This window comes from Calypte anna, chromosome 4A (genome assembly GCF_003957555.1).
Source record: "Calypte anna isolate BGI_N300 chromosome 4A, bCalAnn1_v1.p, whole genome shotgun sequence".
In the NCBI taxonomy this organism is placed as follows: Eukaryota; Metazoa; Chordata; class Aves; order Apodiformes; family Trochilidae; genus Calypte; species Calypte anna.
The window spans coordinates 25,988,429-26,132,607 of NC_044248.1; the positions used below are offsets into that span (position 1 = coordinate 25,988,429).

At 37.2% G+C, this 144,179-nt stretch overlaps 1 protein-coding gene across 1 annotated transcript; it reads left to right on the top strand.

Moving 5' to 3' along the window:
* The first annotated feature begins 13,418 nt into the window (after nucleotides 1-13,418).
* Nucleotides 13,419-91,673, top strand: VEGFC (vascular endothelial growth factor C). Its single transcript, XM_030449806.1, has 7 exons — nucleotides 13,419-14,074; nucleotides 73,611-73,824; nucleotides 75,262-75,452; nucleotides 81,761-81,912; nucleotides 85,411-85,520; nucleotides 85,771-86,101; nucleotides 91,150-91,673. Exons 1-7 carry the CDS (start codon nucleotides 13,931-13,933, stop codon nucleotides 91,262-91,264), a joined length of 1,257 nt encoding a protein of 418 aa, XP_030305666.1. The 5' UTR covers nucleotides 13,419-13,930; the 3' UTR covers nucleotides 91,265-91,673.
* Nucleotides 91,674-144,179: the final 52,506 nt, after the last annotated feature.

A 144,179-nucleotide genomic window follows, 5' to 3' on the forward strand; every position in this document is an offset into this window, starting at 1 on the left:
CACATATCAATTCCAAGAATTAAGATACTCTCCAAAACATGGCAGTTCTATAGAAATCTCCCCCAATTGACTACAACAAAAAAAAAAAGTCCAACCAAAACAAACAAACAACAACAAAATACAAAACCCCAAGATACTTATCATACAGACTCAAGCAAGGCAGTTTAGCACTGTCTTTTCCCAGTTCTCTAAGAATCTTAAAGAAATTTAGTTCAGTGATTCATGTTGCAAAGGCTTATAGTTGCTGTACAAGAATGAGGAATGAAATGGCATGCTCTGTCAAGGCAAAAATTGAACAGGTAAATATGGTTTCTTCTTGAAAAAACTAACCTTTGTTTATTAAGCAGTATTTGTTCACTTTGCTAAGAAGAATATTTTGAATGCAGTATTCCTGAAAAAATAAAGGAGTCTTGAGAGAGTCAGCTGGACTTATGTTTAATGTATTAAATCACATCACCAAAATTGTTAGCAAGTCGTTTGTAAGAGAGGTTCTTCAACTAGAAAGAGACAAATTGTTTTTAGTTTTCAGAGCCAAGTTTGGCAACAAAAAAGCAGTGTTGTCTGGGTTTTGGGTGTAGGAATGTAAAATGGGAACATTTTGATAGGTAGTCTTTGGAGGAGGGAAAAAACAAACAGCCACCAGCAGCACACACACTCACCACCATGAGAGGGAAAATAGCACAAGGCCCCATTATGAGGTTTGCAACACACTTCTAAGTATAGTCACATTTATAGAAGTCCACAGTATGCCCTTCCTTGCACTGAATTATTAAGGGTTTATCCACCTGCCTGAGAAAGTAATCTCAGAATTTGACAATTATACTTTTTAGGATCAAAGTATTACTCTGTTATCAATCAAGTAATTACCCACACTAGTGTTTCTTTAAAAAAGATTTCATAGTGATATTAATAGTTGGTTCTCTTTCTTTTTTGAATTGGCATCTGCTCCTCATCTGTTTCTTGCTCCACTTCAGGTTTTTGAGCATTTCTGACTCTGCTCATTTAAAATGCAATTGCCTGCATTTAATCAGTAGTCTGCTTTCTCACTTTGTACAGCACCTAGCACTCTTTATGGCATTCTCCATAATAGCAATGCTGTATAACAGGATTCATTCCATGTCAAATGATCTAGCAATACACTACTTTGCTTGATTTTAACAGTCCAAATGTCTTTGGTGGAAAGACTTTGTCTCAGGTTGAAATTAATGTACTTTAATAGAAATCACTGCATGGGAAAGATGATGTATGGCCAGGTCCAGAGAGTTTTGGTTAATGGAATTAAACCCAGTTGGCAGTTGGTCACAAGTGGTGTTCCCCAGGGCTTGGAAGTAGGACCAGTTTTCTTTAATATCTTTATCTGTGATCTGGATGAGCGGATCAACTTCACTGCCAGTATGTTTGCAGAAGACACCAAGTTGGGTAAGAGTGTAGGAAGGCTCTGCAGTGGGATCTGATCAGGCTGGATCAATGGGATGAAGTCAGCTGTAAGAGGTTCAACAAGGCCAAGTGCTGGATCCTGCACTTGGGCCAAACCAACAAAGAAACCAATGTTCTCTACAACTACTTGAAAAAAGGTTCGAAAGAGGGTTTTTTGGTCTCTTCTCCCAAGAAACAAGAACTTATTCTTTTCCCACCAAGAATAAAGGGAAAGGGGAGGTTCAGGTTGAATATTAGACAAAATTTCTTTACTAAAAGGGTTGTCAGGCACTGGAATAGGCTGCCTGGGGAAGTGGTGGAGTCTCCATCCCTGGAGGTATTTTAAAGACATGAAAGACATACGGTTTAGTGGTGGACTTAGCAGTGTGCTAGTTTAATGGTTGAACTGAGTGGTCTTAAAGGTCTTTTCCAACAATGACAATTTTATGATTATTTTATGAAAGCATTAAGGATCTTAAATGGACATCTACACAATTTGCTGTGACAAAGCATCTATGGAAGTGCTGCTTACTTCTGGCATCTTTGGTAGGCAAAATAATTGTCTATGTATTCATGTTAGATATTTATTTTCTGTATTAGCACATGCCAGACTTTGGGTTTCTTCCCACCACCACATTTGATATAGAGAATGTGTAAAATCCTGGCTCTATAAAATAATCTCTGTAGCATTAAAGCTTGAGTTTGCTTTTCCTTTCATGAAAAATTGAGTAGAACTCCTCCAGAATTGAAACAAAGAAAGAACTTCACTTACCTAATAACCAAATCCAAGAAAACCCCTCAATCTCTTTCCTGTTTCTTCTCTGCCCATTTAGCTGAGCTCATAGTCTTGGAGATCTTACCTTTGACTGCATACTAATCTGTGAAACAGACTCCAAGGTAACATCAAAAAACAGAAAATTTGGAGAAAAAGAAGATTAATTCACATACAGATAGGGGCAAAATAAACTTGAGTATCCCTTCTGTGCATAGCTTTCACCTCTGCATAGATATTCTCCCTGATTCTAAGAGCTCTAACTATAGATAATTTAGAAAAAAAATAGTAAGAATTTTAATTTCTGATTATTGAGTGTGTTCTGGCTGCCAGTAGAGTGTGACTGTTGTACTGCTAGGACTGAGATCATACACTTGGACTGGCTCTGAAACTTTGTACCAACTCAAGGAATCCCAGTGTATTACAGATGATGGAGATGAAAAAGCACTTTGCACTATATAGTGTAGTTGACAGTGAATGTATTTTGCTCTCTTGATATAACCTTTGTCTAGACAATTTAGTTTTTGACTGTCTAATGGAGAGTGTCCTGGTTTGGGCCAGGATAAAGGTGATTTTCTGTCTTGTACTTTTGCTTTTAGCTAAGTTTCTCAGACAGTGTGTGCTTTTAGGATTGATAACACTTGATGTTTATAGTTACTGCTAGAGACTGGTATGCAGAGCCAAGGACACTGCTCAGCTCTGAGGAAAACATTTTACCGTCCAGAAGGAGTAAAGAGGTCCCACCTGAGCCCTCCTTTGGGGAGGAACAGACAAGATAGATGCCAGAATTGACCAAACAGAGTATTCCATCCTATATACGTCACACTCAGTATAAATTTGAGGCATCACGAGGGCCGAGCCTGATCTTTTCCAGATCTTTTCCGGATTTCCTGCTTCCCTTCCTTCACTCGGTATCCTGGAAGGATCCCGTCCGTTCGTCTGCCTGTGGTCCTGATCCGTGCCAGCCCATATCTGTGTGTTCCTGCCTCCGGTTCCCGACTGCTGCCGACTCCAGGAGTCCAGCCTGGACTTTCCCAGGGCTGCCCTACAGCCTCGGTGGTGACGTGAGAGTTACTGGGGGAAAGGGGGGAGGAATGTGGGATCCATTTTCCTGTATATTTGTATATATTTAGTAATTTTACCTATTTATCATTACTGTTTCATTAAAGTTGTGTAGTTTAGTTTCCAACCCATAAGTCTCTCTCCCTTATTCTCTCTCCTTTCTCTATCAAGGAGGGAGAGATTAATAGAGAGCGTCTGTTATTCGGTTTAATTGCCGGGCCAGTGTTAAACCGTGACAGAGAGGAAAAACCTATCTATAATGAAAAGTAATGAGTTTAAACAAACAAAAATATTTACTGCTGTCAGCATTTTTTTCTCAGTCTCTACTGACTGATTTTGAAAAGTGCACAGAATTAGTTCCTGAGTTTCTCAGAATAATCTTGAGAGCTTTTGTACCTTTCAGTTTTTGTTCAATAAAGAGCTACAAAGAATGAGCAAGACATAACTAAAATGAAAGCATGAAGTCAGTCACCATTCAAACACTCCCCTTGTTTTATCATGTATGCCATTATTACCTTTGCTCCATTTTGATAGCCAAATTGCTAAATTGGACACTAATTTTATGGATGTGATTACATTACTTCCCTCATGTAAATTCTTGTTCTTCTTTCCTCCTACATTTCTTGGGCATCTGCTTATGGCATTGGGGCTTCCCAGGGACAGATTTTCCAATGAAGATTCTCAGCAAGAGACTTCTGGGTCTTTTAAGACCTCAAAGTTAGTATATAGTCTGCCCTATTACCATCAGTGGAAGCTTTTTTTAGTGCATGTCTTAAAGTAAGTGAAGATCCCTGTGGAAAGGGGCTTTTCATTGACTGTAACAGGTCACCAGATATTTGGCTTTAGACTAGAACCTTAATTGTGGGATGACAAGGAATGGGATGACTCCGTTTGTTTTACTCTTTCTGGGTGCAGTTAGTTTTGCTGAATATATGCCCACACATGACTACAGTTGAAAACAATTGTAATTCTCCTTTTGGATTTCATATTCTTAGGCCTTGTGTGAGTCAGTGAATGCTGGCATGATGTAAGAGGAATATCAAGGCAACTATGCCCTTGAGGCATCCTGGCATCTGCATGACTTGGGGATTTATATGTATTGTGGATGCTGGAACAAACACAGTTCAACTGATGAACTGAAGAAAAGGTCAAACAAGCAGAAACTTTTTTTTTTTTAATCTTTGCATGGTAAAAATTAGTAGAAATAGCCTGTAAAATTCTGTGTTTAAGATAAACTATCTTTTTAATTAAAGAAAGCAGTTAAACATGCCTTAAAATGTCAAACTGACAGCTTTGTTTTGTTAAATTCAAATGGTTTGGCATTGCATCTTAGGAGAGAAGGGGGAAAGGAGTCTGCTTATAAGGTCAAGTGTTCAAGCCAACCTGAAAGAATGGGTAGTGTTATAATTACTCCTACTGCTGTGCAAACATGAAGCTGACTGTTGAAATGAGCCTTCTTAATTACCAACTTTGATATTGTATATTTAGACTAAACTTTTGAAAACTCGTTGAGTTTAGTCCCAGATCTTTTTGACCTTGACTGATATTAGAGTGAACTCAAAATTGTTTTATTCCTACTGGCACTCAGCATTATTATTTAACAAGGCATCTGCTACACAGTTTAACTAAATAATAGGTCATGCATGAAATATGCAGAAAATCACTCAAAACTTCTATAAAGTAATATCTAGACTTTGAAGTTCTATTTGGAAAAAAAGGGAATATGCTTTTCCTCCATGGTTTTAAATGATTTTTCAAGATGCCCTATGAATGTAACAGCCTTGCTATTAATATCACTACATTAATATGTCCCTCTCCCATTTGAGTGAAAAACTGTCATCCTTTTTGGACAGATTGCTAAACATATTTGTATAAGAGACAAAAATTGTTTATAAAAATCAAGTGCAATTTGAAAGAAACCTATTAAAATGTAAAAAGATATAATTACAATTAATAATTGTTCCTGATTCTCTCTGGCTGTTTTGACCATCTCAGTGAAAAACTCTGGATTCTAAACATTAGCCTATCAGGGGATTATAACACTAATTTCAGAACTGTGAGGAAACAAATATCCCTTTGGATAAACTTGATTTTTATGTAATTCTACTAGCTAGAGTACTAGAACTTCAAAGGTCCATCTGTAAAGGCTTTCATTAAAGGAGAGCAGAGACTTACTAGGAGTAGCCAAAAAGCAAGAAGTGTGTGGTGCAGCCATCTGCCATCTACTATTCCTCCTAAGCATAAAAAAATGCTTTTAAAACTACAGTATAGGTTGTATCATATCTTGTGGCTGTCTTTGTAGCAGGAAACAGCATCACTGAGTAGTTTGGACCTGCTGACCTTCACCAGGTTCTCCAACAGTCCAGCCTCCTCTTTACCTTTGAAGCTGGGGCAGATCAAAATCCAGCAGCAGTGTTTCCTCATCCTGCAGTCCTCTTGTGGTACAGTGGCTGTTCCTGAGTCGTTTCATCTCAAGAGAACAGAAAAATAAGATGAAAGGACTTTTCTCTATCCTTTTTAGTTGAGATGGTTGTGAGTGGCCCTACAGCTACAGAAAACTAGAACACAATTATGAGGAACATGCTAGGGTTATTCAGAAGAAAACTAAAATCTGGCTCTAACTACAGGGGAGGACAAAGTTGGCTTTTTGACTACTCAATTTTTTAAAGCAGAAAGGGTGTAAGCAAGGGTGACTCTTCCACATCTCTGAAAATTATTCTAATGTTGGAAGCTATCTCTTTTTTAAAATAAAACATATGTGAATTTTAGCTTTTTTGATCTCCTCCTTTTCTATCTGGATCAGCTGGACCCTGGGAAGATGCCATCGCTGCAGGGAGTCTTATTAATAAGCTGAGGTTGCTTTTAGTTTTGAATGCACTCAGGCTTATATTCATTAGCAATAGAGAAGGTTAGGTTTATACTCATTAGCAATAGAGAAGGTTAGGTTGAGTTCCACAGCTGGAACCTGCCACTGAACATGGTCCATTACACTACCCTTTGCACTGAAGGGTTCTATGCTGGGAGACATTAGCTGAAGCATCTCTGTGAAGTATAGTTGTAGGTTTGTGATGGGATAGGAATTTTAAAAATAGATACAGCCCAGCATGCTATCTGCTTTTTAGATCAGTAGTAGCTGCTTAAATTCAAGATACAAAGAGATAAGCAGCCAGAAGGATGATAGATGTGCTGTGCTGTTGCTTAGCAGTAATAAATTCATAAATGATACATAAATTCATAAATTACGAGGGGGGCAAATCAGCATGGCTTTCACTGTATCACACAAAATTAGGACTTCTGTCACCCAGTGTTGAATGCTTAGGAGAAATGAAATCTTCTGGCCAGATGGTGAAGGAAGGAGTTGCCTGTGGCCTCTGATGCAATCTGCGTATCAATGCACCTTTGTCCTTTAACTATTTATCACTGTTTTTTGGGGGGAGGGTTTTGTTGGTTTGTTGTTTTGTGTTTTTTAGCACCTTTCGAAAAATTAAAACATTTGGGATTGGATTTTGAGCCACAGCTTGTGGCTCCTCATTCTTATGGTTTTGTGCCCATCCTTAGGTATCCTTAGCTCTGACAGCAACAATGGCACTCTTGATTAAGCAAAAAACATGCCTGCAGCTTTCTAAAAGGGAACATGTTATGGTTTTTTATTAAGCAATTGTTTAGTAGGGAACAAAACTGTCTTTTTAACCAGGTTAAGCCTTGTGCCAGTTCAAACTATGAGTGATGGTAACTTCCTGAATAAAAATTGCTCGACAAGTTTTTTGTTTTGCTTTGTCTTCTCATTTGTTTAAAAAAAAAAAAAATTAATCTGCTGCTTTTCTGGTTTTGTGTGATATGCATCCAAAAAGCAGATACGTGGCCTTTGGTAGAGTTTTTTCTTTTTAAAATGGAAGGATTAAATCTAGTTTCAATGATGATGTCAATAACACTTTTTGTTAGATTATAGAGAATATTTTATACACTGGATTTTCTGCATGCTTCCTTCCAACCCTAACTGTTGGACTGACTTCTGGTGCAATAAAGATACATAAAAATGAGTATTTTTTTTATGACTAAGTATATGTGATCTGAACATGAGACTAACAGACAAGAACAAATTTACTCTGTGGTTTGGACCTGAATCAATGAGAAACTGATTCAGTTTCCCTCAAAATATATGAAATCTCCTATTGGCTCAGACAAAGCATCTGTCTAGACTATCTATCTAGTTTCCTGTCTCCAGTTGCAACTGAGCATGCTATTTAGGGAAGACAAGACTGCTTCTGCAGTCCTTTTCCTTCACACTCTTCCAGCATCTGCATTGATTGGATTACGTGTGCAACGTGGTACTCCTCTACTCTACCTATTTGGGGGCTTTTGTTTGTTGTTTTGTTGGGGTTTTTTTAATGTCCTATTCACAGTCCTGATCTTCATTGACTTGCCTGATCCATTTTTAAACCTCACAGTCATCTGCCTCCTGCTTCTCATAACAACAAATTCCAGAAGTGCACTAGCTGGTTTATCAAGGAAAAAAATGTAAAAAAACCAACCCAAACCAAACAAAAAAACTTTTCTCTCATAATTTTTAAACTGATCTCCAACTCTTTTCAAGTAGATGAAAAATGAAGATTGGCCTAAGCAAGGATGTCAGATCTGAATGCTACACCTTTTGTAATTTTTTGTTTCTCAATCAGTACGATTGGCTGAAGCAAACCCTGCAGCTTGAAGCACCTCAAGGTCAGGAGGGAACCTTTGACCTTCAGCCAGACCTTGCAATAGACTTTTGCTGATCATGAGGAATCAAAGGCAGTGTTGGTGGAATACATGTTCACTTTGTTGGTGAGATCCAGCTAGCAAGAACAGAACAGACAGACTTAAAACTGGAAATAATTGTGATTTTAAAAATTTATAAATTAGTAAGGAGAAAAAAAGAGGAGGCAGTGGATGCTGTTCTGTTGGCAATTGTGCTTCATGGTTGGAAAAGTCAGATTTGCAACTGGAGTAAAGGGAACATCTGAGGAAAATCTTGAAAAAATATCCAAGAATTACTGCTGATTGAGAGCTGAACATGAATCTACCTAACAGGCAAATAATGTATAGGAATGTACATGCAGGAGAATGGGTTGGGGTTTTTTGCTCTGCTTCTGTTTGTTCTGCTTGATACAGATAGTTCTGAAGTACTCTTTGTCAGCACTGGGCATTATCTTTCAAAGATCCCTTGCACCAGTTAAAGTTTACTTGAATGACAGTTCCAACGACAAGCAGAATGTTAGAAAATAAAAATCTATAGAGAAATGTTGATAAATTGGTCTTAGCTTAAAACAACATGATTAAGTAAGGAAGAGTAAGTGTTCAAACATGTAAAAGGCTGTTATAAAAAGAGCAGGAGAAGAATCTTCTTTAAGGAAAATCTTTTAAGGAATGAGGAAAAATGAAGATCATAATCAGTAATAATCTATGAAGCTATTCTGGGCTTGGAAATTAATGTGTCTCAATACTTTTTGATAATTTTAAAGTTTTAATCTTTCAGCAATTTGCAATTGAAGGGTTTAGCCTATTCTTAACTTCCAGAACAGCAAAAATACTGGATGGAAGAGTGAAGGACTGAAGAAAAAGGGGACAAATGCAGCATACATATGTATGGGGAAGAAGATGTATGCAAGAACGAAGTTGCTGGAAACTGCATCTCTGTATAGAAATAATTATTTCTGCCATTGTTTTAGCAGTTACATAGAATTGATTTAGAATTGTTTTATTCTATCACAGTCCAAAATTTTGTAAGAATAATTGGGGAAAAAATATTCTGGATAGGCTCTTTATCTTGTAGATTGCTACTTGAAAGACAGCTGCAGGAAGGTACATGACATAGTAATTGTTTATATGTGTAGTCAGATGCTGTTAAATTTCAGTATGTTTTATTGAATATAAATTTGTTAAATAGTGATATGGCTTCAGTTTTACACAGCTTTCAGTTAGGAGGCAGCACAAAAGTTGCAATCAATTGTTTTATTGTTTATAGTCAGATATTGTAACCACAAACATCATCAGCCAATGGAGAGATTAATTTCTTTACAGGTTGTTAAAGAGGGAAGAAAACTATGGTAAAGAGATCCTAAGGTAAGACAGACTAATATAATGTGTTCTAGGGCTTTCTCCATTCTAAATTTAGGCCATCTTTGGAGATAGGTAATTTGCTTTGGGTAATTCGAACACTTTTCTTCAGATGTTGCCTTGTGCTGTCCATTTTTGCACCATCGTAACCCCTTATTATAGGAAGGCTTGCAAGGGTGTTATGTTACTGCAGGCATCCAGTCTGTAGCATAGAGAAATTCTCAAGCCAGATGCCAGCAGTCATGATTTTAAGAGTTTAGAAAGGGAACCATTGAACACAAGGAAATTCTAATAATCCTACAGTCCCTGAGTATCAACCATTGTCAATGATCTGAAGACTAAGGATTCTTGTCTTGTTCATTAATTTTCAAGAACTTTTACACCAAACAAAAGAGAGAATTCTAGATAATAAAAAAGTGCATATTGCTAGGTCAAATGTTGCAAAAAAATTTTTTTTCATTGGTGATGTCTTTCTCATTGAACTGAAGTTACCTTATTTTTTTAGAGAAAATTAACAGATAAAGCTAAATGTTATGATCTCTAGCTGGAGGTTTGGCACAGAACTGATTCCTCTGAGTTATGTTTTACCGTGATGATGCCTGATAAAAATCAAGGAAAATATTTAATTTACTTTTGATGATTATCAAACCACCCCACTGAGATCCTTTTCTAGGATCATATAAGAAAATACTGAATGAGAGCCTGTACAAAACCAGATGTTTGTAAAACTGCTTGTGGGGAGGCTATTATGTAAGCAGGAAGTAAAACTGTGGTATTCCTAAATGTTTCCATTAAATCATGTAGGTTTCATATATCGAGGAAGTTCAAGGAGGGAAGTAGTCTACACCCTGAAACCCACTGTATCACCTTTTTAGTGGTTAAGTGTTCTCCTTTGTAGAACTGGTTACTCAAAGTGGATAAGCAATATGATAAGAAATGAAATAAAACTTGGGATTGAAAGATGTAATTAGCAGAAAATGCTTTAGTGAGCAGCTGTTCTAGTGGTTTGGCATTGATCCTGAAATGCCTTTTTGCTTTCTCCTTTTTCCCTATACATATCAGGCTCATTTACAGTATTTAAGAAGGGTTTTGATATTTAAGACACTGATCCAATACCAAAATGTTTTTCCCCCATGCTTTTAAACATTAGAGGAAATACCGGGGAGTCCTATGTGTAGCGGAACTAAGGACTGAAGCTTACTGTAGTGCCTTCATCTTTTGGAATTACTCCAGAATGGAACTGCCATTTTTCTGAGTGCAATTCTTTTCTATCTTTGAGCTATACATTAACTTTAAATTCCACTGAAACTCATGAGGAAGACTTTTGAAACAAAAGCAAACCATGCTGTCATTTTAACTATTGGGTATGTCACTGTACATCTATATAAGATGATAATGCAAAAAATGTTTGGTTTGAATCAAACACAAAAATATAAATGTAACATATATGGAAATTAAATTCTGTGCAAAGAAAATAATTAACATTTAACTCTACAGTAGGTAAATAGACCACATTTCAAGAGCAGTCTACTGATTTTGGTGCTAGAATTGACACTTCTCCCCAGTTTCAGCGCACATTTCATACAGTGCTTCCTCTCTGACTTTTTGTGCTGCTAATGAATGGAGGTAGGCAAAAGGTATTGAAATACATCCAAGTTTCAGAAGCAGAATGTTTGGAGAGGAACTTAACAGGTTTACCTAGGCAAAGGAGAGGGATGTGCTTGACAGGTGTACATTAACCAACTTGAGCAGCAAAAAGGGATCTGGATTTTTTAATGTAATTTTAAACCAAGATGAAGTTAATTTGAAGGAATCTTACAGCTGACATGAAGAATTTCCTGTGTCAACATTCGCTACTGTTGCCATTGAAACATAACAGGAAAAAGACCTATACCTGTAGCTCTACACTGGTGTATTTCTTAATTATTTGTGTTTATAAGGTCAGTTCACTGCCAGTGTATGCATTGCCACTTAGAAGTTTAAATTCATTGTCTTGTAGGCCAATATCTGCTTAATTTTAAGACAAAAGGAGAAATAGTAATCACTAAGTGGTGAGGAAATGAGAGAAGAGTTTTAAATCAATACATCTTTAAATTAGCCATATTCTATGGAATGGAAAGAAATACAACCTGAATTGAGGAACATCTTCAAGTCACCCAGATCCAATAGAATATTTACTTGTTTGTAGATAGAGGATACAACGTATCATAGACTTCAACCACTTTATTTTTAAAACCTTATTATTAGACTGTGACTTTAGGCACTAGGACTGTGATTACCAGCTTTCAGTTATGACACTTCAAACCTGCTATACAGAACCTTCTTGCATAAAAGCCTTTGATCCTGTGATGGATGTTCTATGAATTGGGGTGGGGGAAGGGACAAAATGAGAGTGCTGGGGACCTGATGAAATAAATAATGAAGCTAGCTGATATTATGATGGCACAGCAGGATCAGTATGTTCCATCCTGTATTGTGATTTAGTTACTGAGAGGCACTCCTTGCGTGGCACTCAGTTATTGAAATAATATTATCTGTGCATGATTTTTCAGGTGGGTTTCATTAACATGCTGTAAAATAACTTGCTTTCTGCACCAGTCTGTGATTTTTCTGAGAGATTTCATGTTTAAACTCAAACCAGTAATGCTGCATTCCCGTTTAGATGGGGTTTGCATTCTATACCATGCTATTTAGGCTTTAATCCTATGCTGTGATCCACAAAGCTGTAAGAATCCACTGAAGAATTCAGTGGCTTCCTAATTTATGTACACTACTTTTTATCTTCATAGCTGTTCTGCTCCTGCTACTGTCTTTGCTTCATTGCTTTACTGTGCTACGAATGTATTATAAAACTGTTAGTGCTTTAACAACTTCCTAGGAAGTATTAAAACTTTTAAAATATAGCTCTATTTAAAATTTAGAATTCATTCTGTCTGCAAATGAAGTGGTTGCTTCCTGGGATCAAAATAATTTATTTCTGTAGCAACAAGCTGAAATTCCATCTTGAAAATTATAAGAAATAAATCAGAAGAAGCAGGAGGTGCCTAAAGGCCTGCTAGAGACACCTTTATCCACAACCCCGAGACTGTCATTCCCTGAATAGTCATATAATGGGATTCCCGAAGAATAAGAGCAGTGTAACATGAGCAGACTACCAGCCTCCAGCCACGGCAGTCGGGGATCTGCCCCACTGTTTGTTCACGTATAATCTCGTTACCCAAAGATGTCTAAAAGTGATGCAGAACAATTTGAAAAGCTTTCTGAATATTTAAACAGTGCTCAATAATGCTGTTCACATCAAGCAAAAATAATAGTACAGGGAATACAACTTTTTGCCCAGCTGAGGTTTGAGCAGGCTGTAGTGTGTTAGTCAGCAATGTGCAATCTGTTTGCATTGTTTGTCGTTATTTTTTTGTTTGGTTGGTTTTTTTGGTTTCTTCTTACTTTTAATCATGGTGTTACTGGAACCCTACCTACGTTGTATTTTATTTATGTTTCTGAATGGAAACTAACTTCTTCTCAAAGATGGCTTTGAGATGTCATTAACAGGAAGGCTACCACCAAGTATGGTACTCTTTGTGTTACTCTAACATGGCAAAACCATTTTCTCTCTGGGTAAGAAAAAACCAGCAATACTCAAGCTGCCAACACTGCTCAACAAATAACTGATCAGGATTAACAGAAACCCTCTTGCGTGATTTCTCTGGGTGTATTTTACCCAACTCCAGCCAGAGGAGAACGAAACAAGCCGGGAACTTTGCTTTCACCTTGGGGACCTTTATCTTCGCGGAGCCAATACTCGGGGCGGGACAAGTCCAACTCTGTTGTGCCCCTCTAGGACATGCAAGGGAGGCTCGGGCCTACTCGCCTCCCTTCCCGGCACCGCCGCCACGCTAAGCGCCTCTGGCGGCCTTTTCCCCCCGGGGCGACGGATCTGCTCCTCGGAGGGCTGCGCAGCGCCAGCGGCGACAGCAGCAATGGGAGGAGGAGGTGGGGGGAGGAAGGTCCCTCCCGCCGCGCGGAGGCACAGGCAGAGGGCGCTTTCGCCATGCGCAGCCCCAGGCGCCGCGCACCCCCCGGCCGCGCTGCCGCTGACGGGCGTTCGGAGAGACCTCCGCGGCGGGCGGAGCGGAGCCCAACTCCTCGGCCCGGCCCGAGCGGGAAGGCGCAGGGAAATTTGCCGGGTGCGAGCGGCCGATCAGTCCCGCTTTCCCTCGCTTGCTCTCCCCCCTCGCTCGCTTTCTCTCCTTCCCTTCCCTCCTCCTCCTCCTTCTCTCTGCACTTTCCACCTCCCCTGCTCCTGAGTGAGCGCAACCTCGGATGTCCGGTTTCCTGGTGGGTTTTTTACCTGGCAAACTCCGGATAACTTCGGTGAGAATTTGCACAGAGGCTGGGAAAGTTGGGAACTCCCCTGCAGGCGTCTAGGAACTGCAGCTACCGCATCTTCTGCATCCCACGGATTTTACTGCCTTGGATATTGCAAGGGGAGGGAGGGGGGAGAGGAAGAGAAGGAGCCTCATAATTTCTCCTGCATTCCTCTAACTGCCCCGCGGCCCCGCTCCGCGCCCTCCCTGCCATCTTTGCACCATGCACTTGCTGGAGGTGCTCTCCCTGGGGTGCTGCCTCGCTGCCGGCGCCGTGCTCCTGGGACCCCGGCAGCCGGCCGCCGCCGCCGCCTACGAGTCCGGCCAGGGGTACTACGAGGAGGAGCCCGAGGCGGGGGAGGCAAAGGTAAGCCCGTGCTCCCCCTGCAGATGCCAGCGCACTCCTTTAGGCATGTGGCTTCGAGCCCGTTTGAACGGGCCGCTTGAAAATCCTACCGAGGAGAATACTTGGGAGAAGCCTTTCTAAGGACGGGATGGTGGGACGGGACGGGATGTTTAAGGAGAAAAAAAACCCCAAAACGGTAAAAAAATTCTGTCTAGGGTTGCAGGGTTGACGGAAGGAGGGTTGCACGGGGAACAACTGTATTGACAAAGGAACGCAAAACACCTGATGGGCAGAGCCAGCCCCGAGGTTCGGCTCCTGCCGCGGTAGTGGGGCTGCCCGGCGGGGTACGGTCTCGGCCCCGCCGTTTGTAGCGTATCTGGGACAGGCCAGAGTCCGGCAGGTTTCTGCCCATCCCGGGCCATGGAGCGGGTCGTAGCTGTAACTCGGGGCTGCCTCGGTGCGAGCGAAGCGGCGGGGTCCTGCAGCGGGCAGGGCCGGGGAGCCCGGGAGGGAGGGCTGGAGTGCTCGGAGGAGCAGCTGTGCTCAAGAACGGAGGGGCGAGGGAGGCGTGGGGGGACTTGCAACAAAACCCGAGACTTTCTATTTGTTGAAAAGTCTCTTGGAATAATTGACGCTTTGGATGAGTTGCTGCTGCGTGACAGAGTTGACGGGCGGTGTAAGGTGACGCTGCATTCAGAAAATTTTCATTCTTCCCAGGAGCACCGTGAAGGTTGGGCTTAAATTCTCAAATTCCAGTCACAAATACTTAAAATTCTAGGTTCTGCTTGCATCCTAAGTTTCGTAACGTAGAATTCAAGTACCTTTGGTACTTGTGGTTTTGCAGTTGCCGGTATGCCGATGGATAAAAACGATGCATAGTGTGTGGTTGTGTAAGAACGTGGCATTATGAGTAAGACCTTTCGTGTCTTTATAACAACTCCTCTTGTTGGTTTAAGGATTTCCGACATATTTATCAAAAACATTCATGACCTCGTTCATTCACTATTGATTTCAGCATAGGGAGGGAAGCATGTGGATTAAAAATTAAGCTGATAGGTTGTTTTGTTTAGTTGTGGTAGGGTTTTTTGTGTTTGGGTGGTGTGTTTTTTTGGTTTTTTCCCCAAGGCTGTTTGTTTTACTGATTAGGAGTTAGGGGGAGATGTTACTGTAACTGCGGGGGAGGTCAAGTTTTGATAGTGTACATTAGCTGTACTTATTTCAAGCTGTTCTAGACCATATTCACAGATTTAATGCTTTTCAAATAATATCCTGCATAGAGGAGGTTATTGAGTGTACTATACTCTCCTTAAAATATTTTAATTACAGCCTAATGCTTATATTGTATTGTTCTGAATCCTAATACGTTATTAAGGATCCTGTTGCATGAATGCTTATCAAGAATTTTTCAGACTTAAGTATTTAAAAATGGGAACACAAAATCAATTCAGCTGGTTGCTTTTGCCGTTTAGAGTACTTTAAAAAAAATAATTGCAGAACTTAGTAGGCTTAAAATCTCTCAACTCTTTCCTGCCTGGGACTGTAAATCAGTTATTTACTTGGGAAAACGTGTGTTTGAATTGTTCAGAATTGTTTGAATTGCTAGAATTGTTTGAATTGCTTCAGAATAGCTTATGCTGAAAAGTTAGAATTCAAAACAGGAGCATGTTATGTATTTTTTACACTTAAACTGTTGAGGTAGAACAGCTGGCAGTGAAGATGAAGAGTTCTGAGTGATGCTATGTGCACGTGCTGTGGACAGTCACTCTTTCTTGAAGAAGCTTCAGTGTCTTTGGGAGCTGCTACTAGACTACATAGTGTAGAAGTGCAAGTGCTCCCTGGAAAAAGGGGAACTGTCAGCAAACCAAAGGAAGAAAGGTCAAGGGACTGGAAAGTGAGTGGGATAGCATGTAGTAAGCGATTACATTAACAGAAAAATCTTTGTGACTGAGTAGTAGAGAGAGGGTGACTTCAGATCCCAGCAGACTTAGTCATGTTGGAAGCCTTTAGTTGTGAGTTCCTTGCTTTTGCTGGAACTGTTTGAGAAAGTACTGTGCAAATTTGTTCCTGTGATGGGAGAATGTTGAAATGAATGTCTGAAGTAGTTGTGAGAGGATTAAGTAAATAGTATTGTTTCAATGAAAATATGATTATATTGTCAGTAAAAGGTCATCTGCTTGACCTTTCTTTAAAGAAAAATGTATTATCACTTGAGTTTGTGTTCATAAAGATGATGCTTACTGTGTTATTTTTCCATTCACATGCCATACTGCTGCATATTAAACTGATGCTTAAGTGCAGGTCTCATAGCCTTTTGGGTTAACCCTTTACACAATTTATTTCCTTGTCTTTACTCCTATATTAAGAACTGTGACTTCAGAAACATTTTTTTAAAGCATGGATGAAGTTCAGGGTCCTCCAATATAGGAGGAAGAGGTGGACAGAAAATAAAGGTATTGTGTTTTTTTGCAGGTGAGTAAGTGTTAAGTATTAATCTTGTCCTAGAGATTTGCAGCAACTTGGAAGCATTACAGATATAAATAGTAGTTCTTCACACAAAGCTCTTGCAAGAACATGTTCTGCAGCAAGTGGGCACTAATAAGCTTGTGCAACACTGCCTCCCCCTTTCTACCCCCCCCCCCCCCCCTCCTTTTTTTCAGCCTAGGCTAAAGTTCATTATTTAACAAGCTAACGGGGCCTAGATTAATACTTCTCAGCTGAACTGTCTGCTCAGTGGGGTGGGAATGAATCCTGCCTGTAAATTGCCTGTTTTGGATTTCCTGCAGCACAAGGGGGGGCCCTGCTGAAGAGACCCCCTGACAGCTGCACCCACCTCTCTCCAGCAGGGCAAGGAGGCTGGGTGGCCCTGGCTCCCCCTCTCCATCTGGGTGGCCTGCTGGGGAAGACAGCCTGGTATTTCAGTTCCCTCTCTGCTTAAGGTGGGACTGGGAGAATCGGCCCTTCTGCCCCCAGGGTACCTGCAGTTTGGCAGAGACCCTGTGCCACTCTGCCCCCCTGCCCAACAGGGATGCTCTCAGCAGCTGCAGCAAGGGCAGCGTTAGCAGTTGTGTGACACTTGTGACTTGAGACTTTAGCTTCTTGTAGGGTCTATGAATATTTTTATAACTTGTTATAACACTTGTAGTCTCTGACTTGCACAGTTTTGTGTTAGGGGAGATGTGATGAGTATAGACTGTCTACCATGGGAGGGTTAAGTATTTAAAATAAATAAGTTCTTTATTGTTTGCTGAAAGTTTCAACATTAACAGGAGAGATTGCACAGGCATTCTAGGCATGAATTTTGAACTTGTGTTATTGAAATGAAAATATGACAGTAACATGTATGCAGGCTATTAGTGGTAATAGGGTAACAATGGCAGGAGTAATGTATTATGGTAACAATAGTGGTAACAGTGGTGTGGTAACCATAGCTGGAATGAAGCCACACAGCTGGGAGGGTGTACTGTAACTGCACCTTCATTTTATTGCGTAGTCAAACCTCTAGGATTGTGTGACTATACAAAAGAAATTTTGGGCAGTTGTCCTATGTGGTTTTAAGAGGTTTACGACTGTATTTATGTAAGGATTCTTAGTTTTGTATTAGAATGGGAATAACTAGTGATGTCTATATTAATATTTAATATATTAATACATATTAATACAAATCTATTATTATGCAAATACCTATTAATTGAAGTACAGCAGTCTTTGTGCAGTGATTCCATGACTTGCTTTTTGCAATGAAAATTGGTGTGCTTACTTGAGCTCCATTTATCTCTCAGCTACCTCAGCTGAGGGATACCTTTTTGTTATTATTTCAAAATTTTAAATCTGACCTAATCATAAAATGCTGCTAGTTGATGGCTAATGGAATTTAAATGCTGTTCATATGGAAGGAAAAGCAATGTGTCAATTTCTGGTCTTTTATTCTACCACCATATCTTGATGGTGTAATCTCAAAGCTATCAGTTTTATGTCCACCTCTAAGTTTATGAAGTGTGCTTTGCTCTGCTGTGATGCTTCATGCACTGGTGAGAGAGATGAAGCTGGGTTTTCCACTCTGAAAACAAGCATAAACCTCACTGCCAGTACTGCAGCAGGGCTAAACTGAGTGGGTAGGGAGGATGTTATTTCTTCTGCTGTTGCTATTTTGTCTGCTGCAAATTTCCTTTTCATGTGGTGTAACCACTTTTTTCAAATACACACACACAAACGCAAAAATGTTGTCTTTTTTTTAGGAGAATGGGTCAATGGGATGAATATGAGTACTATAATAGGTCTTATTATGAAGACTAAGCAACACTTCTGCAAACTTAATTATGAAACCTTGTCCTAGCCATTTGTGTGAATAGAGTAAAATACTAAATTCTATGAGCTCATGGCACTTTTTAGCTCTCAATGTAGGTATGTGCATTCCTGGATATCTTGTGTAAGCACATCTGGGTGTCTGTGAGGGAATTCACAGGATTGCTGCTGACAAATAACTTCTGAAGCTCTAAAAAAGCTTTAGGGATCACTTTTAAATGCAGTGTTTGGTGGTTTGCAGGAACATCCCATCGAAAATATTGTTTTTACGCTCACTTAAGATTGGTGTGTATTTATACTCTTGCATGTTCTTCAAGGGTGTGTGTCTGCTTATTTTAGTAAAAACAACCCAGGACTTGTTCTTCAGGGTGTTGTATCTGAGGATGATGGCAGTTATCCTCTACTATTGATACACTACATTCAGGATAAGAAGTCTGTCTAGAACCTCATGTTTAGCTGCTGCTTTTTTGAATGTGGTTAGTGATTCATTAGAATAAAATGCTTGGAACAAAGGGAATCCAACTGAAGCCAGTCTGGTATCCTATCAATGCTAATATCCTTGCTTAATATAAAAAATTAATTATAATAAACTCCAAGCAAGATTATTTGAAAGATGTAAGCTCTTTCAAAGTCTTAAGTTTTTTTCTGAAGGGTCTGAATTTTGTTTCATGAGTAGGATAGGTATAATAGTTTTCATTATCTTTTATAAACACTGATACCTTTTTTTTTTCCTCCTATATCCACCTTGCTTTTAACATGAGTGACATATACTACCAAGTTCCCTTCCATGAAGGGTCTGTAAAGAATGACTTATGAGGAGCAGCTGAGGTTACTTGGATTATTCAGTCTGGAGAAAAGGAAGCTGAGAGGTGACCTCATAGCAGTATGTGGCTTCCTCAAGAGGGAAGAGGTGGCACTGGCACAAGTTTCTTCGCTCCAGTAACCAAAGGCTGGACTTGGGGAAATGGTAGGAAGTTGATTTAGGGGAGGTTCAGGTTAGGTATTAGGAAAAGGTTTTTCACCCAGAGTGTGGTTGAGGCTCCCCTGGGTCACAGCACCAAGCCTGCTTCAGGAAGCCTTTAGATGATGCTCTTAGGCACGTGATGTGATTGTGAGTGTGCTCTAAACAGGGGCAGGAATTGGACTTGATGATCCAGTTGGGTTCCTTCCAACTTGACGTATTCTATGACTCTACATGTATATCTCCTTCAAAGGTACTAATGGCTGCATAAATTACAACAATTTTCACTTGAAACACTGATAGCTTAAGGGGGCCGTGAGGGGCTGTTTGTTGAATTCCTATTGCATATGAATTTGTCAACTTGTTTTTCTTGTTTTGTGTTTATCTGTCACAAGTTTTTCTGATGGCTTAATATTTATGTGTATTTTTCCTCTCCTTGCTGCATTTTAGAATTTAGTTAGGACATAGCTGAACTGTAAGTCATTTATTCTTCTTACTCTTCCATTGTAAATCAGTCCCTCTAGCTCTGTGGTAATTTGTTTTTTGACATTTCCTGACTTGTCTAAGATGTCTATTAACTCCTTACAAATATTTGGAGACTGCAGTTGCCAGTGGAGTGAAAGAATGTAAGATGCTCCTATTCATCAAAGTAACCTAGAGAAATGGTGTTCTTTTGAGGGAGGAGTAGAAGACACAGGAAAAACACACTCTCATAACTGAGGGAAAAAAGTAGTAATACTCGGTATATTTTGGCTATATTATAGAAGGGGTAGACAAGAAACAAGAAACAGTAAGGTGGCTCTGTATATGTTAGGCAGTGTTTTGATTGCAGAGCTCAATGATTGTGATGATAAGATTGAGTGCTTATGTGTCAGGTTGAGGAGGAAGTCCAACAAGGCAGAGATCCTGTTGGGAGTCTGTTATAGACCACCCAACCAGGAGGAAGAAGCAGATGAAGCATTCTGCATGTGGCTGGCAGAAGTCTCAAAATCACTAGGCCTTGTTCCAGTGGGAGACTTCAATTTACCAAGGTCTGCTGGAAATATAACACAGCAGAGTGGAAGCCGTCTAGGAAGTGTGTGGAACTTGCTGACACAGCTGGTAAGGGAGGTGCCTTCCTAGACCTGATATTCACAAACAGAGAAGGACTGGTGAGAGATGTGGTGGTTGGGCTTGGTGATTGTGAAATGATGGAGTTCTCAGGTCTTAGAGAAGTAAGGAGAGGGGCCAGCAAAACCAGTACTGTGGACTTCCAGAAGGCAGACTGTGGCCTGTTCAAGACACTGGTTGAGAGAGTCCCTTAGGAGACAGTCCTGAAGGGCAAAGGGGTCCAGAAAGGCTGGACATTGTTCAAGAAGGAAGTCTTAAAGGTGCAGAAGCAGGCTGTCCCCATGTGCTTGAAGGCAAACTGACAGGGAAGGCAACCAGTATGGCTGAGCTGGGAGCTCATTATGGAACTCAGGGGAAAAAAAAAAAATGTTTACCACCTTTGGAAAAAGGGACAGGCATCTCAGGACAAGTGCACTACTAGCTCATGCAGAAAAAAAAAATAGAAAACGAGCCCAGCAAGAGTTTGATCTTGGTTGTAAGAGACAACAAAAATGTTTTAACACATACATGAAAAATGAAGAGAGCCTAGGAAAATCTCCATCCTTTATTGGATACAAGGGGGGAACATCATCACCAAGGATGAGGAAAAGGCTGAGGTACTTAATACCTTCCTCTCCTCAGTCTTTAGTAGTCCAACCAGTAATCCTCAGGGTATTCAGCCTCCTGAGCTGAAAGACAGGGATGGAGAGCAAAATAAACCCACCATAATCCAGGAGTCTATTAATGACCTGCTGTGCCACCTGGACACTCAGAAGTCTATGGGGACAAATGGGATCTACTAGGCAGTACTGAGAGAGTTTGCAGAGGAGCTTGCCAAGCCTCTCTCCATCATTTATCAACAGTGCTGGTTAACAGGGAAGGCCACAGATGACTGGAGGCTTGCCAGTGTGATGTCCATCTGCAAGAAGGTATGGAAAGAGGATCCAGGAAACTACATGCCTGTCAGCCTGACTTCTGTACTGGGGGAGACTGTGGAGCAGTTCATGTTGAGTGAGGGATCAGGCTCAGCCAGCATGGGTTTATGAAAGGCAGGTCCTGCTTAACCAGCTGGATCTTCCATGACCAGGTAATCCACCTAGTGGATGAAAGAAAGGCTGTGGATGTTGTCTTCCTGGACTTCAGGAAAGTGTTCCCCAATGTGTTCTTGTAGAGAAGCTGGCAGGTCATGGCTTATATTGGTGTACTCTTTGCTGGGTAGAAAAGTGTCTGGACAGCTGAGCCCAGAGAGTTTTGGTGAATGCAGTTAAATCCAATGAGTGGCTGGTGACCAGTAGAGTTCCCCAAAGCTCAGCTTTGGAACCAGTTTTATTTGATATCTTTATCTGGGTGAAGGAATTGAGTGCACTCTTAGTAAGTTTGTGGTTGTACTAGGTTGGGCAGGTGTGCTGATCTGCCTGAGGGTAGGAAGTCTCTACAGAGGTACCTGGCCTAGCTGGATCTGTGGACCAGGATCATCTGTAAGAGATTCAACCAGATGAACTGTTGGGTCCTGCATTTTGGTCACAACAACCCCAGGCAATGCTACAGGCTCAAGGAAGAGTGGCTGGAAAGCTGCCCAGCAGAGAAGGTCCTGGGGAGTGTTGGTTGACATATGGCTGCACATGAGCCAGCAGTGTGTCCTGGTGGCCAAGGAGGCCAACAGCATCCTGGCCTGCATGAGAAACAGTGTGGCCACCAGGAGAAGGAATGTGGTTGTGCCTCTGTACTCAGCACTGGTCAGGCCACACCTTGAGTTCTGTGTCTAGTTTTGGACCCCTCACTACAAAAACATCAGGTGCTGTAGTGTGTCTAGAGAAGAGCCATGAAGCTCGTGAAGGGTCTGGGGCTCACGTTACAAGGAGTGGCTGACACTGATAAGAGGTTGTAATGAAGTGGAAGATGGTCTCTTCTACCACATAACCAGTGTAGGACTAGAGGAAATGAGCTCAAGTTGCATCAGGAGAGGTTGAGATTGGATATTAGGAAAAATTTCTTTATGGAAGGAGTGATCAGGAATTGGAACAGTTATGCCCAGGGAAGTGGTGGAATCACCATCCTTGGAAGTGTTCAAAAAGCATGTGGACACAGCACTTGAGGACATGTTTAAGCTGGCTGGTGGTGTTGGGTTGACAGCTGGAATTAGATCTTAGACATCTTTTAAAACCTTAATGATTCTATGGTTCCATGAATTATCTAACACCTTGAAACGCTGTTGGACTCCATACTGTTCACATATTGGCTTCACCTGTTCAGTGACAATTTTCAAATAATCTGCAGCTTTAAAAATGTTGAAGTTGTTTTGCATCCTTTTCCTCATTGAATAGAGCAGGACCTTTTATTCTGGACAAGCAAAAATACTGGCAAAGTAATAGACAATTCTTGGAAGTTACCAGAAAGCTGCAGGGGAGCAGGGGACATAAGTGTTTCTCATGCCACAGATGTGGCATCCCTGGTGTTATTCCTCCCTCCCTGTGGCACTGTTGTAAAATAAGCAATTTCAGGAATCGGGTATCATCTACAGCAAAATCTTCTGTGCTATCAAAGGGTTTATTTCTTTGACTTTCTTTATTCAAGAATTGTGCTCTGAAGAAAGAGAGAGAGAGATAAGAGAGGAATTAAATGGAAGGGATTTTTTCTGACAAGAGACACGACATTTTTTCATTTATTTTCCCAAAGGAGATGTGTAGCAAACCCCAAACACCTCCACAAGCTCATGTGCAAATTTCCAGGATTTGTAGAGATTGTTAGAAACAATACAGATCCCACTATTCCACTGTATTTAGCATTAGTGTAGTCTCACCTTGAGTGCTATCTGCAGTTCAGGGCACCACAATTCAAGAAGAATGTGAAAGTCCTTGAATGCATCCAGAGGAGGGGAACAAAGCTGCAGAAAGGGCTAGAAGACATGTCCTTTGAGGAGTGGCTGAGGACTTTGGCTTTGCACAGTTTGGAGAAAAAAAGACTGAGTGGAAACCTCCTTGCTCTCTTATAGCTCCCTGAGAAGTGGACATGGAGAAAGAGATGCTGATCTGTTCCCCTTGGTATCCTGTGACAGGACACATGGAACTGGTTTAGAGCTGCTCCAGAGGATGTTTAGATTAGACAATAGGAAGAATTTCTTTACTGAGAGGGTTGTCAAACACTGGAACAGGTTTCCTAGAGAGGTGGTTGATATCCCAAGCCTGTCAGTGGCATCTGGACAATACCTGTAGTAATTCGCTTTAACTTTTGGTCAGCCCTGAAGTGATCAGACAGTTGGACTAGATGATTGATTGCTTTAGATCTCTTCCAATGGAAATAGCCTATTCTGTTCTCTTAGAGATCATTCAGAAGAAGCAAAGCTACTCTAACTGTCCTTTTAAATTTCCTTGACTGCAGAATTCAGCAGACAGAATGTATTTGTGGCAGGCTGCTCCAGCTGTCCAGATTCACTTGTTGCATCAGTCACAGTATTTAAAGCCAAGAGAAAAACTGGTTAAGTTAAGCTTCGTGCATTTAGTTGCTATCTGCTCATGTTTGTGTAGACAAAAAAAGTTTAGGTTTTTTTTTTAATGTGTTTTTTTCATGGGTGTGTTTGTTTCAAATTTTCTGAGGGTGATCTAGCTGGTAAGTAACCTCTGCAGTTTACTCAAGGAACAGTCTCATTAGAGAGACAAAGAGCAGCAATTTTAGAGGTCGAGGTATTTATTAGATCCAGGTCAAATGTAAACTTTAGCAGGGCTGTATTGTAATTGTAATTCAAGTAAGGGCTGTTCATCTGTTCCAAAGAGGTGTCTAATCCCAGTATCCTGCAAGTATGGGATCAATACACACAATCACATAGTATACAGCTGGTGGTTGAGGTGTGTTGTTTGCAGACTGTGGGATCTGCATTCCTGCTCTGCCAACTGGAGTGCCAGTCTGGCTGTATTCTTGCTGAGGGAGCAGTACTTGGGCAGCCTGGGCAAGTTCCTTTCTCTGAGCCACCTGTGACCCAGAGTGAATCCAAATGGGCAGTGTTGTGAACTTGTTTTCTGTTCATGAAGTTCATAAACACCAAGACTGGGATCTGTGGGCTCAGATTCACACTTACATTTACTTGAAATTGCTCAAATGAAGTTGAGCTCCAGGAACTGCCCATGTAGGTGGCCTCACTTTGTGCTATATGCATATTAAAGAAACTTAAAAGGCAGGAAAAAAATTTCTGAAGAGTTCAAAACATTAGAAAAGCCTGAGAAGTGAAGAAAACTATAAGGAAAAATTTGCTTGAACGTCTTTGTTTCTGTTTGTTTCTTAAGAAAAAAGGATAGAACATTTCTTGCTGCAAGCTTTGGATGACATTTTGAGATTTTAATTTTTTAAAAATCCATTTTTTAATGAAAATGTTGCCTTTTGAGTTTTTAAAATTCACCTCAGCCTTGACCTGTCATCAGTCTGACTAACAACAGCAAAGTATTGCAAACTATGCAACAGTTTTGACTTGGAGATTAGGAGGATACCATTAAAGTAGGTTTCACTGGAAGTCAAAAGTGTTTGTATTGTATGTCTAAAAGGTTCATTCATTATTTGGTGTATTGCTGAGGAAAAAATTTTTGCTTGTTTGCACACTCACTGGTACTGGGAAAACACCCCTCCTGCTATTTCTTCTTGGAAATAACACAAAAAAGGAAAATTATGTAACTTCAGTCATTCCAGTTACATGTGTTTTCAACTGTCCACAGACACACTTGACAGAAATAGATGTTGCTCGCAAATGTAATAGTACCCAGGCATTTTTTATAGAATAACTACTCGTGGTCAGATTAATTGTAATTAGCTGTCTAAGGAAACTAAGAAGTAAACTTGTGAGGTAGCACTTTATTGATTTTTGTCCCTCGCCTAGGGACACAAGTCTCCAAATTAAAACAGAGCCTACAACTTCCTCCTCATCCCACCCCGATCCCCAGCAAATCTTGCATAAGAGGCAGAATGCTGCTCTGGTACAAACAGGATCATTTCCTTAGTTTCATTTTATTAATCTGTGTGAAGGTGCTCTTAAGATTTCAATCTTTCTTTGCAGTAAGGATTATTTTATTATTATTATTATTTCCTTTGTATCATTAACCTTAAAATATTCTGCAATTTGGACGGAACAAGACAATCTTGTTAATAATCCGTGGGCTTGCACTGTTGAATTGCAGTAGATTCAGTAAACATGGAAAAGTGCTTTTTTCCAGGAAGGAAGATAGAGATGGACAATTATTGTGTCTTTCCAGTTGTGTGTGTTTCTGACTGGCTAGAGAAGAGCAAAATACTGGTTCATTTAAAGATACCAGAAACCCTGTTGTGCAGACCTCACACCTTTCAGAAGAACATCAACAGCTGCTAAATATCCCACTAAATATGGCAGCTATCAGCCTGTTTCCTGTGTAAGGTTTCATGGCCTTTCATGGAGGTTTCATCTAAACTGCCATGCAGCAGAAGCCATGAAGTTCATCTCAGAATCAGGTTTTCCAAGGGTCTCCTTGCTCTCTAGATGAGAGTATTAGTAATGCTGAGCTTGTGCCTTCTGCCTTGTGTTCCCAAGTGCACCCTGAGGCATGAGAGTGTACTGCTTTTGAACATACAGGTTGGAAAGGTTTGGGATTTTCTTCAGCGTAAAATTAGGGTGAAAACAGCCTGTACAACTAAAAGGTGTGGAAAAGTGATGCGTGAAAAAATACTTTTGTTTTTCTTGCCCAAGAAGACTTGCCTGCTCTTCTGTGATCATCAGCTGTGAAAATGATGAGGATCTTTAAGATGAATGAGGATCCTGCTTTTTTTGTCCAGGTGTCTGACCTGATCACCTGGCCAGCAGGTGATCAAATCACTAAAAAAAAAATGGAAGGAGTAAAGAGCTCTAGAGGAGTTCTGAGTACTTTCCCTTTTGAAATATCTGTGCATGGGCTGATAGGACAATAAATTCACATTGAACAGTGATCTGGGAGCAGGAAATAAAGGAAGCAGTGAAGGATTTTCAGAAGGCAGAACTATGCTTCAAAGACAGAAAGAATCAGGCTGTTCTATTGCATCAGGTAGAACTAAAGAATTGGGCAATCTCTAAACTGAACACTCATTACTAATCTGGATTAATAGCATAAAAAGGCTCTTTGTAGTAATTAAACTCTGAATATCTTAGCTAACAGTTTCAGAAAACTAATGAAATTTTCAAATCATCATCTCTTATGAAAGATGGATGAAGTGTATTTTCCCCTTGAGCCTCTAAGTTGCTGTTTTATTCCATGGTTAGTTGTCTTATGATATTCACTTTGAGTATTAAGGTTATGAAAGAGTAGAAGAATGGCTGCACCTAGTTAGACAAAATGCCTGGTTAGATCTCTGTACCATTTTCAGCAGTATCCAACATGGACCAGCTTGTTAGCCTCTGCTGCACAGCACATTGAATGTGTACAGTGCTCTGCTGGAGTGGCAGAGAAACACTTGGAGAGTGATGTTGGAAAACTCAAGGCACATCAATCACATGGGGAGGAGCAATCTGTCACACCTTCCCCCTCAGGCCCACTTCTCCCCAGTTCCTTCCAGGTGAAGGCTCCCCTTTGGCAAGAAGACAGTACCCACTGAGTCCTGCCCCCAGAGAGTTTCTCTTTTATTCTCTGTCCTGTGAGATGCACTGCTTTATTCCCCTGTGAGGGGTTTATTGTGTGACATCCAGCTGATTTGTCCCCAGATCTCATGGAAACAGCTTGGGAGATTGATACTCTGCTTGCTTTGTTGCTTCATTCTTTCATCCCACAGAACATATTCAGGAGAAGCCCTGAAACCTGGGTGTGTGAGCATGTGCCCACTGCTCATTCCTTGGCCAGCTGGGGACTTGGGTTGGAAAACCTAACAGCAGGCATTGGATATTCACAGGCTTCCCAGGCTCATCATGGTTTTTGTAGTGAAAGAGCAACCATGACAACGTGCACCTGGCTACAGCTACTCTTCTGGCTCTTTGAGTACCTTTTCGGGTTTTTTGGCTGGACTTCTGCCTCCCTTTTTAATTATGCCCTTACCATTCAAGGCCCTGCCAAGTTACAGGAACTACTTGAAAAACTCCTTCTGAGCAAAAAAATGAGAAATGTCACTGCATGCTTACAGACTGTTGGCAGGCAGCTTGTGGACTTCCTTGCCTTAAATGATGAGGAGTGTGGGGAGATTATTTTGTTTTATTAGATTTCAGTTGACTTTTCTCCTGCATGTTATCCAGGTGCTTATTGAGCCCAGAGAAGCCTTCAACATCAAAACTTTTCAGGATCAATAAGTTTGGCTTTGAGTGTTTGTTTTATGTTGTATATATAAAATAGCAAATTTAAAAAAAAAAAGCAAACCAAAACAGAACAAAAAACCCCCAACGAAACAACAAAAAACCCCAAACAAACAAGTTTAGAAGCTGAAAGAACCACTCCTTTTGATCTCCTCTCCATTGTTCTTTTTCAGGCTAAAGATCCCTCACTTAGGTAAACTTGTTTTGTTTTGTTTGTAATGAAAACCTCTGATCATCCAACTTCATACCTTTCTTCATTCTCTTTAAGACTGCAGAACAGGGAGATGGGAGAGAGCAAGGAACATGCACGTTTCCAGATGGCAGTGCCACTGGTCTGTGCAGGGACACGGTGATGTTTGATTCCCTTTCCTAATAATTTCACATATATTTATTTTAAAAGCATGTCTTGTTTGGAGAACATTTTGTTACATGTTAGACATGCGTATGATTACAGTGCTTCTTTTAGCAACTACCAATATTTATACTGAAAAACAGGACAGAGGAATGCATTTCGTAGTTATTAGTACTCCCTCAAAATTCACATAAAACATGACCATAAGAACAGCTTTTAAGATGATGTATGATTATTTAACCTGTGTTTTCGTTATGCTTTGAATGTGTGCTATCTCCTGAGTTACAAACCATATATTTAATGTCCTTAATGATTTTTTTTTTTTAGGAATTAGATGTGCTCTCAAAGTAAGCTGTGAAATAGGGCAGCCATCTTGAAAAGGTTGTTTATACCTGTTATACCTGTTAATAAGGTTTTATTGGCAGGCAAGATTTTTGAGATTTTTGAGACCTTGGTTATGTGCCCTAACTAAGTGAAAATGACCTACCAACACTTTCAGATTTTCATTCACCTTAGCCTAAAGTATATGAGGAGTAGCTCACAGGTGCAGATGAAAGTTCTGCCTAGGCAAGTGGCAGGCCTCTTTGTCTCTGCAGCACATGCTGTTTTGTTTGACAACATTCAGGCTTAGTTGCCTGCTACAGTTCACCTCTCCTATACCCTCCTAACATCTACAATTGTTGGACCAAGGATATTAGAAGCCATTCCCCTGCCTCTTCCCTTCAGTATCTGTTTATGGACATTTTGTCTATGGATTTGATGTTTCCTACTGAACATATCACGAGTGGTTAGGGGATCCTGAGCTACTTTTGTACTAGGGCAGTGCCAGCTTGAGCTCTTGTGCTCAGTGCACAGAAATAATAGGGTTGGAAAAGATCCTGTAAGATCACTGTGTCCAATGGTCAACATACCCCCTAAATCTAGTAAAATAAATAAAATGTATTTATCTGTATCACCATGCCTACTAGAGGATGTCCTGAAGTACCTCATTTACATGGCTTTTCAGTGCTTCCAGGGTTGGTGACTCCACCACCTCCTTGGCAGCTGGTGAAGCTGCTTTGGGTGACCTGCAATATTTATACAGACTTATTCTACATACTTTTCTCTCCTTTGAATCTTGGGTGTTACACAGACACAACATTTCTTTTCAGAACTTAGAAAATAAAATTCACTGTTTATTTTGGGCTGTGACCTATATGTCCTGAATTTTTTAAACTAAGATGAAACATAAATGTGTCATGAAATTCTTTCATAATATATTTCAGTCAAATACAAATGTACTTTTTTACATTTTGACCAATCACAGGAAGTGGGTCTGATGTCATATTTTATTGTCTCCCTTTGTTAAGAGGCTGATTAATTTAGACCTTTATCCATGAATGGTGTCTCTTTAGTTGCTGTTTGCCTGTGGTTGCGTCAGCTTTGGGCACTTTTCCCCTGCAGGTCAGAATCAAATCTGTAGCTCTTCTGAGATGCTAATGGTACCTGAACCCTTATTATGAGTGTGTTGGGAGGAAATTAGAAATGCCATCTGGACAACACAAGTGCAGTGCCAAGTGTAGGGGTAAACCAGGAGATCCTGTCCTGCTCTTGATGCCCTACTCCATAGAAAAAGCATAGGAAGAGTTGCAATAAGATTTATAGGAAGGTGATGGAGTTCAGTACTAAGCATTTGAGTCCCAATTTTCCCGTAATTCCCTTTTCTCTTCTTTCAGGAGGAGGGAGAAGATAAGGGAATTAAGAAACTCTTCAGATAAGTATTACATACTGTAAGCTTTAGCAGACATCCTGCATTACTCCTTGGAAATTCTGTCCTCTCCTGAAGAAAACTGTTATTTTTGTTTTTCTCTTCTTTCATTCATAGTTTCTTTTTTTATCATGGTGTTGGGATGTCTTTCTTCTACCTTACTAAAGAAGTGTTCTGAGGACTACATGCATCTTACTCAGGGTCCCCCTAGGGCATGTGTGTTTAAATCTTAATTGTTATCTTGGAAATATTCAATGTGTCACTTGTTAGATAATAAAGTTGTTCTGGATAATCATCAGTTTTTTTCTTCTAAATATTTTTTCCATGTTTGAGCTAACCTCTAGAATTCTGCTATTATTCTACATCTTCTTAATTATAACTGTGTAAACTGTATTTAGCTTTGATTTTATTCTCTTCCTTTCCATAAATAAAATCTACAATGAATTCCTCAAAATCCCTGCTCCATGCAGGGATACAGCCCCTTACAGACCATGTAACACGTGCTTCTGTAAAGACCTTAGATTCTTATAGTCAGTTTGTATATTTAACTTTGCAACTGCCTAATAAGGAAGGTATTAAAAAGAAAGTTTATTCTGAGCCAGAGCATGGTGTATTAATTAGCTGAATGGTTTCATTATAATGGGAATTTCCCTTTGATTTTATGATTTAGCACAGTGTTGAGGAATTTACCGTAAACGTAAAGTCTTACTAAGACATGGAATCAGTTGCTTATCTTACAGAACTTGCAGTGATAGCTGACTAGCAGCCTTGAAAGGAAAATGGAATTGGTAAACATTCTTCTTTACTACCTTTAAAGTGGCAGAGCTCCAGGCAGAACTGCTCTTTTCTATTGCTCACCAATTATTTTCCAGTGTCCTTTCATAAAAGCAGAGCTGTTTTGCAACCAATGTCCTCTTACTCTGAAAAGGAAATGCATTAGCTGGACCACTGTTTTGGCTTCAAAGTCTTCTAGGAAACTGAAAGTAAGCAAAAACCCAAGACAATCTCACAAGCTATCTGGCTCTACTCAGTGATGATCACAACAGTGTGAGAAATTTCTGCCACATTCTCTGATGACATTTTTTATTTCATTCTAAACTCTGGCAGAGCTGTACCTTGGAAAGACAAAAGGATTTATTTTACATTTAAAAACTCTCTTTTTCTTACTAAAATGGCAGTGGTTTTACTTAGGTATTGTAGCAGCAAATTAGGAGTTAGGCAGCAAATGAATTTTCTAGTACAATTATGCTGCTGTAAGCAACACATCCAAAAGCGTAACTGGTCATACCTTGCTGAGTCCAGCCATCCTTGTTGAAGAAAGTAGTACATACGAATAACAAGTTACTGCATTGCATCTGGGATATGGGAAATAAAAGTTTTGCTTACATTTTAAATTTGATAGAAGGGGAACTTCAGCCACAAGCCTGTCCCTGTTACCCTAGTTATTACCCCTCTTTCTTCTGGTGTTGGAAAAGCTGGCATGGGGAGAGATAGGACAGTGGTTCCCCTTTTGGTAGCAGCATGGATTTATATTGGGTTGTAGTGACTCTGAAACAGTTTACTTCTGAGCATTTACAATATTAAGTAAAGCATTTTAGGTAAATCACTTCAAGTGACGTATCTTGCTTTATTGTGCAGCAAAACGAATTAGGAGTTGTCATGTACCTGTTGCAGGGATTCTTTGTGGGTAGGTTATCTCCTAACAAATACGTCCTCATGAACTCTGACGTCCAGTTGGAATGGTTTATTCCAACAAGGCTGTGTCTTTTTCATTTAATCTGTGCAAGTAATGGGGTTGTTTATGTAGGTCTTATTAAACAAACCAATTTTGCTTTTTTGAATAAAAGAGGGCTTCTAATTGATAGCAAACTACCTGTTGAACTTTCTTGTAATTTTTTTTATATGTGCAACAGATTAAAATATCTGGAAGTAAAAGATGAGGGAAGCAATTTACAGAGAAGTAGATCTGGTTTTAATATAACAATCTGGTCTTGACTACATTGGTACTTTTTTTCCTTATATCTGTGTAATATTAAAATGAAGTGAAAGAGTGGTAATGCTAAAGTTGCTAATTTAACTAGTCAGCTATGCTTCCTGCAGAGGATGGCCCAGAATCAATTAAGCTCCAACTTGTTTTTCTTTATGATTAGATAGTTTTGTGGTTGTGTTTTGTGTTGCAAGAGGGTGATCTGGTTAAGGACATATATTTGTGACCAGGTTAATTACTGCAACAAAATCCATGCAGCTCATGAGCTGGTGGCAACTTGTAACATCCATCCCTGGTGGGTTAGTATTTCCATTACTATTGAATGGAGGTAACGGTCAAATTATTTCTATAGGAGTACCTATTTCTTTAGGAGTAATTGAAGTGGCTGTAATCCATATTCAACTGATGGTAGGACTTAAAATGTTTTTGTGTTACTTTTTGATTGGTCTTCCAGTCATATAAGTTCAGTTTCTGGAAACCCCTCTCTTGCAATGAGATGAAGATTTATATTCAATATTTTGCCATCATTACACATAAATAATTTGCTGGCCTAGATCCAAGATAAATCTAGTAGCAGCTGTGAATGTATGTAGTATATGAATATATTCTACAAACTACAGTTTGCTAATCTAATAAAGCTACAAAACGCTAGAATTAAAACCTGCCTATTTTGGTGATGTCATCCTAATGATCTTTGGTGTTGCCTGATGTTAAGCAACATTGAAAAGATCAACAAAAATGACAACAGTTGTATTGTCTGAGTATGGAGCAGTCTTCAGTGGGCGCAGGCCCATGGCACAGGCCATGCTTCCCAAAGCATGATAGTGTTGCTGCCTTTTCCTTTATCAGCTCCTTATTGTCATCCTGTGTCTTGGCCATCTCCATCCTCCTTATTTAACCTGTTCCTCTTCCTGGCTGAATGGGGATGGGCACTGGGAGGTGGTAAGCAGCACCACCACTAAATGATCCCACCTCTCTTGTTACGTGCCATCCATACTGAACCTAATTTTAGGGCTAGGAATTCATACAGAAAGTGATCCAGCTCAGGAGATGGAAGCCCATGTTTAAGACTTGTGGTTATTTTTTGTCTATTCAGAGCAACAATGTGTAAACACTGAAATACCCTAGGGGAGGTAACAGGCTGCACCTTGTAGGATTCTGTCTTTCACCTGTGTTGTTGACCAGCTCCTTTTTTGATATCTACCTCCAGTTCCTTGCTGCTGTCTCTGTTTCCTTCTCCTCTCCATGAAACTGTTAAATGATTTTCAGTCTCCCTTTTCTTCTCTGTACCCATCACTCTAACCTTTACTTGCCCTTTCTCAAATAAATGGCAACAAAGCAGGACTAGGCTGTCACAGCTCTGTGATTCCTTTGGTTATTCACTGCATAGCAAATTCCATGCCATCTTGTGTCCCTCTTCAGTGTCATCTCCCTTGTTACCTTGTTAGATTCTGATCACAGCTTTTTTTCTTTTTTTTTTTTTTTTCCTTCTCCCACTCACTTCTGTGAGATCCAGGTTTCATCTGTAGATCCTAGCTCTTTTTGCCTTTCCCAGCTCTTTTTGCCTTTCCTTTTTTTTCATTTTCTTCTCAGGACAGACAGACATTTTTCTGCTTTCTCTTCCTTTATACTCAGGTTTCTCCTTTTAGATGAGAGTACACAAAAAAAGTGAGAGAAAAACCTGACTTTTCTCACTTCAAGACCTGCTGCATAGGAGGTCTTGTTCAGGGGCATCAGGGAACAGGTTTAAACCTTCATTTAAACATTTGTTTTAACCTTTTTGTCTTTTAGCAGAGCTCCCAAAGTCTTTAAGGGAAATTCTCAAGGTGTAATGCTTATTTGTTGGGCAATTTTTTCTGGAGATGATAAAGTATACCCCTGAGGTACCTTCTGTTTTTCTTTTTCTTCTCCACCAGTCCAGAGCATACTTCCCTGTCAGTTTAAGATTTGAGGAGGCTGCACTATTTTAATGTGGACAAGAAACAGGCATTAGGACAGCTCCCCAGTGGAAAAATGGAGCTTCAGGTTAAAGTACATCAAACCTAGCTGTTTGAATAAACAGGTCAGTCTGAAGCTAACTGCTTAAACCTGTGTAGTTTGGTGCCACTAGCCCAGACAGCCTTCTAATCACCCACTTGTTTATTTGTCCCCTGCACTGTTCCTTCCTGAGTGCCTGCCTGGAGCATGTGGGGATCTGCCTGGGGAACTGAGTCAGGAACTGAGCTGAAGGACTCCTTGCATGGGGAAAGGTGCCAGGGTTAAGGGACTGCATGGCTGGACCATTTTTCATGTGAGGTTTACCTCTTGGCTTCACATCTGCTTATGTCTACAGGACACAAGAACTTGGGGGAGGGCAGGCATGAGCAGCTGGGACGAAAGAGAGTAGAGATGGGTGGGGGTTTTTTTTGGTCTTAATTCAGGACATTTGTTGATCAATAACTTCAGATGACACTGGTGCTGTTAACTCAGCTGTGAGGGGCTGCTTCCTTTTCACTTTGCAATCTCCTATGGCAAAATAGCCCTGGAGCAGAAAAACCTTGAAGGAGGCAATGATTCCTTGGAAAACATCTGTGATTATTGGTTGGCTTTATCTCACTTTATCTGCTTAAATGTTAAGAAATTGAGTCACACAGTCTGTGTAGTCCTGTTGTAACTAAAAGACAGGCAGGCACCTAATGAAGGATGCATGATGTGACCTCTTCATTTCAAGGTTTCTTCAGAAATTTCAAGTTACAAAATTTACCACTTTTAAGTGAGTGTAGTGATGAGAGAGGGGCAATAAATTACGTTTAGTGTAGGTACAGCAACTCTTCTGTTGCATTGTGTTCTCTGTATCCTCTTTGCTGAAATTCCTGAGAGATTTTTAGTAAGTATATGCAGCTTTTGTCTTCAGACCAAGCTTTAAAGGTTTTTGGAGCACTGAAGCTTTGCTTAATGTTTAAATCCTGTCAGTTGGTGCTGAGCTACAAATAGCAAGTAACTGAAAGAGAAGGTGAGAGGCATAAAGAAAAGGAGCAGCAGCAGGGAAGAAGTGGGAACTGCTGCCCAGTTATTCCTGCAGCTCCAGCAATATGTAGCCAGAAACTAAGGTTAATAGGAACACCCTATGGCATACTCTATGCAGAGTCTAAAGTTTATTTTAGTCCGGCGGATCTGATACCTAACAGCAGCTGTTGTATTGTCTCCCATTCAGTGTTAATACAGTGGAATTAAAGGAGAGATAATTTTAGTATGGAATTTCCTGAAGTTGTATAGTTTTATTTTAATATATTGTTCTGTATGCAGATGCTGTTGCTTAATTTAGGTTTAACTATAGAATATAACAGTGCTGTTTCCACCTTTATATGTACAGACACACACACATGCACACATACAAAATGTGTCTATAGTTATATATACGCTTAAGTCCTTTTCAGGTATGTATTGTTTTCAATCTATTTAATGTATACTTAAAACTGTCAGCTAACAATTTGCTGTACCTGAAATGAAATTACGCAAAATTCTTCAATTTCTTCTAATCATAGAATCATAGAATTGGCTGGGTTGGAAGGGACTTAGTTTGATTCCCGATAGGTCAGTTATAATTTAGAAATATGGAATCATGAGGAAAAAATATAAAATAGAAATAGTCTTAAAGATAAGTGGGTTTTAAATTTTTTTTTTTTTTAAATTTGCTTTCATTTGTTAACTGTCTATTTTTAAAAAATGCCTAAAACTTTCTTACTATCTATGGTAAATATGGACGAGAAACTATTTACAGACTGACAATCTGTGTTTCAGGAGCTGGTTATTACACTTGTTACAGTCTTGATGAGAGTATCATACCTAGCATACCTAGGATATTCACTTCTACATTTATTTCTACTTTATGGTTGTCAAGGTTTTAAATCTGTATACTCATATGTAAGTATACTGTGGAAATTGGTTAGAGTGAATCAAATATGCATTATTGGGAAGAGAACTTTTTATTTAGAAGAAACATATTTGCAAGCCATAATTGTCTTTCTTTAGAGAATCTTTTCTAATTATTAGCTGCCTTACTCAACCATGTGGTCAAATCACAGTGTCCACTTTCTCTGATGTGGGCGAATAGGAGAGTGACTTGAGCTAACTTTGGCTCCTCTCACTTAAGATACTGTATTGCATTGTATATCACTTTATCATAAAAAAGTTGATCCAGTTATGCATGAGACAGTAGTAGTCAACTTAAAACCTTCCTTTGCTTAGTGTGATACCTTTAAATAGTTTTCTTTGTCTTCAATCCCTGATCTGCACAGACTGAAGTGCCTGCACAATTATAACTTGTTCCATGGTTTCTTCCATAGCTAAATGTGGCTGTTCACAACTGCAACTTTAAATACACTCAGAGATCTTTGTGCAAGTGCCAGTCAATCAGCTGTTCTACTCCTCTAATTCGGATGCCAAAGTTGGTGTCTCTTTCACTCCTGTTTCTACCTGCTTGCTTCATCTTCATCCTTGTTTTCCTTTGGGTGGAGAAGTGAGACCTGGGTCACTTCTCACTCATTTCAGCTGAGTCACAAGCGTTTCACAGTTAACTTATTCTCTTCTCATATTTGCCCCAAACTGTGACATCTAACGTAATGCAAGGCTCTGCTTTAAACAGAAAAAAAATGCTTTTATTAGACCACGATTACAAAAAAAACCCCAACAAAACAATCTTGGGAGATGGTTCAGTTCTCTGGCCCAATATTCCAGGTGGTATTTTCATAGAAAATAAGACAAATGAGAAATAGCAAGTGCTGTTTTCTTTGTATTCCAAATATTTTAATATTCATGCTTTTATGGCAAAAATTTATTTAAATTTGTTAGAAAGTGGAAATTAATTGATATAAACCCCTAATTAAAATCCAGTGCAGTGCCTTGTTTTCTCTGAAACAAAACATTAGAGAAAATGTCTTTTTGAAAGCCTTTAAAGTTTAAACAATAGTTCAACTGTCATACCATGCCAGTTTGAATGGCTATGGTAATAAATAAGAAATGTTTCTACAGACTATAAAATGAGAGAGAACCTATAAAGATAAGGGAGAGCAATAAACAAACATATATTACTGTTGCAGAAGTACTTCCTATATCACTGCTATCAGCTATATCACATACAAAAACTTTTTTTCACCCTTGCTCTTCTAAAATGCTGCCAGTCCCAAATGTAAAAAATCATGAGCCCTACAAAGTAAAATAATGACCCTTCAATCCATGATACTTGGAAACAAAAGTGATTTGCCTTATAGTATTTGAGATTGAATATGCTTCTTACATCAATAGAAGATTAATTAGTAGGAAGTAGTACTATAAGAAAGATTTAAGAGCCGTAATAAATACATTTCTATGCAATCCTTTATTAGAGTGTTGTCACTGAGAAAGGATCAAAGGAACTTGACACGCATAGAAGAGAACAGAAGTGTCTTGCAGCAGAGATGTATCCTCTCTCTTTCTGTCTCTGGCACTACTAAGCTGCTGAGCTACTGTCTTTGGTCTTGATGTCTACAGATGAACCTCCACTGAAAAAAATGGGTTGGGGAAGAAGAGAAGCAATAACAATAAAAGAGAGAGGATTCTTAAAGAGATACAGATCAAAAGGTGCCTGGAAAAAGCATGTAGAAATCTTTGGAAAAGAGAATATTTAACATGCCAAAAGGAACAACAAAAATTAGAAACTAATCAAACCCATGTATGTGATTTTTTCCTTCTGAACTGAGGCTCATTAATCTTTGGAATAAACTGTAAAGGGAAATGATAACTTGAGCATGTATTCTGATCATCACATCCAGATGTTCTCAGGTAGGAGCCTTTTTGTTTCTAACATGTTCAATTCAGTCCTGAGATAAGCAGATTAAAATAGCTGTTGCATGCAGGAGTAAATGATCTTCCTTAGGTGTATCTGACCCTCCAGGCAGCAGTCCTTTGTTCAGGCACATGCACTGTAGGCACAGCAAAAGCCTCTTCAGTCTGACTAAATGTACAGAAAAGCATTAGAAATACCACACTGAAGTCCACCTGGGTTAGTATTTAATCTGATTGTGCTGGGAATACTGAAAGACTGTGTTTCAAGTGGAGAGATTATTTTTTCCAGCACTGTCCTTTGGCTTCTGCAGGCAGCAGGTTTGGTCTGAACCAGGGTAAATCTAACCCACCAAGTTTATTATCCAGTGATATACTCACCATCCTGGGTTTGCCAAATTCTATTGTTGTGGCTCTTCCATTGTTACAGCTCTTGCCTTCACAGTCTTCCTCAGCAATGAGTTGTTGCACCACGTAACTGAGTCTTGGCAGGGAGATGGAACTCTCCCTCCTCCCCCCTTTTTTCTTGTTTTAAGCTTGTTACTTTATTGTTTCTTTAGATTTAAAGCAGTTCTTGCTTTGTAAGAAATAGAGTATAGTTATTTGAATATTCCCAGTCATAACTTTACACTTGTTTTACGGCACTTGTACAGAGACAGTTTGACATTGTGGGTTGCTCTTTTTGTCTTTTGCAGTTTGTCAGATCCTCTTTCCATTTTGAGGTGGGGTCACCTTAGTGCATGATGTGCGAGCACATGAGGAATTAATGTAGTATAATCATACAAGACCAAAATGTAGCTGTTTCCTGTCAACCAGCTGATAATAGCTGTGTATTTTATTCAAGCAATATGTCCAAATATGACATCATCTTGTGACATGCACATCACTGAGTAACTTTTGGGTGTCTCTCTTCAATGTAATGGCTGCATATCTGTCTCAACACATGATGTCCTTATCTTCTTACAAGCACACACACCACTTCTTTGTGAGCAGACATTCATCCATCATACGTTAGTAAATTAGAACAGGTATCATGGCATGCCCATTTTTATTTAAGTGAAGAAAGAAGAGCTGTGATCTTTGCATAAGCGTGATGATAGGGAGCGCGCTGTGTGAAAAATTCATGTAACCCCAGATTTCCCTTATATATATCTACAAATGTCTGAAAAAGAGGACAGGAGGGAGGAAGCTGTAACTATATGTAGAAGGAATTATTCTAGTGAGCCAAATCCAGTCAGTAATTTTGGGCACCTCGGTCCAAGTGACTTTCCTGGCTTTGGAAAAAATACTACATTTTTTACAGTTTTTTGTCATTGCTGTGATTTTACAGATGCGTATGTGAAAGCTTGAATTGTGATTGCCTCAAGGAGTTTTTAGTAAAACAGTAAAATCTCTGTTTGAAGATTAGATTAAGGTTTGGCAATACTACTAACAGAAACAAACAAACAAAAAAGCCTTCAAGCAGTATATTTAGGCTGCAAAGAAATTTTTTTTGTAACTAAACATACCATTTTTCTTAACTAAACATGCTAAACAATGTGGAGTACACAGCATATAAAAAATGTGGCTGTTCTGATTTGTTAGGGAGCTTAAAAATCATAAACTAAAGAAGTTAAATCTGTAATTCTCAGAATTATTTTGGCTTGTGTTTTTATTTACTCGGTTGTTTATCTGGAATAAATTTATTACGTCAGGCTTACTCTGGGCTTGTGAAAACAGAACACCATCCCTATTCTCGTCCCAGTCTGTAGACATACATGCAGATCCACACAGAGAAAGCAACAAAATATGTCACCAGCATCCTCAGAACAAATCTCGAGCCTTTACTCTTGGTTGTACTTTGGGGTAGAAGACTGTCTGCTGTTTTAGTGGCAGCAGAGAGGGGGAAAAGAGGAACCTGCTAAAGGAGAGATCCTGTGGGCCAGCATGACTGGGCTCAGGATATCCATACCTAACCTCCAGACACTAAGACCAGATGACTCCAGAGAACCTGGGAAGATTTGCTGGGTGATTTTGAACTTCTGGTAGACACTGCTGGAATAACTGATCCCCATTTCCTAGGAAAGCATTTGGGACACTCATCTGCAAAGAGGTTCACTGGTGCTCCTGACTAAGTTCATTTTTTAGATGAACTCAAGCTTGTCAGGCTTTAGGAAATGCCTCCAGTGTGCCAATGAAATCAGTATCCTGGGGATCTTCCCCTTGGGGATCCTCCTTCATGGGTACAAAGTAATTGTAGGTGTTCAATGGGGGCTAGGGCATACTACTTTTTTAAACAGGTAAGCAAACACAGTTAAGTGTGGTGAAATGTCATGGTAGAGGGTGTCCAGCATAGTTAAACAGAGCATGTAACTCTGGCTAATTTTGTCATCTAGGTAAGAGTAGCCTGACTGAGTGCTGTTTTATGTGGCATGATAAAAGTTTTTCTCAGTGCACCTTGGATGTTTCCTGTTGGAGGTCAGAAAAAAAACCCCATATTAAAATGGGGTTTTATTTTTTTTCTTGGGAGAAGCACGACAGAAGTGTAGGTGAGTGCAGGGTGATGGTCAGCCTTAAGCCCTTATAATGCAAGTGCTGTGGAGCAGCCTGCTGAGTAAATTAGAGCTGCTTTGTAATTTCAGGCCATAGTAGCTGTGGCATGGAAATTCTGCTTTGGGCATTTGTCCTTCTTTCATTCCCTCTCTAAGAGACTCCACTTGGAAAACCTGCAGCACTTCATGTGAAACACTTCTACTCAAGAAAATGCTACTCTTAGCCACTGAGTACCCATCCCAGCCAGTGTTGTCACACTGTGACAGAAGTGTTGTCACATACAGAGGGCAGACCAGGTCAGATTGATTCCCTATTTTGGAAGCAGTGAGGACCAGCCAGAGACTTGAAGAAGCCAGTCATGGAAGAGATGTCTTGAGCATGGTAGCAAGAGCTACTGCTCCACAACTGATTCTGCATAGTTCAATGCGTGAATTTATCTATGTGTATAAAGCCATTTTAATTGCTGCTGAAAATGAAGACCTACAGAAACTGTTTTTATTTTGCTTCTGTAATTTTCAACAGCACCCCGTTTGGTTGAGGATCACAGTGGGAAGGGGGAGGGTTAGAAAGCAGGTACAGTCTTGAATTTGTCAGAAGACATCAGTGTTTGAACCCCTATTTAAAATAACTGCTGGGATGTTCCTAGGCATCTAGCTGTGGCAGGATGGATCTCTGGGAAAGCCTGTATGAAATTTCTTGGAAGAATTTTATCCATGGTTAGTTCTGTGTTGCAACAGCCACTTCAGTGTTGGTGCATCAGGTAGATAATTTGCTCTTAGCTCATGAATCATCACAAACTGCCTTCACATTTGTTAGAATTGGAAATAAATTCCATGAGTAAATGTAACATGCACTATAGGTCCAATGAAGACAATGCCAGGCTTTCTTAATTCAGGTGTCTCACTGCTGGTTTGGAGGCCTACTTTGAGTATTCAGACTTTTAGTAACAGATTTGGTGTATGCTTGGATTTCCATTTCAAAAAAATGCATTAATGTGCAACATGTGAAAGTGTATTTCTGATCTCTATGTATGTAGTGTTGGATACATGAATTTCAGACTGGCAACTGCAGCCCTTTTCTGCTAGCAGTTCTTTGAATTTTCTTTAGCTGGTGACCCTATACGCAAGAATCATGAGCTCTGTCTTAGTGTTTATGAGATTAAAGGTCTGAGTCAGAATTTCTGAAGTTAGTGAAAGACCTAACAGGGGTTTTAGTAGGCTTTGAATTAGTCCTGATGTGTGTAAGTAGTTATTTTAGTGCAACTAAAGCGTGTACTTCAACATCATATAAAAATTTAAAATATTGCCAAGACATTCTTTTGCCATAACTTTTAAGAGTCAAAGATTGAAGTACGTTAATCTTATTAGGCAGTTATAAAAGGATATGTGAAAATATAGTAAGCTATTAGATTTCTTTTTAATATCTATAAAGGAATAGTTATTACCATCTAAGGACTTTAGTGTGCTTATTAACTGAGTTACATTTTGAACATTTTTGTTTGGGTTTGTGGAGGTTTGCAGGGTTTTTTTTTTTATTTGTTTCTTTAGGAATCTGCTACTTGGGTCTGGTGTGCTTGGATCTCACTATGATAAATCTGCATAGGATTCTTTTAATCTAGACAGACTGGAACACTGTGTCTTTCCTTGGTGTACCTCTCATCTTTAAGGACTTGAAGACACCCCAGGCATCTACAGCAACTTAAACATCTGATTTTACAAACTCTGCCTGTACTGTTAATTCACCTCAGCTGTCATAGGCAGTTGAGTCAATGAGCAGCTCAGAGTTTTAGGAAGATTTCTAAGACTTCAGGGTTCCAAAAAAGGGAAGGAGTTGTAGACATTACAGAGCCTCCCTGTGCTCTTGTCTCTTTGAGTTCTTCACCACTACCATTTAGAGAGCTTTGGAAGGCAATCAAGATTTCTCTGCTTCTAAATGGCTGCTGGGATGGGAGTTCCCTCTTCAGCTGGAGTTACAGTAGTCCAAAATACTGATTTGCTATGAAACCATGTTCCTTTACCCTTCTCCATTGTTCTAGATTTCATTCCCTCCTGAAATCTCTTACCCTGTGCCTTTTTTCCCTCACTACTTTCTGAATGCAGGCAATCCATCTGTTCTCCACCTTTCTCTGAAAATTATTTACCTGGGTTTGCAGCTTTTGTGGTGTTTTACTGCATCTTCAAACAAAAATCCAAAGGGTAAAAATCTAGGTGACATTCTGAGAATGGGGTATATTGGGATGCAACAGAACTGTATGAATGTATCATACTGTATGTATTGCAAACTTTTGTCTAGCCTTAGAGTTTTGTGAAGCCAGTTTTGGTTAATATATAGTGCTCTATTTTTTTGTCCATATATTTGTTTTTGTGACTTTGATTACTACTCTTTTTGGACATAGTTGTTTTGTTTGTTTGTGGTTTATGGTTTTTGGGGGTTTTTTGGTTTGGTTGGGTTTTGGTTTTTTCTGGTTTTTTGCTTTGTTTTTGTTTGTTCTTGGGTTTTTTTAGATGACTGACTGATCCAACTGCATTTTATGTTCCTAAAAAATTCTAGAACCTCTGAAGAAAAGTGTCAATAAAAAAGCTTTTATTTAAAAATTTATTTTTAATTTTTTAAATTTGTTTTTATTTTTTAAAGTTTTCTGAGAACTGATCACCGCTCCAGTCTCAGTAATACCATGTCATTACTTGTCATTAGTATGTAAGTTTTTCCAAATCAAAACAGTATCAGGAAGGATTTCAAAAATCAGTATGTATGCCAAGCAGATGTCTACAAACAGGTGATACTGACTGCGTATTTTAGTTGACTCAGATTTGGTTTTCTACCACTTAATCAAAACTTAACAAGTTAAGCTTTTATGACTGTAATAAATAGAAAGAAAAATAGCTGCTGCTGAGCTATTGTAGTATGTATGCAGCTTGAAAGGAAATAGTTTGAATGTGTAGACACTGTGTCCTGGCAAATCTTAAAGCTCTTTACTGTTGAACTTTTATGTTTGTGTATTTTCTCACCACATTCTGGCATGGTTGAAGGCCTTTGCAAGTTAGTGACTTGTAAAATAATGTGATACATATGTGATTTTGTTGTATATATTAGAGCTCACTTTGCAATAATTGTTGCATTATTGCAGCTGTGTTAACATTGTTAGGTATTATTTGGGCCTTTCGATGGGATTCATCTTTATATCTTGTATATAGGGATTTCATCTCTATATCTTGTAGTAGCTAGACCTGAGCCCTGCCTTAAAGAGCTTTAAGTCCAAACAGAGAAGCAATGTTACTCCTTTGTCAATTTACAAACTTCTGTGTGGATCCCTGTCCACTTCACTGTAGCCTTGTTTACCCAAGCAATCTGTGGTCTGTCATCAAGACCAAAATAAGATCATTGATAAGTGGTTTAAAATTATCTTTTAATTCATGTAGAAATAAGCTACAGTCCAGATTCAATACAGAACTGTTTCAGAGAGCATTTAAAATTAGGTGCTTAAGAGTTCAATTTTGATTAAAAAGAAAAAAATATCAAGTGCTTTAAAGTAAATTTCAATGGGGCCAATACTAATTTTCTTTTTCTATTTTCCCTAAAATTGAGTAGTTTAAAACAGCAAGACATTTGAGCTATATAATTGAGTTCTGTAAATGTAACCTCAGATTGAGCTGCAGTGCTACTGTCTTGATTATGTGGGAGACTTCTTTCTGAAAAGCCAAATATTGCCATTTTTGGAGACATAATTATTATGAAAGATGCTTCCTCTAACTTTAATTTGTCCTGCAACTCAAGTAGCCTGATGATTTGATTTCAGTAATTCTTCAGGTTAAAGCTATAATGTCATACTGAGTAGGTTTTAATGGGAATTAATCCATACTCATAACATTTTTAGAACTTTAGAACATTTTTGCTGATGAAAACATTGTAGTTTTAAAAAAGCATCCAATTTAAATTATATTTGATTCATTTTTCAACTCTTAGAATATAACTGAACTGTTTATGATATTATGGTTTATATCACCTTTTTAGTTAAATATTAAATTGTTTGTAAGCATTATTGGAAAATGAAGCAAAGCTGCAGAGTTTCCACTGATTTCTTCTGATTATTAGCAATCTAAAATTAGCAGTCTGGATATTTTCAAATTACTGATAGATTGTTTTGAAGAATTTTCATCAATCTTGTGTTACTCATGGTAGTTAATTTGTTTTTCCTTGCATTTTTTTTCTCATTGTGATATGTAGGAAAGATAAATTGTAGCAATGCATGTATGCTAAATGTAAATAGCAATAATCACTACATTATGGGCTTATTTAAACAAAGAAGGTCTATGACAAAGGCTCCTTTAAGTTTTCCTATAAACTCCCTTAAGGGAGATGATTTACTGTGGACTCAGCCATATGAATGATTGCAAATGGCAGCAAAACTGAATTAGTTTGGTCAATACCCTTCATGTTATTTCCTCTTCTTGCATCCTTCACTTCAGATCACTTTCTATATAATCAACAGGCTAAAAAATTTTGGAGGATGGTAAATCATGAAGGCAGTACTCATGCTTACTATGTCTGCAATCTAGTTATATAGATTTAGGCACCCCTTGTGCATGTTTGGTTCTTCATCCACTAAAACTGGTGGATATTTGGTTATTGATTTCATCAGGAGTTGGACCAAGATTCTGCATTTGCACAAAAATCTCTTTTTCATAGAAAATTTGTTTCTTTTTAATTAGAAGCTTTACTTGTCCAAGTATGGTTTGTGGACTTCAGCATTGTTTAGAGTGGCATACCAGCTTTTTGGTGGTTTTTTTTTAAGAAAAGGTGGTATAATTTCTGGTTTTCTGTGTCCTAAACTACCTTGCTTTATGTGAAAGCAAGATATTATTTTATATTACTTTATATTACTTTATATTACAGTTTACTTTCTCTTTAACCAAACCAATAGAATTCCAGGTTTTTCATTACTTCAGTGTAAGGCTACTCTGGTATCATAAAATATTCTTTTTAAGCAAAGTGGCAAAATAATTTTTTTAATCATGCCAGAATTTCTTTCTAGCTATTTAGTAACCTATCATCATTCTAACTGCAAAGCTTTAACTTAAGAATGATTCCCGATATGACACATATGAGAATTAGAAATTTTGGTGTTGAGGTGCACGTACCATCAATGTATCATTTCAAGACTACATTTTCTTAAGATTGACAGAGTGGATCAATAAATCAAGCAATTATACAAGTGTTTCTTACACAAAGAGCTTGCTTTGCTGAATGCATGATGCAAGATAGAACAGAGGATAACTTTGTGGCGTAGCCATAGATCCATTCTTATGTGTCACACAGAATCCCAAAATGTTGGGGCTTGGAAGGGATCTCAAGCCATAGAGTCCAACCCCCCTGCAAAAGCAGAATCACCCACAGCAGGTCACCCAGAAACATGTCCAGGAGGGTTTTGAATGCCCCACAACCCCACAGGGAAACCCCACAACCTGGCAGCCTGTTCCAGGGTCTTGTCACTCTCACAGTCAGAAGTGGGTGGCTTGTAACTGAATTCATGAACGGAAAAAGTAGCTAGACAGAAATGTAAGTGTGCTCTTGTGGCTGAAAGATTACATTTCACTGCTGTGTCTCCCCTTGTATTTTAACTTCTTAAAGCTTAAATAATTTTTTTTTCCTTTTTTCCTGTTAACATTTGTATATACTTACATATGTGGCATTATATGGTTGAAGTGGATTTTGTAGTCTGAAAGTCATCATCAATTTTGCACAATTATAAAACAAAACAGACCTCCTACATTTTAAATTTAAATTCCTTGTAAGAGTGATATCATACCTTAAGCAAGCATTTGGAACTGATTAATTAGTCACAAGAAGACCTGTTTCCCTTTTATTCTCTTTCCTCTCCCCTGTCCTCTTAAACTACCAAGTGACAGTAAGGTAGACAAAGTCCTGATTTTGGAACAGGTGTCCAAACAACATCTCCTAGGCTATTTTTTAACTGCAGGACAAAATTATAATTTAGAAGTACTTAATCCATTTTCAGAGATTTTGTTGGCTGGTTATATACACCACATTTAATGAGAAATCTGTTAATTGGATTATTTCTTGTTTATTTTTAAAGCAATTGTACTTTATGTACTAAACTGAACTAAAATTGTACTAAACTGTACTAAAAGATCATTAATTACACACAATGATGCTTTTTCATGGAATCAGACTTCTATATAGATCTGTCCACATTAATTTGGAAGTAGTACTGGGTCCACTGAATCTATTTGAAGCCTTAAATCAAATTGTGAATCAACATGTACTTATTTTATTATATAAACTTAGAGTTATTTGTAAGAATATTTAATAAGATAAGAGTGTTTTCAGTAGAGAAATTTGTCTTGATGTCTTTGTGACATCATTTGTGGTGGCATAGTTTTACCTTAAGACTAGAAGAAAAGAAAGACACTGGCTAGATGAAAAGCCATGGTAGGCCTTAGTGTAAGGGAAAGACTATCATGAGACAAATAGGGAACTTTGCTTGTATACTTATGCCTGTAGATCTCTAGAAAAGGAAATTATTCAGCAACTCTTTTCCGAACATCCGATTTAAATGCTCTGCTGTAAGCTCTGTTACTATTTGTCCCGGATATATATATGGAAGGTGGCTTATTTCCTCCTTCTTTGTATTTAGCCCTTTGCTCCTGTCAAGCTCCTCTTCTTCAGACTAAACAGTGGCCCCTCCAGTTTGTTTCGTGTGGATGTTAAATTGTGTTCAGCTTGTGACACATAGATGGCTTTTCTGGAGAGCTGCTACAAAGTTGAAGCTTCTTTTATCCGTGTTTGTCCAGTTGCGACTTTCTGCTTCAAGGACAGAATTTAGAAGATCTTGTGGAAGTGTCCTTACAAAATCTCATCATCTATCTTTTTCTTTGAATATTTCTCTTATTGGCAAATCTCCTTTTGAATGTTGACCCTGTCCTACAGAGTTTCTACAGCCTATTTCAAAGCTGTATATTATGTAAACATCTCCCTCTTCTGCCACACAAATCCAGAATAAATGTTAAACAACATAGCTTCAAGAGTAAAGCTGTGTTCACTTTGATGGTGAACCCTTGATAAACAGTGTAGGGTGCAGTTTTCCAACAGTTCTGCTTCCCTCTTTGTAGTAGCTTCCTCAAGACCATATTTCCTGCATCTTAGAATATCAAGGAAAAAGTCTTACTAAAGTCAACATAAATTACAGAGTAGACAAGATCAGGCTTTTAATTCACACTGAGATCACAAGCTTTCCAAGAAAACAAGGGTCATGCATCTGAGCTGGCAGCAAAATGACATGCATTTTTTTCTCAAGAATAATTGTAAGAGGAAGTGTGGCTCCATGACAACTGTTTGTATTTTTTTGTAGTCTTTAACCAAAGCAACACATTGGAGAAAGGGCCAAATTTGCTTATCAGTGTCCTTTAGCGTGGGTCCCTCTGGCCACAGGACCTCATGCATGTGATAGGATCATGGCGGGGAGCTGGGGGAGGGGAAAGCTGTATACTATAGCTGTGCAGTACTAGTAAGTTTTGGCTGCAAACTTTTATTATGCTACAGAAGTAGTGAGTTTAAAAGTATATATGATCTGTCCAGCAGCAGAGGCTGTCTGGGCCTGATTAGTGCCTGCTTCTGTATGCAGGTACAAGGTTGGGAGAAGGGCACTGGAAGCAGTGAGGCTGGGCTGTGGGCTTGCAGGGAGGAAATGTGGCTCTTCCCCATGAGAACATGTGAGAATGCTGCTTAGTACCATCCAGAGGGTTTATCTTTAACTCATCTGATCTGTATTGCTGTTTTCTTATCAGAATGAACAGTTTTGCTGTCATAACAGGAAAAGATAACGATACTCATTTGACATGATCTGTGCATTATACATGGCCATATCAGATGTTTACAATCTCTTGGGGGGTAGGACGTAAGGATTCTTCTTCGTTTCCCACTGCCCTAGCACTTGCAAAGACCTTGTTTATTTATCATTTGCTCTACTGTTTGTGCAGTTGGAGTTGAGCCTGAGGTAGGAGCCCTGGTTTGCTTTTCCAGTCATCCTGATACCACCAATCCCCCAGACTGGTTATCCTTCTCAAAGATAGCAACTAATAGCCCTGGTTTTCCTGCTGTCAAAATTAAAAGTATTTTAGGGAAAACTAAACAGTCATCTGATTTTTAAAGTATCCAGACAAACATGAAGGAGAATGCTTTCCCCATTTTAGATTGAAGCTCTTTGTTTACTGTGGTGATTGTGTCAGCTGCTTGGTTGTCATTGACCTTTTTAAAAAGAAAACAAAGTCTGATAAGTATAAATGCCTTCCCTGCATAAGCTGTCAATAAGCTCCTCCTCTCCCTTAGATAGAAGATCAGTTTTCTTTCGAAGGTTAGTGACTATTTAAAACCATTCAAAACCTTATTTTGTTCTTCATATTCTGGATTAAGTCTTCCCATGTAGCTTGAGTCAAATTTAGAAATGTTTGCTCTCTAGTGGTTTTCTCTGTACCAAAGTTGTGATAAGCACATAACAGAAGCTTGCTGGACAATCTGTTCTGCTTCCTTCTTTTCTCAGTAGATTGGAAAATTGAAGTATGGTTGTTTTCCTGTACTGATGTCTCAGATGTCGGATGATCAGATTGTGAGTGGCCATGTCATACTCATCTTTCTGTGGTCAACCTCCTTACCACCACTCTCTTTTTATTCCTGTCACTATCAGTTGCAGTAGATTGTTTATAAACAGCATGTGCTGTAGTGGATATAGTGATGCACAAATTGGCAGCTACTCTAATTGCAACTTTTACCAAAACCATCAGCACTTGCTGATGTTCTTTTATACCGGGGCGGGTGCTGTCTGTCTTGTTCTGTGTAGAACTCAGTATCGTGAGTTAAAAAACCATACAAGGAAAAAAACCAAACAAAATCCATGTAAAAACTAAACTAGACAGTGCCTCGTTGCCTATACCAGATTGTGCCTGGTAAATAATTTGAACTAATTAGAAGATAAAGAGATGGATTTAGACCTGTGTCACTTTATATAAGCTAACAATCTGGTCCAGGAAAAACAGCTTTGTATTTGCAGGGACATACGGGAGGTTTATCAGAGTTTGTGTTGCTGGTGATTGATGTAGTACATAGACATAATAAGTGCCAGCTGTTCCTTCCTCATAAATCAGAAACAACAATATTTCCTTTTATTTCAGTGTAACTTGAATTTCTTTTAAAATTCAAAGGACTTTTTATTTATGGTTAAAAATTAGAAATGTATCTACACAAACAAATTAGAAACATTGCGATATAAGACTCTTAATGCAACCTGAACACAGCATCACAGATATCTGTGTATTACCAGGGTTTGCTATATTTCATGAGCTGTGTCAAAAGCATTTTTATATTTCTGCCCATATTTCAGAAATACGTATTTCTGTCTTTCTCAATTAAAGGTGATGGGTTTTATGGCTGCCCACATCACTTGATATTCTAGCCATATATAGAAGCATCATGTTTTTGTATTGTTGACTGGGCTTAAACAGATTTGGCTATTTTATTCCTTTTGATCTTCACTTTCAAAGTTCCTGCTTTGTCAGCAGTGGTTAAAGAAGGGATTTAAGTATTTAGCATGAAAAAATCCAGATGTTTGGTGTACTAATTTATTAATCAGTGAACTACATGCTACAAATAGTTGTCTCAAAGTCATGATTTATCCATCCTCCTTAGGCCTTAAGATGATTGCATTTCCTTACTATTTCTATTTCTTTTCAGTTTTCTATAACAAACAGGTGTGTTGATGGATATCATGTGTGACAGAAGGGGATCTAAAAGAATTGTTGCATGTTTGCATAGTGTAAATGCTTGTGGAATATGCAAAAATGGAAGAAAATAAAGTTCAAATAAAACACTTGTTCAATATGCATAGTCATGTCATGCAGCAAGCACATTCCTGCAGCTTGTTAATAAATTCAATAAATGGGAATTATCAGTGGCTGGTATCTGCTTATATAGTTACCCAAATGAACAACTTCTAGGTGGTAACCTTTGATTATTTATTTTAATTACATTTTAATGGCTCTCTAGTGTTCTCAGACAGGTTTAGTTAATAAAAACACAAGTTCTCCTTGCTGGCATTTTCATAGATAATGCATGTCTTATGCTGTTTCTCAACCTTCAAGTTGCATAATTTTTTAAAAAATGAAACCACACTGCTGCTTTTAAAAGCAGACAAAGCTACCCTGCTCATGTATGACAAGTGCATCAGTTCCCTTAAAACAGCTTGAAAATGAAAAGCATTCATTCCACTGGCATTAAATTTCTAGGCCCATATCCTGGTAATGTGCATGTGCTTTAAATGATGCAAGTTTTACTCAATTTCCAACTTCAGACTAGGATAGGATACAGATAGTACAAAACAGGCAATGCTTACTTTTTGTTTGCATTTGACTGACTTTTTCTATTTTTGATATCTGAAAAAATGTCTTCCTTTTGTGGTGATCTTATTTAGTGGCTTTCGCATGTTTTGAAGCTAAAGAGAAAGTAACTGAAGCACTTTTACTTGTGTGAAAACACACAAAATTACCATTTGCCATTTAATATGACATTCCATCATTTCAGTTGCATTTCATTCTATCATTTTAATGCACTTATTTTGAAAGAGATTATTAGAAGTTGTAAGACAGAAGTTCTACCACTTTGAAATGTAAGCAGAAGATTTATTATTTCAGGATTTGTGCTTTCCAGAAATGTTTCCCTGGTTTGACCCTTAGTAACCCTTGAGAGACCTAAGCACAAGTTACAAACTAATTACATGAATTACTTTACTGGAACTTGTTAGGCATTTTCTGTTTATACATTAATGTAATATAAATATAGCTGAAGCAGCAAAAGCCCTTGGGGCAAATTTATGTCCTGAGTAACCCTGTTACTCAGTGACCTCAACAGAATTACTCAAAGTCAAGACAGAATTTAAATTGGAAGACCAGATCTTCAAGTGCTGTAAATAGTCTGAACTCCTCTAAAATCAGTGTAGCTGTGGTCAAAACAGCTGTCAAGATAAAATTGCTCCTGCAGGTGTATTGTGACTGAGTTTTTTTTTTATTTGTAGGCACATCTAGCACAGGGGTTGAGCTGCCTTGTCTTCCCATAATTTAAAACCAAACAGAATGTACATGTAGAAATAACAGAATTCTGATTGTAATCTGGTGCTGGTATAATGTTAATGTTTTAAATAAACTTAAAATAAATGCTAATTTTTACTCCAGCCCTACAGATATGTATATCTCTTTAACCTTGTGGTTTATCTCCTTGGTTTAATTGGAAAAAACCTGTGCTCACTATTAAGGCCGGATGAAATGGGATTCATGGATGGAAATCTCGATTTCAGAGTATTTTGTTTAGAGGGAGTGATGAGTGCACTGCAGTTTTTACAGTATTATAGCAATAATCCACTAATGGAAGTTGTTTAATAATATTTTTCAATTCAACAGTGAACAATAACACTGGGGTTTTTTTAGCACATGGGGATGTGTGTCTGCTCATCCTCTCAGAGATTCTCTGGACTAACTGTAGGGGTCAATAACATCTTGGTTTTCTAGTGACCTCCACTCACTAAGCAAATACTAAATTACCATCAGTCTGTTGGCTTGCTGGAATTGGGACAGCATGTATTTCTTTTAAAAAGAAGCCCACAATGAAACTCTCTTCTCATCACTCTCTAAATCTTTTCTGCAGGCTTGCAGAAATGGAATTGTAGTTCAAGATGTAAGGCTGGTGCTCCTCACTGCGGCTCAGTGTTTCCAGTTTTTGCTGGAGCATATCCCTGGCAGAACTGAGGTGCTGCTTTTCCAGTTGGGGACACATTTTGTGCTCTGTTGCTTTGTATTCTATATGCCTAAACCCTGAACCATGGTAGCGTAAGTGTCACAAGACATTCTGTCCCTCTTTTTCAGAGTTATAGCAGGCATCCTTTCTGCTTTTCTGTTGCAAAGTGGTAGTCTTCTTTCCTGAGAACCTCTTCCTTGTAGCATGGTTTTAGACTTGCTTTTCAGCATGCAGTTCAGCTTCAAAGGGATGACACCACTCACTTCCAGATAGTAGAACTGACTATTTCCTTTGGAAGGGATCTACAACAATCATTCAGTCCAACTGCCCGACCACTTCAGAGCTGAACAAAAGTTAAAGCAAATCATTAAGGGTCCCCCCCAGGAAGCTATAAGAGAGCCACAAGGTCACCCCTCAGCCTCTTTTTCTCCTAACTAGACAAACTGAAAGTCTTCAGCCACTCTGTGCCAGGTGTGCCTTCCAGCCCTTTCAGCAGCTTTGTTGCCCTCCTCTGGACGAATTCTAGGACCTTCACATCCTTCTTGAATTGTGGTGCCCAGAACTGCACACAGCACTCAAGGTGAGGCCACACTGAACACAGCAGGGTAAACACCTCTTTTGAGGTTGTCATGTTGTGTTTCATGCACCCCAGGATGTGGGTTTTTCTCCTCTGGCTCATATATTGATCCTGCTGTCAGCCAGCAACCCCAGATCCCTTTTTGCAGGGCTGTTCTCCATCCACTCCTCTCCCAGTTGGTACCTGTGCTCTGTCCTTGATGCAGAACCTTGCACTGTAACTTGTTGTATCTCATCCCCTTAATCGCTGCCAATGCTCCAATTTATCTAGATCCCTCTGTAAGGCATCTTGTCCTTCAAGAGAGTCAACAGCACCTCTCAGCTAGGGAGTCTCTGTCCTGGTCCAGGGTGTGTTCCATGCAAAACACTGAAGCTAAGCAGTCTCAGTACTGTACTCAGAACCTGTAGACATTCACTAGAGCGAATTTTAAATGAAGTAGTTGTGCTACCAGTGCAGATTAGCTTCACCTATGCAGCTGTTCACTCAATCCATGATAAGATTTTCAGTTTGCAGTTTTAGTCTTTAAAATCACTGTTGGAAGAGACTTCAGCCTTGTTTGGTTAATAGCCTTTCCTCCAATTGCTTCCATATATGATTCTTACTGAAGATGCTAATGCATAGACTTCTACAGCTTTTTCATTAAAAAAAAAGTGATGCTAAAAAGCAGTGATGCTAATTAGGAAGTGTGCTAGCTAACAGTGAAACTGCTACTTTGTCAGATAGGCTGTGCACAGTTTTAATTCATGTTTTCCTACTGGAATGGAGACGGATATAAACAGATCTTGGAGAGAAGGAAAAAATTGTTCAGAGAAAAGAATCCAAAATTGGGATGACAGGTGGTCAATTTCTGAGGAAAAAAACTCCAAAGCAAAACATAAATCTTCTGAGTCATAGACTGTCAGGGAAGAATTGCCTGCACAGGGATGCACACAACCTAGGAATCAATCAGGAGAAAGCAGAGCTCTGCATGCAGAGACATCACTAAGGCATCATTTGAACAGCTGTGATAGATGGATTCAGGAAGTTAGGCAGGCAGCAAAGGGATGGGGGTTTCCCTTATAGTTAGTGGCAGCCTTGGCTTGTAGAGCTCAGCATCCTGAAGAGTGTGAGAAAGGCAAATATCAGTGTGCGCATCAGGGACTTGGTAGAGGAGGACCAGGTTAGAGGCCACTTAGCCAGACTGGATATCCTTAAATCCATGGGCCCTTATGAGTTGCATTCATGAGTTCTGAAAGAGCTGACATGTTATTGTTAGGCCACTCTGTATAATCTTTGAGAGGTGCCTTAAGAGTGGAGGAGGGCTAATGGTCACTGCAGCCTTCAAAAAGGGCAAGAAGGAGGACCCAGGGAACTACAGGCTGGTTAGTCCTGTAGTCTGTAGTTAGTCCCTGGTAAGGTGTTGGGAAAAAGCGCTCTGGACATCATCATAAAACATCTGAAAGCAAAGAATTACATTGGGAGAAGTCTGATAGAAGCTGATTTCACCCTTCTATGTTATAGTTACTAGCTGCATAGATAAGGGAGAGTGGTGGATATTATCTGCCTTGATTTTAGCAAGGCTTTTGATACTGTCTCCCACAACATCCCCATTAGGAAACTTGGCAAGTGTGGTCTAGATGAGTGGACAGTGAGGTGGGTTAAGAGCTGGCTGTGTGACAGAACTCAGAGGGTGGTGATGTTGGTCAAGTTGGAAGCCTGTAACCAGCAATGTCCCCCAGGGGTCAATACTCTGTCCAATCTTGTTCAACATTTTCATCAGCAACCTGGATGAAGGGACATTGTGTGTTCTCATCAAGTTTTCTGATGATACAAGGCTGGGAGGGTTGGCTGACACTCCGGAGAGCTGTGCAGCCATCCAACATGACCTGGACAGGCTGGAGAGCTGGGCAGAGAAGAACCTGATGAGGTTCAACAAGAGCAAGAGGAGGGTCCTGAACCTGGGGAGGAAGAACCTCAAGCACCAGTACAGATTAGGGGTGAACCTGCTGGAAAGCAGTTTGGAGGAGAAGGATCCGGGGGTCCTGATAGAGAGTAAATTATCTATGAGCCAGCAGTGTGCCCTTGGAAGGCAAATGGAATCCTGGGTTGCATGAAGAAGAGTGTGGCCAGTAGGTGGAAGGAAGGCATACTACCCCTCTACTCTGCCCTGGTGATGCCACAGCTGGAATACTGTGTCCAGTTCTGGGCTCCCCAGTTCAAGACAGGGAACTACTGGAGAGAGTCCAGTGGACAGCAACAAAGGTGACTGGGGATTGGAGCATCTCTCCTATAAGGAAAGGCTGAGAGAGCTGAGACTCTTTAACCTGGAGAGGAGAAGGCTGAGGCGAGACCTTAGCAGTATTTACAAGTATCTAAAGAGTGGGTGCAAGGAAGATGGAGCCAGACTCTTCTCTGTAGTTCCCAGTGACAGGATGAGAGGCAATGGCCACAAGCTGAAACAAAGAAAGTTCCATTTAAATATAAGAAAAAACATCTTTATTATGAGGGTGACAGGGCACTGGAGCATGCTGCCCAGGGAGGTTATGGAGTCCCCTTCTCTGAAAATATCCAGACCTCTTCTGGATGTAGTCCTGTGTAATGTGCTCTAGGTGATCCTGCTTTAGTTGGGAGAGCTGGACTAGATGATCCCTAGAGGTCCTTTCCAAGTCTGATAGTTCTGTGATTCTGTGACTTTAATAGAGTGAACTTTGGTTTATTCAGGGAACTGGTAAATGGGATCCTTTAGGAGGCAGCATAGTTATGACAAGCATAAATCATGTTTGGACTAATCTGTCACCATTTATAATGAAATTACTACCTCTGTGGATGAGGGTGGAGAAGCAGATGTCATCCATCTTGGTGTTAGTAAGGCTTTTGGTGCTGTCTCCCACAGTATTCTTGTATTCAAGTTAGGATGTTATGGTCCAGATGGAGAGAAAACTAGGTGACAGATTGAGTTCCAGAGTGTAGTTAGTGGTTCATACTCCTCAGAGTTACAAGTGCCTTTTCTCAGGCGTCTCTCCTGGGATCTGCTGCTTCATATCTTTATCCGTAGCAGAAAAAAGTAGAGGGTACATTCAAGGTTTCTGGATGACACCAGAGTGGAGGTGTGGAGGAGGCAGTGTAGCTGATTTCAGGGCAGTGTTGCCATTCAGAGGGGCTTCGGTGCACTGGAGAAATGGAGCGAGCAGGATCTGATGAAATTCAGTAGAGGCAAATGTGAAGTCTTGAATCTGGGATGGAAAAGCTCCCTCCAATGAGAGAGACTGGCTGTGGAGCAGCTCTGCAGAAAAGGACTTGGGGGTCCTGGTAGATGGTGAGATGAATGTGATGTAGTATTGTGCCCTAGCAGCATTGCAGGCTGACAGCATCCTGGGCTCCAGTGAGAGGAGCACAGCCAATAAATGGAGAAAAGTGATTATCTTCCTCTATTTGTTGCTTGTTAAACCACATGTGGAATACTGTGTACAGTGTTGGAGGGTGGTGGTGGAAAGAAAATAAGAGAGATGTTAATTCAGTCTAGCGTTGGCTGGAGCATGTGCCCTGTGTGAAGGGAGGACTGTACCTGTGGTCTTCCAGAACTTTAGGTTACTAAGAGAATGGAACCAAGCTTTTCACTGCAATGCACAGGGTTAGAAAGACAGTGGTCATAAGTTGAAACAGGAGAGGTATCAGATGATTATAAGGGAAAAAAAAGTTTTCCTGTGAGGATAATTAATCATCGTAAAAAACTGCCTAGAGAGATTGTAGCTTTTTTTTGTCTCTGGAGGTTTGATAAGGAGCTTAGACTAGACAGCTATCAGATGATCTTTCCAACCTGAATAATTTTGTCATTCTAGCAGGAATAGAGTAAGCAGTGCTAGCCAGCATTAAACAAAGCAAGGACAAAAAAAACCAAACAAAAAAACCCCCTTTGAACTCAAACTCAGACTTTTTGCCAAAGTTAAGTAATATTTTAGTGGAATATGCTGTACATTTATAGCATGCAAAGGCACCATGCTTTTCCAACTTAAATGTTTTGTTAAAGTCATCAGTTGATACAAGCTATAATTTCATCACGGAGGGGGACAGCATATAGAAACACGTGTATTCCTGCTTTTAGAAACCATCAAATTAATTCCCTAGCTTCCAACGGGGAACGTACAGATGTCATAAATGTCAAAAAAAGGTCTAAACTGTAAAATTGAGTTATTGTTCTCCTAGTTTCCTTTTTTTTTTTTTTTTATTTAGGCTTGATCAGGAAATTACTGTTCTGCCATTAATCCTTTCAGTATTGTTCTAGGAGTTATGGTTCTCCTGATGGATATCCAAGGGGAAGAGATCACAAAGTGGAACACTGCTCATGAGCCAATGTTGAAGGAAAGAACATGAAATCCTAAGGAAATAGATGTTAAAATTGAGGATCCAGGGGAAGGGCAGTGGGAGGGATTTCTTGCAAGGAGTCCCACAGCACAAACTCAAAAGCAAAGCAAAGAGAGAATGGAAGGCTTTTCCAGTTTTTGTCATTTCTTTAAATATGAAATATAAATTAGTGTTATTTTTTCATTTGTTGAGAAATTGTAATTTGTCTGTGTAAACTTTGTCTATGGTGCAGTTCACCTGTCTTTCAGTATGTCCTTTCAGTATGTCCTTCCTAGCCTGGTTTTCCAGGTACTAGGTTTCTCAATCTGTTCTTAATATTTGTCCTTTAGATGCAAACAACTTGACTTAGTATAATTAATAACTTTTATTATATATGTTCATTTTTGTAGACATTAGGAGAAAGAATGTGTTGCTGAAATAAATTTTACCAACTCCTGTTCTTTTAAGAAATAAATAATTTTCAGAATTCCCTTTCTAGGCATTACAGTTTTTGGTATTCAACTAGAGTGTTAAGGGGATTCTGAACTCTAGACTTTGATTTGGAGTACTGAATTCTGGATGCTTAGAGCATTACTGGGAAATCAAAAGGACTAGAAATTGAGTCAGATATAAAAATGTGTGACAGAGCTCTGTAAAAGGACTGTAAAAAGAAAGCCTTTTATCAGGAAAATTAGTATAGTCAGTTACAGTTTCTGTGGAAAAAAAAACAGCACACTAAAGTTTGGTCATATTAATAAATAGGTGTAGTTCTGTCTCGTAATGATGTTTGACATGACTATCTAAAGAATTGAGACGAGGCTTTAGTGGGTGTGGTCTTTTTTATTGCCAGTGGGCAAGTCTGTAGGAACTGAAGATTTACAGCATTTCTCTCTTTCCCCAAGTTCCCTGCAGTTACTATTTGAATGCTAATTTTATAAAGAGAGAATGTTACTCTTAATCTAAAGAATATCTGCTTGCTCTCCAAAACTACCTTCATGTGTGTTTAGCCCCAAGAAAGGTGCTGACTTTGGCAGCACTGGAGTCTGTGGGCAGAAGCAGTAGGTGCAAATAGCATTGATGTACAGACAGTGTTGAGGGATTTCAATATAGGTGTCATTTGGTTTTAAAGACTGCTGAGAAGAATTTTAGGCATCTTATGTAAGGGATGCCCTGAGGGAATATTGGAATTAAGCTTAAGAAGCCAACCACATGTGGTGGCAAAGAACAGGGATCTAAATTACAAGTACTTCTTAAAAACATGAAAAAGACTGAGGATGGAAAAGATATATCTAGGCACTTCAGAGGGAAAGTATTTTCTGTTCTGTCTGCAGTCTACAAACTACCATGGCTTAGTGCAGGCTGTACTCAAAAGAAGGTCAAAATAAGGCACACAAGAGTTTAAATACAGAGAAAAAATATGGTTTTAAGTTCAGTTTGAAAATGTGCATTTACTTGGTAGGACTTGTTACCTAACAAAAATTGGATTGTCCGGTTCTGATTCCTACTCTCTATGTGTGTTTCATGTTGCTTGCAGACAGAGTTGCAAGGTAATCTATTTATCATTTACTTAGAGCAGTCCAGTCTTTGAACTGAACCAAACTGCCACCTCTTGTTATCCAGCCTCCTGTATGTGATGTGGCTAAATATCATGATACTGAAAGAGAATTAGAAATTCTTAAGCAAGTGAGCAAGCATCCCCTGGTCTGCACACTGTCTGGCACTCTGAGCTGTGCACTCTGCTGCTACCGAGTATTCTAAGGGGGACAAGAGGACAGTGTTTAGGCTGGTGCTTGAGCCCTAAAAAGTAAAATATTGTTTCTGCATGTGCTCTGGACCTGACAGTGCCTGTTGACTGTAGCCTTGTAGCGGCGTCCCAGGCTTGGCACTCTGTTTGCTGACCTTATTTATCAGCAGGAGTCAAGTGCTCTTTTGCTTTTAAAGTAAATAGCTGATAAAATCTCCTGACTAGCATGTGCTTTTCAAGCACGAAAAATACCAGTGTGTATGTCGGTTGGCAGTGACTGTTTCACACTATTGGAACATAATGTAACCTTGAAAGTGGAGCCCATTAAATAGTATTCTGGTCGCTCACGTAGTGTTACCAAAGGAACTACAAAACCTGAGAAGTGATTATCCATCTTCTGTTGCTTGCAACTAACTGGTGATTTTTTTAACTAAATGAATATACTTTACCCAGTGTGTCACTGTAGTTAATGCTTCCGATTCTCACGTGACCAATTCTTCATATTTCATCTACTGCTCAAATGTTCAAATGACTATAAAGTTATAGTGTAATGCATGTACATCAGTGAGTGAAAAAATAAGTATAGTTATATGTTTAATCATAAAAATGAAACATTGATTGAGGAAGATGTTTTTTCTGCTCTTTTAAAATGCTGTAATTCACAGTTGCGCAGAAAAGAGCTTTGCTAATAAAACCATATTAGAGTATTTGCCATTCCTAAGACAAGAATCAGTCTGTTAAGTCACAGCTGCTCAGCCTGTAGCCCACAATTAATGTGGTGCTCACAAATGAGAAGTGAATGGTTAAAACTGAGGCCAACAGAAAAATTTAATTTTTCCTGAAGACCAGCATAAGGTGAAGACCACTGGCTTTGGTAGAGATAAAGTGTACAGGAGAAGGTACCAGACATAAATTTAAGACCTAGAAAAATCGTATTTCAAAATGTATATATTTAATATAGCTGTGAAAATGTTGTTCAGTGCTCACCCATGCATGTTTGTGATTGATGAAAGAAATAGTTATGATGCTTCTTGGCAGTGCGTTATGGAGCCCATGTATTCCTATAGCACAGATTTTATTTTTATTTTTCTACGTTTATGTGAAAGTGTTCTGTTCAAACAGTTGAGAAGGTGTCATGGATAACTTTAATTTTGTATAGACAACAAGAACTTGAGATAGGATGAGAAACCTGAGGGAGTTCAAAGAGCATGAGACAATCAAGTAACATTTTCCTGTGGAAAGACCATTTAAGTGCTTTGCTTTCTACCTGGACAGCTCTGAATGGTTTATTTTTGGTATTCTGCTTGAAATATTTGCAGTAGCAGAGGCTGAGTCCATATTGTGTTAAGTCTTTAATCATTAATTAATTTCTGTTCAGTTCAGCAGAAAATTTGGAATATAGCTGGTCAGTGGCTACATTTTCACAAAGCCCTTGTCTGGGAGGGAGCATTGAGCAGAAGCCTGTTTCCTAAAACATTTAGCTGGTCAATACCTTGAGACACATCAGAAGATTAGAATTGGTCAAGTTATTAGACTTGTATTGCTTGTTATTTGGGAGTTGAGACCAACACCCACCTCAACACTGCAACCTCCTTTCATATACAGAGCTATGAGGTCTCCCTGCCCTTCACTCTAAACAACCCGAGTTCTCTCAGCTGCTCCTCAGAGGATTTGTGCTCTAGACCCTTCACCAGCTTTGTTGCTCTGCTTTCGTCATGTTCTAGCACCTCAATGTCCTTCTTATGGTGAGGGACCCAAACCTGAACACAGTATTTTCAGATGTGGCCTCAGAAGTGCTGAGTACAGGGGGCAGTCACTTCCCCAGTCCTGCTGGGCACACTGTTCCTCATACAAGCCCGGATGCCATGGTCAGTGCTGCCCAGGGCAGGCTGTCCACACACACTTGGCACTGCTGCTTTTATGACCTGCCTCAGCTTCCATGGAACAGCTTGGAGGAATAATTACGGGTTTTTTGTTTATGAAATTCCTTCAGTTCAGATAGATTTATTTTTTTTCTGTCGTTGTTTTCTGAGTATATTTTGGTTTTAAATAGTCAAAGGGTATGTTTCAGCCCTCTGGAAAGGTGTGTTTGCAGAGTGAAATGCTGAAGGTTGCCATTGCCTGTTTTGGGAGGTAGCAGAAAGGCTTCATCTCTGCCAGACCAGCTGGGACATTCTGGAAATGAACTTGTGGTGTTCTGTGTTTATGCTGCTAGAAGAAGGCCCTTGAGTGAACTGTCTTGTCTGCTGCGTCTGGGTTTCCTCACGCATTCAGTTTGGATGAGGAAGAGACTCAGAAATGCTCTTGCCTTCGAGTTGCACAGCTGCTCGGATAAAAAAAATATAGCATGCGCTTTGCCTAGGTTGTTGTGCTTGCATAATAATGAGAAAATGTTTTTTGTGAACATATGTTGTGGGGTAAACTGAGGGAGGACCGCAGGAGACCTGATGTAAAGCAGCTAAAAAAAAATTGGAATTGAGAATTAATCACACAAACATGCTGTGACAGGCAAAAGTGTTCAGAGAAGTAAACAAACGCTGTTATGGGCATTGGTCAGATCATCTAAAAATCACCAGACTGCTTTAATAAGGAGCTGAAATGTAACCAGGAATTTAAGAAAGACTCTGGGGTAGGAAAAATACTGTCTTTGTGTTTGAGCAGAATGACTAATTACCGTAGTTAGGTCAATAGGTTTTGAAAGCAAATTAGCATGTTCAAAATGAAAAGTATAGCTGCAGTGGGACAAACAACAGTGGGCTGCCAGGTAACTAATTCTCAAAGTAGAAGTTCCATGTTGACCATGGAAAAGCAAAATAAAGTATAACAAAAGGAAACTGAGTTTTAAGGCTTTGGGAAGGTGATTAAAAAGCTCATCATGATATTCAGTACTGGTAAAACTATACACTGACTGTAGGGACTGAAACATACTATACACAGTGATGTATAGATGCAGTACTTAAGGTAAGAGGCAAAATCCTGTAATCCTCACTAAACAAAAATCCCATTGAAGTCCATAGAAGATTTGGGTGAACAAAGAATGTGTAACTGGGCAATTAGAGACAAACCTGCAGCCTGACCTTGACTGGGTCTTTGTGCTTGTGATTAGCTGTACCCATAGCATCTGGGGACATTTGTTTAAAGGCACAGTCAATTTTAATGATTTAAAAAAAAAATACAATTTTGCCATAGTTAAAATTCTAATTGACCCAAATGACAAGTGTAAATAAATACAGACACAGTAGGGCTGCTCCACTGTAATCTGAGTCTTTTGGAACACCAAAATTCTGCAGTCTTTGTTCCCTTCCTTCTCAAACAAAACAGGAATTTATAATAGATATTGTTCTAGTTTTCTCCCTAATAATATAGGGTGACAGTTACAAGACTTCTCAAAATGTAAGACAGCAGAGGAGATTATTATGTGGGATAATGTCAGAAATAATCTACAGGTAAAATAATAAAAATTTATAACAGCATCTGCTATACCTGGTTATAAAGCTACATTAATAATTGCTCTAAAGCTATTTAAATATGAAACAAATTGTTCCTATAGCTCATTCATTTACATTTTCCCCTCTTTTGCGATCCTAATTCAAATAAAATTTAAAATAAACAAAACACTTTATTTTGAAACAAAATTTATTTCAGCATACCAGAAATGTCTTTCTCACTACCAGTTACTTTAATGGGACATGTGCTCCCTGTGTCTGAATCTACTTGGTTTGGAAAGAGCTGCTGTCTCAAAGCATTGAGGAAATTGCAGTCCTCAGTAAAAAAAATAAAAAAAATATTAGAAACATGCACAGGAATTCAGAAGTTATTTCATGGTCTGGTCCTGTAAATGGTGACCTCAGCGACTGCAATGGGCTCTTGTTATTAAAAAGGGTATGTCCAAAACTCCAGTTTCCAGGACTGTGATCCTGCAAAAATGTGTGTGTACATGATGGTACACACACTAAGGTGCTGGGGAATCATTCTGTTACCTTAATTTTGTATGCACATAACTCCGTCATGGTTTTATATGCAGATCATTATAAATAATCTCTGCAGGTTGACTTCAGGAAGTACCTTCATACACTTGAAAAAGCACTTTGTTTTTTAAGCATTGCTGGTAGTGCTAGAGAGCTTCTTTTCTGCATAAATTCAGCTTTTACTCTTTCTTCTGCTAAAATCTAAGAAAACTCTGGTACCTTTTAGTTTGAGGAAACGGACTACTATGATAGGATCTATTTTATTCCAAAAGTCTAGAACGCTTTGTTCTATTTTTTCCTTCCTTTTGTATAAGAATGTCATTTTGAGATGGATATCTTTGCCTCTGAAGAACAAAATCTCAGGGGGCCCTGAGCCTGAAGCTGGATGTTTGGTTGCACTATCCTGGTACAAGCCATCTTTTAGTTCCTTCTCCCTTTCTTCCCTCACTCCCATTTTCATGTCACAAACCTGATACCTGGGTTTGCTTACTTAAACGTCTTCTGTTCAGGAGTCTGTGACCAGATGAATACAAAATGCAGTGTTATAAACCCACTTTTTTTCATAAAACAGTTTCATACTTCTAAGAGGAAATAAAAAGCATAACAGAAGAAAAACCACACAATATTATCAGTAAAATGTCTGCATGTACTTAGCTGAATTTTAAATATCTTCTTTATATTGTTTAATAGATTTTAAATTACTAGAACCTCTGTCCCCCTTATGCTTTCTGTATGACTCCCTTTAATAGATACAATCTCTAGAAATCCATTTTCTTTCTCATTGGTTTCTGGGTCTAGATAGAATGCAGGGTACTCAGCAAGGTGGTTTAGGGGTTGTTTCAACTAATGGCACTATCATCGTTTTCAAGATGCAGTATTGTAACTTCCATCAGACACTGTAAGTAGCCTTGCATCAACTTCCAGTGGAAGTTGATGGCTCAGGACATTCTTTGTAAATCTGTTCTTGAAAAAACTTCATTTTGCAGTCAAGCCTTCTTTAAAAAGTCTTCTGATAACACACTGTGTTCAGTGTTGGATTACTCTGTGTCCTGTCAGTATAAATTAGGATCTGTTTAATACTGCTGATGTTCCCTGACCCTTCTAAAGTAAAATTACAGTACAATACACTATTCAGAATAATTTAAGCCAAAAATAATGGGCAACATGTATTTCTCCTAATTCGGTTGCCTGAAAGGGAATTGTGACCAATTTTCAGTCTAGCTCTTGGATTTGTCATTCTCAGGGATTCTTTTGCCTTTCCCCATCTCTCATTCCTTGCTAACAAATCTTTTAATACCTGTCAGGTTTTAGTGCATTTTTGTTTTTCATTTTTCCTCCCCATAGTTCAGAAGGGATACGAGAACTCCACAGAACAATTCATCTTTTATAGTGATAGTGTTCTATGAAGTTTGCCCATCAGGAAAAGCAAAGGTGTGCCTCGCATTTCGTACCCATTCTGGAGGAATGGGTAGGAACCTCAGCTGCTGATGGCAGTCCCTGAAAGCATGCAGCTGGCATAAGGTGTTCAAACATGGGAAGACTCCTGTGGTGCTTTTCCATGCCACTCTATTCCCCAGTTCTTGAATATTGATGCCTTAAAGTACGGCATTTTCTTGAGTTTAAATAATTCACTTTGAATGGAACGTTTGCGAGTTAAGTGTTTTGTTCGTGTCTTTTGGTTTTAAAGTGCTTTCAATGTAATGTTATACTTAAAGGCTTGAAAATCAATCTTCTCTTTGAACTGTTCTAACCCATTTGGAATTTTTGGGATTAAAATTGGATAGTGTTTTTGTCTGTTGTCTGGCTATTTTTTCTTGCAGCATCAAAGGGCAAGGAAAAAAGTATTATAGGCTCAATGTCTAAAGAAGTGGTTTTGTTTCTGTATGGCTTCTCTGTAACGGATGTAAAATGGTGATCCAAGGAATGTTCCACACAGAATTTAGGATGGAAGAAGTTTCAAACACAGGTTTGCAGATTGGGCACAAGTAGGTGGCAGTCAGCAGGTCCTTTGCATTTTGTGACTTTCTTAGGCTAGTGAAATTAAGATCTCGTTATTTTGCCTACATTAGTAAAGAACCTTTACACAGAATATTTGGGTAATACTTTGACAACAAAACAAAAACACAAAACAGAACCAGAAGAAGCTTTAATTTATGAATGAAGTCTAACAATTTAATAGCTTAGTTGCCAAAGTCGTAACTGTGTGATTTGTTAGTCTGGCTTCTTAGTTCAAGTTACGAAATGGACTTTTTTAATTACTTGCGTAAGATGCACTCAAGAAACGTGATGCTAAGTAAAACTTAAAAACTCTGAATTTTAATTAAATGCACAGGTTTCTAAGAGCCTTTATGTTTCCTTTCTCACATACACACAACTAGTTTGTAACAATTTAAAACAATTATGGAACTGGAATTGCTGTGTTATAATTTACTCATTATTCAGCTTTATTTTGTGTTCTAGTGTACGGTGTTTATAGCAGGAATTTTTGAAAAAGGGAATGTGACAAGCTTGGTGGTCTTCTAATTAATATTTCTTTACAGATCTGTAAACTGTGCAAAGCTTGTTTAACAATACAGAAATCATGTCCTATTAGATTAAGACATTTGTTTAGGAATAAAGTTCAGCTTTTTCTTTGAAATTCAACCGATCTTTCTTCATGGCCTGTGAAATTATTTATTTAAAGAACTGTTTTGAAAGTATAAGGAATACAAGAAATTTCTGTGACGTATTACTAAATATTTAGACCATGGATTAATTACATCTGCTGAGGGCTTCAAACAGTGATTTTAATAACCTGGTGAAAAGGAAAGTTACTTTGTGAGAGAAATTATACAACAGTGATAAAAGCTGACATGCTCATGTTATTCTTCAGTGCTATATTTATAGGCCCTGTTGTTAAAAATTCAAGAATAAATAAGAATGTTGAATTCAAAACTAAATACTCTCATTACAGTGAGAAGGCACCATATGCTGTAGGATATGTGTTCAGCATAATTCAAACATGTTCTTAAGAATGTGAAATTTCTTATTCAAACTCTTTAGTTAAACCTTCTTGTAGTTACTATTGACCTATAGAATAGAAAACATTTTGTTTTCTAGGTCTTGGATGTCTTCATGTAGCACAGGTACTGTGCTCATGCAGTGTTTTAGAATGGGCTGGCATTCACATTAAAATAGAGAGCATGTCCCTTACCTTTTCACTTAGCAAATCTCTACTTAATACTAAGAAGCTCTTCTAGTTCCTTCTGCCTGTCTAACATCTGCCAAAGTGATGACAGATAACTACAGTGTCACCATGTGAATAGTATTCTCCAAATTCTGTCTCCATACTTGTCTGCTTCTAGTGACAGAGCTAATGGGGATTGCTAGTAAATGCAGTATTAATGTTAATGAAAGCTCAGTAAAGACTGAAAATAAATGATCTTCATAAAAAGGCATGGTAGTTTATTCTTGTGTCTTGATTTTCTTGAGATATGTTTGACTGTTGGAAGGAAAAAAAAACAACCAAAAGAAGGTTGCAGGGTATTTTAAAAACACAGCATGAAACCATTTTTTAAACAATTGCCTATCTGGTGTTTTATCATCTTCTGAGGGAATAAGATCTCATAGCCAGAATTTTTAGTTGGAGTTCAATTTTTAAGCATTGAATTATTTTCAGAATTACACAGTTAGCTTTCCTCAACATTAGCTAAAAGAATTCAAAATGAACATACTGTTTTTATAATGTGCTGAATTCTACAGAACTGCCACATGGCATCAACCCAGATGCCTCATACTCGGGACGCACGCGATTGGCACCAGCCCCTGGCAGGCTGAGGTGGCTGCACTGCACAGGGCTCTCACGCTGCAAGCTGTCTCCTTTCCAGCAGATCTGGTAGCTGCCTTGATAACCCAGCAATCTTCACATTTTTGTCCCTTATTTTTACTCTCCATTACCTCTTTCTTCTGATCATGCACCCAGTCACAGTCATCCTCTGCAATGATCAGCAATGATCAGTATATCTGAGGATGACCAAGACAACAACACACAGTACTCATCTGGTACTGCCTGGTGTCTCCAAGATTTAATCAGATGTAAGCCTTTCATCAGCAATAATCCAAATCCTTATTGATCCCAAATCTATTTATAATGCTAGCTGAAAGCTTTGGTATGAGTCTTTAAATGAATTAAAGAATCCAGATGCAGCTGCACTTAAACAGCAAATTGTTACCCACAGTTTTTTTTATGACTGCTGTGCAGCCTTTGACCTGTACTTTGTAGGTTCATCTAGTGCAAGCTCCTGAATAGTGAATTGAGTCTATTGATAAAGGGCTTGACTTTCATAATTTATTTTGCAATTATGACTTGCTTAATTTTTAGAAATAGTAGGATTTTATGGACCATAAGCTGAAGACTGCTGTTACGGAACAATGCAAATTTCAAAAATCATGAAAACCTCTTCTGTGACTGTAATCTAGCTGTGAAGTTTCTTGTAAAAGGTCATAGATATTTAGGGTCTGGCTAGGGTGCCTACCAACCTCTTTCTTAAAACTGCTCTCCATCATGATGAGGAATGGTGTTTAGTGACCCTTTTTCCCATTTCTATAGACACATGTATGCAGAATCTGGTTGGAGGTGTGTGACTAGTGGAGTCCCTCAGGGGTCGGTACTGGGACCGGTGTTGTTCAATATCTTCATCAACGACTTGGATGAGGGTATAGAGTGTACCCTCAGCAAGTTTGCTGATGACACTAAGCTAGGAGGAGTGGCTGACACACCGGAAGGCCGTGCTGCCATTCAGAGAGACTTAGACAGGCTGGAGAGCTGGGCAGAGAGAAACATGATGAAGTTCAACAAGGGGAAGTGTAGAGTTTTGCATTTGGGGAAGAACAACACAATGTCCAAGTATAGGTTGGGGGCTGACCTGCTGGAGAGCAGTGTAGGTGAAAGAGACCTGGGGGTCCTGGTAGACGAGGATGACCATGAGCCAGCAATGTGCCCTTGTGGCCAAGAAGGCCAATGGCATCCTGGGGTGCATTAGAAAGGGTGTGGTTAGTAGGTCAAGAGAGGTTCTCCTCCCCCTCTATTCTGCATTGGTGAGGCCGCACCTGGAGTATTGTGTCCAGTTCTGGGCCCCTCAGTTCAAGAAGGACAGGGAAGTGCTTGAAAGAGTCCAGCGCAGAGCTACTAAGATGATTAAGGGAGTGGAACATCTCCCTTATGAGGAAAGGCTGAGGGAGCTGGGTCTCTTTAGTTTGGAGAAAAGGAGACTGAGGGGTGACCTCATCAATGTTTTCAAATATGTAAGGGGTGAGTGTCAGGGAGATGGAGTTAGGCTTTTCTCAGTGGTGACCAGTGATAGGACAAGGGGTAATGGGTGTAAATTGGAGCATAGGAGGTTCAAGTTGAATATTCGAAAAAATTTTTTTACTGTAAGGGTGACAGAGCCCTGGAACAGGCTGCCCAGGGGGGTTGTGGAGTCTCCTTCACTGGAGACATTCAAAACCCGCCTGGACACGTTCCTATGTGATGTACTCTAGGTGGCCCTGCTCTGGCAGGGGGGGTTGGACTAGATGATCTTTCGAGGTCCCTTCTAACCCCTAGGATTCTATGATTCTATGATTCTATGATTCATAGCTAGGTCATATGGATTTCTCTTATGACACTGTGGTATTAACATCTCTGATTGTATCAGACACCACATTACCTACAGCAACATCTTAGTTGCCCATGCTCATAGAAACCTGGTAGAACTGGCTGCCTAAGACGCTCATAAAGAAACCAAACAGCAGGAGCAGGGACTTGCTCTAGAAAGGGAGGAATGATTTTTTTTTTTTTCCTCTCTCTCTGTGCTTCCTGTGAAAATCAGACTCAAATCAAAAAAGGGTATTTTCAGAAGTAATTCCCGTTGAATGTATGAAAGTAATGGCATTTCACAAGGGAACGTTGAGAACAATTCAGGAATGCAAGTACTTGAGGAATAAGCACCAGCCAAGATGTGTGTTTCTGAACCTTCTGCTAAATGTTTGGCTGAAGGACCCAACATAAGTGCTTTTGTCCAAATCTGTAATCTTAGATATGCTGCTTTTTTTTTTTCCCTTGTCTCTTCACTTTGTACACTCTCACTACCACCAGCATTTATTTGTTTTCTTTGATATTATTGATATTTAAAATGCCAAAATGAATAAAGATCACTTAAAGCATAATACAGTTCAGACCATTTTATTTATTTTATACTTTCATTCTTGTTATGCCTGTTTGATATACTTTGTAAGCTCTTTGAAACAGAGGCTGATTCTAATGTCTCTGCTGTTCTCATGATGTTTTGATTTAGTTCAAAATAAGTGCAGTGCTCTTACTACTTATTTAAAATAACATAAAATAAAAAATTATGCTCACTGTTACTATTTCACTTCCATACGACACTGTTTTGTTGCTATATTGAATAGTAAAAGTTTGCAGCTCTGGGCAGACATTCAGTTTTACCAGTGGTGCATGTGAGATAAAAATTGGGGCTCTACAGGCATGATTGTAGACATAGATTAAAAAGTTCAATTTAATTATTAACTATGGCCAAGATATTAATTTAGGATATTTTCTTTTTTATTTTTACTGGCATCAAGTTCCAAAAAACTAGGGCTGAAATACATGAAAATCGTAATAAAATACTATGCCAGTGAAGTGTTTATACATACTTTTCTTTTGCAATATTTCCATTTACTTGCAAAACACTTGTTTCAGTGTTAAAATTTAACAACTTTATTTTAATTCATTTCAGTCCATAAATAATTGGAGTATAAGAATATTGTTAAAGATGCTTATTTACAGCATTTTACTATTAAGAATTGTCAACAAATTCCTTGAAAATGAAACGAGCTGACAACTAGAATCAGGGCAGATGTGTAAAGTAGTACTGTTATAGCACATTGCACCATCAATTATGTGCCAAGCCTGCTGCCAAATATTAAGTGTTCTGACCTTTGTTATTAATAATAGAAGCAGACAGTGGGGAAATGGGAAAGACAAATAATGTAATGCATGTAAAATCTGTTGTAAATTTGACTTCATTAATGGATATAAAGCCTGTTTGATATCCTGCACCTTCCCTTGCAAGTCGTAATTTTTTTAAAAAACTGGAAAAGCTTTACGATTTTATTTCTATCTCTATTTGTCACTTCCCTTGTTTCTCAGGAAATAATGTGGAAGAAGTGAAGTTAATTAGTTTTCATTGTATTCTTCATTCACACTTGTATAGTTTAGTTCTTATTTTGCTCAATGCCATCTATTATCCTTTAGAGACTGACTAATCAAAAGTTTAGTCAATGTCTTTCTCCAAAGTGTAACTGCATCTACAAACATGATTTCTTTCCAAACTTCACTACTCTACATTTGCATAAAATTAATGAAAAGTTAGAGCTCCTCTGATTTATAGTTCATCTTTGTTGATGCTGCTTCCTCTTTTTCTTATCATACATTCTAAAGAGGTGTTGAAGTCTGGATTTCCACTGAAAAATCATTTTGTGGTTTTTATTTTTTGTGTGTATGTCCTAAAGGAAAAGCCAACACAAAATTAAGAAAGAGTATAGTTTAGAATCATAGCATGACAAAATTGTCAACGTTGGAAAAAGCCTTAAAGATCATTGAGTTCAACCTAATCCAATTACTGCAACCACTAAACCCTATCCTGAAGCACCACATCTAAATACTTCTTGAGCACCTCCAGGGATGGTGACTCCATCACCTCCCTGGGCAGCCCATTGCAATGCCTCACCACTCTTTTGGTAAAGAAAGTTTTCCTAATATCTAACCTAAACCTCTCACGGCACAACTTAAACCCATTAATCAAAACTATGACAAAATAAAAATGTTGCCAGAGAACTATTACCTTTACAGAAGCAATTGCACTCCGCTCAAAAAATTTAGGAACTCTTTTTAACAATCCTTAATGATCTGATGCTTTTACTGTGTGCAGGACATACCTTTTTTTAATAAACCAGAATTTAAGATTTAGCTTTTATGTTCATGTCAACAGGAATTTTTGTCTGCTGTACAAAATTAAATCACTCTGCAAGCTCCTTACATGGATGTTTCTTTAAATGATTTGGCACAGATGAAAGTAATTTGCTGCAGTTCAAAAATACACATCTTTCATAGTCTTACAGTAAATAGACCTGGAAGAGATCATTGGTTTGTGTACCAAGGTAATATGTGAAACATACTGAAGAATTAATATGTATTTTCAATTCTTTTTTCTTGTCCCTAATTCTAGGTTTTGCATGTAGTGTATTTAGTATGCATCCATGGATTTCCTTCTCCCTTTCTTGCTAAATCAGAAGAGGGGAGAGAACAAAAGCCCTCTAGTGAGGAAGTTGATTTTCCATAGTGTATATATAACTTGAATTAAAGCTATCTTTACAAGTAAATGGCTTTATTAAACTAAGCATAAAATCTGATGGAATAACGATTATCCATGTTTTAAGAGAAGTAATTTCATATGTCTGCTCCAGAAATTTTTTTCCTTTTGCTCATACTAAGTGAGCACTTTATGTTGTAGGCAGTATTCTGTATTCTTCACATGGCACACTGGCCTATGGAATATCCAGGAAGAAATGCACTTGTAAACAGTACTTTATTAAATTACTTTATTAAAGCCTCTAATTTCTTTGTGTTTGACACGCATTTTATACATATATACCAAATTTTCTGTCCATCTGGAAAGGTGTTACAATTCCCTGCTGAAGAAGGATTTGATTAGCACATTATTTCTGACAAATATAAGCTCTTTCCTGCTGCATACATCCTGGCTTCTTATCAAATAAATAACTTTGAGTTTCAATACTTACTTTTCTGGTGTTCTAGGCCTGAACCTTGAATATCTGAAACAGCGATAGCCAGCATTTTATCTGCAATGGGCTGCACAGGCTTTGGAGCAATCCAGGAAAGGTTGGTGAGCCTTGGGTTGGATTCTCTCTCTGTGTCACCCTTATGGTATGCTGGGACCTGCAGGGGTCAGCTATTAAATGAGTAAACACAGTTGCCATTCTGGTGCCAGAATGTAATGGACTGGGAAGCAGCCTTGTGAGAGGATACACACACACCTCCATGCTGTCACCTCCATGCTGTCACCTCCTGTGCCACACACATTCCCACTGCTCTGTACTGTGCTGGTGCCATGAGCTGCTGAGCTGCTTCCCTTTCCTCAGGTGGCATGTGCTGCGGTGCCCTCAGAGAACAGCCTAGCATGGATGAGGCTGCTCAGACCTTCAGCTTTTTACCTCTCTGGAGACATGAAAGCAAGCAGACAGTGGCTAAATTAGTTGTTTGTTCAGCTTGCATTTTTGTCTGTGATCTTCAGATTGAGGATATTTGTGGCATCCTGCAAGGAGAGCGGGGGAGTGAAGTGTTCTATCTTGCTGACAGACTTGAGGGCAAGTCCCCAAGAGACACGCTGGGTGGCTTGGATCAGAGATTAGTATTCTTAAGAAGGCAGGAAAGAGATGAAGTCCTAAATGAGCATGACTCTGAGAATTACAATTTGATTGTTGAAATGCTCCAAGAAAAAGTAGTCTGTTATAACACTGTCATTAGCAAGACTTCAATAAAAACTTCATTTTTTATCTTCATAACACTTTGACATATCAAATGAGTTTGAAATCTGTATTACACGTGGCTTCTCTATTTAACTGTATTTACAGATGCAAGTTGTGTGAATCTAAGAAGACAGGATGAGAGGGATTCATACTTCTTCAGTTCATACTGAAGAAGAGATGCTCCAAATTGACATTATATCAGCATTGTAGTACCCAAGGGAACCTACAGTAAAGCTGAGACTGTTCTTTTTATAAGTGTTAGGACAGCTTTAAACTGGAATAGGGTAAATTTAAGTTAGATATTAGGAAGACATTATTCAGTGTGAGGGTGGTGAGAGACTGGACTAGATTGCCCAGGGAAATTGTAGATGCCTAACCCTTGAGGTGTTTAATGCTAGACTAGATGGGGCTTTGAGCAACTTGGTCTAATGGGAGGTGTCTTTCTCCATGTCAGGGATTTTGGAACTACATGGTCTTTAAGGTCCCTGCTAACCTAAACCATTCTGTGCTCTATGGTTAGTCATGAAGTTTAATAAGTTATGTTAAATTTCAGTTTCTATGGTTTCATATTTCTGGTTTTGGACACGTACTCTACACTGTTACAGCCTGAAGTTTCTTGGACTAGAGCAACCTGCAGGGAGTCCAGAGTCATTTGCTGAAGGCCTTTTACAAAGTGCACATCTGTATTCCATGTCTCGTACTGCCATCTAAGGGCCGAGTAGGCTGAGAAAGTGGGTAAAGGTTTTCATTACTTTTCTTTCTCCTTATTTCTCTTCCCTTTGGGAAGTTGGCAATACATGGATGAGGGAGGCGGGCAGAGAATAACATCACTCCTTTGATGCAATATGTTGTTTTTTCTATGAGGATAAAAGAATCTTCCAGCTAATTAGGAAATTGGAATGTAAATCTGAGTCTTTTAGGAAGATGCAATTGCAATGTGTTTGTGTAAAAGTCAGCATGTCAGAAAGTGCAATTGCAGGATTTGAGGATACTCTTTAAACGAAAAAATTAAGGAATGTAGTGCTTAGAGTTCTGAAGAGTTTCAGTTGAAACTTAGGAGTGGGGGAGTGTGCAGTTCAGATTCCTAAAGGCACAAAGGTCTTTGACTCCTAGCGATTTAAGGATCTGTGCTTTATAGTAGAATTTGCTTATGAAGTTTTTCCCTGAAAAAAGTACAAAATCACATGAATAGTTTTCATACTTTTTCTAATTCCACTGTTTTTTAATTTCTGGGTCTTCTGATATTTTTTTTTTTCTGATATTTTTATTTTTTGTAAATCTGTAACCTGTACTTGTTTAGGCTTAATTATATAGCTCCTTTCTCACACAGATGTTTTGAACTATAAGTGTGATAAAGAATTAGTAGCACAAGCAAAACAGTTCACTATTTGTCCATATACTACTGTTGGCATTGACTGACAAAATCAGTTTTTGTAATGAAGAACCCTTTGAGTACAACTTTATTTTACAATGTACGAATTGTTTTTCAGGCTAGTTTCCAGCAAACCTTGTGTAATAAAGTAATTAATCTTGCATGTTACTTTGACAGGCTCATGCAAGCAAAGACCTGGAAGAGCAGTTGCGGTCTGTGTCCAGTGTGGATGAACTCATGACAGTGCTTTACCCAGAATACTGGAAAATGTTCAAATGTCAATTGAGGAAAGGAGGTTGGCAACACCACAGGGAACACTCCAGCTTTGACACAAGATCAGATGGTTCACTGAAATTTGCCGCAGCACACTATAATGCAGAGATCCTGAAAAGTAAGTACAGGACACAAAAGATGTTCTAACGCACAATAAATTAAAATCTGAAGGCTTCTCAGTTGAATCAGAAGCTTTTTAACAACTAAGCATCATCAGTAAACCATCCTCACCAGTTTGATTTGATGTAATGGCTATAAAGTAAAATCACTGACAGCCAGCCTTATCTAAGGAAATAAATTGCATCCATGGAGGTATTTTCGGTACATCCATTGTACAAAAGGTATAGACTGCTATCATAGCTCAGTAGATATATAAAAGATAAGTGTGTGCCTTCAGGTACAAGGAATCCTGCTTTGTAGAGGCTGTAATGCTTTTGCAGGATGTAAAAAGAGCACTAATAATTTGATTAATTGAATTGATTCTGCTCTTTTTCTGCAATCACATCACAACTGGTAATGTTTTTTTTCTCTTGCGTCTTATGGCTTTAGGAAGCCAAATAATCCACTTGTAGCTTTTTTCTGTTGCAAGAGGGCAGTTGTCATGATGTTATGCTGAACTCAGAAAAAAACAGCTTTAAACAAGGATGTCCATACCCCCTAGTGTTTCAGGTGACCTGGATAAAAACGTAATTAGCTTACATTTTAATCAAGGGCTTTCAGGCAGAGAAGCACAGGATTCATTATGGAAGGTGTATATTTTGACATGATTGTGGAAATCAGGTATCTTAATGGAGACTCTGGGTTTGGTGCAATTTCCATTTTAGCTCAGTAGCCTACCGAAAAATGGCACCGAGAGCTAATAAAGATCCTGTACATCTGCAAGTGTCATGGCTGCTTAGTGCAAGATTGCAAAAGGCAGTCGTGGGTAAAATTGGACAAAACGCTTTATAATGCTATGTAAAATGTTTACCCAGTTTTGCATGGGTAATCTGGGTACACATACCACCTTTCAGATGAAATCAAATGGTGTACATAATTGCTAAATATTAACATTGCTTTAAACTACACTCTTGTAGTTAGTAAAGTAAATGTAGTCAAATTAATTTCACGTTAGGTATGTAGGCATCAAATGTAATGTATTTAACACACAGTATGCAAGTGAAGTACTGTGTGGAACCAGTCAAAATTACTTTGCCAGAGATATACAGTACTTCTTTACACTTCACTTAAGGTAAAACCCCAGGCCTAGGAGAAAGGACATGAATAAAGCTATGGATATCTTAAGATCTGCCCACCTTTGTTAGTTTCCCTCTTAGCTCCACTATGACTTTATTTATGCTCATGACAATTTGTGACATCCCTATGAAGAAATAAAATTACCTAGAAGTTAACACAGAGAGATGTGTTTCACTGCATAAAGGGTGTGATTCTAGCAATGCATGTTCTGGTTCTAAAGGTTAAAAAAAAAAAAAAAAAATCCTACTAATTTGCTTAAGGAGAGTATTGTTTTTAAACAGTTACTTAATAACACATGAAATTCCCTATAACTTGGCAGGTATTGATACTGAATGGAGAAAAACTCAGTGCATGCCTCGTGAAGTGTGTGTGGATGTGGGAAAAGAATTTGGAGCAACTACAAACACCTTCTTTAAACCCCCATGTGTATCCATCTACAGATGTGGAGGCTGCTGCAATAGCGAAGGACTCCAGTGTATGAATATCAGCACAAATTACATCAGTAAGACAGTAAGTTCTTACTCTTATTACAGTCCAAATGCTCCTTGCAAATCCATTTATGATCATGCATGTTTAAAACCTTCATATTGCTACTATGGAGAAGGAAAAAAACCAATTCCAGAATACAAAGGAAAACAACTCAAGAGAATACTGCTGGGAAGAAAATGTTAAACATGCTTTTCCCCAAAATACCTTTTTTTTGGGGGGTGAAGGGAGTGGGGGTACCAGGGGCAAAAATAGGTATGATGTCCTTTTCTCAGTTTTGAGATTATTCATGAAAATTAATTCTCTCAGTTTTTGGCATCTGCCATTTGCCTGTTGAATGAGGCAAACACTTTCTGGAAAATTATCCTGCAGTTTTGTTAGTGAAGACAATTTTAGGACATGTGCAGACAGAATACATGTTGAAAAGAATGCCTTTTGGGAACTGAACTTTACTGTGTTAAGAGTTATTGTAAAATGTACTTTTTTGGGTTATTTATGTGTGTTCCTCAGATTATATGTGGGTTTTGTTTCAGTTTCAAGGCTAGTGATCAGGTGGGAGTATGCAGAGATTATACATTGAGCCTGTGAGCTGCCTTGAGAGTAAAAGCATACATGCAGTATTTCAAATAACTAACAATTATGAGAATATCTTACATTTCCCTCAAGAATCATGTACAAATGGACAGGTTGTAGGGTTTATTGGCTGTGGGCTTTTTCACTTTTTACCTCTTCTCTCTGTGGCTTTGAAGAATACATTAGTGTATTAGTTTTTCAAGTAGATTCTTACAGTTAAAGATGCATTTCCATATGGAAGTTACACAACAAACCAGAAAAAAAAGTAACTCTGTTCTAATACATTTTCTGTCTTCACTTTTCACCAAACCTGTCTGTGAAACGTAATATTCTATGAAGAATTTTCAATCCTAGATTTAAACTGATGTCAGGCAGCCACACAGCACAAGAATAATGTAATTTATGTAGCTTAAACAGGGGAAACTGCAACACTGATTTTGCTCAAATCCATAGTTATTCCACAAACAGCTCTTCTATTTCCAGTTGCTTGAGGGATGTAATACACAACTTTTTTTTTAAGTATTTATATAAAATTTAGTTTTCTGGAGGAAAAAAGTGATCTAGATTGAGAGCTGTTCCATTTAGCTCAGATTTTCCTAGTCTTTGAGCACTATGTCAGTTTGGGTCAGTTTCTGTTCATCGTTCTGTTCATTTCTATTGAGTTAAGTAATTGTTTTTGTCTAGTGGTAAATGTTTAGTACCAAATTTCTTTCTTTAAATTCTTGATGTGTATTGTGATAATTATGTGATATAGGAGTAGTTAAAGATTTGAGACACTCTGAAAAGGACTTAACAGAATGAAGAAAGAGGCAATAACATTGTTTTCTTACCTATTCTGCAAAGCAAGCGATTTAATCTGTTTTCTGTCTTGCTTCTGCTTTCCAGTTTTATTCGTTCCTTGACAGAATGCAGTTTTTAAAAAATACTTTGTAAAGGAAGAAAGCTATAGATATATCTGCTCATCTGTCATACTTTAATCTTTTTAAAGTTATGTGGCCACAATTTACCCTATATTAGATGAGAATTAGAAAGAATAAATTATTTGATTCATGATCCTTCTGAGTAATTGAGGTACCCTAAACACCTATTTTCACTAGTCTTTTATTTCCTGAATGAAATGAGAAAGAATTGGTTAGTAAGCAGGCATCTTATTTTTAAATTTTTTTTCATAATCACCTTTTTTGTAGCTTTGTTTTGATGCATAAACTCTATAAGATAAGCTTCATATTGTTCACCCTGCAGAAAAAGTCTTTAATGGCAAATTAACTTTTCAGATGGAGGTCTTACACCGTGAGGGCATGCTCTGGTGTTGGTTCCAGACATTAACATCTAAAGAAAGCTGGTATCAGCTTTCATCAAAATGAATTAAAAAGAAAAGAGCTAAGGACAGAAATTATTTTTATGGGGAGCAAATCATTAATTGTCAGGAAAATAAACTAGGTCAGATGTTCCCAGATTGGTTTATGGAACACTGTGGTGCTCCAGAGGGGTCAATAGTTCTCTAATTTGGGCAATATTCCTGCTTTCTAGCTACTGAACTTTGTTAAGAGAAAAATAGAAAACTACTCTGCTTTACCTTTTTACCATTTTTCCTCAAAAGCTGTTTCTATAGTTTCTATTGTTCATAAAATCATGACTTGAATACAAGACAGTTTATTAATTAAGACATGGAGCAAAGTCAGTGAAAACATTTCAGGACCCCTGAGGCTAATTCAGTAGATGTAGATATTTCTCTTCTTGATCCTTGACACTGCAGTCTCACCCAGTTATGTTAGTGGTGGCTTGTTTAATGAAAGTGTAGGGGGAAGAGTGGCTGGTGGGTTTGGTTTTATGGTGCAGTTCTGTTGATTTTTTTTCTCTAATTCTTTATTAAACACCTGTTCTCTGTTTCCATGACATGAGTAATTCAACAGCAGATACAAATATTGGAACTCCCTGGTACAGAAACAGCCTGTCCCTCAGCTGTACTTTTTATGCACCACCTGTAGATACTTGCTTATCTGTTGAAGAGAAGCAGTGAGCAGATGTCAAGGAGCCATCTCATCTCCTTCTTTGTCTTGATGGACAGTTATTGGGCTTCTTCATATCATTTGATATAAAGGTCCTAAATCTTCTTGTTTCAGGGTTACTGTAATAGTCCCTCAGGGGATAACATCTTTCCATGTAGTTCGAAATTAGACTTAGAGGAGCTTTTCTCACAGGAAACAAGTTAACAGCTTGAAATTGTTTGCCATATTTGAGATGTTCCTGGTGTTCTTTTACATGATTTGGAGATACATATGTCACAAGAATTTAAAGTCGTTTTGAACTTTACTGTTTATTCCTTTTCCCATGCATTTTTCTGTGTTAGACTGATGCTTGCAATGACATAGTAGGTACTATTAATAGCAAGAGATATATCGCTATAACTGCCAAACAGGGGGTATTTTTTTTTTTAATTTCTGGTGTAAAAAATTATATTTAAGTATAAAAAGAATGATGTAGGAAGCCAAGGATATTGAAAAGATATGAAATGTTTTATATTGGGTAAGTTACCCATTGTTGCATTATGCATAAGCCTTTAAAATACTGTTTTTGAAAAAAACTTATATAAAAAAATAAATAAGGATGAGACCCATTTTCAAATATCTTATTTTCATTCATTCCTGTATAGAGATGTTTAGAGTGTTGAAATCAAGCAGTCTTGTATCCTTAGCTTGAAAATCTCTCTCTAGACACATTGTGCTCTATTATACTGGTTATATTTGGCTGGCTTTACTCATGCTTTAGGAAGTGCAATGATCACAAGTGATGGAAACTGAGAGTCTACCAATTTAAGGGAAACATGCCAGAAGAAACCAGACTCTTATCAGAAGAAAATGGTGTAGTTAATGTTAATCTGGGAAAAAAGTTACACATAGATACCATGTTCGAAAAGTATCTAGAAAGATAAGTTTCCCTCATCCTGATCTGAAAATAACAGTTTTAATTATTTTATGTTTCATAAGTCTATGATCATAACAGTAATGTTAATGTGTGTGGATAGAATGGATATTGGCACATGTGCGGATAGTACTGAATAATTTAACTTAACCACTGAAACAAAGAAATACTTTATGTGGAAATTAAAATTTTTTTCTGCCATGAAGTCCTACCTGAAAGAAGGAGCTATCCATGCAGTGAATCAAAAATGCATGCCTTTCTAAGGATCACTGGGGAAGAATATATGGGAAATTTTTTAACAGAAATTCTGTTAGCGCTTTTGGTTAAGCATCCAGAGATTCCTGGCTGCCATTAGATTTTTAATTTTTTATTAAATTAACATACTGAGCCATAGGTTGTGGGCCAGACTCAGGTCCCACCCTTCTTTCTGCATTCTGGCTCTTTGAATAGCTAAGGGTCAAGAAGCTGCCAGTGTGGGAACTGAAATGACCCTGGCCTGGAAGCTCTTGAAAGGATGGCTGAAGAAACAGCAAGGCTGGAAAGAAGGGGAAGTGGTGTACCTGGCATCACAGTAATTGCAGGTTTTGAAGTGCTAAAGGCCAGGTCTGGTTGGGTAGAGCAGTTCAGGAACACCTTTACCTGGCGTTTTCTTGCTGTGCTTCTCAACAGAGAAGCAGAGCACAGAGCATATGCACTGATATAAAAGCTGGTGTGTAAAAGAATGAAAAGCCAGAAGAAAAAAAAATTGTTTGCAGTTGCACCTATGATTGTAAAACTGACCTCATTATTCTAATTATTACCTGTGTATTAGTCTGAAAAGTTCTTTAATTACATACCTGCCTGTAGTGGGAGGCAGGAAAAAAGCATAAGAAGCTGACTTTCAGGTCTGTAGGATGTGCTGCCTTTTAATTTTGGCTGGTGCAGTGGAATGAAGGTTAAGTATTAAGCCTAAAATACACCTTATTACAGATTGTGTAATCCAAATGTATGAAGAAAAATGACCTTCCTTCATTTTTCACAATTAATGTTTCAAGTTTGGCTAGGTTGACAGATATAAAGTCATCTTGATAATGGTCAGCAGGAACTAAAATAAAAAATGTTTTGGTTGCAGGACAATAGTTTTAAAAAATCCATATAGTACCAATGAGTGTCATGGTTTTAGCACAATATTTCTATTTAAACTGTACAAGGATCTTGAATTTTTGTTTGTTTGTTTGTTTGTTTTTGTGACACAGAAATATAGGGAAAGAACATCTATAGTGGCACATAATCTTGTTCAATGGTAAACAACTCCAACTTAAATAGGCTAAAATTAAGATTACTCAACCTACTCCCTTATAATATCTGTTGTCTCTCAGCCTGGCTTTGCTCTTCTTTAATAACAGGGGTTGACATTTTCTCAGTAGGAGCATGTTTAATCTAAACTTGGCTGTATGTGTGCCAAAATGCTAAAAATTATGCTTAGGAGCCCTAAAAGGAGAGGAAATGAGGCTTCATGGGCTGTCTGAAAGGGAAATTTCACCTGGGCTGAAAGGAGGGCAGGTTGGTGTGAGGAGTCATCATGTTGCATGGAGACCTAAGGAGACAAGGGCTGAACACAGCATTCTGAATAGAAATACTGGAGTCTATGAGAAAGACTGGGAGACCTGTCATCTAGCTTTCTGTAACAAAATAGCCTTAGAGTGCCTAATTAGCATGTGTTAATTTCTTGTGTAATGCATTAACTATGTATGATTTTCAAAAGTTCTTCAGTTACATAGAGCTTCTGTACAGTATGTGTTAGACACTGAAATTAACAGTATGTTAATGACTTAGATTTCCAGTACTAGTTTCTGTCAAAGAGGTCAGGACTACACTAATTTTAATGTACTTTAATTTAATACTAATATATACATATACTAATACTAATGTATATTTAATACTAATGTACTTTAATACTAATTTTATGTACTTTAATTTACTATTTAGCATACAATTATTAGTAACATATTTCTGAAATTTGCAAGCAATAAAAGCTTAGAAAAACTGCCCTTGTCCCTACTACTGTCAAATCTCAAATTCTTTTGGAGACTGAAGTTTATTCTTTGCAGTCTTTAGTCCTGAATTTCTACCCCTGAAGAACAGACCTGAAGGAAATATTTTCTTTATTCCCTGTACTGTCAGTTATCCAGTTTTCACTGTGATTTCAAGTTGCAAAGAAAGAGAAGATTTGGGTGTCTTAAGAGTACAGTAAAGCCAATCCCTTTCTGAATGAGGGATCAGACAAAAATATATACTATCTGATCCCCAAGAAGAGGTACCCTTATGGGCAGTATGCGAACCAGCTATAGTACCCACAACCAGCAAGCAATGTTGCCAGAAAAGAAGGGAATCAAGAACCAGCCTCATACACAGATTTTATGGAGTATTTCTTACAGAAATATCCTTTCTAAGTATTTACGTTTGACTGTTAGGTGTTGCCAGACATGTCTTCAGTGACAACAGATGCTAAGTTTATTGTTCTGTTGGATTAGAAAGATGAATGATTAATAAATTAGTGATTTTAATAAAACCAGAAAGCATTACACAAGGTCATGTCTTACCTAATTTGAAATTATTTTTTAAGATGATAATGAAATCTTATGTATATTGAGATTTTATTTCTTACACTTAAATTGTATTCGTTTTGCACAGAGTGATTATTTAGTGGTATAATAGGATTTGCCACTAAATGGTGGTAGAGAACAAAAGCCCAAACTTATATTTCTTATAGCTTTCTTTCTATGGCATATTTTATTTCTATTTGTACTGTTACTGCTCTGTAACAGAGGGTCTTTATTTTGCTTTCCCTTTTATAGTTGTTTGAGATCACAGTGCCTCTCTCTCATGGCCCCAAACCCGTAACCGTCAGTTTTGCCAATCACACGTCCTGCCGATGCATGTCCAAACTGGATGTTTACAGACAAGTTCATTCTATCATACGACGTTCCCTGCCAGCAACACAAACTCAGTAAGTATGGGACTTGTCTTTCCTTCTACATTATGAGCAAACCTGTCTAATTACATGTAAAAGATCATTGGAAGCTTTTGCGATTAAGAGAGGTGAACTTACTAGGTGAACTATTCATCAGTAGCATCAGAAAGCCTTCTGCAAAGCAAAAGTTTTACATTAAGAAAGTGTTATTCCAGTAAAATTGTCTCTAACCCTGTTTATAAACTGGGTTAAATTACTTCAAAATGAAGAAAAATGTTTATTGGGTTTGTTTCATGCAAAAAGTTACAGTACAATTTAGGCTTAAAAGAAAACATCAATAAATCAACTTGGTTTTTAAGAAAGTAATTGAGAATAGCTAAACCCACTTAATTTTGCAAATAAGGAGTGGACAACTTTTCTTTTTCAAACTTTATTTTCATATTGAAAACACTAAAGGCATTTTTTTACTGAATCTTTACCTAAAAGTGTTTTTGTACATGTTATGCCACAGATATAAGTAAAACAGAATGAGGAGGGGAAAGAAAAGCTTAATTAACAGTCCACAGAATTAACTTGTTCATTTGCTTGTAGGTTTTGAATGAAAAAGGTTAAAGAAGAAATCTTGTTTCTAAAGCGTTTTTATTTGAACACTTGAATAATTCCTTCACTACATTTTAGAGGACAGAGTGATGATTTCATGATGCATAAATATTTAATAGGACAAGAATATACAACAGACTACCAGTTGCTTTATTATTATGCTGAGTGTTGGCAGCTCCTCATTGGTTCCAGATTAAGAGCACTTGTGTGACCATTCCAAGAGTTTATTCTAGCAGGGAACAAGCTGCCTGGAGTTAGAGGGAGGTAAACATACAAATACCAGACTTTGACCAGCACTCACAGGCTGTCCTGTGAGTAAGAAATCATGCTTCAGCGAAGGTGTAAAAGAGCAATACTAGAGCTGAATATATACACTGGGGTTTTGTAATTTGTTCTAGAGTTCTCCGATTCTTTTCAACTTCTTAGTTTTCCTTAGCATTTTTATTTGCAGGTTTGAATGCTAGTGAGACTGTGGCAAAGCTGGAAATGTACTTTCTTGTCACAGCAGATGTGCATGTATTTAAGTACATGCTCTTATTAGCAGAAATACAGTAATGACTTTTTATGTATTCACTGAAAAGAAAAGCGTAAAAGTATAAACTCTGGTTTTAACATACTAATACTTGGGATATAAGAATTCAGGTCTGGATTATGCCATAATGCACAGGCACATATTAGACTGAAGAGAGAAATTATATCTAAGAATACAAATAATTAATACTCTTTTATATAAAATATATTTTCTGCACAACTTTACCCTGAGCATTAAGGTCTACCTCTTTTTCTGTTCCCGCACTTTTTTCCTTTTTTTCCCCCTAAAAAGTAGTAGCTACCTCTACATATTTGCAGAGCTGAGGCATGTCAGTTCGTGTTTCTGAATCCTCTCAGATTAATGGTATCTTAAATTGTATTATTCTCTGTTTATGTAGAATGTCACCAAGATGTGCAACTGAGTTAGAAAATTGTTACTCTATTTTTGTCATTGGGGTTGTAAGAAAGCAGAAAGAAATTCAGTATTCATAATTCAGCTCCAGCTCTCTGTGATGATCTTGTTTATTCCCTGTGGCTTGTAGACAGGCACTTACAAAGCTGATAAGCACATCTTAGATGTGGTTTGGATGTATGATGTACACATTAAGTGGTTCCTCCCCTTATGCATCATTTGCCCTGACACTTGACAGGGAACAAGGTAGCAGCTATGTTGCGGTTTTGTGGGTTGGGTTTTTTTGTTTGTTTTTTTTCTGTTGAGGTGACAATTACTTGGAAAGAGGTAGTGAATTTTTCTGCAAAGTGGTTTTGTCTCTGATTTTCTTTCGTAGCCCTCCTCAGCTTTCCTTAAATGTTACAGTAAGTCAGTTTAAAACTTCAGCCATATCCCCCAGTAATATTCTGTAGTAGCAACCAGAGCAGAATTTGTAAAGCAGTTCCACTTGTTTTTGCTGTGTGTCTCCAAACCTGATGCTGAAATACATATAATTCACTTCAAATTATGGTAGCTTGGATTTTGTATCAACATTGTTTTCTCATGGGTTCATGTATGTTTTGTATTTTCTTCATACTGTCACCCTGGCTTCCTTCTGTAGTTAAATTTAAATGCTCCCGGCTACAGCCAGGCTGCTCCAGATGCAAGTTGACTTTTTTTAGAACAGAATACAGTAATACAAACAAATAAATTATCCGTACAGCTTCTCAGGCAGAATCAGGAGACAGGCAAAAGGACATATGTGCCAAGTGAGGGAGCAAGAGTGAGATCATTAGCAGAATACAATCAGGAAACACTGCAGTGATAAAACATGAGGTGATGCAGGGTGGTGTTAAACTACAGCAGGCTTTACAAGCAACAAGTCCTTTAATGTGGTGCAAGGGAGCGCTTCCCTTGAATGTGGATGGTGGGGGAATGTCCCAGCACCTGCATGTTGAGTGCATGAGTAATGGTGCCCAGAGGAATGAAAAGTGCTCAAAATGTGTAACGTATGTGCTGCCTTAAAAGATAAGGATTTTTGAAATACTGCAGAAACAATGAATAAATAACACAGCTTGGACGTGTGAAGTTAGGCATGACTTGTTAATAGATGCAGTGTCACCTGTGATGATAAATTGCAGGCAAGGAAAATCAACTAATGGTGCATCTGGTGTACCTGCTAGTTAAGTTCACTTATCCTTTAAAAAGAGACCAAATCCTGTTTGGAATTTTTGCTTTTTTTGCCTGCCACTACCTCAATTGAAAAACTCCAGCAGGCAAAGAGCATTAAACTGGTGGATTGTTTAATGTCTTCAGTTTCTAAAGTGAAGAGGTACTATGGCTGAATTTCAAATCTTTAGATTCAAGAAAGCTGACCTGGATTTGAGTGGAAGATGAGAAAGAGTCAGGTAATGTCACCTAACTTTCACTAAAGGGGAAGGAACCCAATAATCTAATTTTGATTTAGAAAGTAGAGTTTGGTCTACATCATTCATTGATGAATTGGTGTCAATTGTCTTTTGATGTCTGTATGTGTGAAAATGTTTTTGTACTGAAAAAAAAATGTAGAGAATTATGTCTCAACACCTATGAAGTATTTGGTAAGCAAATATTTTTCACACTGGTCTATTTTGTATGTGATAATTATATTCAAGGGATAAACATTTTTCCAAACTACATTAGGAAAGTACAATATCAGTTGCTAGAAGTTAGAACTAAAACTTGAAACCTGAGAAGGTATCTTCAGGCAGTGTTTAAAGATGTTTGTTGTGGGGAGAACCATAATTAAAAAAAAATTTGATAGCAATTAAAATAAGATTGTAAATGAGCTGAAGCTCCTTGAAAGGTTTTTGTAATGAAGGGGAAAACTGAAATGTAATGGATGGAAAAGCAGGAAGCTCCTAAAATAGACTTATTTTTATTTTTTTCTTTGTTCTTACAATAGTAAATCAACAGTAAATTTCATTCCACAGGTGTCATGTGGCAAACAAGACATGTCCAAAAAATCATATCTGGAATAATCAAGTCTGCAGATGTTTGGCACAGCATGATTTTGATTTCTCTTCTCATCTTGGAGATTCTGGTAACCAGCTTTGCTTAAACAATTAAATGTAGTTCTGTTTGATTTACCTAAGGAGAAATTAAAACATTAAAAGTGAATAGCTAACTCTTTTTCTTTATTGATCCTATTACTGGTTGTTGCCTGTCTTCTGATCTGTTTGTTCTTAAATCACTTTAAAATGTACAAATTCTGTACCATTTCTCCCCTTAAAAATATGGGATGGATAAGACAAAGTTGTGATGATTGTGCAACTTCTCTGATGTATTTCTAGACACATCTGAAGGATTCCATATTTGTGGACCAAACAAAGAGCTGGATGAAGAAACCTGTCAATGTGTCTGCAAAGGAGGCGTGCGGCCCTCAAGCTGTGGACCTCACAGAGAATTAGACAGATCATCATGTCAGTGCATCTGCAAAAACAAACTTCTCCCCACTTCCTGTGGGCCCAACAAGGAATTTGATGAGGATAAGTGCCAGTGTGTATGTAAAAAGACCTGTCCCAAACATCAACCACTAAATCCTGCAAAATGCATCTGTGAATGTATAGAGTCTCCCAATAAATGCTTCTTAAAAGGAAAAAGGTTCCATCACCAGACATGCAGGTAAAAACTCAATCTTTAGCCATTTATTTGTGTTCTAGCTATAAAAAGTGGGTTGTGTCATCAGCTGTCTTGTTGGATTATTTTGCAGTCTTAAGAAACAGTCTTTTTTCAATTATGTTTTCTTCTATGACTTTTATCATGTCTAAGAGGAAACCTCTAAGCAGAGGAAGTATTTTAAAGCATGTTTAGTTTCTTATACTCTTACTACACTTCATGGGATTTATTTTTTTTCTTTTGATGAAAATGAGCTCTAAGTTCAAGCTCCCAGGGTTTTTTTATGCCAAAGTCCCACTCTGCTTTTCCCAGGAACTGAATATTGCAGTTCAAATAACAAATATTCTGAATTAGTTTTCCGAAGTTACTGAAGATACTTTTCGTTCATTTTCATTTCCTAAATTTTTGTATAGCCTTTATTTCCTCAACTTTATAGCTTTATAGTGCTTAACAAGTCTTATAGGTCTGAGTGATTTCTCTGAAAAGTAGACAGGTATAACTATGAAAGAGCCCACCCACATGCATCATCTAAAATAGGATTTGGTCAGGAAGAAAACTCTGTAGATTCTTTATATATCACAGAAACTTTTGCTTCCACGACTGCTACACCCATAGAGGTAGCAGTTTATATATAAAAACATGAATGACTTCAGGTTGTGAGAAACAAACATTACTATCACTTTATATATTTTTTGCGGAAGTTTTCCTGTAAAGTGATTTTCTTAAAACACAAAACATTATTCGGAGCAGAAAGATTACTTATTTATTAGTATATGGGAATATACTAAGTTCCAGAAATGTTTAGGCATTACAAATATAAAACAGAAAATTTGAACTTTTAATTGTCTGTGGTAATTAATAGCTTTCCAGAAGTAAAACTTACGTAATTTAGTATGACATGTAATTATATAATGTCAAATATATATACATTAGTTCGGTTTGAATAAAGAAAAAATGTCTAATATTAGGAATGAGACCTATGCTGAAGTCTCTAAGAAAGGGGAAAATATTATTAATAACTGGCATTACCTGTTTTCCTATATTTGGCCTTTAGAGTGGGACAGAAGACTAGAGAGAACAAAAGAAATCATTTATTCTCTGTTGTTCAGGTTTTGTTTCAATTTTATTTTTTTCAGAGAAGAGCAACACTGTCCTAATTACGTGAGATTTAGCATGTTACAATGCCTCAGCACTCCTCTTCTGTGCACATCCAGTAGTGCTACACATATAAACCACATACATTTTAAAAGAACATTCACAACTGAAAAATTCAGGCATTACAAAAGCTAAGAAATACTGTAATAAGCATGATGCCAGCTCTGTTGACTTATAGACTTACTATTTGAAGGAGCCAAGCCCACCTATTTTCTGTGTTGTTGTGGTCAAATATGGATTGAAAGTTTGAATCTCCCTTCCAAGGACAATAGAAAATAGTCCTGTTAAGGACAGAAGAAGATGCTATCACTCCACCTTCTGAAGGAAGGAGGAGCATTAGTTTCTTACATTTTGGTTCTGTAAACCACATGCTTCCTCTTAAAGGAATAAAAACCCTGCAACATCTGGTTTGTCTTTAAAAGAAAGATCCCTTGCTGTTATGAGACCACGTAAATTGAGGTACTACTTTATAACTTAGTGCAAGATGCCTGAGACCAAGGTATGAGCAGACCCATGCTCCTCGTGCACAGCAGTAGTCCTTATAGTTCCTGGTTTTGACACTCCAACGTTTTATACATTGTGCTGAAAAATGCCTCTGCCTTTAATGTTGTAGCCTGCTCCAGAGGAAAGAAATATAATTTCATTTACAAAGCATAGGCTAGAAAGAAAAAAAAGAAAAAAGACAAAAACTCACCATAAAATCATGGACTTTCAAGATCAGCATGCCATTTCCACTGCAAAAAGCATCATTTCTACTTCTGTGTCACCTGCAGAGTTGTTGCACTGTCAAAAATGAGAAAACACAATTACTGACATTACAAAGATAATTGTCACTGACTCATCCAGCACTGTACATCTTGACTGAACATCAGTCTTAGCTCCTGGCCTCATCAAACAGACATTTGTCACCTGAGTGCACTTGGTAAACAGTATTCAGCACAAATCTTTTCAAAAACCTGGTCTATTGTTCAGCAGAGTTTCCAGAGGAAACCATATCCATGTGGTTACAATGACTCTGCTACTATTCACCTTGTACTATCACCTCAAAAATTTATTTTGGTCAGTTATGGCAGAGCCAGATAACTAGGCCCTTCAGCTGCAAAGTATTTTAGAGGAGGAGCAGGGCTTTTGTGCTCTGTTGAGTTGTCCCAAATAAGGATAAGACTGCAGTAACCTGACCTTGACAGCAGCTAGACACAAACTCACATGGGAGAGATACTTTACAGTGCTGTCAACTTGAAATTAAGTTGAAGTTCACAGTTCACTTGGAGGCATGAATCCTAAACAAAGTAAACTCACATTTAGTGATTACATGACTGCTTTTCATTTCGTGCAGCATTCCATAAGTGGGTGAAAGAGTTTGGATTTGGGTTTTTGGGGTTTGGTTGGTCGGTTGTTTTTTCCTTATCTTGCGCTTATTTTATTCTGTGGTCATTCAGTACAGTAAATAGTCCGTCCAACTTTCATGAAAGAGACAGGCACAAAGGAAAGTGAGTTCAGCATTTCATCCATTGTATTTCTATGGAGTACCCTTTTCCTAGAGTAAACCCACTCATGGTTGCACATTTGCTCAGAGTATCAGATCCTTTGGCAAAAATGCAATACAGTAAAGTTCATTTGCTTTCCTTCTTGAGTGACATTGTGATTTCTTTTGCCTTTTACCACTGTTTCTAAACTTTACTGGGCAAAAGATCAGCAGGGCTTTGAGTGATTTCAATGAGCTGTTAAACTGATCTTGGATATCTTAAGTGGCACATTTTAATGTTACTCTCTTAATTACAGAGACCACACTGGTGAAATAATCTGTGGTTAATGACATTGAAAACACTGAACAAGATGTGACTATTTAATAACTGTCACATTTGCAGCCTTCCTCATTCCTTACTGTTTTCCTCATAGCCAGGCTCCTGGGTTGAGCTTGCTGTCTTGAATTCATGTAACTGCAATACAGACCTCACATCATAAACAAATTATTGCATAGTAGTAATTTGGTATCCAAAACAACCAGAACACATATTAACTTATCTGCAACAATAATATGAGTAGCCACAAGCCTGAAAAAAAAATTGCCCAGGATAGTGGCATTGCACCAATATAGGGTACTTAGTGTCTTTCAACTGAAATATGCATTTTAGTAATGATCATAATATCGGTTTCACAAACAGGCCCATGTTATTTAAATATAAGTTTTAAGTAGAACTGTGCTAAAATTTGAAACATATACTTTGTCTTTTGACTCATTGCCAGCACCTGAAAAAAAAAAACCCTCAGACTTGTACTTTGTCTCCATTATATACCAGAAAGTATTTAGCATTGTTATTGTAAGGTTATTTTAGGTCAAGTTCTTGTTTTAATAGAAAAATAAAATAGGAAAAGGAAGAGTTCAGGGACAACCACAGATACTATCTTTGTATAAGTTCTATTTTTCAGTGAAGGAATCTGAAGAAAAATTCTGCTTCTTTTTAGGTAAATGTGGCTTTTGGCTTTATGCTCTATTTCTGCTAAAATTATTTTAATCCAACAGGGACTATTTTTGTTCTCTTTCCTTTAAAATTTATCATAAACAGCAGGCTCTGATCTTACATCAGAATGCTTATAGGTGTAACTACTACTTGAAATGTAGATATAACCCACCTGGCCTCAGAGAGTCACTATCGAAATTTGCAACTTGAAGGAAGTCTGTTCTTATCTTCAGAAACAGAGTCACACTTAAACATACTATACAAATATCTCTCAGGCCTATTTCATTAGTGAATAAGGTGAGAAACAATCCTGGATAAGATGCTAGATTTGTTTATCACCTGTGTCACGATTTAACACTGGCCCAGCAATTAAACCGAATTGCCGATGCTCTCTATTGGTGCCCCCTCCCAGATAAAGGAGGGAGAGAGACTTATGGGTTGGAAACTAAACTACACAGCTTTAATGAAAACAGTAATGATAAATAGGAAAAATTACTAAAATATATACAAATATACAGGAAAATTGATACCACATTCCTCCCCTTCTTCCCCCAATAACTCTCACATCACCATCGAGGCTGCAGGGCAGCCCTGGGAAAGTCCAGGCTGGACTCCTGGAGTCGGCAGCAGTCGGGAACTGGAGGCAGGAACACACAGATTCAGGCTGGCATGGATCAGGACCACAGGCAGATGAATGGATGGAATCCTTCCAGGATGCCGAAGCAAACAGGGACAGGCAAAGAAGGGGAAGCAGGAAGGGGTTTGACCCTTGTGATCCCTCAAATTTATGCTGAGTATGACGTGTATGGGATGGAATACTCTGTTTGGTCAATTTTGGCCATCTATCTTGTCCGTTCCTTCCTAAGGGAGGGTTCACAGGTGTGACCTCTACTCTTTTTCTCCTTTTCTCCTTCTAGAGAGCAAAATGTTCCTGAGCAGTGGCTTTGGTTCTGCATACCAGTTTCTATCTGTAACTGTAAACATTGAGTGTTATCACTCCCAGAAGCAGACACTGACTGAGAAACCTGCTGTTAATTTCAGCAAGTGCAGCTACTTTCAAGAGACTTAGCTGAAAGCAAAAGTACAAGACAGAAAATTACCTTTATCCTAGCCCAAACCAGGACAACCTGATTCTGGATTGCCACCTCAAATTGACAGCATGCAGCAGATCATAACAAACCAATTTGAACACAGATAAAGTTTACTATATTTTCAGAATTAAGTTTTTTAAAGTACCACTCAAAATTAGAATGCAACTGCAACCAGGCTATACAATAAAGTATTCACTGCAGGAGCATTAACAGAGTTTAAAAATATATATTTGTAAAAATTAAATATCTCACTGAGAAATGTCACTCTAAATTGTGTATAGAGTCTTCTCCAGCTTGATATTAATAATAATGGTTTATTAATTCCCACTTTTTTCCTTTTCTTCAGTTGTTACAGACCACCGTGTACAGTTCGAACGAAACGCTGTGATGCTGGATTTTATTTTAGTGAAGAAGTGTGCCGCTGTGTACCCACATATTGGAAAAGACCACTTATGAATTAGTGAAGAGAGCACTACTTGCTGTTTTGGTGTCCATTTTTCCATTAGAACAAAAGAACAACAGAAACTCTGCTAATATTTGGAATTAAATGTTCACCAGAGACCCTGTGGGGCTTTCAGAGACAGATGCATTGTGCTTTTCTCAAGATGTGGAAGGCAAATGTAGAAGATAACTGGGGTTCACATTTTGTAAAGAACTCAATAAGGACTTATTTTCTGCCAATGACCAAACAGCCTAGGTCCTCCTTCTTGTGATTTTTTTTTTTAAGAGATAATGACTATATAATTTATTTCCACTAAAACCATTGTGCAGCATTTCTGTTTATAGCAGTAACAATTGTTAAAGCTCACTGTGATCAATATTTTTATATCATGCAAAGTATGTTTAAAATAAAATGGAAATTGTATTATATAATGGTGAGAATGTTTAATCATCTGCCTACAGAAAGGAACTGAAAACAGCTTTATTATCAGAGTTCTTGAAAGGGGGGGAAGCAGTTAAGACAATGCACTTTTATGAAATGAAGGCTACAGATATTGTCTTGCATCTGTTATATATCATCTGAATTATAAAGAGCTATACTTAGTATTTCAAGAGCCAATGGTGATTTTTTTTTTTTTAATAGAATGAAACTAGCAAAGCAAGTGCAATTAATATCTAATTAAAACACTGGAGATCATAGCCCAAATGTAAGGAGTTCTTTTAAAGGACAGCAGCAGCTACCCACATTCCAACATAGTCACTTGTTATTTTATTTCCTGTTAGCGTTCTTGAAGGATAGTATAAAATCAGTAGGAAAATGGAAATGTCAACTATGCTTTTTTTTTTCAGTATTTAGACTATGTAATAAAATTTGCAAATAGGTAATTCAGAATGCACTTTTACTCTTTCATAGTCAGCCAGGTATCTTGGTCAAATATGTGTGCATGGGCAAAATACTTTGAAGCTAAATAACACATTTTACATTCCAATGGGGACATGAAAGGACTTCCACCAGTCAATATGGATTGACATCATCACTACATAAAGAAATAGTCAGGACTTCTTTTTATTAAAGAGAATGTAAAATCAAACATTTACAATTTTAAAAAGAGGTAAGATTTTTAACTTGCATGGGAACAGCAACGTGCATAGAACAATCTATTCAAATTTCCACTGTTTCAGAAGTTGGATGGTGTTAAATTAAGGAAACTTTATTGAATGCAGAAGCAAGGAAAGCTTAAAAACAAGTTTCTTCCCTAACAGGAATGTGAAGATCTGTATAAATAATTTTAGATGTCATTATTATGTGCTGGTTCTTGAAAGAGCTATTAGTTAAATAGTATTATTTCTGAATGTTTCCTAGAAAGTTGGTGGTAGGAGCTGCTTTTTTACATTCTTGAATATTTAGTGTACCTAAAACTGAGTAGAAGTTATTCTTGATTTCTCAGCCCCCATAATGAGTTGCAACACTCTAACGGGTAGGCAGGATGAGAGGCAGTTTGACAGTTCACCTTTTCCACTGTATATCTAACATCCTCAATGTTCTTGTGAAGAGGCCAGCCATTTATTATGCAAATTAGACAACAGGATGAAGTTTAGGCATTCAGAAGACACTGAGGAGTGTCTTGGTTACTATATTGCCTCAGCAGTCAAGTACAGGTAGGATGGTTTAACATTAAATTGCATCTTTCTGCCAGTGTAACCTATGATTCCCATCATTTGGACTTGTAGTCTTGCAAATCAACAGAGTTTAAACTGGCATTGTCAGTCTAATAGCAAGAAGCTAGTAATAGTCAAAACTTCATTAAGTATTACTAGAGAGCCAGGCATCCACTGCTATATATCAGCTGCTTGAAGCAAGCATAAAATAGCTTAAGAAATCAATCAAAGAGCAAACTTTAACAAAGACTTGGGAAAACAAAATGTAGGTAAGGTTCCGAAAAATGTTTCTGTTTTTTTTTAGTTATTTCTATCCAAGCCCAATGCAGAGGAGAGGAAGTGGAGAGAGGACAAACCAAATCTGAAACCAAGAATAGAGGCTAAGTAGGCCTGTATCTAACAGATAAAATATGTGCTTGTGGTTAAAAAAGAGGAGGGCACAAGTAAAGTCAGAGCAAAACTGCATTCCAACAAGTAATTCTACGTAGATTATAAAAAGTGCCTGTTGCAATACTGTGCAAATAAAAACCTACTAAACTGAGCAACACTCAGTTTACATGTCTAAAATACTTGAAAGGAGTTCATGAAAACAGAGCTTATAAAACCATTCTGGCTAAGCAGATATTTGGATTTCTACTGAACATGTTACACTTGAAAATCATAAAACCCATCAATGTAGGGAAGGGAATGCAAGGAGTATGAAAATGAGAACACTGAACAGCAAGCTCCAGCTTTATTACAAACTTCATTATTCAGTAAAAGTACCTTTATGAATTTTTTTCCCCAGTTTCTTTCCCAATATTGAGACTTTTGGAAATAAACATGTAAGTCAGAAATTGTGAGTTAAAGAAAGCAAAGACCTGACTTAAAAGTTACCACATATTAGGTTTATGTGTGAGCAAAGTGACCAGTCAAACATTCTCAAAGGCATGCAGATGACTAGAATAATATTTGCAAGCAGTTCATAGGATTTTATAGTAATCAGGCTCCACGGTTCTGCTTTACATGAAAATAGAATTTAAAAAAACCTGGTATACATAAAAACACAATAAATATCACCATTATCTATAGTGTAGACTATAATTGTCTGTTCTGTGTGATAAAATGTGGTTCTGTCTACGCACAGGCATAAAACCATCTATATTTAAGCAAGTGTTTGTGGGGAAATACAGGGTAGTGGTATTATCTGCATAGCAGGTCTGTTGTGTAAAGTAGCTGCTAGATTTACACCACTTTCAGTTTTGAAGTGTTAGTTGTTTATAGTCTTCAATTTTCATCCTCATGTCAAATCAATTTACTGTTTTTAAAATATATTTTAAAAGACTATATAGAATTATCACCTGTATTTTTAGATCTCTCAAGCTGTTTAAAGTTATTCAGCACCAACTGAAAAAAAACTATTTGCCTAAAACCCCTGTACTCTACAAAAAAATGCAACTAGGGAAGAGAGATTTACTGCACGTGCAACACTACAATAAATCATGTTTAACAATAAACAGATTTATGCTTGCATTTCATCAGGGATTTACAACAGTTTCTGTACTCCTTCAGTATCATACTGTATGTAGACCATAAATTCTACAGAGTAACCCTCTCCACCTGTATTAACAGAAGGCCATACTGTTTACAGTATGAGTGGTGTTAGTGTGCTGACATGTTAGTTTAATTCATGTTGAACAAATTGATAGTAAATCAGTTGTCTTCGAATTACGTGAAAGACCAGCATGAAATGTTGCATGTGTACCATATCATCTTGAAGGGCTTGCTTTCAGTATTCTGTTTTTCAGTCTTCAGATCTCAGTGGCAATGCCGGATGCCCTTGAACTTTAATCTCTCTCTCTGATTTGCTAGGGTATAACTATTTACACATCTATGCCAAAAGCTAGGGATGGAACCATTTCTGCAGCCAATAAGCTCCTCAGCAAATTATCCTGAGGAATAGAATACATTATTTTAAGTATTATGTAATTTATATTTAATTTAAGAATATATTCTTTAAAGATTATTTCATTTATTAAATATCTAATTTTGCATTATTTAGATGTAAATAAAGTTACCTTCTAGTAGAAAAGTTTAACTCAGAATTTTAAGAACTTTAGTAATTAAGTCTATTACGTAATAAATTTTAGTATTACAGGATTTTTACTTTATTGAAAAAATGAAAGTAATAGTTAATAATTTATTTCATGGCTTGCTTTGTTCTTCTTCTCTTTTCCTTTCCCCTTTCAGATAAATCTGGGAAAGAACACAGGACAACCTTCTGATTGAGTGGTGAAATACTAAGATCAAATGGACCAGGTATTTATTTTATTTTTTTTTACATTTAATAAATATTAAGGATGAAAAAGGACTAATAAAATTAGGCTGCTTTAATGCAGGCTAAAGGCTCCAGATTACACTAGAGTTCTTAAAAGCTCTGGATAGATCAAAGCATTTTTATAGACTAATGCATTTGAACTCATTTGAGGTTTGCATGTCCAAATATTGTAACAGAATCTGAACAGTAGCAAACGTTAAGAGGCCATGAGTAGTACAATAACATAGTTTATAAAATTTCAGTAATTTATCATTATAAAATTGTATGTTTCATCTATATTCTGAAGCTATGATTCAGGGGACCTTACTTCACCTTTAGAATGTATTGAATTATGAAAAATAGCACATTCCAGAAAGAAAAAAAATAATCTTAAAACATCATACTTGTTTCGTTGTAAAAGCACTGCTACTTGCTGGCAAACCACTATGGACATCTCTTTGAGAACTGTATATTACCATTTATTGTCTTAAATTCTCAGCAAAATATTCTCATGAAAATAAGATCTCATAGATTCAGATATTTTTCTGGGGTTAGTGCACTGCATCCAGTCCTGACACCACTGACCTTGCAATTGCATTTCGGCAATCTCTCTATCCATTTTCTACATTTATAATCAGACTTATGTGGTCATTGAACTCTTCCCCTTTGCCCTTTTTCTCATCTTAAATTACATCTCTGGGATTTCTGGACCGTCTCTCAGTCCCCCCATACAAATACCTGTATTTCCCTTTCAGCCTGTCTCGCCTCGCACTGCTAACTCTAACCCTCACATTTCCCTTCATATCCAACCTCTCACTAAAAATGGTATCACTTTCCTCTCTGTTACCATTAGGACCTCTTTCCTCTCTCTACTTAAAATAATCATACCAACATGGGGAATAATGTGTTTTTAAGTGTCTAGAGTTAAAAAGTCTGAAACCTAACATTTTGAATGTTCAATTCCCATCTGCCCAAGCAAACAATAATATTAAAAGTTATTTCAGTTGACAACCTCCCAAGCAAACTTGCAAATAAAAAATAGCAGATGCAGAACTCACATTGCAAATCACACTTGAAACATAAAAGACAATTTATCATCTCACTTTGTGAAAAACAAAAGCTTTAACTCTGCTGTATGCTGGGAGCTATCTCTGCAGTCTTAACATTGCACTCTTGCAGTCCTTGACAATGTACAGTGCAGCAATTCAGAACTAAATTAATCCTTATAATTGATGTTAAGATCATGTCTCATTCTCACTGTGGAAAAAAAATCCAGGGCTCAAGAGCAGGAAAGGGGATTTTACAAACATAACACAAAATCCTGATGGCTCTGCTCGTCCTTAGTACAGACATCCCCACCTCTGGGCTTTGCACCACTGTGAAGACAGATGAAATGCGGTCAAAGGTCTATATTCCTAGAAGGATAATGCCATTTTAGAATACATACAATAATTGTAAACTCAGGTTGCATTCATCAGAATAATGTACAAATCACCAGCATGAACCCAGCCCAGTAATTTGCAGGCACAGAGCGACTGAGTCACAGAACACACCAGATCCAGCTTAGCCCATGGGTTAACATCAAGGTAGACACCATGTTGTTTTCAGTTACTCCAGACAGTTTTTTATAAATCATTTAAGAGATTCTGAATTTAAAACACAGCAAAGAACCTGTTACTGAAGGACTGAAATACCTTGGATTTGTCTTTCTTTCAGAAAAAACCATCTAAACATCTGAGCAGATGTGCTGGAAGTTTCTCTGGAATTAAACTCAAGTAAAATTAAGGTAAGCACAAAAAAAACCCCCACTGAAATATTTTTATGAGACTAAATCAAGTCAGAGACATCTGTTTGAGGAAGATTTACTAAATTTACTTCCAGTTCCAAACTATGAAAAAGATACAAATATATGCTATATGTAGAGATCAAGCAATTATCAATGGTAATCTCTAAAAATGAGATAGTGAGTTTTCTAGCCCATATTAAGTGTATATTACTGTCATCTATGGGGGAATTATAGAACTGTCTGACAGAACTTCATATATTTATTTGAAAGGACATTGCAGCAATGAAATTTTTTAATATTCATGCAAGTATATGTATTAATAAAGTGTTTTATTGTTTTTTAAGTTTAATAGTAATAGGTTACACCTTAGAGAATTAAAATATTTGAAGTTTGTCTGTTCTTTTAGACTGCATTAGACTTATGCAGTATTAAGTTTACAAATATTCAGATGTTACATATCTTTACAATCACAAGTCTTTAGCTATTGAAGATCTGCCAGTTAACATTCCCTTTACTTTATTAGTTATATGTCATTGTTCTTTCAAAACAGTTAAAGAATAGATATACTTCCTGCATGTTTTAAAAATACTTCCAAAATAACTTTTTTAGTTTAGTAACTCTAACAATGATATGACAAAAAGTCCATAAATATCCAGAAGGTAAATAAAACCTCCCCTTTACAAGCCACAGTCCTGGTGCCTGGGTTCCTACAGCAGCATACACTCTCTGAGTGGTTCAAGCTGGGCATGAGGCTGCAGCTGCCATTGTTGTCAAGATCCTGTGAGGCTTCTTCTGTGAGTTACCATAGAGCAGCTTCTTGGCCCTGCTTTTAGCTTAGACTGAAGATCACCTTTACTAGGGGTCTTCTCAAACCTCTAGGAGTACAAATAAGTACTCATGAAAGCAAAAACAAATTAATTACTGAATAAGTAGATAGTTGTCTTGGCTTCTGAGAAGAACGTGAAGAAGAGGTTAGATAAAGGCAAGTAAAACCATTAGGTCTGCAGGAGATGGCTTGTTACTGACATCAGTGATTCTTGCTTTTGATTTAAATGGTGGTATTCACTCTGTAAGGCTGTGATCAGTCTTCAGAGTAGCAAGGCCTTGCAAATGTCATAAAGCACTGCATCAACTAATATAGTTGATTGCTTAAGGAGGGAAGAACTACATACACTCATGATGAAGTATCATTTTACCTTAAAACTCTTCATGTTTACCAAATAGGTATCTAAAGCTTGTAGAACTCTATAGCTTGAGAACATCATCCATAATTCTTGTTACTGTTTTTACACAAAAGGAAGAGACTGATAGCTTTTCAAGAGTGAGCAGCAGAACTCAAAGCATGCCTCATAGAAAAGGACTGAATAAAGAAAACAGAGAAAATTAAACAAGCCACCACTAATGATGTGTTAATTAAGATGAAGTGCATTTGAAACCACCTTGACTGACAGCAAAACTGTTTCATATAAGGTTCATAAAGTTTTAAAACAGATAGTTTAGACCAAATCGTGGTCTCTAAACTGTTGTGCTCCTGCCCTAGGAGTCTGCAACATCATGAAATGCCATACCAACACCAAGTTAAGTCTTACGAATACTCATGAGTGAACACTCAGAATTTCCCTGTTTATCACTGATAGATCTGTAAAGAGGAAAACCAAAAGACACATAAAGGAAAAATATATAAGGCATTAGGTCCTAATATTAACAGGTATTAATTGGCTTTAATTCACTGTGAATGGTACCTAAATCCTAAATTCATTTGCCCACAGTTCATAGGATTCAAATTTCCCAGGTAACCTGATGCAGTTCTGTGAATGCCTATGGTGCAGCATAACTATAGGCCCAAACTCCATCAAGACACATAAACTGATGACATTTCTATTTGCCCTGTGAAGCAAAATCCAGTAGATATTCAGAAAGTACTCTTTATGTTCAAAATGCATGGAAGAGGTTCTGTTACGGTCTTCTGTTTGAGTTGTTCTACCTTGTATGAGGTAAGATGCAGCTCAGAAATAGAGAAAATAATGTCCTTAACTGCGATTGTTGGTTTTCAAATGGAAGACCTGGATTCCAATACTATTTAATTTGTCGTCTTGTTCTTTTAACACACCAGCATGTAGTAGAACAAAGCAATCAGACACCTCTGATTACCGAGAAGTGGGTGTGAGCCGGTATCAAATCCACCTGTGCCCAATTAGGGCAGGCCCCCTATTGAGCATGTGCAAGACCAGGGGGCCAATAAAAGGTGAAACTCGCAGCCACAGACTAGCTCACTCCCGAGCACTATGTTACCTTTATTGTGCAACTAGTGCTCATCGCCTCCAAGGTGAGGCTCTCGTGGCGCAGCTGGTTAAGACCCAGTACTGCAATGCCGAAAGCCCCGGGTTCGAGACTGCACAGAGAGCTGTGTTCCACTACACCAGCAGATGCTTTAGAAGGGACTGGCCTGTCCTAGACATTCTCAGTTGCTGTTCCTTTGGAGTTCTGGAGACTTGACAAGTAAGGGAGTAAATTCTCTTCATCTAGTTCATGTTACTAATTCCTGTTCCTCACTTCTGGCATGATTCTCTTATCTAGGATAAGACAGGCTTTGTTCTCTTCATACTGTTGTGAATTACAATTAGTCGACACAGTAGAAACACCCTCCAAATTTTTTTGTATTTTTGCTGTTGGTGACATTAGTTTGTAGGGCTAATTGACACAGTTAGAACTTGTTTATACTTAATTTTTCATCTGCTTTGTTCAGCTTTGTCTGGTGTGCACTTAACTCTTTTAGAGCAGTTCTTTGTTTGTGATGCTTTGTGTTGATATGATTATTTAATACTTTACATACTTCATTGAAAGGAATAAATTTCTGTTTTGTAGGTTACTATGTTCCTGTTTGTTCAGGTAACAGCACTGAAAGAATCCAGAAAAGAAAAAATTTCTGAGCAAAAACTCATCTTCACTTAAAGTTCAATGTCTTGAATCTATTAAAGAAGTGAATAAGACAGCATGAAGTATTCACATCAGTAATAGAAGCCCAATTTTTTCCTTCAAAGCATCAAGGAAAGTCACAAATTTAAAAGGCAAAATAATGTGTTATTTTACATGTCCAGAGTCTGAGAAACTAATTGTGATAAATTTCCTCTAAGTTCTGCTTGAAATGGCATTTTGTAGGAAAACTGCTTCAAGCCAGTGCTAGATTCAGCGATATAGATGCCATTTGTAGATTTGTTGTCCAGTTTGCATGGCGAGCGCTGTATCTATTACTGATGTTACAAAAGAAGTTTTCTATTTCAAGAAACATTTACAGGTTTTATAAATGCTCATGCAACCAAGAGCATATTTTAAATGTAGTGCTTGATTTGTAAGGATGAAACAGACTCATGGTGCTTATCAGCAAGACCATGTCATTGACACAGGTCATTCTGGTGGGATTTTTTGAGGTGACAGATATTTAACTTGTTTCTCCAGATGTAAGAAAACGGCTAAAAATCCATTGTCTTTCTACTTCTCATCACACACTTTGAATACTAAAGAAAATACAGGATTCTATGGGAAGGGAGGAGAGTTAGAGTCACAGGGGGCAGCAGTTCACTTAGTGGGCTTCAGAAATACTTAGCCTGACTTTGTGTAAGATATAAGAGATCTGCACATGGCACATTAATCTATTTTAAGTCATAATTGCATTGTTTCTGATTAAGCTATCTACTAAATGAGAAAGGTGTTTGATTTGATATTATCTTGCAGTACAAAGTCATTGTTGAAGAAATCAGATAACACTCTACTTGCCTATGTTCATAAACCCACATTCTTTATTATTTACCACTCGTGTCCAAATTTATCCTATCTGAAAAGAAAAAAAAATCTTTTAAAGTCAAAAACAATGTTCTGGATTTGATGAGAGCTGATCTGTCTTAACTCTAAAGCCCTTAAAGTATGTTTCTCCCCTTTGAAAATACTACATTTTGCATATTTATTACTTGCACTGCATACATTTTATTTTGTATTTACACCAAAGAAAACAATCATCAACCTAAATTGTCATCTGCTGAGTAGAAACCGTTTTCATAAGTAGAGAAAGGTACTCAGTTGGATTCTTCCAGTGACTGAGACACGTTGTGTATAAGAACATCAAATACACCCTTAATGCACTTTAAAAATATTACAGCAAAACCTACTTTTTTTAGGTTCAGAATTCAGATGAATTTGGCTTTACTTTGAGAATATGCCACATATTAGGCATTCCTAACAGAGATCTAATCTCCCTCTCATGTCGAAATAAAACATAGAAAAAACAATGTTAAACATATCCTCTTGATATGCTGAACAGCAAATAAGACAGAACAATGCAAGGTTTTCATATTACTCAATAAAAACAGGTTCCAGTGCTATTCATATATTTCATAAATTTTCAACAAATGAAAATAAATTTTAAAATTTCCTGATAGAGGCACTGACAAAAATAAAAACAGTAGAAGTGGCTTTTTGCTCTTGCATAAGCCTTTCCAGGCCAGTGTGAGGCTGATCTGCTTTATAAACAGTGCATAAACAGTACTGGAATTCCTGTGACAAGATGCAAACAAGACATAACCTCTATTTCACTGCAGACTTTGATGGTTCTTAAAAATGCTTCAAGTGCTGCACAAGCAGGTATGATGATCTGCCATCCAGCACTAATGAGACAGTTGGTCTCACTGTATATCATATATAGGTCACATGTATTACATAATTTATGCGTAGTCTGATCCTCTACAACATTATCAATACAGCCTCTGACCAGCTTTTCTCTTCTTTTCCCACATCTATCCTTTCAGTGAGAAACACCAATATCTTCACAAGAGCAGAGCAACAGTCTCCTTTCTGGCTCAGTCAGGTTTGCTGATCCTTCCAAATGGAATCTCAAAACTCCAAATGTATACACACCCTACTAAGATGCAGATTTCTTCCTTTTTTACAAAACTTTACAGATAGTTTACCTTCACTGTCCAACTCAATTGCCTGACTTGTTTCTTACACAATCCCAGAGGGCTGAAGTAAAGTACATACATCCAACAAAATCCACATCACAGTCCAGTTCTTGAGAAAGTGAAAATTATTATATTTGAAAGACAACAAGAAAGACAGTGAGAAAAATAATGCATGACAATCCCAGATCAGTAATGAAAATATCTTTTCCCCTTCCCACAAGAGTGCCAGAAGTGTAGGTCAGGAAGGTTGCTTGCAGATTTTTTTCCTTCCCACTGCTTTCAGTTGAAATAACTTATTTCAGTAAAACTATACAGAGAAGTAGGTCTTAGATTCTGACATGCTTTAAACGAGAAATGGTTCATAGGTGGAGTTTAGGTACAAGCATCCAAGGCAAGCAAAAACTTCCTTAATTCCTATCTTGATTTCTGGCTGGAAAATGGTATAATTTCAGTGGTCCCCAAAAAGTATGCTTTATTTTATGTTCTTACTTACTGTTTAAACAAAATAAAAGGAAAGTTAATATTCCCTTTGAAGTATGGCAAATAACAGGTTTTCTAAGTATCTTGAATGATACTTGATAAATTGCTACAGGTACATATTTAGATAACCAAAGAAGCTTGTACAATATATCTCTACAGGTTTGACAATGTATATATATATATATAAATGAAGTGTAATTATATGTATGTGTACATATACATATGTGTGCAAAAATAGAGAGAAAATATCAGAGACCGGAATTTCAAAATTAAGTTAAATCTGGGGAGAAACTGGGTTTGTACTGCTTCTTATTTTGTTAGTTAAAATGCAATTGCAGATTTAAAAAAAAAATTAGCAGTAATAAAAAGTATCTCCAAACACAATAATTGTTTTACAATACAGATACCAAGATTTCACCCTGAACAAAGAAAGGAGCCCAGAACTAGGTCTTTGAGATAACCAGTCTTGCTGTCATGCTGCAGCAACGCCCAAACCTTTTCAAGTGTGTCCTTCTTTTTCCCATGGTGCAGTCTCTTCCCAGTACATATTAGGAATGATTTAGAGGAGATGTATTTAGCTTTATGTACTATTATATAACCAGGAAGAAAACTATGTATTTAGCTTGCAGTAAGAAAGCATATTTTATATAGTATTACTGAAAGTTAATTTTATGTAAAATGTTATGTCAAGTGTCTCCAAGTTTCTGTCACTTTTTAGCTTCATCATTTAATTTCATACACAGTCACTTGAATGTGTATAGCAGTTCATGTCCCACCACTGCTTCTTTATTCATCAGCTAATTCTCTGTTCAAGATGATCTTCCCACTCCCACCACTCAGATTGACTGGTGTTTGCCCCTGGATCATACCCCAACCTCTGCCTTACTTCTGAAATAGGAAGCTGTCATGGAGAAGGCCTGAATGTTGGATCAAGTAGTTTCTTTCCTAATAAAGCAGCACAGTCTCAAAATAGAGCTTACCTTCCCTTTTGAAAACTGTGATAATGAAAATACCAATCTTAATAGTATTCTACATATAGCTTCTCCCACTTTGAATTAATTACTGAGCAAGAGAGGTTAAACTCTGTCTGGCCTCTTAATAGCAGTTCTCTGAATTCATACAACTGGATGAGAAAAAGTGTTCTCCTAAACTTAGTTTTACCTTTCCAATTTAATTTTAGGTACTAGCTGCACATTAGTTACAAGTGAAGACAAAAGCTGTGCCACTAGGCATAAAATTCTTTTTAAAGTGGCTGAATTATTATTATAAAGGGTATAGGTACATAGACAAATGGATAAATAGTTTCAGTTCCTTTCAGCACATGGCAGTCTGTACAAATATTTCTGAGCTCATTTACTTTCCAAGTGCAAACTTGCATAGTAGTTGCTTATTCAGGATATAGGATTCCAGCCATCTTTCCACACAGAGTGGTTAAGCTGTACAACTGGAAACATGATTACTTTGGATCAAAGCCCTCAACGTCTCTTTCTATGGTAGGAATGTAGGAAAATTACGTTATGTTATGTGCTGTTGATTAATGTAACATTTGTGTAGCAGTCAAGTAAGCCCTTATTCCCAAGGGAATGACTGTGCCAACAGCATTTTTTAAACATCTGAGCAAAGGCAGGCCACATCTTATTATTTTCAAATGCAACACACTAATCCGTGAGCCACACAGATCTTCACGTTGCCAAGAGCCATAACTCACCAGGTTCCTAAATGAGCTGAGAGAAGCCAGTGTCCTAGAAGTGGGGCAGAATTTGGAGAGGAAAACTGCACCTCCCATGTCCCAAGACAACAGGTCCAGACCTGTACCAAGGGTGATCTCAGCCTTGTGGAGTATCTGCCACCACATTCTGCTAGTGCCATTCATATGCCACATTGAAGCCAGGAGATCTTCACCTAAAACCCAAGACTGCTAAGGGTCACATATGGGACATTTCAACAATGTTTGGTTCAAATATCAACTAGGAATTAATAAGCAGAGATTACAGACCTATTTTGTTACTCCTCCTAACAGGAGTTACACTGCTTGGCATGGATAATACAGTATGCATTTGATACTTCTGGAATGACCTCATAATATATAGAATCTGTAATGTAACAATAATAATCTTTCTATTTTAAGATTATGAACTAGTGGTTTAAATATTGTGTGTTTGTCATGCAAAACCTTTTAAAATAAAAAAAAAAATAATAAAAAAAAAATTAAAAAAAGTGTAAATTAAGTTAATGCATTTTACACTTCAGCACCACATAAAATGCTTTCCAGAAATATTTTTTAAAGTAAATCTAGGAACACTAACTATGCATCATTTGAAATTAAAAAGCATATTTTCCAATATTTACTGTGGTTAATATTTTATCTACCTTCAACCAATATTTGGAATAGGAAATAACTGCACAGTCTCATTTTCTACTTCATAGTATTGGCAGACATTGATTTCTTAAAAAATCTTCCAATAAGATCTGATGGGCAATAGCATTCCAGCCCAGATATGTGCCAAATTGGCTCCTGAGGAACCTTTTAACTAGTCAGAGCATTCAAAGAAATTAATAGGAAATCAAAATCAGATGTCCGGAAACTTAGGTATGTGATACTGCAGCATTTACTAATTTTCGTTGTTCCCCTCTAGAATACCCACTGCCTCTATACACAATTTTTGCTATCAACAGGTAAAATCATAATTTCCTTTTATGTTTTTTGAATAATGATATTTTCTCTGTCCTGCATTGTCTTAACAGGACAACAGGAAGAGAGCTAATCCAACCGAAGTACAAAACTTTTTTCCATGTAGTCTGAAACTGACAGCTCACTATGAACCACACACAAGTCTATGCTTCTTGGGTGACTTAAATTGCTTTATCAAAAGTAAAGCACACCTGACTAACCACATTTTCTACTGACATCTTTAAGGACAATGGAGAACAGTCTGTGCCATTTACCATTATTTGAACAAGACTTTTTCTGAACTGCAAGTTTCAGCATTCTTGCAGCTGAACCAGGTGAAAAAATCAGAGTGCCAGCTGAGCTGCTGAATTTCAAGACTAGTTGTTAATAGTTTGAAGTCTGGCTGGGTGGTCAGCAGTGGGGTCAACAGTTCTTGAGTAAATATTATTGAACACTTTCACCAACAGTTTGGATGACGGCGATGAATGAATATTATTGATAAAGTACAGGAATGATATCAAACTAGGGGTGGCAGGCAGTATCTCGTAGGGTAGAGCTGTCATTCAGAGGATCTTGACAAGCTGAAGAACATTTGACTGAAGCTTCATAAAGCACAAATACAAAACCCCCACACCTTGAATGGAATAAACACATGCAACCCTACAGACTAACGTCTGCCAGACAGCCTAAAAAAATCAGATTTGTACAAAAGGATCTGAAGACCTAGGCAACAAGTTGAACATGGTCCAGAAAACCACCCTTGAAGCAGTGAAGCAGGGCTGTGTGAAGAGGTATAGCCTGAAGGAAAATGGAAGAGACTGTGGTCAGCACCTGCAGAAGCTTATTTGACATGGTGTGTCCAGTTTTGGCCTCACCAGTTCAACAGCATCTGGGGCAAACTGGAGGCTATCAAGTCACAGGTGACTGAGATGCTGGTGGCACACATGGAAGGAGCTGAATGAGCTGGGCTGGTTCTGCCCAAAGAAGGCTAAGGAGGGTGTGTCACCACTTTCTTCCACTACCTAGTGGCTGACCATAGAGAAGGGAGCTGCAGAGTGAGTCTTCTTGCAGGTCCTTGGAGAGGATAAAACACAGTCTTGTTGTGGCAAGGGGAAGTCTGACTAGGTTAAAGGAAAAATAAACCATTTCACAATGGAGTTCATTTCAGTACTGGAACAGGCTGTTTAGGGAAGCTTTGGTATCTCTGTTCTTAGAGGTTTTCAAAACTCGGCTGAGTAAGGAGTTGAGCAACCTGAAGCTGCTCCTGGTTTGAGCAGCTTAGGTTAGAGTAATTAGATGAACTTCAGGGGTCCCAAACTATTTCTTTGTGTAATTCAATGAAAAGTGATTGCAGGGGAAAGGAATAAAACCAGGCTCACTAGAGATAAGCCTGGGGAAAATATTTTGATACTGGGAAAAATTTCTTCACTGAAAGAGTTGCCAGGCGCTGGAACAGGCTGGCCAGGAGTAATGGAGTCACCATCCCTCAAGGTATTTAAGACATGTAAATGTGGTGCTTAGGGAAGTGGTTTAGTGGTGGATTTGGCAGTGCTAGGTTTATGGGCTAACACTATGATCTTGAAGTTTTTTTCCAAACTAAATGATTCTGTGATTCATTGGACACTGCCACATTCCTAAATATTTCATACAGTTTTGTACAGAATAGGAGTTATATGTATCTGTACCCAAAAGTTCTTAAAAAAGAAGGATATATTAAAGCATAGATGCTTAGCAATTCTGTTGGACTGTCCAAAAGAACTGACTTTATATATCCTGTTTTATTAACCAGCAGACAAGATCATATTACTGATCAGTTAAACAAATTTGTATGTATACCTTAATACCATTGAATAGTTAGAATATTAGAAGATTATTTCTGATACATAGGTATTGCCATTTTAGACACCAAGCACATGATAGGGCAGTCTGGTATAAATGCAACACCTACAGGAGACAAAGAAACACTGGGACAGCTAAAATGCCACAAGAAATCTCTCTGCTCTCTGGTTTCACAAGCTGGATAGAACCCTGAACTTTTAGTTTATCAATTAACCTTTTTAATACTTTATTTTCTTTTTTATTGAGATACTTAATTGGTCAATTACATAACTAATTTAGGTTTACTAAAATTTTACGATGTTCATATCCTAAACTAGGTTCATACCTGTAGTACTTGCTAAACTTCCAAACTGCTGAGTAGTCTAAAGGACCACATTAGTATTTTTGTGCTGAAATAAAGACACCTGTTGTGAGAAATTCTTATTCTTACAATATTATCTTAAACAACTTTTCCTATTAATAATCTTCCCTACTACTGACTGTAATCCCATGACTAGCGATATTTTGAGTCAATTCCATCATTGTCTGTATCTCCTATTACACCTGAGAAGGCATTTGATCTCATACAATATGCAGCAGTCACTATTGTTCTAAAAATTTCTCTTCTATGTGAACAGTTTCTGAAAATTAAGATGGTTGAATTTGTGGTCAAGTCAGTCATTCTGAGAAAGCTTATAAAATCCCTTGAGACTTGCAAAGAACAATCAATCCCTACATCAGGAAGCAAAAAGGAAGTGCCAACCCAGTGGAAATTTATTTATTACACGTTTGAAGTCTGCTGAAATAACAAAACAGTGTACGGTCAAACAGGGCAAATACAAAGGCAATTTAATTAAACCTCATTTTCAGTGAGGGAATGGTATTCAAATAACTATTACAAATGGATTTTCTTTTAAAGTCACTTATGTAAAAGTTAAAAGAAAAAGCAAATGTGATCATATAAATTACATTAGGAATCAGTGAGAAACTTTCCTTGAACTATATCCTTGCAGGAAATTGGCTAAATGTAGCCCCTTGGCGCCAAGGAGGTCACGAGCTCTGCGTCAGCATTAATTCATTTTTTGTGACCGCATTGTGTTGGGAGATCCTGATTCCCAGTGCTGAGGTGTAAAACAAGACTTGGAACTCGATGGGATTATGTATATGATATATCAAGCATGAATTAAATTTTATTTCCTTAAACATCTAAATGTCTAAAGAGTGTATGAACACAGAAAATGTTCCATATAGAAGTCATTTCATTTTTGCAAAAATTACGGACATTTTTCTCTCCTGAAATGAAAATTACATTTGGAATGAAAATACCAAATACAATGCAATTTTCTTTTATTTTGTTTCTAAAGATATAAGCTAAATGAAAACATTCTTAAAACAAAAATAACGTGTAAACCACCTTTCAAGAATCTGCCAGTGGCAAAAATATTCACAAAAAACCTAACTCGTATTTACAAGACTATGAAGTAATCTAATCCAAGTGTAAGCACAATAGAGACCCAAAGCCACCAAACCAGCAGGCCTTGCCTCCAATTAAAAACTTCCATTTAAGCCATAATATCTGCTAGGTAAAGGACAATCTTTAATGTAAGTAAAATATATAGAATGTAATATAGAATACAGAGATAAAGCTGTGCCATCAGATAAGCACCTCTGTTAAAAATCTGCAAATTTTATTCTCCAGATATATCAGTAGAAGAATAAATGTGACAAAGAATATGGTAAAATACTCTTCAGGGTAAAGGTTCCTCTTTTTTATGGCATACATTCCTAATTAGGCAAAGTGCAGTACTCTCTACTAGAAGTGACTTTTGAGTGGAAGGTTATGTAGCATGTTGCAGCTGTGTTTAATAAAATAAGGGTTAATTTTAGGGTGTTTCATTCCAGAGAAAAACAATAGTATTCTTTTCACCCAGTATGCAACTACCACTTTGTGTATAGACAGATTAGAATTCAAGACACTTTAAACCTGCTTTAAACGTTTTCATATCTTTGCAGACCCTCCTTGAAGAGTCCCACAAGTTCTTTCACTGCTACATCTGCTCCACACAGTGTTGTTTGTCTAGCCAGAACTGTGCTGAACTACTTATAATCTAAGCTCAGCTTCCTCCATAAAAGGGAGTAGGAAAGGTGCAGTGGAACAGAGCAACCAGGCGTCCCTAATCACCAAGAAGTGGGTGTGAGCCGGTGCCCAATCAGGGCAGGCCCCCTACTGAGCATGTGTAAGACCAGGGGGCCAATAAATAGTGAGGCTCACACCCACCGGGCAGCTCACTCCTGAGCTAGCCAAGAGAGAGGCTGGTTGCTCTCAGAGCAGCAGATCAATCTTGCTGGTTCTACGTTTGTGAGCAGTAGACTCAGAACACCTCTTGCGAGTCTATACCCAGACCTTCAGTTTTTGATCTTGGACGAGAGATTTATTCTGGTTACAGAAAGGCATGGCACAGCAATCTACAAAATAAGTCACAAGAGTCGTTTTTTCCTCTGTGTAGGCTCTGCAGGTGGAGGACTTCAGAGAGTCACACCTGAAAAGGGCTACCAGGTACACTCCTCATACATTCCCTGCCACCAATAAAGCAGCCTCCTGAAGTGACTTGCAGAATTTGGAAAATAGTTGGCTTAAGTGTCAGAGCACAGAGAGGTTTAGAGGAGGTGTAAGATCTTTTTTTTAGTGCTGAAGTTCTGTGGCATGGAGTGCAATAAGACACATGGGAGTCCTTAGGGTTAGAACTTAGGTGAATCATCACAAAGGGTTAATCCCCCCCAGAAAAAATATTTACAACCTGTAATCTGAACTGTCCTGTAACCCCAGGATGTTCCCTGTATGCAGTAACAAGGCAGTGCAAGTTTTTCTTTGAATGCAACCAGACCAAACTCCTTTACTGAAAACTTGATGGCAGTTTAGGTGTTTAATGCACAAAATCCATCTATTCTCTATTTAATATTTCAGGGAAACTAATTTTGTAGCTGGTAACACAGCCAACATATTTGCTAGTGAAAACGTTAAGGCATACCAACCAAGGGATTGTTTTGTTTCTGATTGACCTGCTTCAGTCTACCTGAGAATGGAAAAAGGCACTTTCAGAGAAGGAGCTGTATGTTTTCAGAAGACTTACAATATGAATTGACCCAAGCAAGGAGAGGCATCCCAGGCCTTAGTTAAAATATTATGAAATGGCTTTTTTGCCAGTTCTCTGTTCTCTCCTTTCTCTGAATGCAGTGGTTCAACAGTACACAGTAGCTAACGTATCTTGGGGAAAAAAATCTTATTATATTTGTCTCTAGTTGCTTGTAAAAAATAAATAGTAGTTCAGAGGTTTTGGCTTTTTTCCACAGTACCACTTTGAAACAGGAGGTTTATTCTGCTTTTGGAAAGCAGATTTTCTCCAAGCTCCCCGGAGAACAAGACTTTCTCACCATAGTGCAGCAACTGCCATTAATACCCAGTGTTTATAATGCATTCATAGCACAGCCTTTAATCCCTTTCCAGGCCTCATTGATTCGTTGTTGTTTTAAAAGCAGTAGCAGTGCAGCTCCTATATTTTGAGATCAAGAGAACTGCTTTCAGTTCTCTTGAATGACAGCACTGCAAAGACCCATTGGTTCAGCAGGCAAGCAAGAAGCCATTTACTAATAATCAGGAGGCATTGGGTTGCAGTAGTAAAGGCAAGGCCAGATGTTTATATATCTTTACATAGAGCATGTCTTTCCATGACAGACAAAGCAAGGAGTTTATGTATTACCCTCTTACAGAGAAGGGAAGTTCCCTGGAAGGGAACCCCCTCAGGGCATCACGTTTAAACCCCAGAATCAAAGTGGCCCAACAAAAAGATGTTTAGGGGCCAGAAAATAGCAATTCTTGTTTCCCACACACAAACATAAAACACTCCACTTCTCAGCAGCAGGTTTAGAGTGTTTAAGTACAAAACAGAAACCAGAGCAGCTACACTCAGCACAGAAGGCATATGCCATGTACTTGAGCAGCTTTAGTTAGGGAGATCAGAAAATATCTAAACACATTACCAAAATCACAGGTTACCTTATCAAAGGCTACATTATTTTAGGAAGATATATCTTTGATGAACTTCAGTCATACCTTTGTCTGATGTCTGAGTTGTGTTTTTTCCTTTTCCTTTACTCCTCATCTCATTTTCTTAACACAGGGATTAAAAGCACCTATCCAATTCTCACCCATAAACCATTTGAAGTATGTTTCATATTCTGAGCGTTTTCACCATCATTAAGGAGGTGATTTCCATTGCCACGTTCATAGCCATTAGCCATCTGGCTTTTCCAAAATTTTTGCATGGCTATTTAAAAAAGAATCAAAATGCTACTCTTATTTGAGGCTAATACATGTTAGCTCATGCAAACAAATCTTGTTATCTTATTATTTCCTTAGCTAAATAATCTTTGTCTGTTTTAATTTCCTTGCAAAAGTTACTTGACTTCTGGCAATCTTAACCTCTTCCTACTTTCTCTGACCTACAAGATACAGTTCTTTTTCATGCTGGCTTTAGGGCAGGAGGAAAGAGATTGTTTCTCAGGTAAGTATTAATCCAGATAAGCCTGAAGACCTTCCCTAAAAGGATGATGTGGTGGGGTTTTTTTCTGCATTCTTGTCCTTGACCTATTTAGCTCAAGGTAATGAAACCAGTACTTTTGGAGACAAAATTATCTTAAAACACAATTTTGCCATTTTCATACTTATATTTTCTGCTGATATTTTTATTGTTTTCAGATGGAAAAAAATTAAGAACACATACTTTAGTAATTATCATTTCATTATATCCATTGAATATATATATATGTCTATTGGCTTTTGTCACTCATAAATCAAATATGTATTTTAGAAATCTGAGCATTATTACACACATGCATATTCACACACTGAAGAAACACCAAATGCACACACATTTTGAAAGGAGCATTTAAGGATGTATCAGTACTGCAGTGCATCTGTCCACAGATTCACATTATGTTTTGATCCTCCAGACTTACAGTAAAGTGTTTATTCTCCTTTAAGTAGTGTATACAATTTGAAACCTAAGCACATAGTCCCTCTTCAAGTTAATTGCTATAATCAAGGGCTGCCACACACGTATATAATAGGTCAGACAAAATGCACAGTAGGTGTTGTCCCGCATCCCAAGGATGTTATCTGATGTGTCAGTATTACAGTTTTTCTTTTTATTAGTCCCTGGAGTTACACTAATTTTGACAGCTGCCAAACTCGTTTTCCTGCATTTTAACTATTCTTAAGACAATCATCATAAAGGGAAAAATCCTGCTTGGCTTCATAAGGGAGAAAAGCTTTCCACAAGCCTTTTAAAACATGATGAAAGCAAAGTGATTGTTAAGAGTTTATGGTTTGTTTGGGTTTTTCTCACCATTGGAAGCAAGGCAAACTACCCAAACACTGATTTTTATTCTGCTTTCCTCTCCCTCCCCCCTCAGTATTTAGAATATAGCTGCCTAAGAGCTGACCTTTAGAATAACATATTGCGACAGCTGCTAAACTGTAGGCATAATCTAAGAAGAATTTGTTTAATTAAATGTCTTCTGAAGACAACTGCAGAATCAAATCTCTAATGTAGATATTTAAACAAATCTCTTCTAAGGCAACCTTTTACTCATAAAAATTTAATTTACATTTAAAGTTCAATGTCTTTTAAAAGGGAAGATGGAACTATGTTTTATGCTGCTGCTTCTCCAAAATCTCCAAAATCCTTTCAGATAAAGAAGCAATTAGGGAATGTGGTCAGTATTATGATTACTCAAGCATCCAAACAACAATAAGAAGTAAGGCTATACAATGTTTGATATTCATTTCTTTCAGGTAAAGGATTCTTTTGAATTATTATTTAGAAGCAAGTCTAGAAATGAGTTTCACTGGCCAGATCCTAAAGGTGTTTGTTGCATGTGCCATCAGAGATCTTACTTCCACCTTCCATTTTCACCCTATGAAGCTATTCAAAATACTAATATTCACATGTAAACTCATCCAATGGGCTGGTTTCACAGAAATTACCATCCTCCCTGTGACCTTTGTCTACATGAAATTCACCTTATAAAGCTTGCTGATATTATTAAAAGTTTCCACTGAGTCTCATTCTCCCGGCATCTTAATATCCTGGAATGCAATAATTATCATTCTAGTGTTGGCCAAACAGGACACAATTCCAGGTACCTTATTTACTTTCAGTAAGTGAAACACTTCCTAAATTGTAGCAAATGCAGTAAATTCCCTTCCTTGACTTGTAGCAATCTGCTTTTCAGGGACAAAGAAAGAATCTCAAGAAGTTAATCAGAGGAGACAAATTAAACAAGAAAACAATTCCCCAAATCTTTCCTTGTACGTATTCTACTGAGTAAAAAAGATAAGACCTTGATCAGCCCTGTTTTTTAAAGACAATAAGTGGGATTATTATTTAAAGGTTCTCTCCCTCACTCCTGTATTTCTTGGAAGCCAAATCAAACAAGGCCTCCACATATTTCAGTGTGCATTGGAGAGGGAAAAAACATATACATCCATGTAGAGTTCAGGAGTAAGAAACTCTACAGTTTCATGAACAGTAGAGTATTTTCTTATGTATTGTAGAAATATTTTAAATTGTTTTTGTTCAGGAGCAATTCTTCCGCAGTTTTGTTTCTTCTTTCCCCAGCAGAGGAGAGGAGGGAGTTACAAAAAAATGGTCAAAAGATTTTAAGTGGCAATACTGATTAAACAAAAACTGATGAGAATTGCTGTTCAGTTCTAACAAAAGCTGACAGATTTTGTATTTTTTATTTAATCAAAGATACTTTCAAAAAATTGTGTACATTATTTCACCTACCAATTAAATTATGTTATCGTTTACACACTGAAACCTTGTGATGGCATCAAGACAGTGTGGAGGAATTACCTGCAGTGGCTTAGCCTCATGCCAACAGCATAACTGGGTTAGCATGATACTCACCACATCTGCTCCTCTGTTCAGGAATGTTTCCCACCCCAAAGCTGACTTCGATTGAAACAAAGCCTCAAGACAAGTGCTTTATTTCGGCCAATGAGCCATAGGAAAATGGACTAGAATTGCCCTCTTCACCTCTTTGACTTCATGAAGAAGTAATTCTCCTTGATCCCTTGCAAAATACTGTTATTCTTAGTACACACCTTTTATCTAATGTTATACCACAGCCTTACTGAACATTGACGTACAAAACACCAGAGCAGTCACGTCCTGAGATTCTGTCAGCTTGTGGCAGAACTGAAGGCAGGGTCAAAGAAGACTTAATGGCTACTTTAAAAGGCTTTTCTTTTACAGCTCCCTCAAAGGCATTTCCTTCAATTGTCTTGAAAGCTCTGTCAACCCTTCATTGTTCTTCAGGGACTAGATTGACAGCATTATTTTTAATGTGCCCAAATTAGGGTGTTCCCTTCCATTTTTAATGACATTTATGTTCCAAAGTGCTCAACTACATAACTTTCAATACTGGGATTTCAGCTCTTACATGACTTTGAAAATGTTTCTGTGGCATATTACATGACTGTGAAGCATAAGCCAGTCTTGAAGAACAACTGACCTGTCTTCCAAGGCTGAGCAGTCAAGTGCAGCATTTCAGGAGGTTCAGGTCATTTTTCCCAGCCCTAGTACAGCTCCATGCACATGTATTTTTCACAACAAATAGTTCATCACTTCCTTCAGTATTTGTATTGAGCTAGACTAGAATCTTTGCAAATTCGGATTATTTCCCCATATTTCTAATTAAGGAAATATATTTCAGCTCCAAATGTAGGTACTGGAGGATCACGTTTGCATCAAAAAATTTATAAAAGATATCAAGTTATTCAGAAGAATAAAAGGGTCATTTCATTAACTAACTCTATGTAGGTTGTTTGGGCTCCTGAAGACTGCAAGCTTGGTTTCAATTAATCAAGGATGCTTTATCTTTAATCAGTAGGTGAGATTTAGTGTGGAGCTAAATGCATCACCGGTTGTTCATATAATCAGAATTTCCTGAGCAACATATCTACATTTTTCTGTGACTTGTACTGAAACTACCTTTAACAGCATAGATCAAAGAAACTCACGAAACACACATAATGCTCACCAGTCAGGAGAGTTTGAAGAGTCAACCAAAACGATTATTTCATTTTTTAAGTCTTACAGAGTTTTTCTCCTCTTTGTCTCTCTCCTCCTCTTTTCTGCTCAGAGAACATGTGTCTGCTAGCTTATGGAAACTGTTTTATTTCACTAAGAATGGACCTGAATTTTCAGGTGGAAACCTAAACCTAGATACATGTTGCTTTGTCAAATAATCAGTTCTTCTGTTGTTTAGTTCTAGGAAATACAAGTTTAATATTTGATTATATAATTACTCTGCATACATGCCACAATGGCATTCTGTATGGAACTGCTTTGTACATCTGAAATGGGGTACACCATCATATTCTAGACAAGAAGGTTTATTTCCCCTATTCTTTTTTAAACAGACTATATATTTTCTTAAATAGAGCCTTATGGCTAAGAGAATTTCTTTTAAAGCACACAGAAGTGCTTGTTTTCTCACTCTTACTTGTATGCCATCTAACATCAACCTCAAATGCTTAGAACTTGCCATACTTCAGTATATGCAATGTAGTCATGCCAGAGATGCCTGTCAAAGCGTCTGTAAATGTCTGACTGTTTTTGCTACTGCCACTCATTCCTTTTGTGGTTAGCTTGAAGGCTGTCACTCTCAACCAATATTCATAAAAGACTCCATGTCTTTTATGACATAATATTCAGACCACTGAAAAATATCTATTCATCGTTTCCATGTCATAAATTATCTTTTTCTTTTTTTTTTTTTTTTTTTGTCTTCAGGCTTTTTTCTACATGCAAGGAGCAAAATATCTGCAGTTCTATTGCACTCTACTTAAACTGGCAATCTGCACTTAGAATACATCATATGTAAGATGACAGACTATATATATTGCATAAACTGAAAATGCAAGCAGAAAAAGAAAAAGAATAGTAGCGAGATTCTGTAAGTGTCCTCAAGATAATCTCCAGTACATATTCTTATGTTAAGGTGTGGATCACCCACACTCACATAATTCTCAAACCGAAAAAATTTAAAAATATAAAGAAATGTTAAAATAAACAATGACAGATAATCCATAACTCTCTACAGTCTGTTCATCTCCCCTTCATCACTGGTAGTTTTCTGTCTTATCTTATTTTTCCTTATTGCAATTTGAAGCCAACAGATTTCTGTATTACCAAATCTGAATACAAGGAAAAAAATTATTTTCAAGTAGTGTTTTCCCATATATACCATTCAATACAGTCTTCTCTTTTTTGTTCTCAGCAACCTGAAGTCCTTCCATTTTTCTTCATGTTTACATCATTCTAATTTAGTTTGAAGCAAAAAGGACTAACAGTATGATTTATATATAACTATTCTCTTTGTATTTCCCACTATTCTGATATGCAGTTTTGCATTCCACCTACTTTATTCCACCAGCCTCATGAATTTCCACATTTAGGTGTACAACTTTTCTTTCTATCATATATGTCTGAAAGATTTTCTTCCACTTTTAAAAACCATTCTAATATCTCATCCTCTATGCTTTATGGCTTCCTTCTAGGTTGTTATCTGCAAATATGTAAATCCTTTTTATTCCATTATTCAAGGCAGTAACTAAGATCAAGTAGTATCAGATGTGAGATAAATGACTGAAGAACACCATTCGATACATTCTATTTGCATCAGTGAACTATTTGATCTCATCATGTTAGTAAATGCAGGTGCTGGTTTTATTGTTGTTATTTTACTTCCTCCTCACTGAATATTTTTTATTAAATAACGTATTATTCTAAGTAACTCCAAGTGGTAACTCTAAGACAACCTACACTGATTCTGAAAACAGATACTAAAATTGCATATGTCTGCCATTAATTATGAATTTATTCCTTCTTTGTATTTTAAGACTTAATTTCTGTTATTCACCCTGTAAAAAAGAAGACTGTGAAATTCTGAAGAATCACAATAGAAACACAGTCTAAAACAGCAAAGATACTAAAAAACTGAGTATGTCTTTATGAGTGCCTTCCAGCTCAAGATATTATATAATTCTATGATTATGATTTTGTATCTTGTAAAAATAATATGATTTTATTTCTCAGGTCCATGGTATAGGCATAGTAAAGACCATGATTTTTAAATAAAGTTATGGATCTGTCACATTTTGCCACACATTTAAAGTTGTCTCACAACAGCTATCCAAGAACAGAAATGTTCCACAATTCTCTTCACACACAATTTTTAAAAAAAAAAAAATTTAAAATTAATTAAAATTTAAAAATTTTAAACCAGAACATTAAAGGACCTGAATAGCTAATAAGAAATGGAATAGCTAACAAGCAATGCAGGTGTATTTTGATTTTTCCCTTTATTATTTCCTTAATTAATATAAAAAGTTACATTCAGTTCAGTGAAACAAAGGGAAAAAGTCATAGTATGTAAGAGTTACTTATTTCCTAAAATGCAGTGCAATAATTCAAAACATTTGTTTGGAAAAGAAGTTCATGTCCTCCCAGTCCAGGTTTCTTCTAATTGGTCCTGCAAGGAGAAGGTACAGATCTTTTGTTTATGTTCAAATTTGTGAGTGAAAAGGACTGTACTATAATAAATTTGGGGGTGACAGTTTCCCTCCAGGAATACACGGGACAAACATATCAGGAGAAATCAGCTGTGGTATGAAGCACAGCATTGTGAACTGGTAGATAGCCTCAAGAATTAAAACTAAAACACAGTCAAGTGAAGAACTGGTTTTTAAGAATCAAACGTAGTATTCCATGTGCATGCTTGTACTTAAAAAAAAAAAAATAGGAATGAGACAAACTATGCTGGTTGAATCTTATGGATGATGGGGTGAAAGTGGTCAAGAAATATGTGCTTCTGTCATCTTTCTGCTCACTGAGGATCTCCTAACTAAAGATACTAAATCCCACTTAGAGCAAGAAGGAAAATATGAAAAGGGAATTGAAAACATTCCTATTGTACTCTTCTTTGGGATACAAAACTGAGGAAGGTACCAACAAATCTATACCCTATATATCAGAAGAGAATTCCTGCAGGCAGTATTGCCACTGAAGGGCACATGCTTTCTTCTGAACTAAAGCCAGCTCACAAGTGAAACATAGGCCTAAATAAACTCATGCTGTTGCCTTTTTTCATGAAAGTCCAAAAAAGAAAAAAATCGGTCGGAAATAGCACACACGACTTTGTTGAAAGCAAACCACTGCTAAGTAAACCTTCAGAGCCACTTTGTAAACAGCCAGAAATATCCAGTCAGTTTTCTGTGAACAGCCAAGTCACGCACTAGCTCAAGACAGCAGCTTTCTGCAGAAGCCTTTGGTTGATATTTAACAGGGTTATATTTTAAACCAGCAAATGGTCACAGCTATTATCACTGCAGTTTGATTGCACAAACCAGAAAGCTCTTCAAAAAATGAGCCACAGCCTGTGCTGATTTGGCCACGTCATTTGAGAGTTTGACAGGGCAGAATAAATCAGAGAAAAAATCTATAGACCTCCTTCTAAAATATTACAGACCATTGTATTCAAGGTCCATCCCTAATCCTTCTCAATAAGCAGAAAATATTTTAATTCACCTTGAGTTTACAAGTTTCAACTCAGTGAACAGGCATCAATACAAATATTTATGACTTCCTGGTTTTCATCTTTCTACTTTACACTTAATCCCATTAAAATACTTTGAGAAGGAATTAAATTGATCTTGTGAATAATTTTCCTGACCTTCAGAACTTGAAAGATTTACAACTTGTATTTACTCAAAGCAATATTACAGATTTTATCCAAATTAATTCACTTATTTTGATGAGACTTCTGATTTTTCTTTATAAATTGAATGTATCAACATCAGTCCCACAGGAATATAATTTAGTTTAAGAATTTAGGTTTTTTTAATCCTATTTCTCTGATTGAATATTAAAAACAAAATAAATTACTGCAATCCCCTCAAAGTGCCACAAACATACAGATTTGACACAATTGGCTGCAATTCGGATCTCAGCTGCTCTTACAAGTTACTTTGTGAAACTTTTAAAACTGCCAAGCTTTCTAAGGTTGGAAGGCAATGTAAAAATTGTTAATGGATTAGTACATTTTTGTGTTTCCTGAACATTGTATGCTTTCTGTAGAAAGAAATTCCTTAGACTCCATTCTAAGTTTCATTGATATAAACCAAAAATGACATTGTAGGACTTCTACACCAAGGGCTTTTGAATGCTCATTTTAGTTCTTACAGATGTAAGATCAATAAATACCACATATCCTGACTATCCATTGTTACTTTGCAGTAAAGATGACTTTTGATAACATGCAAGGCTTAGACCAGTGCTGAGTTTGAATATTCCCCCACATTGTCACTCTTTTTTAAAGAATTCAACATGGTTCTAGTTTTCAAAGACCCACGAACTACTAGAGAATATTGGAGAGATTTAAAAAGAAAAGCTAAAACTTAACACAGTCCTGCATTCCTAACAAAAGTTTCTCAGTAACTTCAATAAAGTAGGGACCTAAGAGGAGGAAGCTAAAGTTTTCAAATACCTGCAAGATAGAGGATAAGGCTGGCTACTGTATTTCAGGCACTTTGTTATCTTTTATTAGCATGTAAAAAATGTTAGGGATTTTGTTATGGCATGGATTCTGAACACCATTTTCCAAACCAAAAGTCAACAGATCTCTATAAAACTATAGATTTGTTCTCAAAGTTGAACCTATATTTTTTTCCTCTTACCTCTTACATTAGATTGTAAATTGAAAAGATATGTCACTAGACACTTTGAAACAAACAAACAAAAAAAACCCAGCAACAAAAAACAGATTAAGTCATTAAAGATTATTCTCAGATGGACACTCTATTGTTTACATATCTGGATTGTTACTACTCAAACTGACAGCTGACTTGTTAAGTTAGGACTTATAAGTGAAAAGTTCCCAAGGTTTTTATTGGCTTTAAAAGCCACCATTAAAATATTGTAATACAAGTAAATATTAATAATTAATTCAAGCTCCTGCTTACATGAGCATTTTGAAAACATTTTATGTCTTAGAGTCACAAAAGTAATCTTTGGTTTTATTTTATTAATCTTAGGGGAAGGGGACAGAAAGGACAAGTGGAAAACAGGCTGCACCTAGTTTGTCAGTTTGTCTGGTTTTGCCTGCTTGCACCCTTGGAAGGTCTCTCTACATGTATGCCAAGGAACTAATCAAAACCACATTTAGTAGCTTTTACTAGAAGTTCTGAAAATAATCGTCTTTGGCAGGAAGAATTCTGTAGTTTTGGTCAACTCCTATAAAAGTTAGGGCATCCCACACCTCATTGTATTAACAAACAGTTAGTTTATATGTGTGTATGTATATATATATGTATGCATTCTTTTTTTTCTTTCTTTTTTTCAGCAGAAATTAATATGAGAGATACCAAAGGGAGATGCAAGGGACAGGCTGTAATCTTAGAGACCCTACAGATTTAGCCTTTGAACTGAAGTGATACATGCCTATAACAATAAGTTAACAATTCAGCCTTTCTTTGAAGAAAAAAGTGTAAGAGGAAAAACCCTTTAGTGGCCTTACTCTTGTCTTGTCTTTGGATACCAAATGAATGGAAGTATGGACATGCTTTACTTCTTAAACAAACAGAAAGAACTTTAACCTTTTATCAGCTGACATAAAAGTACGCAAAGGATATGAAACTAAGGCTAAAAAGGTTTTGGCAAAAATGACATTCTTCATAGAACAGTTATGGAACCAGGAAGGATGCAAAATGAACTTTTCCAAATTGCTTTGAGATTCTTTTGAACATCGCTTTATGAAGGTGCTAGCAGTGTACCAGTAGAAAGTATCTACAAGATCCTTTCCCATCTTTAATTATATTTATTGTGTAATCACAAAATTATAAGATATGATCTTTTGTCTGTATAAATTGATAGCATCTATCTCAAAATAGGTGTTCATTGTTTTAATTTCCTATGGGGAAATGGCATTTCCTTACCCTGGCATGCTAAATTACATGATGTAAAAGTACAGCTCATTCAAATTACAAGTTATCCAATTTTCTTCATCTACTGAAATTAGCCTGAATTTTACTGGATACTACTCAAAACTGTATGGCTTCTGAAAGAATTAATTTAGAGTGAGAAGACAAGGTCTCTGTTCCTGCTTCTGAGATAAGAGGAAATTTGAAGTTTTGAATATATTTTTTAAATCTTAAATTCTACTTTACAAGAAGAGTAGGGAGGGGAAAAGACTGCACAGGAATTTTATAATGTCTCATAACTAACAGTTTTCAAGAAGTTCACCTAACAAACTGCAGCTCTCACTGTCACTACAATTGTCCCTTTGCCTGAGTTACTGTAATGAAGCATCTTTATCGTGGCTGTGGTGAGCCACAGAGTACATAGTCTAGAGAGGCAGTCTGGCAAACAGATATAATGAAAGCATGAGATACGTGACCTCAGCTCTCATGGAGCACTACCATAGCTTAAGGAAGCAAATTTTAGACTGATTCAATAGAAAGATGACGTAAGGTTTTTGTGGTGCACTGAAAAAGAACACTTTGTTTCTCAGGTATCAATGTAAACAAGCAAAAGCAGCTTTACAGGTAGGAGAGACCATGCTGGGAAAATATGCTTGCTTTCTATTTTTCTTAATAATAAGAGATTTTATGTATTCCACCCCCACTGTGGAATAATAATAATTTAAAAAGCGCCTTGACATATTGCTGAAATTCTCACAAAAATAGTGGATCTTGGGACACTGAGATTCCTATGGTTAGGAGTGTCCTGGTTAGATGCCAGGTGTTGAGTTGAAGCTTTTCCCATAGATGGATCAGCTCAACAGCCTACAGGTTTTCTCTGGCTAACCTCATACCACAGCATTTCACTCAGAAAGCATCAGCCATGCCTGAGATTCAGATTAATTTTCATGAACCTGTATGAACTTCATAACCTTGAGGCTTCTATTATTCTTTCAAAAACAGATGAAGTAGGCCAATTGATCAAAAATCTGTCAGAAGAAGAGAAAGAGCTTGTCTAGAATGTAAAGATTATTTTTTATTAGAACCAGAAAAAAATTAATAAAATGGAAATAATGTCTCCATTGTTGTTCAATTTGCCGTTCTGACACCGATTTTGAGTTAAATGTGTATTTTAAAAATTAAGAAAAATTTTGCAGAAATTGAAATATATGCTGAAGATTCCATTAGAAAGGTGAATCAAAATGTTAGAAAGGTGAATCAAAATGTACCCTAGTAAATATGGGTAATAGATAAAATATTGGATAAAACAAATTTTCAGATAGAAAACTGAAAAGCAAAAGTGAGAGCAAGGATTTTTCCAATATAAAGGTTTTGTTTTAAAACCAGCTTAGAGAATTCCAAAATAATCAATGCTCACAGCACTAGGTACTTTAAAAACTATTCTTAAATAGTTTTAGGTTTAATTAAGCTTAAGTTAGTTTCTGCAATATTTGCCTACAAAAGGCAAAGTTCTTATGATGTGATACTAAACATCTGATGAAACCTTCCCTTCTCAGTGGATGGAAACATGTAATGATAATTTATTATAAGGCATTTGACAGTGGAAGAACTCTCAAAATTCTAAACAAAATCTGATATAGTAAAGTAATACATGAATAGAATTAATAAAAACATGTAGTTCTTCTGTTTTGCTTTTATGGTATGGTTTCAAACTGTCTAAAAGTGTTAATCTAAATGTTGAACTGGAATGTTCTCATCTCCCCACACCATTCCAGTTCACATCATGACTAGAGAGTTTTTCCAGCTGTTACTGATATGTTAATAGGACCAGTGTGAATGCATACTCTTTTTGAAGACATATATTTAAGCAGTAAGCATAACATTTATAAGATAATTTCATTCAGCCCTGCAATGACTTTTCTTTGAAATTTGTAATCAATTTTCACTCTTCTGACTATCAGTGAATGGAAAAGTTGCCACATTAGTTATGCCAATCGTATCCTACTAATATTTGCTTTACTAAATACACACACTTTGGTTAAAGAAAAATGAGAAAGTCGTATGGAATAGTTACTAAACATTACGTCACGTGAAAACATACGTAGCAATTATGAAATCTCATTCTCTCACCCTGCCACTTCCAAATATTTGTTTTATCTTCTTTCCCCTGCTCATGCAATGATCCCCAAGAATGGAAAGTAAAACACTGTGCTGCCAAAATGCTGGACCCAGATTAAAATCTAAGATGCCCAATAGTTTGTTGACTTACAACTTGTGCAGCTTACATGGGCTAATAAAACACCTTACTGATTAGAGATTTAAAGTCGTTTCTATGTATATCTAATTTTAACAGTCTAATCAATGAATTATTATTTGCCCAGATCTGCTGGGCAGATAATAGAGACAAACTGAAAAAAAGAGTAATATTTTAGAAAATGCTTCCAAAATACTAGGTAAAGTTAAGTGCACACCTTTTCAAGTATCTATATCTTATATTTGGTGTTCATACCCTTCTATTGGGAAAGTACAAAAGCTTACAAGGATGATTTTTTCCTTTTCCCTAAGATCTGTTTAGTACTATTTTGATGTGCTTTCTTACATGCTCTACACATTGCTCATATTACTGTTTTACAATTCTACACTGCAATCAATTTTGCTATATATAGCATGTTTTAAACATGTTGGGTAGTTCTCTGTTCTCTTCTCCCTTACTCTGGTTTTGACCAGTCCCAAGGCTGCATTTCTGTGGTGACCAGTGACCAACCACATGTAGTGGTTTATAGCTCCAGGGCCTCTCGCATAATTTAAATTATCACCCCCTCTCCCCTGTACTCTGCATTTTAGTCCAGGGTCACACATAGTTCATTCTACAGAGAATAATTTTATGATTTCATTACCTATTACTAAATATAAATATATATATATATATATATATATATATATATATATATAAAACAGTAAGCACCATACCACCAAATTGCACAAAGCTGAGCATAAGATAGTTATCGTTTGATAACTGCTGTGACAGATAAATAAGCTAAACCAAACTTCCAGGAAAACCAACACAGGGTCCAGAAAGAGCCTGATAAATCCAAGGATTATGTTGGCAGTTTAACACAAATATCCATAGCATTTTTCTAGCAAAGAAAACATCTTATATATATTGTGATAGAAGACTACATGACTGTAACATGAATAGTAACGAGAAGCTAAACTTGGCATGTTCTCTTTCAATTCTAATATGCCTATTCCAGACTATGTGCAGAGTGATTCACTGTCACTGATACTGGTAAAGAAGCTGTATAGCTACAGGCACAGATCATAAGAAGTTACAAATTTTTAGCATGGCACCCAGAATTTAAAAAAAACCACCATGCGACAGAAGGAAAAAACATGCCCAAAACCTGGGCCCTTAAGTATAATGAGTAATAAAATCTATGGACTTTATTTCACTAGACCACAAATCAAAAAAACAAAAATAAGTAATAATGCTTCTACAAAGTGGAATATCAGCAAAAGCTTCTTAAAATATACAGGAAATATTTTTAAAATTCAAAAGTATTATGAAATCTATAAAAAGCTAAGTGCAACAAGTTACACCTCTCCAGCAGGAAAGCACAAGTAAAGCGCATACAGCAATTGCTGTTGGGATAACAGCACCATCTAGCGTGTTCCGGAACTGCTCCTAAAAGAAGGTTATTTTTGATTCATGCTTGCCTTTGGAATTGATATCAAGTCACTATCCTTTGTTTTTTCATAATTCTTCTAATTTTATATATCTAATATATTTTATAATATAAAATTGCAGTCTGTTCTTCACTGGATTCATGGGTTTTGACTCCACAAGAACACCACCAGAGGAAGTCTTATATATTGTTACACTAATTCCTGCCCTAGTGCCAAGACAGAACTTACTCCACCACCAAATAAAAGGATCTACTAAGCCTTCATTTTCTTTGGAAAATGAACATAATTTTCTTCAGGCATGGAAAGAGGAGCCTGCCTGCAGGAACTAAGATATCCACAGTAGGACTGGCTACCTTCATAAACACTCCAATGCAGGCTCTGCCGGTTTTTAGAATTCTCAAGAAGAAAATCCTTTTCTTTCTGTTTATCCTGAGAATTCTGAGATACTATGGAATAAACCCTGTACTGAGCAATTGAGTGTTTTCCCCTGCAGAACAGGATAATCCTAGATAACCCTGAGCACAATTTGATAATGATACTTGATAATGATAAATTACCTTTCATATCTTTTTACTTTCATATCTTTCTTATCTGCTTGTAATGCGTATACAAGGGAGGACAGTGGAAGGTCTGGATAAGGAAGGTAGGTTATTTATTTACACACTTATCAAGAAGGAAGAACAGTGCTAGAATTAAAAAGGAAGAACAGACACAGTGATTGAGCAAGCCTCTGAATTTTCACATGCTTGTGAAGTCACAGTTTATTTGTACCACCTGGCTACTTCCAGATTTAAAACTAATGTGTTGGTGGGACTTTTTGCTTTCCATAAAAAAGAATGATCAAAAGAACTGAAAAAATACAATTTTTTCAAGGATTCCGTGGTATATTTGTTTATGTACTTCTTAGAGCATATTTTAAAATTTAGAAGTTGAAAAGACCCATGGATACCTACTATGTCAATGCTATCTTGGAGTTGTCTAGGCTAATTCATGCCATTGCAAAAGGGAATTATGCATATGATTTCATAAGAATCTCTTCTTTGCACTCCTATCTCATCCAGTGAGCTTACTGATGAACATAAGTGCTGCTCCAAAAATGAACTTTGCTCCATTACTATACATTTTCTCAAACCCATTGCTGAAGACAGAGGCAGTAGGGTTTCTAGATGAGGGCTTTTGCATTGAGGAAGGAAAATGGTCAGAGGTACCTATCTTTGCACAATCACCTTCTGATTAGAGCACATTTCCAGGAAATAACATATCCTCCTAACTGTCCTCCTCCTTCCCCCTCAGTGGTAAATGGGTCTCAGTGCTGTAAAGATTCAGATATTAAATGCACAAGAGACAGGCTGACTGTGTGACCTGATGAGAAAGATATTTCCCATGGGAAGCTCTGAGATCTTGTTTTGTTCACCCTTTCCCCTGTGTGCTTCAATGCCTCTAAGAAAATTTCATGAAGGAGGCTTGTGAAGGAAACAGAAATGTGATCTCCTCTGCCCAATGGAATTTACTTTGTCAGAAAGCTATCAAGATGAAGTTCTTCAGCTTTCTCAAAAATAAACATCTGTCATTTACTAAATTAGTAAAGAGCCAAGACAGCCCAAAAACAAAGAGAAAATTGCAAACTAAACCATGACTGCATTTGTCACAATCAGCTTTACCTGCTTTAGTTATTTTTGATCCCTGATAATAAATGTAGGAGCAACAATATTCTACCAAGCTTCTAGATGTTTTAATGTCAATTTTTTTTCTATATTTCAGAAGTTTATATTAGCAAGCTAAAACAAGGCAAACTTCATAACCTAGCAGAAAGATAAAATGAGAATTTGAATAATAGTACTTGCAACTAAGATTTTAGAAAGGATTCAAAGAAATTCATCATGTGTTGCTTTTGGGTTTTGTATAAGACAAGAAACCTGACAGTTCAAGCAAATATAATTATATAAATATAAGTATTTATATTATATATATTATTGTATTTATAATATAAATATATTAAAATCTGATAAAAAATTTTACTCCTAGCAATAAAATAGAGCTCTGAATTATTTATTTGTGCAGAGTAGTATATACTCTCATGTGGCTTCAATTATACACATTACAAATGGGTGGCTGAATGGTGATCTCTCCCAGCATGGTAGACAGTAACACAACAGCTTGGCTGTACCTGAGCTGATTACCTCTGTGTCCCTTCACAGACAATGGAGAGCACTGAAAGGCTGTATTTTATCTTAGCAGCTTTAGACCAAGATCAGTCATGCCATAGAAATGCCTGTTTCTTTCTTCTGCCTATAAATGAACGCAGATGTCTGATTCCAATGATGATATCTGTATTATGGGTGTCAGCATTTGGTCAGATAAATCCCAAACCAACTGTTTTTACTACTTGTGCCATCCTTACATCAGAGATAGCAATTCTTCTGGCTTGAAAACACACCTGGCTTAGCATCAAATAAGCAAAATATCTTATCCATATCATTTAGCTTACATATTAATTTCTGTGCCTTGGAAATATCATCTTGAATATGGAGTGGGCATTGTCAATAGAAGTATTATTTATATGAGCTTTTTTATTATTTTTAAAGTATGAATCTCAGGGAACTGTATACACCATGTTTCACTGACAATATCATTGGCATCTTACTTTGCCTTGCTGTGCTACAGAGATTGATTTAAATGACCACAGGATGAAATAAACAGCAATATTTCGCTCTCAGTAAGGAATAATGAATTGCCTGGTTTTGTTAAAAAGATTTTATATAAAAGCTAAGAGATCGACTGACACATACAGGGGTTCAGAATGTCAATGTTGTTTCAAATATGGCTTTAGGAAAAATAGCTCGAAGGATATGTAATATATTAAAAATGTAAAGACTTTTTTTTCCTGTCATCTGAACTGCTATCCAAATTCAAATTAAATTAAGGATTTGGAGAAAAATAATTGTCTGAACTAGGTACTAAGTAGGTTAAGAAGCTCAGATACTCGGAATTTAGAAATCATTGAGCATCTTTCATTCAAATAGAAGTTTTTGAGGTGTAGGAGGAACTGAATGATACAGGAAAATGCAGTTATATCCACTTGAAAATGCTTATTTAAATTAATATGTCTGTAGACTATGACATGATATAGAAGCATGGAACAGGATCGTATCCTAATTATGTACTAGCTCTTTTTTTTCAATATAGGTCACAGAACATGGGCTTGTGGCAAGATTTCAAGTAAAGAAAAGTTATGAATCAATCAAGGGAAACTGAAGACTGAAAAAAAGATGTACAACCAAAATTAAATCTAGCAGCAGTTTTTATCCGATCTAAATGAGATGCACACAGATAATAAGCCCAGGAGAACATATTCATTGAAAAAGAAAGAAGACAAAAAACAAAGCAACAGACGTGTAGTGCAAGATAAAATTTAGAGTTAATCATGATATTGTGATGACAAACTAATCTCTCAAGTTAAAAGAAAATTATATCCTCCAAGGAAACAGGTCTTCCTATTTATATGTCGTCATATGGCATGAAGTCAATTTTTTTCCATGGAGCAGTGATTACAAAGACCACTTGGCAGCTCAGAAACTTGGCAGTATTCAGCAGCACTGTATTACAGGGGCATATTTTAAAAACAGCTAAGACCCCAATTTTTCTCCATTTGTATTCAGTAAAGATAAATTAACCATGAAATGTAATAATAAAATCTTTCTGTGAGCCTTCTTCCATCAGAAGATGTGTCTAGTCTTTGAATTTCATCTAAACTTTTCAGGGGGAACAAGTAAAATTTAGAGAGAAATTGTTTTTCCCTCTATAATATTAAAAATAGTTGAAAAAAGCCCCTTACTTCTCTGCTTGAACAGTCCATCAGAGATGAGAGTTATCACCTGAAACCAAAGTGAATAGGCTGCACTGCACTGAAATATAATTACCACATTGCAGCAGTTTTCACTGTAAATATGCAAATCTGCTTTCTTTTTCAAGTAATTATTCAATGAGTTTTCTAATAGCTGCTATAATTATTAATGTGATTTTCTCAGTTTCATTAGGAAATTCAGTATGTGGAATCTATAGAGTTGTATAATAGAGAAGTTTAATAACCTACTTCCCTGATAGCACTCCTTTCCTCACTTATTTTCCTTGCAAGCACTCCTTGCATAAAGACAGACTCACCTAATCTATAAATTTATTGTCCTCGAACTCACCAGAACCCAGCACTTCAGAAATGAGTAAAGTTTTTTTTTTAAGATGATACAAATAAAACAAAAACTCCAAACACTAGCTCTTCCTCCTAATTTTCTCTTGTAACAAAAAATTCTGGAGAAGATGCCTGATGTAAATGCCTACTATACATGTCATGAGTCTTCCTTTTCTTGTGTATGATAAAGCAAAGTCAGCAAAATAAAATGCAAAACTGTTTTACTAAAAAGCATAATTCTAAATAAAATCTAAATAAAATCATATATTTATTTACTCATAACAAACTGACAACTTTTCCAAGAGGCCTGAAATAAAAATATGGTACTTGTTTATCTAAAACCTTTTCCATTTTAGCTGATGCCTTTGTATTTCCAGATTTTTCCAACACCATTACATTTGCACTAGGTAATACTTGCTCTGTCTCAATTCAGTCTCTTATTGACCTCCATCAAATTCTGAGAGATTTAAGTTCCCTGGTATAGAGTATTTAAATGGCTACTCCATTTCACTTTCCATCCCTTGCATAGCTTTCTGTTTAATCATCTGATAAAGTCTTCACTCACATGACTAGAATATTCATCTGAGTCAGACCTACCAGAATGTACCCTATCAGATGGTAGGATAGGAATTAAAACTCTGTGGGTAGTACTCAAATCCTTATAGACATCTGTTTTTCTAGCAAATCCATATGTATGTCTTATGATTTTCCTTCTTAGACATTAAAAAGCAAACTTAGTTGCCTTGGAGACAGGTTAGGTACAGTGTCAACTAAAATATAACATGCTACAGGGAACTTACAGGAAAAATGCTCTTAATAAAGGCATTCAGGATTACTTGTGCCAACAGCCCACCCAGTATAAACATAAGCTGGCAATTAAAGATGTTATTGTTTCTCTGTCTTTACCATATAATCTATTTTTTCCCTGAAATAATGTTTAAAAATTCTTTGACTAAATTGCTGCAAGATGGATCATCTGTAAAGACTTACTAAGTACCTGCTAAAGTATATTTTTACATGCATTTTTTAATCATTATTGTGTAAAGAAGCTAAGAATTAATTTGTAAATAAAGCCTGAAAGTTCATCATATTCGACCTTCTGGGCAGGTAAACATTGCTATGAAAAGTTTTTCTAGCGCTATTAAATCAATTAAGAAGCATCAGCAAATTATTAAAACAAAATAGTGATGCAAACATGAACCTAATTATGATGAGACAATGACCCCATGAATATAAGGACAGCTTTCTTCCCAAGACCTTGAGCTAATTCCCTCAAGGATGCTATTTATCAATTATTTATCCAGTTATTTCTTATTTAAAAATAACATATTTTGCAATGCCTGAATTCTCTTTGATAGTCACTTGGATGTCTCATTGGTAGCTTCTTTGAAGTCATTTACAATCTTGCACTGTGGAAGTATTCACAAAGACTTAGATACAGAAACAACACATCCTTTTCACATGCAGAAATATAATTCTTTTTTATAAATGCAAAAGAATAATGGAAAATTGATTAGTCAACTAAGTCTCTAGGCCCCCAAAGTGAGATTGTGCAGTGCAGAGGTCAGATGAAGTAATTGCTTGTCATTGTCTTTATCCCAGCCACACAAGGATAAGTTTCCTTTGGTTAATTTTTTTAGTTGGGTGTTGTAACCTGCAATTTTTTCAGAGGTGTGTTAGTGAAGCCAGCTTGGAGACAGCTATCATCACTAAATATTAGCCTAGGGATTAACAACTGGTTGGCATGGTACCATAATTCAACACAAGGACAGCTAGTAAAGGAGTAACTCACGTGCTATTTTGCCACTGCCCATATAGAGTACCATGATCCTTCTCACATGAGTAAAGGTAAAAAGAACAGGGTATTTCTCCTATTTCTGTTCAGGTTTGGAAGCCAACAGTGTAACAACCATACCTAGGTCATCCACCACTTCCCATTTCTTTGTGTAGGCATGTGTCCAACCCTTTCAGGAAACCTACAATTCAAACACACCATTTTAGGTATGCAGCACCTGGCATCATGTATGTAGATGGAAATTAATCACTTGTATTTTACCCATTAAGACACTGTACCATAATACTGAGTATCCAAGTTCAGGATACTTACAACTATTCTCCAGAGAGAAGACTCCAATTGAATTTCACTTCTGTCATTTGGCTTTCTTCATAGCCCCAGAAAGCACCTCTTCTTTACCCCCATTCTGAACTTGTGGTTTATTCCTTAAACCCTTGTCTGCAATGCCTCTGTGCATTAAGATATTTTTGTAAGCAAGCATAAACGGTTATCATCTTTAAAATGCCAAATGAGAGATCTACCTCTCATCTCCAACTATGTTCTTCTGTATAAACAAAAACGTCAGTGTTTTTCTAGTGGTTAATTGTCCACAAATAGAGAATAGAACTAAAGTTTAAATCTCTCTTTCAGACATTTATTAATCATGGGTTAAAAATCACTGTAAGAGTAAAAAAAAGAAAAAGAAAAAAGATGGATCTCAATTATGGGGAAAATAATTACACTAAAAAGGCTTAAAGGACTGTAAGCCAGTTTGACTAGCTTGCAGGCAGACACTCTCAATTGAGGAAACAGATAGAGATTTTGACATTTGCTTAAAAGATTCTTCCTTGCCAACCTTATCTGAGCTGCAACTAAGCCAAATGGCGTAAGTCCAGGGCTTGTAATCAGCCAAATGTAAAGGAAGGCAACAATTTGAGCTGAAGAGGAAACAAAACAAAAGAAACTTTAGAAGTACAGATGACAACCTATGGTACTGGTAATCCATATACACCCATAGATCTGCTGTAATGGTAATATTTTTTAAAACCCACTGCAGCAAAACAAACTGTATGAGTTCTGAACATTTCTGAGATTTTGCCACTTGAAAGCAGAAAGCAATTACCTATGAAACATCTTCCAGGATGTCTCAAAGAAGAGTGAATGGAACCGTATCAGTCTTTCCTTCTGTACCAAAAGTCTCAAAATCACAGCAACAGTAGTTACTGGATGGTAGGGATGGCATTAATAAAAAGCATCTCTTGCCTCTAAAAAGGATCTGTGTCACTGGGAGCAGAGAAGCGTATTTTAATTTATATGAAGTATTTAGCTTAGTCCAAAACATAATATTTCAGTCCAATTTCTGAGTCTACATTTTTTCCCTTTTATTCCTTTATTTAAGTTCTCTTCTAAGATGGAAATAGCCATTTCAAAATTACTATTCAAGACTATTTTATCACAATAAGAAATTAAATTTAATATTTGCTTTTGTATTTTTCTCCCCATCTTTAAAAGACACCAAATTTTCTTCAAATTATTCCCAGAAAATGTTGAAGAGTAACCCTCTAGATAATACTACATCATACATCATTCTACAGATCTAATACTACATCACTCTAGTCATGCTGTCCAATGCCATAAGGAGACCAGAATCTGACAACTACAAATAAAATCCTATTGCAAATTTAAATACTTTGAATTCTTTTTTAAAGATTAATTTTTTTTCCCATTACATAAATTCTAGTTAATAAGAAGTATCTGACATCAGTAACTGACTGGATGTATTTAAGGAGGTTTGCTTTGGAATTTTCCCCTCAAGAACTCAGACACACTGTCATTTCAAATAATCAATACAACACTCGGTGCTTCTAATCCCACAAAATTAATGGATCAAATGTTTTTCACCAATCTAAATTTCTTGCTGAATACTACTGTCCTGCAAGCTCAGACTTACCTGCATAGGTGTATCTGACATGTCAGCTACCAAAAAAGTGAACAACTCAGGAAAATTTGAGACTAACAGCCTTCTAAGTCACACAAGGGCTTTTTAAACACTTTGTGTGATACAAGAACAGGTAACATGCTGAAAAAAACCACAATATCTTTGTATTTGAATAGGTTTTTGTCTTTACAGCACAAAAATATGAAAACATTCACCCTGACATTGACCGCCAGGTAGACAATCTCTGGATCTTCTGTTTCAACAGATTTAAGAAACCAGTTACATTACCAGTTACATTCTATGTCTATTTTAAAACATAGGCTAAATCCTACATCCTTAACTGACCTAAAATATTACTTGTCAAAGTAAATCAAGCAAGAATTTCAATGCTTAAAATGTTTTGCAATTTATATCTAGTAAACCAAAGATTTATGTACTAATAACTTAATTTTCCATGACAATTTTTCTGACTTCAGGCATAGACTTTATCCCTTCTTCTAATCCGTGCTGAACCACCCAGATTCTCCCTGCCTGCCTTCCCTTTTTACCCACTGGGCCAACATTTCCTTTCTCTCTTCTCTTCAGACTAGTTTCAGCAACAGACACCCCAATAAGCCAAAAAGTGTCTCTCCATTTCACACAGAGATACCAACAATATTGACATTGGGTAGAATATCTTCATTACTGCATCATTGGGTAGAATATCTTCATTACTGCATCAATAACAGAAAGCAATAATTTATACCACATAACCCTCCAGTTTCTTGATTTGTGTACTTTTCCAAAATGTAAATACCTGGTCATGGGCATGCTGTGGAAAGGCTGATAAAAGTTTACTTCTTTCTGCTTCTGTTACACACAGAATCTATGAGGTACTCTCTCAAATCTTAATAATACTGATACACATCTATTTATGTAGAAGGCACATGGTACCTTGGAAAATAAATATCTTTGGGAAAATTTTCCAGTCAAGCACTAGGCATTTATCATTTCCCCATAATTATACTCATCCAGTCAATCCATTACATAAGTCCAAGTGTATAGATGTCTCAGCTGACCAACTTGGGCTTGGAATCAATTAAGGAACAATACACCCTTTTTCCCTTTCTTATTTATTTATTTTTGAAGCACTAAAGACCCCACCCTCTAATTCCCAGAAAAAGAATTTGACAATAAGCTCTCAAACACTGCAGAAGTTTTACAGACACAGAGCCAACAGTGTGCATTTATAATTACCTATAATTTCTCAATTTATTTATTAATAAAGTTAGCTAACAGCCTAGTGGAGATTGAGCTGCTCAATTCAGGCATCACGATACCCAGAGAAAGCTGCTAAATTATAGTATAATATTCCAGAGCCAAAATTATTTGAAAAAAATAGAATAGGTAGTGAAATAGAATAGGTAGTGCTGAATTTACTTTTCTTACTCAGATATAAAGATGTGCACAAGGATAAGAGGGAGACATTTTAGAATCACATAAAATTCACATAAAAAAGGAGCTTTCTTGTCTTTTTTACTCAGAATTACCCTTATTGCCTCTGCTGAGATGTTTCATAAAAAAACAGGACATTATTTTGTTAAGATTCAAGAAAGAACAAAAAACTCTGACTGAAAATGTCTATCAAAACAAGGCTGTACTTCTGGCATTAGGAGTTTTGCTTTCACACTGCTAATATTGAGATATACATGCACGTGTGTTTAATATATGGCAAGGCAGAAAATCAACCCTTCAGGCTTAGTCTGGCAGCCCCTCAAACCCTGAGAGATATGCAGGCAAGGGCACTTTTTATCCGTCCATCTGGGAGCGAGCAGGAAGTACCAGCCCACTGGACCTCCACCTCTTACTTGTTTGACAGCTGTGAGTTAATGTGTGAGCAGGCAGACAATGGGCAAACACGATGGGGTCATCCTTAACACAGATAAATGAAATCTGATCAAACACAGGATTTTACAAGGCTGCTAATGAAGGCACTCAGGAAGTAATGGAAAGAAGTGCACTAGGAAAAGTTTTTTTCTCACATTCAGAAGTCTTGCAATAGGACTTAAAATTTTAGACCATAGAATTTGGAGACAAACTCCCTTCAAGCCCTGGGGACAAGAGGGTATGACGTCCCTCAAGAGGGACAAGAGGGTATGTTCCCTCCCACTCTCACAAGTAAAATGCACAACACACTTCCTGAGGGTAGGGGTCTACAGGAATACAAAGAAAAATCAATTAAATCTCAGCCAATTGGGTTACTAAGCCTTAGTTTTCCTAATAATTGTGCTTGGTACAGTCCATTAACCAGTGCAGTATTCTATGGGACTGTGTCATTCAGGAAGACAACCTGAAAAAAATCAACCAACCAAAAAACACCACAAAACGCTTTCAGGTGTCATAAAGCCACCCAGACCAGCTTATCCATCCTCAGTGACAATGACTGCCTTTGAGAAGCTGCTCTGAGCTTGTCCCGTTGAAAAACAACAACAACAAAATCAGGCAAAATATTTATCATTCAATAAAGTGCTTATAAAAACCCAGGAAAGCCAAGAAAGACACTTCATTATCTGCATTCACACTATTCAAAGAATAATTTTTAAGGCTGGCATGGGACTTAAACTGCTATGTACTTCAAGAAAAGTTTGTAAGTCAGTGAAGTATAATCAGTGATTTCCAATTATGCTATAGTATTCTACAGCAACAGTGATTATTAAAATATTTTGGGATTTGGGTTTTTTTCTGTGATAAGGAGAGCATACAGGGTATAAACCAAAGTAACAGAATAATGCAAGACTAAGAATTTTTATATCTAACATGTTAGATATACCAGAGTAGAATAGAGTTTATCTATATAGGGGATAGGACAGAAAAGTACTGTAGAATCTATAGAATGGACTAGGGCAAAATGAATAATAAAAAGCCATACATAGAGATCTTGTAGAGCTCCTAGTGAAATTAAGTTAGGACGACTTCAAAACATATCCAAATGCACCAATCTGAACTCACACTTGTTAAAGAAAGCTGAAGTTGTAAGTGAAGTCTAAATCACTACTAAATCAACATTGCCTGTTTGTATTTCTGTCACATGTTATTGCCAGCTAATTATTTTTTCCTCCAAATTCATTTCCTTCCCTGTGATCTCCCATTTCAGAATTGCTTTATTGATATGCTTTGCTTTTATTTTCATTTATATACAATTGACTACTGTTCTTTCTTGAACCAGAAAAGCAACTAATTATGTGTCATTTTGGACTAGTGATTAAATGTTATTTTTTTCTTTAAAAATCTTGAAGTCAGAAGAAGTAAATGTAATCTGACATTTACTTTCAAACAGGCATGCACTCTGAAAAAAGTATTTGATTTTTCTATACATTCACATTTGATTGTATTGAGGTTTTAGCTTTCACCTATTAGTCTCTGGATGATCAGGCATTAAAAGTCATGGATGGTTTTGATTGAATAATTATTTAAAAAATAAACCTGATTTATACTGAATCTCTATAGAAACTTATTGCTTTCATATTTTTATGTAATAAATTCACCCTTGATAAATGCGAACTCACAGCTGGTTGTAAAACAGGATCATACAGTCAAAAAATACAGGGGGTGGGGTATGTTTTTACTTTAATCAAATACGTAATCTTTCTGTGAAAGTGACTACTTTTGTTAGCAAATATTGTTCTGAAAAGAACCCCTCCATTTCTGTAAAAAATAATCCTGAGTGAAAAAAAATCAGTTATAAAAACATTTGTATGATTCATATATAAAAATATACTAAAGAATCATTTATTCTGCTGCTAACCTTATATTTTTGCAGCTTCTTGACCAAAGGAAGTGACAATACAAGAAAGTCTCCTATAGAAACCTACAAGATCAGCTCACAATAACTGGCTCTGCCAACTTAGAAGTATCTCTGTTCCTCTATAATAAAATCCATTTCCTCTATTAAAGGACAAGCCACAAAATTATTTAAACAAGTGCTGTAACCATTCTAGAACAGACTTTTGAACACTGCCTATTCTCCTTTCCTGGTGTATTAACCATGACTTTGCTGCCAGTGGCATGACTGTTACAGAAACTCAGTACACTTTTAAGAAGTAAATCTTTAGTGATTTCCACTTTACTCCTAATTTCAGAAGCAATGCTAGAGATGACCTGGAGAAGAAACAACATGGAAAAAATGTAAGCAAAATAAATGAGGAATAGAATAAATAACATTCCACAAAGCAAAAGATAGCAGTTTGCAAAAAAGAGTATGAAGGAACACCAATGGTCATGCATTTTCAGAAAGTAACCCGCAGGCCAGGTCTTTGACAAATTCTGTTATGTTTCTTTTATCTGTTTCATTATAATTCTTTTTTTTTCCAACTTTGATATTGCTCCCCCTCTTCACCTCAAAATTTATCACTTTCAGAGCTCCTCCATGCAGCTCAGCCCTATTTTTGTGTGTGAGCAACTCTCTGCTGTTCTCTGGTCCAGTCACACTTCAGGCTGGTTTCTCCCAGTGCAGGCACCTGGTTCTGTTGGGCAACAGAATACAAATAGAATTATTCATTACAATACCAGCTCTGTACAAAAAGCTGTGGCAACAAATAACTGAGGTATTCACGGAGATAAGCATCATTCTCTGTTGGAGCAATTCTTTATAGCTGAGGCACTGCTCAGCCACACGGTGTCCTGAAAGCAGGACTGAGACCCCTGGAGTGACACCCCATGCTAATCTGGAGAGTGGTGAGACCTCAATAAATTTCAGTCATTTCTGAGCATTTTGCCATTGTATGCAATTCACAAATGAGAGGAAGCTCCAGTTAATTTCAGACAGCTTTCTCTTCTATGATCTATAAACCTCAGAGGACTTCAAGACCCTGTATCCCATAAATAAGGGTTTAGTGTCATGGACCATGAGTATGCCAGACATCTACTCAAGTTGAGGTCACAAAACCAGTAGTATAGCTATCAGGTATGAAGCAGAGCAGATAGCCAAGAATTCCAGATTTCTTTGTGCAGATAGGACTAATTACAGTAGGACTTTGAGAAAAAGGGAAAAATTTCTTTTGTTTTTCATTTCATCATGACTTAGAGGAATAATTTAAGAATTCATGTGCATAAACATGAATTTGCTCTAAGAAATTAATTCCAATACTCCTTTTCAAGCTAACTAGGGGCCTCTGCAACACACACAAAGTGTGTTAACACTAACCACTATAGACTGCATAGAGAGTATTGAGTATTATCAACTCACTTGGTGTTTGCACAAGGGAAATGAAAAGTGCATACAAAATGCTGATTAGGACTTATAATTATAGGGGAAAAATTTATGATGACTAGGATATCCTGCCTCCACCCTATCACGTAACTCTGCTTGCCTACCTAAACAAATAAAGTGTTGCATGATTTACACTCCTCAACATTAATTAACTTTCTTTTCATGTTTCCTTTAAACTCAACTAAGTATTTTAAAACATTTTTAAGTGTTCCTTTTTTGGCTTGCTTTTTTAGAAATACTAAGTGAAACAGCTCTATGTAAAGTAAACTTCAACATTAGGAAAATGTTTCAAGAATTTAAAATGCTGTAGTAGCCAGAGTATTGTTAAATATTCAAATACTGGTTTAAGTGTATGGACTGATGCTTTATGTAAACTGTGGTGCAATATCCACAAGAGACATCTTATCCAATAAAAGATTAACAAGGAAACATGTGTATGGGTGTGTGTGAGAAAGAGATTGGAAGTTTTATATAAAGAATGAAGTTGATAAATGAAAGATATTGTAATTGATGTTAACTTGGCCATATTTAACATGCTTATGTCAGTCTAAAAATTAATTGGTCTAATTTAAGATCAGATATTCCCATACTGTCTGGGTTGTGAAGAGTCCGTCTAGAGAAGGAAAACAATTACTTTCAGATGAAACTTTCTGGCATGACTGCTGATAAAGAAGTTTCTTTGCATTATATTTATTGTATTTCTGGCATCATTTCCAACTGCCTTAAAAGCCAGAAAATTCATGGTGAATGTAGGAAGCAGACCAAAGAGCCAGATTATTTTCACCATGATGTAATACTTCAAAAGTGTCTCAAAACTGTTTCCTTGGTAAAAATTGACAGCATGGGACTGGGACATGTGTCTTTACATGTGGGACATGAAATCACACACCTTATTTTTCATAATGGTGGGTTGGTAGTCACTTCTTTGCACAATAGTAGTTAGTTGTTCCCCAAAATTAATCAGATACCGCCCATTCCTACATAGGAGGAATTCCTCAGAAACATCCTCTTAATAAATAAATAAATAAATAAAGTGGGCTGTATAGTAAGTAAGCATTTGAGAGGTTAAGGTCATAAGCAAATTTTAAAGATTAAGCAATCTAACTCCAGCTAGAGATTTTACTATTCTCTTCACACTTATTTTGAGTTCCACTCTTTCCACCATTAAATTTGGACTTTACAGTATCATCATCAGGTTGGACTTTACAGTATCATCATCATCAGGTTGATATCTTTACAAGCTTCAGTTCAATTTCAGACTGTCAAATCCCACCCATCTGCAACTGCTGTAATAACTTCACATGACATTATTTTTGAATTCCAGTAAGAAACTCTAGGTAGCCTACAAATGATTGTTTCAGGAGTAGAAAAAACTATTGAATTTTTAATCCAGTAACATACTGGCTTCATTTTAATACTTGGAGACAGTTAAGTTGCTCTTCAGAGGCTCCTAAATTTTATATAGTTTATGAAGTTAAAATTTCAAATTAATTACTGTAATTACTACCCTAGACAAACAGTACTTTACATTACAGGGTTTTTTTCTCGTTTGAAAAAACTTTTTCTAGAAACCTATTCAGCTTCATCTTTGCAAGATGAGGGGAAGTTTCTCTCTATGTTTCAAGAAACCATTAGCTTTATTATATTTTCAGAACAGGACAGCAGTTACTTTCTAGGTACAACGTAAGAATCAATTTTCTTACATTTCACGTGGAGTAGCTCTCATATTGTTCTAAATCTTTGAAAACTATCTGAAGAGCACACATATACCATCATGTATAATATTTTTTTTGTAAAATATTTTTTACTATTACACAAAAGTTTTGGGGTTTTTTGCTATCTAACTGAGAAAGACACAACTTGCTGAACATCAAAATACAGCTAATGCAAGGATGTCTGATTACGGTTGCCTTCTGCACATACCAAAACTAATTACTGGATTGAATGTTTAAGGAAACAACTACTGTACCATGGTCAAACAGAAATCAGACTTAGCTCTTCCTGTGTTTTGATCTTTATTGGTACCAAGTTGTCATTTAATCAGAACACTGCCAAAACATTTAATACAGCCAGTATAGCCTAATCAAAAGCTTAGTGTGAATAAAACATTGTAACAGATTAAAATTATTTAATCAGTGACATTAAAGCCTCTTTCCAATAGAGGAATGTGGTTCCTTAGTCTTGATGATATGATTAGCTTGATTGTATTTCTGGCCTCATTTCAACAGTTTATTATCTCAGTTTCAGATGAAATAAATCTGAAGGGGGAAAGACATCAGCTTTGACTTTGCTTGTTTTGGTATACAATTCAAGAAGAGACTTTCATTTATGTACCATATGATCTGCTAAAATAAGTTGCAATTACTGCATGAAGTATGCTATCGTTGTCACTCATTAAATTCAGGCACTAATTTTAGCTTTTCATTAACCCACAGTTTCTTTTCTCCCCAGTGAGTTTGATTCCCAATCATTCATTCATTAATGAAAGTACAACTGATATAGAAACAACAGTTTCTAGTTCATATTAGGCATTTTATTTTACCAAAAAAATGTGGAGAGGATTTTAGGTCAGACTATTTAGAAGCTAAAAATTAAAAGTTACAGAAAAAATGCATTTATCAGGACTATAATATATATATATATTTCAAATATATATATTTCAAACAACAGAACAAAACCACTTAATTTAGATATAATCTTGCTGAACATGTCTATGACAGTTAGATTATATTTGGAAAAATCCACAAAAGCAAGTGTATGAGTGTATAAGTGGCATGGATTTCTAAAACTTATATATTAAAACAACTAAAGAATTAAGTTATTGAAAGCCTTACTATGAAGTAGATATGTAATACCTTCTCATTTTGCTGCTCGTTGATGCAAAATAAGAACCCGAGGAAAAGAATGTTTTGTTTCTCTTGCTCTGCCTATACAATTATTTTTTACTTTCCCTCTTTGGAAAACAGATTCTTAGCTAAGAATGCTAAAACCTTCATAGGATCTCATCCTTAAGAAAAGTGTTTTCCTGATCTCATAACCATCCTTGTTGCTTTTATCCAGAGACATTATTCTGTCTAAAGCCCGATCAGTCTTAACAATTTAGTTCAATTTCTATTATCTGTAAGTATGCTTCTTGGTTTCCTTTTACTTTGTTCAAGTGAAAGATCTTCATTGTCCCTGAGTTTAACAGAATATATAATAAACCAGTTTAACAAAGTCAAAAAGAAACTGAAAAGTCTTTTATTTGTATACAAAACTACATCCAATAACAGTGTTAGATATTAATCTATATAAAACTATATCTTACTGTAAAAATAAATCTTTTTATGCTCCAGAATAAGAATCAGAGGAATTCACAAACTAATTGACCTGCCAATGACAGAACATAGAAAACCTCAAAACCAAACTCGTAATGGAGATGCTTACATCTAGTTTAATTTCTTGCAGAATTGACATGAATCCAGAGATTTTGAAAACTGTTATCCACTTTCTTTTATAATAAGTACCTAGGTTAAGCATCTTTAGTAACACTAAACCACTAAAAATAAAAACTTAAAAATTTGTATATATAGTATAAATGCAAGTATTTCCAAAGGTTTATACAGGATTAGAAATTCAGATTAAAAAATTATTACATGTCATCTACAAGAATAAGCTAGTGTGTTGAATCCTATTCACCATGTAATTCAGTATCATGTTTTATAAAAAATACTGATATGAAAATATTAAAAATTTATATTTAAAAGTCTTAAATCTCTGAATTTTCCTTAAACTACCATAGTTAACCAAATGTGGATTTGTACAGTGTCACTAGGGGCTTTTAAACTCAGTTGCAAACTGTTCTTGGATCAGCAATATAGATACCAGCACTAGTTCCAAGATCCTCTTCCAAAATTTTTAAATGAAGGCTTTTATTTTCTGTCTCTATCCTCAGCCTTTATGACACTGCCGATGGCTTGAAAGTATCACTTACAATCTGAAACATGGAACACGTGTTGAAACCACTTTGGGGACATGAAAGAAAACAATTTCTTCAAGATTTTTGTTTTTAATATAGAACAGGTCACTTAAAAATCCAAGGGATTTTCATCGGACCAAACTATACATTTTTTCCCATGTTCAATACATGTTTTTTCCATTAAATCTGTGTTTGGTATTGTAATTTGTCTTTAAACATTGCTTTCAGAGATAACATTAAAAGTTGCCATGTAACAAATGAGATTTCCTCTTATTGTGAAGAAAAAAACACTCCCTCTTAGTCACAGTTAGTGAAGAAGAGGGGGGAACACAGTTCCAAGACTGTTTCTTTATTTAGTTATGGTTGCCAAATTGGACTAGATTCACATTCATCAAGTATTTCAAGCAAGTTCCTTTCTTAAATTGTTTCAAGTGTTTAATTTTTTGAGTATTGTTTAATTACAAGACAGACAGATTAATGCTGAAAGCTAATTCCAGCACTGAGTGGAAAGCTCTACTTTAACAGAACACTGGCTTTTTACGAAGTGAAAAAAATTTTTACACACCTTTTTTACTGCAAAAACTAAAGTACACCATAATCTGACAGTATGAAATTATATTAATTTAGAAATCAATTTTTAAGACTATGTATAGTCCTAGACATTCACCTGGAAAAGATACAGTTATATAGTAACAGTGTAATAACTTACACCTATATCTAGATGTTCCAAACAGAAGCCCCACCATATTGCATGTTACAAACATCAGCCCAGCAGAGAAAGAAAAAAAGAATCACATGACTCTTCTATTTGATTCTGAGGTAAGCCAATGGTTCCAAAGCTTCTCTATCCCTGACTTTGAAAGGTCAACTTTGACTTCTGGGGCATGAACTAAGGAAAAGCCAAGGCCTGGGTAGAGGCAAGGACAGCTATAAATTTTATGGAGGGCAGACCACTCTTGAAAGCAGACACCTGTGGTCATAGTGTACCACCAGGATACCAAATATCAAACAAAATATAATCTCACTGGGCGTCATTTTTATATCTACTCTTCATTGTCCTATAATTACTGCTAGAGCAACAGTGGCAGCACAGTGGAGTCAAGATACCAAATAGAATAAAGCAAGAGTATGTTATTCTGCCCATATAACTCCCACCTAGCTGTAATGCTAACCTAAACCCACTTCAATTTCATTAAAAGTATTTTATTTATTTTTCTCCAAGCCCCTTGACTGGAATTATGGAACCAATACCAATTCTTTGGAGTCTTTTTAGAAGTCAATAAAATACACACAGAGATGAAGGAAATAGTTCAGAGTCGATGAGCTTCACAGCATTATTAAAATTATTAATTGGCTTGTTAATAAATGCCAACTTACCTGCAGATCTTAAAGTAGCATGCTACATGGGTACCTCATTTGGCATTGGTGGACCATTTCTGAGTTTTCTCCTCATGACTTCACATTGAAATCTGTCCTAGCCCCTGCAGAATGCTATGCACTCTTCTTGGGAATAGTTGAAGCTGACTGCATTCCAAACTAAAAATAATGGTTTTTCATCTTGTAGAAAAGCCAGAATGCTGTTAATACCTCCAACAGTCAGAGTCAAGTCAGGCTGGCACAATCTGTTCAAATAATTTAATAGCAAATTATTATAGCTAACTAAAATAGAATCCCTTCTAAATGGCAGTGACTACAACAATGGCCAAATTATTACATGATTTGCACTGAACAAATTATACCACAAAGCATTTTGGAATATGCTTGCATACCAGAATGTCACATTACATTATCATTTTTCCAACTAGCTTGCATTCAGATTCTCATTTGAAGGGTGCTTTTTGTCATTATATGTCAACTTTAAAATGATCCTTCAAGCTTTCCCAACAATATAATGAATAGTCTGACACCTTTATCATGGAATAATTTTAATCAAATCAGACACCTGTAGGTGTTTGTCCTCTGTTCTATGATAGGTAACTAATATCTGAAGGACTTAGTATTTATCAAGAATATGGAATGACTGAACAGGTATGTGAACATGTCACATGAAGCAAGTTTTCCAATTCACCCATAGTTATTGTCACCATCTGTAGCTGAACAAGTAATTCAGTCCAGTTGCTAAAGACATTGCACTGAATACAAAGCTCTAAAATATAATTCATGAAAACTTGCAGCCAATTTCAGAGACACAAATAAACTGCATTTCTGCAAGAGTAAAAAAACAAGTTTCAGAGGTTTTTTTTCATGATGTCTGCTTAGTACACTGCAGAAAAACAGGATTACATCTTATGTAAGTTTGTCATTTCTAAACCAGAAAAAGAAATGTTTTTCTTACAGAATGCTGGTAAAATTGTGTGAATGAGACTCAATGATACTAGGATAAAACTTGACAAGATTGCAAAAGTCTATATTTTTATGGTTACAAACATTC

Excerpts from the sequence above, each read along its gene's own strand:
- VEGFC (XM_030449806.1), top strand. The coding sequence starts at position 13,931 with ATGCACTTGCTGGAGGTGCTCTCCCTGGGGTGCTGCCTCGCTGCCGGC. Across the intron at positions 14,075-73,610 it reads CCGAGGCGGGGGAGGCAAAG|GCTCATGCAAGCAAAGACCT; the intron begins GTAAGCCCGTGC and ends TTACTTTGACAG. Across the intron at positions 86,102-91,149 it reads TTCCATCACCAGACATGCAG|TTGTTACAGACCACCGTGTA; the intron begins GTAAAAACTCAA and ends CCTTTTCTTCAG.